Below are 144,179 nucleotides of genomic sequence, written 5' to 3' on the forward strand. Positions count from 1 at the left end.
GACCCCCCCCCCTTACCATTCCCCATCCCCTTTTCCCTCTCTCATCTTATCTCCTTGTTGCCCATTTCCTCCCTCTGGTGCTCCTACCCCCTTTTCTTTCTTCCATGGCCTTCTGTACTCTCATATCAGATTCCCCCATCTCCAGCCCTGTATCTTTTTCACCAATCAACTTCCTAGCTCTTTACTTCACTCCTCCCCCTCCTGGTTTCACCTATCACCCTATGTTTTTCCCTCCCCTCACCCCCACCTTTTAAGTCTACTCTCATCTTTTTTCCTCCAGTCCTGCTGAAGGGTCTCGGCTTGAAACTTCGACTGTAGTTTTTCCATAGATGCTGCCTGGCCTGCTGAGTTCCTCCAGCATCTTATGTGTGTTGCTTGGATTTCCAGCATTGGCAGACTTTCTCTTGTTTGTGAGAGACAGTGGGTGTCATTTACTTGGATTCTCAGAAGGCATTTGACAAGGTGTCACACTTGAGGCTGCTTAACAAGATAAAATCCTATGGCATTACAAGAAAGATAATGGCATGGATAGAGGAATGGCTGACAGGAAAGAGACAGTGAGTGGGAATAAACGGAGGCTTTTCTGGTTGGCTGTCATTGACGAGTGGTGTTCCTCAGGGATCAGTATTGGGACCACTACTTTTCACATTGTTAGTCAGTGATTTAGATAATGGAATTAAAGACTTTGTGGCTAAGTTTGCAGATGATACAAAGATAGGTGGGGGGGGGTATATAGTGCTGAGGAAGCAATGTGATTGCAGCAGGACTTACACAAATTGGAATAATGGGCAAAAAAGTGGCAGATGGAATATAATGTTGGGAAATATATGATGATGCTTTTTGGTAAAAGGAACAAAAATGCAGACTATTATCTAAATGGGAAGAAAATTCAAACATCAAAGGTGCAAAGGGACTTAGGAGTCCTTGTGTAAACTCCTAGAAGTTTAATTTACAGTTTGAGTCTGTGGTAAAGAAGACAAAAGCAATGTTGACATTCATTTCAATGGAACTCGAATTCAAAAACAAGAAGATAATACTCATCCTTTATAAGACACTAGTCAGACTGCGCTTGGAGTATTATTAATGGTTTTGGGCCCATATCTTACAAAGGAGGTGATGTCATTGGAGGCAGTCCAGAGGAGATTCAAATGGATGATTCTAGGAATGAAGGGGTTAACATATGAGGAGCATTTGGCAGCTTTAGGCTTGTACTCACTGGAATTTGAAAGAATGCAGGGTGGTGGGGGGGAGGGGGATCTCATTGAAACCTACCGAATGTTGAAAGGACTAGATAAGGTGGATGTGGAGAGGATGTGTCCTCTAGTGGAGGTATCCAGAACTAGAGGGCACAGCCTCAAAATTGAGGGGTGACCTTTTAGAGTTAAGGAGGAATTTTTTTCAGCCAAGGAGTATTAAATCTGTGGGATACTCTGCCTGTGGGTATATTTAAAGTGAGTATTGATAGATTCCTGATTAGTCAGGGCATCAAAAGTTATGGCAAGAAGGCAGATATAGGGGGTTGAGTGGGATCTGGATCGGCCATGATGGAATGGCAGAGCAGACTCAATGGGCTGAATGGCCTAATACTGCTTTTATGTCTTGTGGTTTTATGGTCTTAAGTCCCAGCTGGAGACTCAGGAATACCACTGCACTCACATGCAGAAAGGTTCTTCATTGCTGTTTTGGTAACAATTTTGTTTTACCAGTCGTGGTTGTTTGCCGTGAGCTGAACCTCCGAACCTGGAGGGCTGTGGACCACTCTCTTTCTGGTCTCTACCCTTTGACCTGTTTGGCATGGGTGACCCTACCAAGAGCCAAAGCATAAAGCCCTGACTCCAGCCAACATAGCTCTCCGGTTCACTGAGGCACGCAAGAATCCAAACTCTACAACTAAGTTGTGGTTCTTGTGGAGGTTTTTTTTGCTATTTGCAGTTAGCTGATTGACTTATCAGCACCTAACCCTAATGGTATCCCTAATGCACTCAAGGCAAACCCAGACATTCCTAGAGTAAAAGAGCCCACTTCCTCACAAATAGTACCTGAGGTCAAGATCGAACTTGGTTCTCTTGGGGCTGAGAGATGGCGGCATTAAATGTTGCACCAACCTTCATTCACTTGAGATGTTCGTCACTTTATCAGTTTCTTCTCTCATCTGACAGATTTTGCTTCTGACAGGGCAGAAGCTCCTTTGTACTGCTGACATCTCTCCCGTGTCGATGTTATGACATTCTCAACAGCTTATTGTATCCATTTGTCCTTTCTATAATGGGAATTAGGAGTAACACTCATGCTCTACACTCTTGGAACAAACTGACCACATGACTTCATGGGATTTGCTGTGTTCTCAAGCAACCAGGACCCCCGTCCGAACTTTGACAAGAATAAAACAGGTTTGCACAGGCTTAATGCATGTCTGATTTTTTACGGACTGAACTTTACGACAGTGACTGATGGGTGCTTTGATGACAATTGAGCCATCCATCTCTCTCTTCTGGGTGACAATGAAATTCTTGGAACTTGCATTAAATTTGAATTGGTGAACAGAACAGGAAATGACTGTGCAAAATCATCTGTTGAGAGGTACTCAATGTCTCCCAGTGTGATTAATGCAGCCTGCAATGTCTTCTTTTTTGGTTTGCTGAACTGAAACACATCTTGATTTTCCTCTCCATGAACAGTGACCACAGCAACACTTGAGGATTGTGGCTGAGGGGAGAGGCAGATGGCGTGTGTAGTCTATGAGCCGCCTGATTGGTAAAGGGTGGGTTGGCCCAATTCCTCCTTTACTTAGGCAAACAACCGACCCTTCTGGGAAAAGTTGCATCAGCCTCTGAGCAGGGGAATTTTTTTTAACTAGTTCTTTGCCTTATACCAAGAAGGTCTTAACAAGGAGTCTGACTTTGCTGATCCTTGGTTCATTGAGTTATATTTCCTGCTTAAATGTGTAGTAAGGAAAATATGTTTGTTTGTTTATTTATTTATTGAGCTACAGTGTGGAGTAGGTCTTTCTAAGCCCCTTTGAGCCACACTGCACAGCAACCCACTGACTTAACCTTAATCTAATCACGGGACAATTTACAACGACCAATTAATCTACCAACGGATACATCTTTGGACTGTGGGAGGAAACCAGAGCACCTAGGGGAAACCCACGTGGTCATGGGGAGAACGTACAAACTCCTTACAGGCAATTGAACCCGGATAGCCTGTACTGTGTAAAACATCGTGCTAACCTCTATACTACCCTGCTGCCCTCCCTCTCTTAATAGAGCTGCCGCCTCACTGTAAGAGGCGCGGGATTCCTTGTACAATATCACACAGTGAAGGTAGCCTTGTCCATCCTGGTGATGGTTAATACCTGTCGTGGAGTAGTAATGGACTATAGTTTGTACAGGAGCTATTGGTCCGCATTTTGGAGCCGGTAGGGTTTACTTGGAAAGGACTGAAAATTGCTTAAACCACTATCACTGTTGGTGTGGAGTTTAGACATTCTCCCTATAATTACATGAGTTTCCTCTAGGTGTTCTAGTCTCCTCTCCATCCCAAGGACGTACGGTTTGGTAGGTGAATTGGTCATTATAAATTGCCTCTAGTGTTTACATGAGTGTTAGAATATGGGGAGGTTTCATGACAACTGAAGATGATAACAATGATGACAATGTTATGGAGCGAATGAAAAAATAGGATTAAAGTAGGATTAGAGTATGTGGGTAGTTAATCTTCCAAACTGACTTGATAAACTGAAGGACTTCTTATATTTCTATGATCGAACAAAAAATTAACATGTAATTGATATTTCTGTCTCCTGAGTCCCCAAGAGCTTCATTCACCAGTTTCTGTGCAGTTTTAGGTTCTTCAGGCAAAGTGACTTCCAGATCACATTATTGAGGTTACATGTTGAGCTTTGCTCTTTAATATGGAGGTGGCTTTTACAGTTTGTGTCATGGAGACTGGAAGGAGCTCATTTTCTGGAACCTAGAGCAGTGGTCCCCAACCACCAGGCCGCAGACTGGTACCGAGCTGCGAGGAAACGATATGAAACGATGTAAGTCAGCTGCACCTTTCCTCATTCCCTGTCACGCATTGTTGAACTTGAAATAACCTACCAAATCATACCAAATAACACATAAAACCTAAAATAACACTAACATATAGTAAAAGCAGGAATGATATGATAAAATACACAGCCTATATAAAGTAGAAGTAATGTATGTACAGTATAGTTTCGCTTAACAGAATTGGGAAGATTAAGCCGAAACCGATTTGTAGAAAAAAAATTGGCATGTACACACATGTGCACGTCATGTATGTGCACACAGGTGCCCGCGCAAGGCTTCATGGTCATGGTAGTATTTCTCGGGGTAAACACAAGTGTCCTGTATTTGACTGTTACTTTTGTCCCTTATTTGGGAGTGGGAAAGTTGGCAACCCTACTTGAACACCACCACCCGCGCCCCTCCCCCCCCCACACCCCCCGGTCGGCCGGTCTGCAAGAATATTGTCAATATTAAACCGGTCCGCGGTGCAAGAAAGGTTGGGGACCCCTGACCTACAGGTTGAATACTGATTTCCATGTCGCATGTTGTATAGAGGCTGAATTGTCCCAGGCAGTTTCAGAGTTTCTGAAAAATTGTCAATCGTCAGAATTGTGGAATCTCAATAGGACACCTTACCTTAGTGCCTGTGTGCATAATAGAGCTTCTGTTGCTCTTTTGGGTACAAAACTTATGAGAGAGTTGGGTATTGCTTTCAGATCAGAAACTTGGTGAGTTTCTGAATGGTAAAGTGTGATCTATTAGGGGGTGGTGGGCGAAGGTTCACAGGTGTGAAGATAAGCAGCAGGAATTTGCACTTACAACGTTTTTCACAGGCTCAGAACATCTCAAAATACTTTATCAGCAGTTCGTTCTTTTTGAAGCTACATGTATCACTGTTACATTTAGGGAATGTGGAAATCAATGTGGAAAATGCAAAATAACAGAAATAACAAAGTAACAATGATCACATCAACTGAGCCTTAGCAATATTAGGCTGTAGGATAAAAGTTGGGTGAGGTCATTAAGGCACATAGACAATTCCAAGACATAAGTCGGGTTACTGTTTATCGAATACAGCTTGACATTCAACACTGTCATTCCGTCATATTAATGACCAATCCTTAAAACCAGGGCTGCTGTACAACTGGATTTTCAATTTCCTTATAGGCGATCACAGTGTGGTTTGATAATAACCTTTCCTTCTTGCCGATTAATCAACACAGGCGTACCTCAAGGATGCGTGCTTAGCCTACTGGCCTACTCTCCCTATGACTACATGGCTAGGCTCAGCTCAAGTGCCATCTATACATCTACTGATGACACCATTGTTGCTGATGAAATCTAGGATGATGATGAGGAGGCTTGCAAGAGTGCGATAGATCATCTGGTTGAGTAGAGTTGCAACAAAACCTTTGCACTCAGCAAGACTAAGAATCGTATTGTGGGAAGCCGATAGAACACAGACTAGTCCACATTTAGGGCTCTGAGGCGGAAAGAGTGAGGCACTGACAGCTCGGAAAATCTATTTTGCACCCAGCAATCATGAAGAAGGCACGCTAATGCCTCTACTTCATTTAGAGTTTGAGGAGATTTGGTATGTCAAAAAAGACTCTTAAGAATTTTTATGGATGTACAGTGGGGAGCATTCTGACTGGTTGGTCCACACCTTGGTCTGGAGGCACCAACGCACAGGATTGCAAGAAGCTGCAGAGGGTTGTAGACTCCATCGCAGACACAACCCTCCCCACCATTGAGGACATCTTCATAAGATGGTAGTTCAGGGTGGTTGCATCCATCATCCTCATGAAATGGGGCGTATCCTCTTTTCGTTCCTATAATCAGGGAGGAGGTACAAGAGCCTGAAGACCCACACTCAATGTTTTAGGAACACCTTCTTTCTCACCAAGATCAGATTTCTGAACAGTCCACAACCCTATGAACACTATCTCATTAATGGAGACACAAGCGTGATTGCAGATACTGGAACGGGGTAAGGCACAAAAGGTCACGATGAAGGGTCTCATCCCAAAATGTTGACTCTTCATTTCCCTGCATAGATGCTGCCCGAGCTGCTGAAGTCCTCCTGCATTTTATGTGTTTTATTTCCTTATTATTCCTTTCCTTTGGACTACTTATTTATGTAACTTATAGGTTTTAGGTTTTACATTGTTCTCTTGCTGCAACACATTTTATGTCGAATGTTGGTGAGTATGAACCTAATTCTGATTCAGTGAGATCTCCTCTGCTCATCTTTGAAGATGATCTGAGAGTGTTGCTGGGAGCTGGGTTTAACAACTAGTCTGTTTTCTGAAACGGCACCTGACCAACTGTGCAGTCCTACAAGCTGGGGCTGGCATTCAGGTTGTTAAGTGCAGAGGTAGCCCTTGCGCCAGCAGGCAGGAAATAACGAGCAGGCAGTCAGTAAGCACCTCAGCATCTTGGACTCTGGAGCCTGTTTTAAGCAAGCAGCTCGGAAGACATTCGATAAAGAACGCTTTGTCTTAGTGACATGGTCTGGATGTGATTTGCATCCACATCTGATGAGTGTTCTGTTGTTGCTTGCAGGCTCTTTACAAAGGAGCCTTCATCCAGCTGTATCCAATTACATTGCTTGCTCCCTCATCCCAAAGTGAAAACATAAGTTTGGGACAAAATGGTAAGAACAATTCCAGTCCTCCAAGCACAATGCTAATTCAGCGACCTCACTGAGCTTCCTGTGGAAGCCATTGGCATGGACAGTCCTCAGGTGACTTGTGCCATATGACCTACGAAGCTTTTCGTGCCATTCCATAAGACCCTGGGTGAACTTCTATCTCAACTCCACTCTCCTTCTCTACCTCATCTTCCTTGTTGAGGTTACAGATGAGAGTCAAGATTTGTCACATACACATTAAAAATGAACAGTGAAATGCATCATTTTGTGTCAATGACCAACACAGTGCTGGGAGCAGCCTGCAAATGTCGCCATGATTCAGATGCCATCATACGATGCCCACAGCTTTCCAGTCCTGAATGTATGTCTTTGGAATGTGGGAGGAAACCAGAGCACTCAGAGGAAACCCGTGTGATCACGGGGAGAATGTACAGACTACAGAGAGCGGCAGGAATCAAACTACTATCGGTGATCGCTGGCACCGTAAAGTGATTGCACTAACCACTATGCTTACCATGCCACCCCATTGGTATAAAGATTCAAGACTCAAAATTGTTTCACGTCATTTTCAGTATACAAATGTAAAGGAGAACAAAATAATTGTTACTTCAGATCTGACACGGCTCAAGAAAAGTAGAATAAGATAAAGAACACAAGAATAAAAAAGCACAATAAATATAAATAAATAAGATATCTTGTGTACATAGATTGATTGTAAGTCCATAAAGTGACGTTGGGCACAGGAGTATTGGTACATAAGGTGACTCTTCTAGGAAATGATGAAATAGTGGTGGTTGGGGGCATGAAGGGGTGGGTTATTGGATTGAGGTGTTGATCAGCCTTACTTCTTGGGGAAAGTATCTGTTTATGAGCCTGGAGTGGATGCTACCTAGCCTCTTCCTAGATAGGAGTGGGACAAACAGTCCATGTGCAGGGTGATGGGGTCCCTTATGACATTACAAGCCCCCTCTTGTTTGTTATGTCTCCCCTCTTGCTGTGAAATGGAGACACCCCTTTGTCTCTTATTAGGGAGAGAGCGAGAGCTTGTGGTATGTTGAATACCGGGTGAATGAGTAGTCCTTGGGGTACTGAGGGTCTGTATCTTTACTGTTGCTTTGCTGCATGCTTGAGTGCTTAGTGGTGGTTGCCGATGCTTTTTTTTTGCTGGTGGGGGAAGGGGGGAATATTGCTTTGCTGCTGCTTACGTGCAGGAAGGGGGGAGCTGGGGGGGACTTTGGGGTTCTAACATTTAACTGTCATTCAAACTTTGGGGCACTCCTCTGTTTTCGTAGATGTTTGCGAAGAAAAAGCTTTTCAGGATGTATATTGTATACGTTTCTCTGACATTAAATGTACCTATTGAAACCTTTGAAACCATTTCTGTACATATGTCCATGATGGTGGGTAACTTTATTGTAGGATATAAACAGAATGGACTTCAAGTCAGGTTCTGCCCTTTAATTAGATCACAACTAATGTGCATCTTAACTTCATTTTCGCTGCCTTAGTTACATCACATGTACTAAATGACATTACCTAACAAAACCTATCCATTGCAGTCAAATATCTTCATTTGACTACCCTACCCTGAATTGCCCAACAGCTTTCAAAACTTTTGTGGGGAACGTAGTTCTGATTTCCCCGGCAGCTGTTGAAAGTTGCTTCCTGACGTCACTGACAGCTTTAATTCGCTTTCTCCTCCTTTATTCTCCCGCTGAAGGATATATTTTCTTTCTAAGGTGGGGATATGAAAGAATCTGCAGTTAGTTGTTTAGGGGGTTGCAGGAAGTAGTAAGAAATTATTCTGAGGTGATTTAAAGAGGCTGTCAGAACCTTTAATCGCTTTAAACAATAAAATAAATTCCTCTGGCAATTTCTACTTCTTATTTCAGTTCATGGCAGTAATTTTATTTTCAAAATGGTATCTTATTTCCCTCTGAAACAATTTCTGTCTGTGAGACCTTCTTTGTTTTTCACAAACAATATATTGGCTCATTTGATTGAGCTTATTTTGAAAACATCTATGCTATTACACTGTGGATATTTACAGTATAGAACAATGTTCCATTGGGTTCTGCAGCATGGGATGTTTAACAGGGACTATGTACATCCCATGTGCCTTTGTCAGCAAGACCAAGAACCTGATTGTGGACATGAGGAAGCTGAAGTCATGCAAATATGCGTTAGCCCCATTGAAGAGTCTGTGATGGAAAGGATGAGCAGCTTCAAGTTCCTGGGTGTGTCAGCATCTTGGAGGACTTATCCTGGCTGTGCCATGTAGATACAGTCATGAAAGAGGCCCAGCAGAATTTCTACTTCTTAGAGTAATGTTATCAAAGGTTCCAAGAAACTGCTACGGCTGTACGGTGGAAAGTACAGTATTCTCATGGGTTGTATCACAGCCTAGTATGGAATCTCCAATGCACAGGAAAGCTAGAGGGAGGGGGATTTAGCCATTTCCATCACGGATACAATTCCCCCACCACTGAGGACATCTACAAGAGGTGATGTCTTAGGAAGATGGTATCCATCTTCAGCGTCACCCCCACCATCTGGGCTATGTCCTCTTCTCAATGCTGCCATCAGGCAGGAGCTACACATCAAAGTTCAACAACAACTTCTTCCCCATTGCCATCAGCTCTTGAACCCACCTGGTAACCTTACAGATCAAACTCTAATATTTGTCGATCTCTCTCAAACTTGCCTTAGTGTCGTTATATTTATTTTGTCATGTAAGCTATTAATAATTTACATATGTTAATGTAAATTAATATTAACTTACATTTGTCATGCCTGTAATGTACTATGCTGCTTCTGCAAAAAGCTAATTTTCTTGGCATTTATACCCTGCGTATGACTGCTTATGACAACAGATTTGACTTGTTATAATGAAGCACATTTGAATGACAGTATTAAAGTACAAGAGTTTCTGCCTTTCTGCTTTACCGAGCTGGTCTATGCACCTTTTGTTGTCACGTAACAGTTTGGCATAGTTGGCAAAGGACCTAGCGAGTGTGATAGTAAGCAGAAATGTTTAGAAATAAGAGTAAGAAGGAAGAATGTGTGAACAGTAAGATAGTTAGTACTGGGGTGGACCAATAACTCTGCAGGGATTGGCAGCCGGGCCAATTTGCTGGTGGGCCATGGTGCACCAGTGGAACGGCCCCCTCTTGTGTCCCTACCAAAGAGGTTAGGGCTCCCCGGAAAAAAGAGGGCGAGCCAGACAGGGGCCTTTTTGCTGCCGGCGGCCATCTTAAAACAACACAAGAAATCTCTCAGAAAGAGGAGGAAATTGGGAGTCTTAAACATGAAGGTGGAGGTACTGAATCAGCGCTGCATGATCATGGTGGAGACCACCAGGTTGGCGCAGACCTGGGCTGAGGAACTGGAGGAAGAGAATGTCGACATCACCTGCTTCCCGGCCGAGTTTCGGCAGCAGGAAATGACCCGAAGAACTAATTGGCAACTGGACCCTGTGGAGGTTCGGGCTGTTATTTTATGGGGCTATGACCCAGACACCTGAGATGGGGATATTTCCTGGGAGGGGGGTGGAGGGTGGGCTAATCTTATCTGACCAGGAAATTCAAGTACAAGTTTCATTGTCATTCCACCATACATGAACACCCATGAACACAGCCAAGGTGCAAACCACAGTACCAGCAGTCATATACAACACACGGCAGTCACACAAGAAACCGTAGTCCAAGACCCTGAGTCCATGATTGTTGCAGCAGTCTGCAGTCAAACACAGTAGAGCTTGTCTTCTGTGAGCGAACACTGGGGGGCAGCACCGACCCCAGCTTGGACATCGCCACTGGTGGAGCGCACCGACAGCGATGAGAGGGAAACGTAGTCACCAAACCATGGGTTAAGCAATGGGATACCCACCACTGCCTTTTATGCTTCATGGAGTGACCCTTGTCAAAATAAAAAGGGGGAGTTGTCACGGGGCGGGGGGATAAGGGAGTGTTGCTGATCCCTTACCCAGTAGAGGAAGTGCATCCTCCCTGTACCTCTCCTGACAGGCGCTGGAGAAAGCTCTCCAAGAACCCCAGCAGCGGGTAGTGCCCTCCTGCTCCACTCCCGTAGAGGTGTGGTCAGGACTCCCTGTATATATTCTCAGTGCCCCTTTTCCCAGCCAGGAGACCTGAGATCTGACGTGCCTATTGTGGTACATCAGGAAAGGGAAATGCCCGGTGATGGGTGGCAATTGTTGATACCGAGGCTGAGCATATTCACATCTCAGGTGTCACAAGGTGATGACTGAAGACTGGGAAGGTCTCTTATCCCAGCCTGGGCAGCTGCAGTAATGGTGGCTATCTGCTCGGATCAACCAGGACCTATGTTAGGAATGCAGCATCCCACGAGTGCGTTTTGGGTATGAACGTGCTGAAAGGTGGGTTATTTTGCTTTTGGGAAGGCTTGAGTGATGGTACTGGTGACGCTGGCCACGTGGGAGCCTCTCGACATCCCACCCCCTGCCAAGGAGGTCAACCTCAAGCAGTACCGAATCCCGAGTTGCACCAAGGAGATCGAGGAAACAGTGGAAGCATTGTTGAAGGTGTGGGCTATTCGGCCGACAATGTCACCCTACTACAGCCCAGTGTGGCAAGACAGGAAGGGAGATGGAACGTGGTGAATGATGATAGACTTTAGGTATTTGATTAAGCATGTCCCACCCCTCATATAAGCTGTCTTGAATATAGTGACCATTGTAGAAGACATAGGAGGTAGGGAGGGGAAGCATTGGTTTGCTATAGTGGATTTTGCTAACACTTTCTTTTCCATTTCCCTGAGCCCTGAGTCCCAAGACCAGTTTGCCTTTACAAGTGAAGGCAGACAGTATACCTTTTGGTGGTCTTTCACAGGGATATGTGCACAGCCCGGTCTTGTGCCATGGCTTTATAGTCAGAACTACAAGAGATCTTGCTTGACCCAAACATCTCAGTATCCCACTACATAGATGATATCCTATTGCAAGGGCCCTCAGAGGAGATGGTGGGGGAAGCACCAGAGAAGGTAGTTACCTTCCTGAGGGAGAGGCGATGGTCTATTAACCCCGACAAGATCCAGGACCCAAGCCAGAATGTGTTAATACTGGGATTCTGGACTTTGGAAAATACCGGAAAAGGCCAAGCGAAAAATATTGGGAGCAGAGATCCCTACCTCTAAAGAGAAGACCCAGCATTCTGTGGGGCTACTTGGGTACTGGCAACGATAAATTCCCCACCTAATGATGATACTGAGACCATTATGTTGGGTATCTCTGAAAAAGACCCCTTTCCAGTAGGGTCCTGACCAGCAAGCCACCTTTTGAGACCACCAGACAAGGTGTTGAACAGGCCCTCCCCCAGCCCTGAGGAAACATGGGATATCTTTCGAACAACAGGCCTCTTTAGCCTTAAAAAAAGGAGTGACCAGGCACTGCACTCCTTCTGATGAAAGTACTTCCAGTGTTGTCGGGAAAGTTGTTTCACACGTTAACGGTGAGGAGGTAATTCCATATATCTTGGACGTAGGATGTTGTGTGACTTTGAGGGGTATCTGCACTTGGTGGTGTTTCCATGTCCCTCTTGGCCATAGAAATGACAAGTTTGTGAGATGTTGTTGCAGTCGCCTAGGTGAGTAACTGGGGTTCTCCTTGCAACAAAGGAGGATTTGTTAGAACTAAACAAAACCATGAAGGAGTTTGATAAGGTACATATGGAGAAACATATGTCCCATTCTGACGTATCAATCCATGGCTTCCTCTTCTGCCTTGATGAGGCCACACTCAGGCTGGATGAGCAATACATCATATTCCAGTTGGATAACCTCCAACCTGATGGTAAAAATCACTGATTTCTCTGACTTCTGGTAACTTCTCTCCCCCTTCCCCTTCTCTCTTTTTCCATTCCCCACTCTAGTCCTCACCTCACCCTTTCTCTTCTCCTCACTTACCCATCACCTCCCTCTAGTTATCCTCCTCTTTCCCTTTCTTACATGGTTCACTGTCCTCTCCTATCAAATTCTTCCTTCTTCAGCCCTATAGCTCGTCTACCTATCACCTTCCAGCTTCTTACTTCATCACCCACCTTGCCCCGCACCAGATAATACTCCTCCCTCTTCCCCCACCATCTTGTTCTGGTTTCTGCTCCCTTCCTTTCCAGTCCTGATGAAGGGTCTCAGTCCAGAACATCGACTGTTTATTCCCTTCCTACCTAACTTAGATGCTACCTAACTTGCTGAGTTCCTCCAGTGTTTTTGTGTATGTTGCATAAAATTTCCAGCATCTACAGAATCTCTTACTTGTATGGAGAAACTGTTTCCTTGGCGGAAGGGTTCATCTCTTGATCCATTGATGGACAGATTGGGATTTGTTTGTCTGGTGAATGGCAAGAACAGGATCATAGACAGAAAAACTCCAAAGACTTCAAATTTAAGGACAGTTGCAAATGATTTTAAAACTACATCTAGAAACATTTTTTTAACAGCCTGAGTTAATATGGCCTTCAAAATCAGGTTGTAACTTTGGAGAAAACAGAGATAATAGCACTTTCAATAGAGCATTAACAAACTTCTTAACCAAATAAGCTTTGTCAGGGTACAGGGAAAGAGCATGGCCAGTGTGATTATCTGGTTGGATTATCAATAAGCTATAACAGGCACAAGGGGCTTTGTGCCCACAAGATTTAAACATTCTATGGTAAATGCAAGTCATTCTCCTCAGCAAATTGACAATTCTGGAACTTAATTAATTCTCAAAAGTAGGCCACCTGTCTTTGTGAAGAAGTTCCTCTTTTTATTAGAGAGTTCCAACTGTTTGAGTCACACCTGTGGAACTATTATGGATGGCAGATGATTGACCAACAGTCCATATTAATCCTAAATCCACTGTAAAGCTGCCGTGCCACTGTGCCCCATTACTTCAGTCACTGTTGCTGCAGGCCTATCACTCCTCCATGCTGTGGAATCCCCCCACAGTTCACCCACAGCGATTAAAAAAAAAGATCTGTTGGAGTAATTTATGAAACTGGACTAATTGTGATGAAAAGACAAAAAAAATTGTGCTGTAATTATTTAGTTTATCTAATATATATATTCCCGCTGCTGTCCATAAGGAGTTTGCACGTTCTCCCCATGACTGTGTGGGCTTCCTCCCAGTACTCCAGTTTCCTCCAGGTACTCCACTTTCTTCCCGGTACTCCAGTTTTCTCCCAGTATTCCACTTTCTTCCCGGTACTCCAGTTTCCTCCCGGTACTCCAGTTTCCTCCAGGTACTCCACTTTCTTCCAGGTACTCCAGTTTCCTCCCAGTACTCCAGTTTCCTCCAGGTACTCCACTTTCTTCCCGGTACTCCAGTTTCCTCCCGGTACTCCAGTTTCCTCCAGGTACTCCAGTTTCTTCCCAATACTCCAGTTTCCTCCAGGTACTCCTGTTTCCTCCCGGTACTTCAGTTTCCTCCAGGTACTCCAGTTACTCCAGTTTCCTCCAGATACTCCAGTTTCCTCCCAGTACTCCAGTTTCCTCCAGATTCTCCAGTTTCCTCCAGGTACTCCAGTTTCCTCCAGGTACTCCACTTTCTTCCAGGTTCTCCAGTTTCCTCCCAGTACTCCAGTTTCCTCCAGGTACTCCAGTTTCCTCCAGGTACTCCTGTTTCCTCCCGGTACTCCAGTTTCCTCCAGATACTCCAGTTTCCTCCCGGTACTCCAGTTTCCTCCAGATACTCCAGTTTCCTCCAGGTACTCCAGTTTCTTCCCAATACTCCAGTTTCTGTTTCCTCCCGGTACTCCAGTTTCCTCCAGATACTCCAGTTACTCCAGTTTCCTCCCGGTACTCCAGTTTCCTCCAGGTACTCCAATTTCCTCCCAGTATTCCAGTTTCCTCCAGATACTCCAGTTTACTCCTGGTACTCCAGTTTCCTCCAGGTACTCCAGTTTCCTCCCAGTATTCCAGTTTCCTCCAGATACTCCAGTTTCCTCCAGATACTCCAGTTTCCTCCCGGTACTCCAGTTTCCTCCAGATACTCCAGTTTCCTCCAGGTACTCCAGTTTCCTCCAGGTACTCCAATTTCCTCCAGGTACTCCAGTTTCCTCCAGATACTCCAGTTTCCTCCCGGTACTCCAGTTTCCTCCAGGTACTCCAGTTTCCTCCTGGTACTCCAGTTTCCTCCAGGTACTCCAGTTTCCTCCCGGTACTCCAGTTTCCTCCAGGTACTCTAGTTTCCTCCCACAGTCAAAAGATGTACAATCAGTAGGCTAATTTGTCATTGTAAATTGTCCCATGATCAGGCTAGCATTAAATTGGGGGACTGCTGGGCAACATGGCTTGAAGGGTCAGAAGGGCCGACTACATGCTGAATCTCAATAAATAAATAACTATTATTTATTGATTGTATTTATAGTTTTTTATAATTATGTATTGCAATGTACTGCTGCTGTATAACAATACATTTCATAACATATGCCAGTGATATAAAACCTGATTCTGATGTATTTTGTGAATGATGAAACATATTTGGCTGTCATGAAGTTGCATAAGTGTGTTTACTTTTTTCTTTCTATTAATCTTTCTCTTCCTCTGTGTATTTTTCTCTTTCCTTTCCCTCTTGCTCTCCTCTCTCTTTCTCTCTCTCTCTGTCTTTTTCTCCACAGACCAGAGAAACTCTCTTTCATGCACAAGTATAGTGCATGTTGTCACACACTATGTAAACAGAAACAAGTGGGCAGACACACACACACACAAAGGCAAGTTCAGACTGTGGGGGAAACCAGCAGGAGGAAGAGCATGCAAGTGCATTCACATGAACCATCAGAATGCGCTAATTCAATTTTGTTGCTGTTTAATGACTTTGTGTGAGAATGAATTGAATAGAATTTATACAAAGGGGGACTTCTATATGTACTTGTTATTGTAATCTATAGTTTTTATTATTATGTATTGCAGTGTACTGCTGGCTGATTCTGATATTTTTGTTTGGCCTGCTTTAACTGGTTATTTTCCCTTCCCCAATCCTATCACAGGGAATAATGAGTTAGTAGGGAAGCAGCAGCAAATTCGTTGGTATGATCCTCAAATCCCATTGGAAGATCAACAATGTAAAAAATGGACATTTGTCTGCCTGAAATTTGCTGGTCTTCTAGTTCAACGGAACATCCTGAAGAGATGCATAGAGGCTGGGTGCAGCCAGTCCAAAGGCTTTGTGAGGAAGGACGACAGCCCACGATCAAGTCCCGGAGGAAAAATCTTTTCAACATTCGAGGTGTGTATTATCCAATCAAGCCTCCTGAGATGGGTGTTCAGTGCCCACTGCAGTCTGTAAGGGGTTTGTGCATTCCCCCCATGACCGTATGGGTTTCCTCCAGTGGCTCTGGTTTCCTCCCTCAATACAAAGACACGTCAGGTTTGGTAAGGTGTGGGCATGCTCTACTGGTGCCAGAGGCACCATGACAGTTGTGGGCTGCCCCCAGCACATTCTGAATGCAAGCGGCGTACTTCACTGTATGTTTTGATGTTTCAGTGTACTCCGTACGTGACAAATAAAGCTAATCTCTTTAATGGTGCTTTGTACAAAGAGAAAGGTGTCTGCGTGACAGTCTCGGTCTCACTCTCACTCCTTGCTCCCGGTGGAAGGTCCCTGCGTTTGAATGGTCTTCCTTTCCCTCGATGCTGTCGGAGGATGGTGTTAACCAGCATAGTTTGTGAACCGGACTCTGTGGTTCTCTTCGTCATGTCTTTCTGCTCGCTCCTTTTTTGGTGGCTATTTTGTGTGATTTTGGTAGAGGCAGCCTGCAGATAATGAACGACCCTGCACTGCATTGAACTGAACTGAGCTGAGCTGAAAATGCCTGGACTCCTTTGAAGACTTTGTGGATTGGTGTTTTGTGTTCTGTGTTTTGTGTGTGTGTGTGTGTGTGTGGGGGGGGGGTGGGGGTGCAGTTTAGTGTTTTTCTTTGAACAAGTTCCATGGTTTTCTTTGTTTCATAGCTGTCTGTGGGAAGACGAATTCCCGAGTTGTATACTACCTACATACTTACTTACCTACTGCCCATTACGCTATTGGGGTTTAGGACAGCACTGAAGGTCCTCCATTTCTGGCAGTGTTCAGGGCTTCCTTCATCATGTCAGCAGCTCAGTTTTCCTGCAGATCCCAGGTGGAGACTCAAGGGTGCCATCATGCGCAGATGTAGGAGGATTCTTCATTGCTGCTTCTGTAACAATGCTGTTTTACCAGTCAGGGTTGTTAGCCCTGAGCTGAACCCCAGAATCTGGAGGACCCGTGGACCACTCTTAGCCTGGCCTCTAGCCTTTGACCTGTTTGGCATGGGTGATCCTACCCACAGCTAAAGTAGAAAGCCCTGACTCCAGCCAGTGTAGCTCTCCGGATCATTGAGGTATGATGGCCTCCAAAACAACACAAGATTGTGGTCCTCTTGGTGGTTTTGGCACTAATGGATGAAACAAATCCCGTGACAAAAGACAGATTGACCAACTGTCCATATTAATCCTAAATCCACTGAAAATCTGAAGTACCACTGTGTCCCATTGCTTCATTCACTGTTGCTGCAGGCCTATTACTCCTCCACACTGTGGAATTCCCCCAAGGTATGAGATGTTGAATAATAGTTCACCCCCAACAAATAAATAAGTGACCTTACCAAGAGCCAAACACAAACCACCAACTCCAGCCAACATAGCTCTCCGGGTCATTGAGGCTCGCAAGCCTCCAAACCACAACAAGCTGGAGTACTCTTGGAGGACTGCATAATACTTCGATAAGAAATGTACCTTGAATCTTTGAAATTACAAAAGAACCAATAATATGAATGCATGGACCAGATGCCACTGTGGCTGTCAAGAAAAGCCATGCACTGGTTTTGTATTTCCTGCACACGTATTTGTTATGAACGGAGTTTATTCTAGAAATAAAAAAAAAATGTTCCTCTGTCAGTTCCTGGACTACTTTGGACTTTGATGTTGCACCCAATAGAATTGATCAAAAATTATACTGCTGGGTCAAAGTCTTAACAATCCCTCACGTCAGTAGTTCCAAGTATCAGCGATGAGATTCTTCTAACATGATTTCAGGTCCTTGTTAAGCCATTACAGAGAACATAAGAGTTTATAAGGTGATTATGTTCAGTCATTCAGGATGACTTAATGATTTAACAAAGTTGATAGACCTCCTACATCAGCTGATTGGTGTAGGAACTCAGAACAACAGAGAATAAAATTGGAGCTGGCATATTCAGTAGGATTTCAGGGAGCATTTACATTAAAGGCAGTGGAAATTTGAAACGCTCTTCAATGAAACCAGAGGGACAGTGGTAGTAAACTAAAAAACAGTCAAACCTGGGATTGATGCATCTTTGTTGTACAGGGATATTAGGTAGTGTGGGCTATACAAAGATGCCCTAGGGGGTAGAAGTAAGTATAGTTGCTATTACTAAGAAGAAGATGCTTATGAAGCTGGAAGGTCTGAAGGTAGTTAAGTCACCTAGACCAGATGGACTGCACCCTTGTGTTCTGAAAGAGGTAGCTGAAGAGACTCTGGAGGTATTAGCAGTGATCTTTTAAGAAATGCGTTGAAGAGAAATTTCTTTAGCCAGAGGGTGATGAATCTGTGGAATTCATTGACACATATGGCTGTGGAGGCCAAGTCACCAAGTATACTTAAAGTGGAGGTTGATAGGTCGGCGATTAGTAAGGGTGTCCGAGGTTCCAGGGAGGAAGCAGAAGAATGGTGCCAAAAGGGAGAACTCAGTTGGCCAAATGATCCATTTCTGCTCTTATGTTCTATTTTTTTATGGTCAAATGATGTACCTGTGACCTGGGCAAAAGATATGTATACAAGGCAAAGAACAAAATATCACTCCTGGTAGTAAGTCAAATAAAACTCATGTTACCTGGGGTAAAGTGACTCATTCTTATGGTAACAGTGGTATGGACCGTGCTAAATTCCGAAGCAACCGGCCTGCAAAAGTTATCAGCCACAGTATTCAGGTGATACCGTACCATCAATAATTTAAAGCAAAGATGAACATAAATTGAAAATGAATAGTCAAGTAAACCACAGGTCTCAGACTCCTTTCTTTTTCTCTTTGCATATTGGGTGTTTGAAGGTCTTTTTTCATAGTCATAGTCATAGTCATACTTTATTGATCCCAGGGGAAATTGGTTTTCGTTACAGTTGCACCATAAATAATTAAATAGTAATAAAACCATAAATAATTAAATAGTGATATGTAAATTATGCCAGGAAATAAGTCCAGGACAAGCCTATTGGCTCAGGGTGTCTGACCCTCCAAGGGAGGAGTTGTAAGGTTTGATGGCCACAGGCAGGAATGACTTCTTATGACGCTCTGTGTTGCATCTCGGTGGAATGAGTCTCTGGCTGAACGTACTCCTGTGCCCAACCAGTACATTATGTAGTGGATGGGAGACATTGTCCAAAATGGCACGCAACTTGGACAGCATCCAATTTTTAGACACCACCGTCAGAGAGTCCAGTTCCATCCCCACAACATCACTGGCCTTACAAATGAGTTTGTTGGTTGTGTTGGTGTCTGCTACCCTCAGCCTGCTGCCCCAGCACACAACAGCAAACATGATCGCACTGGTCACCACAGACTCGTAGAACATCCTCAGCATCGTCTGACAGATGTTAAAGGACCTCAGTCTCCTCAGGAAATAGAGACGGCTCTGACCCTTCTTGTAGACAGCCTCAGTGTTCTTTGACCAGTCCAGTTTATTGTCAATCCGTATCCCCAGGTATTTGTAATCCTCCACCATGTCCACACTGACACCCTGGATGGAAACAGGGGTCACCAGTGCCTTAGCTCTCCTCAGGTCTACCACCAGCTCCTTAGTCTTTTTCACATTAAGCTGCAGATAATTCTGCTCACACCATGTGACGAAGTTTCCTACTGTAGCCCTGTACTCAGCCTCATCTCCCTTGCTGATGCATCCAACTATGGCAGAGTCATCAGAGAACTTCTGAAGATGACAAGACTCTGTGCAGTAGTTGGTCCGAGGTGTAAATGGTGAAGAGAAAGGGAGACAAGACAGTCCCCTGTGGAGCCCCAGTGCTGCTGATCACTCTGTCAGACACACAGTGTTGCAAGCACACGTACTGTGGTCTGCCAGTCAGGTAATCAAGAATCCATGACACCAGGAAAGCATCCACCTGCATCGCTGTCAGCTTCTCCCCCAGCAGAGCAGGGCAGATGGTGTTGAATGCACTGGAGAAGTCAAAAAACATGACCCTCACAGTGCTTGCTGGCTTGTCCAGGTGGGCGTAGACACGGTTCAGCAGGTAGACGATGGCATCCTCAACTCCTAGTCAGACTTCCTCCTAGTAAACTGGAGGGGATCTAAATGTGGCCTAACCATAGGCTAGAGCAGCTCCAGAACAAGTCTCTCCAGGGTCTTCATGATGTGGGAGGTCAATGCCACCGGTCTGTAGTCATTGAGGCTGCTGGGGCGCGGCGTCTTCGGCACAGGAATGAGGCAGGACGTCTTCCACAGCACAGGAACCCTCCGGAGCCTCAGGCTCAGGTTGAAGACATGGCGAAGTACTCCACATAGCTGAGGGGTACAGGCTTTGAGCACCCTGGTACTGACACCATCCGGTCCTGCAGCCTTGCTTGGGTTGAGACGTTTCAGCTGTCTTCTCACTTGTTCAGCTGTGATGCCCACCGTGGTGGTTTCTCGTGGGGAAGGGGTATAGTCATGAGAGCAGAGTGGGGGACTGTGAGAAGGGGTAGGAGGGGAGAGTGGAATATGTGTTGTTTGGGGGCCGACAACAGATGGCTCATGTGGGGGATGGGCAGGGGCCACAATGTCAAATCTGTTTAAGAACAGGTTAAGTTCATTGGCCCTGTCCACACTGCCTTCAGCTCCTCTGTTGCTAGTTTGCCGGAACCCAGTGATGGTCCTCATCCCACTCCAGACCTCTCTCATGTTGTTCTGCTGGAGTTTCCACTCAAGCTTCCTCCTATACCCGTCTTTAGCCTCCCTGATCCTGGTTTTCAGGTCCCTCTGTATTGCCCTCAGCTGCTCCCTATTTCCATCTCTAAACGCCCTCTTTTTAGCGTTCAGGATGTCCTTAATGTCCTTTGTTACCCATGGCTTGTTATTTGAATAACAAAGGACAGTTCTTGTCGGAACATTGCAGTCCACACTGCAATGGTCACTTATTAGTCACTTTGGGTTTCTTTGTTTCATGGCTGTCTGTTAGGAGACAAGTCTCAAGATTGTAAAATGTATACCTACTTTGATGTATAAATGTACTTTGAACTTGGGTCTTAAATGGTCTGATGCAAAGAGAGTGGTTGTTGCAAAATGCAGAGATGCCTTAACAGCTTTAAGTTCCAAGAAGTACAATTGTGGTAATGCTAGATATGTGGATAAGTGATAAATGAACAGATGGGCTGTGGAAAGGATAAGACAAGTAGGGCAGAAGGCTTCTGTGGAGCACAAGCCAGCTGGTTTTAGACAGAGACTTAGTGGCTTCCCTCTGTGCTGTGTTCTGCTGCTTCCATGAGTCATACTTGAACTTGGACTAGTTCCTTAGTGCAAGCTAAATGCAGGATAGTCTCTTCCTTAAAAGTTAATGGAAAAAGGGCCTACGAATGTTTTTATGGCAGTTACTTAAATTTTTATAAACAATGGGTAGTTCCCATGGCAGGCGAGAATGTGGATTGGATATTACAAATGCTATCCTCTTGCATGGTGGGCCAGGATTGAGGAGTCAGTGATTCCTGGCCCTAATTTGTATTTTCATCCTCAATGATCCCAGTGCTTGCCAATGTAAGGGAGGCTGGCAGCAGAAACACTTGTGTAGTCAGGGAGTTTAGCAGACTGAATACAGGGCTCCTATATAACTTGCGCCACGCTTTACGGCACTAGCGACATGGGTTCGATTCCAGCTGTTGCCTGTAATGAGCTTGTACATTCTCCACGTGAGCTTCCTCCGGGTGTTCCTACAGTCCAAGGAGATACTGGTTAGTAGGCTAATTGATCATTGTAAATTGTCCTGTGATTAGGCCAGGGTTAAATGGGGGGTTGCTAGGTGGCATGGCTCGAAGGGCTGGATGTGCCCACTCCACATTTTATCTCGATTAGAAAATAAAAAGTACTGCCCACCTGGACGAGCCAGCGAGCACTGTGAGGGTCATGGTTTTTGACTTCTCCAGTGCATTCAACACCATCTGCCCTGCTCTGCTGGGGGAGAAGCTGACAGCGATGCAGGTCGATGCTTCCCTGGTATCATGGATTCTTGATTACCTGACTGGCAGACCACAGTACGTGTGCTTGCAACACTGTGTGTCCGACAGAGTGATCAGCAGCACTGGGGCTCCACAGGGTACTGTCTTGTCTCCCTTTCTCTTCACCATTTACACCTCGGACTTCAACTACTGCACAGAGTCTTGTCATCTTCAGAAGTTTTCTGATGACTCTGCCATAGTTGGATGCATCAGCAAGGGAGATGAGGCTGAGTACAGGGCTACAGTAGGAAACTTCGTCACATGGTGTGAGCAGAATTATCTGCAGCTTAATGTGAAAAAGACTAAGGAGCTGGTGGTAGACCTGAGGAGAGCTAAGGCACTGGTGACCCCTGTTTCCATCCAGGGTGTCAGTGTGGACATGGTGGAGGATTACAAATACCTGGAGTTACGAATTTACAATAAACTGGACTGGTCAAAGAACACTGAGGCTGTCTACAAGAAGGGTCAGAGCCGTCTCTATTTCCTGAGGAGACTGAGGTCCTTTAACATCTGCCGGACGATGCTGAGAATGTTCTACGAGTCTGTGGTGGCCAGTGCTAGCATGTTTGCTGTTGTGTGCTGGGGCAGCAGGCTGAGGGTAGCAGACACCAACAGAATCAACAAACTCATTTGTGAGGCCAGTGATGTTGTGGGGATGGAACTGGACTCTCTGACCGTGTTTTTTGAAAAGAGGATGCTGTCCAAGTTGCATGCCATCTTGGACAATGTCTCCCATCCACTACATAATGTACTGGTTGGGCACAGGAGTACATTCAGCCAGAGACTCATTCCTCCGAGGTGCAACACAGAGCGTCATAGGAAGTCATTCCTGCCTGTGGCCATCAAACTTTACAACTCCTCCCTTGGAGGGTCAGACACCTTGAGCCAATAGGCCGGTCCTGGACTTATTTCCTGGCATAATTTAGATAATACTATTTAACTATTTATGGTTTTATACTATTTAATTATTTATGGTGCAACTGTAACGAAAACCAATTTCCCCTGGGATCAATAAAGTATGACTATGACTATGACTATGACTATGAATCTGCCGGTGAAAATAGGGTTAAGTTTTCCGCTCCCTCTTTCACAATAAACGACCTGCTGTTTTCACAGGGGTGGGGTCTAGCTAATATAATCTTCAAAGCACTTTCAGCTGCTTAACCACTTTGTACACATCTGTGAACAAATGATTTGGTAATTGTTGAGTAAGTGTGTGGTGTGGGAGCATTTCTTTTCCTTGTAATAGATATATGTTAGATATGAAATTTGTTGCGAGAGAACACTACACGTACATTGCTGTGCCCCTTCTTCATATGATCCATATTATTCTATTTCGATTTCATTAGCATGACACCAATTTTCCTTTTGCACACATACCCTGAGCAAAATGTCTGAGAGGGTTTCACATTCCGTATATAGTGAGGCCTTAAACTAGCAAGGCGGGCTGAATATCTCACTCCTGCTTGTACTTCTTACGTCCTTTACCATGCATATGTGCAATATTCTACCAAAGGCCTTCTGCTAGTAAGCTAGTGTTTACCCACTTGACCCGCAGCTGCCCAGGAGAGAGGTGTCAAAGTTGTGGCGCTCTACTGGAGCGCCAGAGGCAATATGGTGTGGCGTCAATGCTAGCACCAGTGCTGCCCTCGCGTGCTTACTCAGCAAAAGACAAGGTGTATTGTGTTCGACTGCAGACTGCTGGAACATTCATGGACTCGGGAGCTTGGACTATATATATTTTTCTGTGTGACTGTATTTTATTGTTGTCATACAGTATACAGTACGTACTGCAGCTGGCTGGTGGTATACTAGCCTCAGCACCGGATTTCGAGGTGATTGGTCCCAGGATTGAACCCAGCCGGCTCTTTGGCTCCTTGCACACTTTTCATCCATGCTGGGTTGAGCATCGAGCTGGCAACTCTCGGCCCCGGATCAACACTGTTTTGTTTGGTTGTATTCATGGGTATTTGTGAATAGTTGAATGACAATTAAACTTGAACTTCATTGTAGGCAGTTATATTCCTAAGGTGCGCAAACAAGGCAGTCAGAGTTCTTCTTGCCGGGGGACAGCAGGGATTTGATCAGAAGAAAAGACAAGACCCAAGGTTGGTATGACATCAGAGACTACAGATGCTGGAATATGGATTAAAGAAAAACAGTTGGAGGTACTCAGCAGGTCAAGCATCGTTTGTGGAGGCAAAGAAATGGCTGACATTTTTAGTCTGGTCCTGATGCCATGTCTCAATCTGAAGTGTCCACCATTTCATTGCCACCACAGATGCTGCTAAACACACTAAGCTCCTCCAGTAGTTTGTTGTTGCAGTTGACATGGCAAATTGGCATTGACCTTGGATGGAACCTTGTAAGCCATATTAAGATGGTGAAATAGGTCACTAATTTCTGATTGCTTCTTTCTCTCCTTTCCCTTCTGGATGAGGGGTTTGACGCTTTTCCTCATGGATTCTGACAAGCAACTGGAAGTATGTTGATCTAAACCAGTCCAGTCATGAGGAGCCAACTACTGCTCAGCCAGGAAGCCATCATTTTCCGGAACTTTATCTGACACAGAGTCATGGAATGATACAGCATGGGAATATGCCATTTGGCCCAACTCATCCATGCCTACCATGTTACCTACCTGTTAGACCCATTTGCCTGTAATGAACCCACATCCCTCTAAACCTTTCCTATCCATGTACCTTTCCACATGTCCCTTAAATGATATAATTGTATCCACCTCTACCACCTCCTCTGACAACTCATGCCATATACCCACCACCCTTTGTGTGGAAAAAATTGCCCCTCAGATACCCTTTCTCCATCTCATCTTAAATCTGTGCCCTCTAGTCTGAAACTCCTCTGCTCTGAGAGAAAGACTCACCAATCACCTCATGATTTTATATACTTCTATTAGGACACCCCTTAGCCTCTTACACTCTAGGAAAAACACCCTGGAGAATCCAGTTTCTCCTTATAGCTCATGTCGTCTAGATCTAGTAACATCCTTAAGAATCCTTTCTGCACCCTTTTCAGCTTAATGACATCCTTTCTATGACTAGGTAGTCAGAACTGCACATAATACTCAAAGTGTGGTTTCACCAACATCTTGTACAATTGTAACATGTATCAAAGCCGTGACTGATGAAGGCATACGTGCCAATGCTTATTGCACTAGTCTGTCTGACTGTGTCTTCACTTTCATAAAACCATGTATTTGTATCCTAACTCTTGTGTGCTGTCATTTATAGCTTCTCAGATCAAGTCTGCAGGTTCTGGAAGACAGTGGCCTTTGTAATCTTCAAATCAGCAAGTAGAATTTACTGATCTGAAATAGATCTGGCAGCAAGACTGTTACAGAACCATCCTCATCCTTAAAGATACTTTGCATATTGTTCATATAGATAATTTCATTATAATCTGTATTGATAGGATGGTATGCAAGCCAAGTTTTTTTTTGTTTGCATTTAAAACTTGCAAAGGTGCACGGAGGTACTGAAAGGTAAAGTGGTAACCGAATGCAGAATGAAGTATTACAGCAACAATGAAAGTGCAATGCAGGTGGGCAATAAGGTGTAAGGTGCTAACGGAGAAGATTATGAGGCCAGGTGCCAATCTTCTTGTACTAGGGGACTGATCAGTCTGGAAGTTAGAGAAGTCGATGCTCATGCCCAGGTTGAAGGCTACTGAATTGGAATATGAATTGCTCCTTGAACCTGAGAGTTGGATATCCAGCATCTGTAGAACCCTTTGTGTTAATGAATTTACCTAGAAATTTAATCACATGACCAATTGAATACTTCCCTAGTACAATAAGATGGATTATTGACCTCACAGTCTCCCTTGTAGTAATCTTAATGTCTACATTTTCTCTGTACTGTACCACTTACCCTTCATTCTGGTGTTGTTTTCCCTTGTACTGCCTCAATATATCATTGTAATGAATTCATCGTTGTGGACGGTAAGCAAGGCATGTTTCTCATTGTACCCCGGTACACGTGACAACAGTAACCACTTTTTCCAATTTACTATCTCCTACACAAAAGAATAGATTGTTTTGTGAAGAAGGCTGAGGAGGGGTTAAAAAAAAGTGCCAACCATGATTGAATGGTGGAGCAGACTCAATGGGCCAAATGGCCTATTTCTGCTCCTATGTCATGTCAAATAGTAGAAATCAAAGTAAATTCATTATCAAAGTATATATATGTCACCATATACTACCCTGAGATACATTATCTTTCAGGCATTCACATCAGATACAAAGAAACACAATGGAATCAATGAAAAAAATACACGCAAAGATGGACAACCAATTTGCAAAAGAAATCTGACACCTGTTTCCATAAAAGGCTGTGAAAAATCCAAACTGCGAGATCAGAGAAGATGGGGCAGAGAATAGGTAAATGAAATTGTGATACAGATCAACAAATGTGAGCTAATGAGTGGCAGACAGAGTGAAGGGCCAAATATGATTCTTAATCTCTGCACGTGTTATGATCTTTTGTAGCTCGAGGCTTGCCACTGAGCAAAGTGGTTGTGAATCAGCAGTGAAGTGAGCTGCAGGAACCATGAACAAAGTATCCAGTGGGGAGGAGTGCACCACGCGGGTTTCTATTACGTGAACAGGAGAAAGTCTGCCGAGGCAGGAAATCCAAAGAAACACACACAAAGTGCTGAAGGAACTCGGCATGCCAGGCTATGGAAATGAAAATAAACAGTCGACGTTTCAGGCCGAGACTCTCCTTCAGGACTGGGAAGGAGGGTGCCAGAATAAAGAGCTGGTGGAGGGAAAGTGGCGAGCTGGAAGGTGATAGGTGAAGTCAGGAGGGTGGGAAAGGTCAAGGGATAGAGACAAAAGAATCTGACAGGAGATGAGAGTGGATCATTGGAAAAAATAGGCAGGTGAGAAGAGGTAAAAGTTCAGAGTGGGGTGGTGATGGAGGGGATTTGATCATCAGAAGGAGAAATTGATATTCATGCTATCAGATTGGAAGCTACATGCCAGACTTTCTGGGGAACCCATCATTATCATCATCATCAGGTGCCGTGCCCAGTTTGAGCTTTGACTGCCATGTCCCACACACTCCTGTTTCAGGTCAAGTGGATCAATTCATTGGTATTCATTTCCAGTTCTCTGGCTGCTGTCTCCATCATCATTTGTCTTTGTCTTCCTCTTGCTTTCTTCCCTTCAATCCTTCCCATAATTACTGTGCATTCTAACTCCTCTTTCCTAATCACATGTCCAATGAAGTTACGTTGCCTTTTCATGATCTCATACATTATTTCTCTTTTTGTGTTTGCTCTGTTCATGACATCCTCATTAGATATTCATTTCGTCCATGATATTCTTTGCATCCTCCTCAAAAACCACATCTCTGCTGCTACAATTCATTTCCTCATGTTACTAGATATTGTCCTGAGCCATATAACATAACTGGATAAACGTAACTTTTCAGTGCTCTGAGGTGGGTTGTCATGCCTAGTTTAGTATTGGTCAGTATATGCTCTTCATTCTCCTGAAGGTGTCTTTTGCCATCCCTATTCTTCTTTTAATGTAGCAAAAGTTCTGTACTTGTTTTACGTCTTCCCCGTTTATTCTCAGCCTGCATATGGGATTCTTCCTCTTTTTGGATATCACCATACATTCTGTCTTTTTACAATTGATAGATAGACCCATTTTTGCACTTTCTTCAACAATTATATCAATTAAGTTTTGTAGTTCTTCCTCCGTACTTGCAATTAACAGTGTCATCTACATGTCTGAAATTATTGATGTTTTCACCGCCAACTTTGATTCCCAAGATGTCTCTTATTTTTTGTAATATTGTTTCACTGTACACATTAAATAAATCAGGGGAGAAAACACACCCTTGTCTAACGCCTCTCTTGATTTTCGTAAACTGACTCACTTCTCCATCTATTCTTACAGCGGCTGTTTGTTCCTAGTACAGATTTCTGATTGGGCGGAGGTCTTTCGAATCTAGATCTAGAGTTTTCTGTAATATTTCGAATAACTTATTGAGCTTCACTTTATCAAATGCTTTTGTGTAGTCGATAAAACAAACAAATAAATCTTTTTTCACTTGAGTAACTCGTTCAGATCATCAATATGGGGAAACCATAGTTAAACTGAAATTCTTGAACAGCCCGGAGGCGATTTCGCCTCATCCACTGAATTCCTAGTATGATGCTTTACCACCACCGACCCCCCCCCCCCCCAAACATCCAGGCGATTCCGCCCTCAAACAGGGGTCAAGGAAGCAAAAATAAAACCAAGAGGGACACGGCGGGTCGAGCAGCATCGGATGAGGCAGGGTCTCCGCACAAAGCGCTCCCCTAACTCAGCTCGCAAACAAGAGAAGTCTGCAGATGCTGGAAATCCAAACAACACACATAAAACGCTGGAGGAACTCAGCAGATCAGGCGGCATCAATGGAAACGAGGACTGTTTATGCTGTTCCGCGAGGTCCTCCGGTAGCCTTCCTTCTTGGGTATATACATATATGTATTTTGCTCCAGGTTCCAATATCTGTCACTTCCTATGTCCAGCGAGGAAAGGGTTTGGTTTTGGATGATGTGTGAAGTGTGTAAGCGTCAGGAGTACTCGTCAAATCTCGGAGAAGGCTAGACTTCCTGCTTAGGCTGCAATGCACTTTACAATTATCCTGCTTGCGAGCAAAGGGGGAGGAGTGAAGTTAGCGCGATTCATACTTCGCGTCTGCAATGGAAAGCTGAGGCCGCGCTCTGTCTAACAGCAGCACAGCGAAAGGTCTGTAGTTCCAGCCTGCGCTTCGCTTTTTATGTAATGGGCTTAAGCTAAATAATGTATTTTCACTATCTTGATGAAGGGTCTCGGCCCAGAACGTCGACTCTTTTTCCCTTTCGAGAGAAGAGGTGCTTTCTGATCTGCTGAATTCCTTCAGCATTTTGTATGTGTTACTCTTACACTTCTTGTGGTGTGCATTAATACAAAAAACAAAACCTGGTAAATCTCAATTCTCCATCTATAGTTGGAAAACGTTGTTTCTGCCGTGGACCATCACGTAGAGCGGTTTTCTGTCTACTTAGTGGTTGTCAGCGTGCAGTCAGTCCCGTGCGCTTTGTTTGAGGGAACGGTAGTGGCTCTCAGCGTCCCGTCTGCGGTTTTGCCGGGGTAACCATCCTCCCCTGTGGGCTACCCACCTGCACGCGTTTTCTTCAGTCCCCACTGTTACAGCAAAACGCCTCGCTTGCCATCGAGTTGCTTTTTTTTCTGACTTTCTGAACGAACAGTCATATTGAAGGTTTCCTGTTTCGGTGCCTCATCCGGCCACGTGTAAAATTGGGTACTCGGACTGGGAGTTATTGCTGCGAGCACATTTTCTGCTCGACACTACAGTAGGTCGCATAGGAAGTAAACGCGGAGAGTTGACGCCACTTCATGAAGGTAGCTGAGCAGAAATTGAAGCTCCTAGGGGGTTTTTCAGGGAAAGGGGGAGACTTGAACGGGGTTTGGATGTTTGGTGGGTGATCTGGGGAAATTAATGGTAGCTTGACTGTGCTGAGGAGAGGTTGTCATTGCTCGAGATGACATCAGGGATATTGGGGAGAGTTGTGGGAGGCAGGTTCAGGATTACTGAAGAGAGCAAGCGACGGGCTAAAGGTACTAGGGGAAGTTCCTGGGGAGAATTGGAGATTGGTCAGAGGCCACTGAGATCTTCAGTGATCGTCAGGGATACTGGGGAGAGTTCAGGTGAGTTGATAGTTGCTCAGAGATAGTCGCGGTGAGTATTGCTGGTTAGTTAGCTGGAGATCTTAGAGATGGTGGTTCTTCGTGGGTCTTGAGGTGATTTGCTGAGCAGTCGGAAACTCTGGAAAAATTGGGTGTTGGGGAGAATTGGGATTTGGTCAGACGCCCTGAGAGGGTTTCTGGTTTATTACGCGTACTGGCGAGCATTGGTGGCTTCAGAGATCTTGAACGCTGGGTGGATGTCCTGGGGAAGATAAGTGATTGAAGAGAGGTGCTGGGGTGAGTTTGTGCACGGTTAGGGTAGGAGGGAGAATTGAAATTATGGATACAGGTGAGAGTTCGTCTGAAAACTGGTAAGAGATGTTGTTGATTAGATTTACTGTAAAGAAATAACACTTAGGTGTATCAGGCAGAGTTCACGTTGATTGGATGTATTATGAAAAGTTTGTTCTTGAGTGGAGAGAACTGCTGGTTGTTTAGATGACTGGAGAACATTGCTGCTTGATTGGAAGATGTGGGAGTGTTGGTGATCAGCTGGAGGATCCAGAGAGAGTTAGTTGGTGATTGGTTGAAGGACCTGGAGAGAGTTGATTGAAAGACCTAGGGAGAGTTGGTGTTGTTTAGAGGTCATGTGGAGAGTTAGTTGCATAATTAAGGGCCCTGGAGACAGTTGGGGATTGGTTGGATGCCCTGGGCAGGGTTGATGGTCGGTAGGAAGTCCAGGATAGAGGTTGGTGTTGGCAACAGGTCCAGGGGAGATTTGGTGGCTGACTGGGGAATGGGGATAGGTTGATGGACAGTCAGAGGCCCTGGCTAGAGTTACCGGTTGGTGAGAGGATCTGGGAGAGTTGCGTGAGTCCAGTGAGAAGAGTCCAGTTCATGAGATGTCTTGGGCTAAATTCATTGTTAGAAAGAGACCCGGGGAAAGTTGGTATTTGGTAAACAGCACAAGGGGAAGGTAAAATTATGGATATTGGAGACAGTTAGTGTTGGATTAGGTTGAGGAGAATTGTTTATAAGGAGATGTGCTGGTTCATTGATGGGTTGAGTTGATGAATTGATGGTTATTCTGGGGAGGACGTAATTAGCTGGAGGTTTTGAGGATGATTGCTGGTTGTTGAAGTTCTAGGCATCTGGTAGAGGATATCTGGAGATTGGTTATAGATGACGGGCTGAGAGTGGATGCTGATTGGCTGGTAGGCTGGCATTGGAAGAGAGTAGATGATCATTTAGGGGCATTTATGGTAAAGTTATTGTGTGGACAGGCTGTAGGGACAGCTGGTAACTTGGGAGGATTTGGTACTTGGCAGTGAATATTGGGGAAATTTTGATTATGCAAGGAAATTCAGTGGGGAGTTATTGATTGGTCAAAGACTGGATCTGCAAACAGTTTTTATTTATTTTGACACAACTGGGAGCTATTAATATTACTAAAATGCTCTTGTTATTCGTACAATGAAGGATTTACTTTGGACAGGGTTGGAAGTTTAGGAATGTCGTTTTCAAGTGTTCTGATGCAGTGTGTGGGATTTAGGATCTACTTTGGAACTTGTAAGGAGGTGATGTGTGTCTCAGTAAACAAGTGCTGAATGTGTTTTGTGGGCTTCCCTGTCCTCTCCATACAGTGAATTGTTGACATGGAAAGTCCAATAATGCTATTGAGGCACTCATTTTGTTTTTCGGAATGGAGACACATGACACTGCATCGGCTAGAACCTGAAGCACACATGAAACTCTGAAGGAACTCTGCAGGTTAGGCAACTTCAAAGGATGAAATGTCAACTGTCTGTTTCCACTCATAGATGCTGCCTGACCTGCTGAATTTCTCCAGTGTTTTGTATGTTACACACTTACTCAAGCTTGCTTATTCCCTATTTCCATTCACTCACACTGGAGTCTGCTTTGGTTGACAGGGTGCTGGATTTTCATGGTCATTTATGTGAAATCTTCCTGGTTCCGCCCCAAGTTTCCTGTACTGAGATAGATGCTCCCAACCAAAGCATGCCCAGGGCAGAGCAGTTAATCACCTGCTCCTCCATCGGGATTCTTGGCATTGCCTTGGGTACTTAGTTAGCTAACCTCCACTGTTGATGGCTACGCTCCTTCATAAAGTGCCCTCTTTGCCGAGGGAATGAAGGAAGCAAGGGAAACGGAAAGGAAAAGGAGGCATGCCTGAGGAAATTTGCCTCCTGTGAATAATAGTGGCTGATGGACAATGCAGAGGATTGACATATGGGGAAGGGGCAATTGGGGTCAGAATGAGGGTTATGGTGAAGAGTACAGTAGGATTTACCTTGTTGGTTAGGACTGGTAGGACAGGGCAGCATGATAGCATAGCTGTTACTGTTATGGCGCCAGTGACCCAGAACTGATTCCCACCACGGTCTGTAAGCAAGTTGGACATTCTCCCCATGACTATGTGAGTTTCCTCCGGGTGCTGTGGTTGCCTTCTACATTCTAAAGACTTGCGGGTTTTAGCTTAATTGGACACATGGGCTCATTGGGCTGGAAGGGCTCGATACCCTGCAGTATCTTTAAATAAATACGAGTGCATTGTTTCGTATTGATGAGGGATATTGGAAAAGCTTAGGAAATCAACCACAACCGTGTTAAGAGACTATGCTGGTGGACTGGGTTAGAGTTTTACTTCTTACAAATATGGGTGTGAACCTCTTGCCCATTGAGGTATATTTCAAGCAAAATTCAGACTGAAGTTGGTTCACTTGGATCTCGCTCTCTCCCAGTGTAGGAATGGAGTGGGAGTAGTAGTGGTCAGCATAAGGTTTTGCAATGTGTGTGGGCTCAGTTCCATTGCTGTCTGTAAGGAGTTTATACTTTCTCCCTGTGACCGTGTGAGTTTCCTCCAGGTGCTCCGATTTCCTCCCACATTCTAAAGGTGCACTGGTCAGTAGGTTAATTGGCTGTTATAAATTGTGTTGTGGTTAGGCTAGGGTTAAAAAGGTGGGTTGCTGAGAGGTGCAGCTCATTGGGCAGCAGGACCTGTTCTGCACTGTACCTCTAAATAAATAAATAGTATTTGCATACCCTTCCTTAAGGCAAAAAGGCCACTCAGTTATCCTGCACATGGACCAGCAACCGTGTAATCAACTAGAACTACATCATGTACGAGGGTTAGAAGTACTTTCTATAGCGCAGCGCACACAGAATGCTGGAGGAACTCAGCAAGTCGGGCAGCGTCTATACAGTCGATATTTCAGGCCAAGACCTTTCATCAGGACTTAACTGTTCGTGATGAAGGGTCTTGGCCCAAAATGCTGATTGTTTGTTCCTCTCCTTAGATGTTGCCTGGTTTACCGAGTTCTTCCAGCATTTTATATGTGTTGTTCAAGATTTCCAGCTTCTGCAGAACGCCTCGTTTTCTATAGTGCAGCGTTAATGAAGCCTTTCCAAAGTCAACAAAATGCCCTTTGACTTACGTTTTTTTCTCTCCAGGTGAGTGTTACTGATTCCTCTGACATACCTTACATATCACGTGTTTAAAAGGTCACATACTTAGTTGCGTAAATTCTCAATTGCAAAGAATTAAATTTTGATTTACTGAAGGGTTCTCAAGTTCAAAGTGTTCAAATGACACCAAAGAAATCGCTTGGTATAAATGTTTTCTTTTACAAGTATGCTTTACACAAGGATTGTGATGAAACTTGCATCTTTTAAAGGAAAAATGTAAAAACATTTGTAGCCGAGGGAGGTCGTAAAAATTGGAGGCGCTGAAATTAGTATTAGTTTTCTGTTTCAAAAAACCAATATATATACATAGATTGGGTTAAATGGCTGTCTATACTTTCTAACAATAAACGATATGGGTAGTGGCTGAGACTAGTACACCATTAACATTCCATCTACCTCTCCATGACTCAGTAATGCTCTTGCTCCTCACTGCTTCAGGGGACATGTTGGAGAGTCTCAGTAGTGGAAAGAATGACACACGTTGGGAAAAATGGAGGGAAGGAGATGAAAAGAACATAAGACATAAGTGTGGAATCTGGCCATTCAGCCCATTGAGTTTGCTGTGGCTGATGGCTGATTTAGATTAGATTAGATTCAACTTTATTGTCATTGTGCCGAGTACAGATACAAAACCAATGAAATGCAGTTAGCATCTGACCAGAAATGCAAAGAATAGTGTTATTTACAAAATAACTGTGGATAAAAAGTAAGTGCTACAGCACACAAATATAAAAGTACTGAGACAGTACAATATGGGTGCAATACTGCTTGTTGTTGTTCGTCCATCGTTGACGTCGAAGAGGACCTCGACACCATTATGATGGTGACGAGACTAGCGCGTGATTTGGATTTAAGTGAGGGAGAGTTGCGCAGCGTCAGCCTCACTCTCTCTTCCCAATTCCCATCTGGATCCAGTGGCAAGACAGAGTCTAGACGGCTGGAGATGGGACTAGGCACAGTGGATGACCAGGACGTCTTCTGTGTCTTGTCGTGCTCTACACGTTCCACGACGCTTGCAGAGACCACCGCCTTGACCGTTGGACCTTCCGCTGGTCTCGTCCGCTCAATCCGCCGGAGTCTGTCTTCACATGCTGGGATAGACAACTCCCTATCTCACCGAGGGTTTGAGACCTGTCAGCTACCCTCACCTGGTTTAGCCGGCTTGTCGAAGCCGTTGCCCAGGGTGTGGCCGCTGTCGCGTGCAAACAGCTACGGGGAGCCACAGGTGAGAGCTGAGTGCCAGGTGGGGACCAAAGGTGGACTAATACCCCACCAAAGGTGGGGTATATGGGGTGTCAGGGAGGGGTAGCACCTCTGGTGGGGGAATACTGCTTAGCGCTGTGATGAGAAGTTCAGCAGGGTCACAGCCTCGGAGAAGAAGCTCTTCCTGTGCCTGCTGGTGTGGGAGCGGAGGCTCCTGTAGCGCCTACTGGATGGGGGGAGAGTAAAAAGTCCATGGTTAGGGTGAGATGCATCCCTGATAATGCTTTATTACCTCTCTTGACCCCATTCTCCTGCCTTCTTCCTCTAACCTTTGACACCCTTGCTAATCAAGAACCTATCAACCTCTGCTTTAAACATACCCATTGACTTTGCCTCCATAGCAGTGAATTTCACAGATTAGTCACCCACCGGCTAAAGAAATTCCTCCTTATCTCTGTTCAAAGGGACGGCCTTCACTCCTGAGCTGTGCCCTCTGCTCCTAGAACCCCCGTCCCCCACCCCACTACACATATAACCTCTCCATGTCCACTTTATCTAGACCTTTCAATATTTGAAAGGCTTCAGTGAGATCCCCCTCATTTTGCTAAATTCTGACGAGTACAGGCCAGAGTCATCGAATCATCACAGAGGGAGAGGCGAAGAGTAGAGGGGGAGAGGGACTGGGAAATGCTGATGGATTTTTGGTGACAGAAAGGACCAGACAGGGAGTAGCACAGATTAGAAGTCACTAAAACAGTGGGAAAATATCTAGGTTGTGAGGAGCAAATAGAGAGAATCAAACCCAGCATGAGAGTGATTTGCAGGAGCCATCACGTGTACAGGTGAGAATGGTCGGACAGTGTTTCTGACCTGTAGCTGATTGCTCAGGTTTCAGCAATGTTCTGAATGTGCTGGGGACATGTTAGTGGTTAGTGCACTTTTGTGAGATTGAATGGGGGAAGGAATTTGCAAGTACCTGTAATCATCAGGTTTGTGGTATGGGAGGAAATTAAGGCTGGACTGAACCGATGTTCCCAGTGGAGAAGCAGAGAGTTAATATCCAATGTCTTGGCTATGACTGGTAATTTTGGAGGTATGGCACAGATATAAAAGTAGTTTAAGAGAATGCAAGTGGTTTCAAAAAGTGCAATTACAGTATAAAGGTATGCAACTAGTTCTTTTTTTCAGTTGTAGAATGGAAAATGGAAAGGGTGTAAAAAAATCCCTGAAGTAGGATCAAGCAAAATACGTTTGGGAATTCTGGTATGAACCAAGTTGTGAAAGGTGTACAGTATTCGAGGTGCCCTGGGGCTGGAGTTGCTGTGCCTTTGTGCTTTGTGTCTGTCCGTAACCATGAGGCAGTAAAGGCCGCCTTTGATCAGCTGATTCACTGAGGCGGGTTCCCACATTCAGCTCAATTACCTCTTTCATCAAATGAATAACTTCGCAGAATATTGACATTACTTCCACCTCATTGCTGTGTGACAGGGTGCAACTAATTAATCCGCAGTTAACAAATGTTTCTCCAAATCTCTGCTTCGTGGTCACAGCTGGATCCTGCTCTCCTGGGCCAGCAACGGGTGAGAGGAAGGGTGATGCAAAGTGTCACTGTTATTTGAGATGCAGACAGAATGTTCCTGCAAGAATAACCTCTGCCTGTCTCTTGTTTGTAATATTTTCCTGGAACTTATTTCTTACCCTTTGCCCTTGGACTCCTGACATCTGTTTCTGCATTTCTGAAGTCTCCTCTGCATCTTGGTGACTGCTCTTTCTCTTTCTTTCTTTCTTTCTCTCTCCCACCCTCCCCTCTCCCCACACCTCCCCTCCTCCACCCCTGACTCACTCTCTCTACCTCTCTCACTCTCTCTCTCTGTCTCTCTCTCTCTCATCAGCTCTATTCTGATTCCCTTCATAATTAACAGGATATATTAACAGGAACTAACCATCCTGCGAACAAGCATGTTTTTGGGAAGAAACTGGCCCGCCCAAAGGAAACTCATGTGGTTACAGGGATGATTGCAAACTCCACACAGACAGCATCAGAGGTCAGGATTGAACCCAGGTTCACTGGAGATGTGAGAGAGCAGTGCGCTCAGCTGCATCACCGTACCACCCTGACAGATCTCTAGAAATTTCTTCATTGATTTTCTTCTCTACTGCCCTGTCTCATAAAAAGATAAGAAACAGGAGCAGGAGTTGGCCATCTGGCTCGTCGAGCCTGCTCCACCATTCAATAAGATCATGGCTGATCTGGCCATGAACTCATCTCCACCCATCTGCCTTTTCCCCACAACCCTTAATTCCCCTACTGTGCAAAAATATATCCAACCTCGTCTTAAATTCTGAGGTAGCCTCCACTTCTTCAATGGGCAGAGAATTCCACATCTCCATCTACTCTTTTTTACTCTTTTCTCTCCTACACCCCCTCCCCTTCTTTCACTTACACTTAATCCAAATTCGCTCTAGTACAAAATTTTGCACCCCAATGTTGAATTGTTTAGTCCTGTTTGTGCAACTGGTGGATGAGTTGAATCTGTTTGCTTTTCTAAATTATGAAGTTAAAACATTGCATTTGTAAAAGCAGATACTGTAGATAACTGACTCGCAGAGAAACAGAATGTTCTGGAAAGGAGATAAGTCTGATGGACCTGAATGACCTTGATTTCTATGTCATCACAACGTTGGAGGTGAAATCCCAGCTGGCTGCCTATTTCCTGAATCGAAGTCTGAACAATACTTGTTCCAACTTATCTGCAAATTTGAGTTCATCCAGAATCCTGCTTTTAATATTCCATATCCTGTTAATAACTAAACATCTCTCTGAACTTTGTTTTCCAGATTATTGATTTTTTTTTATTACTCAATCTCAAGCTCTTGAAATCCTTCACATTGAAGGTTTATTATCAAAGAACATCTTTGTTACCATCTTGCAGATATTTATAGGAAACATAATTAAATACAACAGAATTTAGAGACAAAATACATAAAGACGGGCAAACAATGCAATTGAAGGCAAATTGTACAAACAAAAAAAAATAATGCTGAGAATATTTTACTTAGAAATACATTGAGGAACAGACCCTTCCTTGCTTTGCACCAGCCTAATCACAGAACAATTTACCATGAGCAATTAACCTACTTGCTGGTCTGTCTTTGGACTGTGGGAGGAAACAGAAGCACTTGGAGGAAATCCATGCGCACACAGGAAGAATATACAAACTTTCTTACAGAGGACACTGGAATTGAACGCCGAATTCTGTGCTAACTGGTAGACTACGTTGAATCTAATACTCTTTTGAAAGTGAGTCTGGAGGTGACACAACCACGGATTGGGCAGCGCGGTAGATACGGCAATTGTGCTTGCGAATTTGCACGTGGCAGCTAATTATTATTTGATCGTGATAGTACTTAACCACATACTTGTCATTGTAGTGCTTGTCAAGACTTGGACAGAGCATAGCAATGCTTTGCTGCTGTTTTGCTTTTGGCCTTCCCTGAGATATTGGACTTTCAAGTCAACTGACTCTGAAGACTAGCGGTATTAATTTAACGTAGAGTTAGATGTTAGAGCAATCATTACCCCTTATGCTTGAATCCAAATCTAGGGGCCATTAACTAAAACTCTCTAAAGGAACAGGAAGCCTACACTGCGGCTGGAAAGGACATCTAAACATTAAACGAATACCGCTAGTCTTCAGAGTCAGTTGAATTGAAAGTCCAATATCTCAGGGAATGTGGAAAGCAGAACAGCAGCGAAGTGTTGCAATGGTCTGTCCCAGTCTCAACAAGCACTACAATGACAAGTGTGGAGTTAAATACTATCACGATTAAATAATAATTAGCTGACACGTGCAAGTTCACAAGCGCAATTGCCTTATCTACTGCGCTGCCCAATCCGTGGTTGTGACAGGAGGATATGGAATCAGTTCCAAGTTGTGGTGAGTGAAGCTATATCCACACCGAGCATGAGCCTGATGTTTCAAGAGTAATAACTATTCCTGAACCTGGTGGTATGGGACCTGAGGAATCTGTACCTCCTCCTGGTGGTAGCAGTGGGAAGAGTGCGTGGGGTCTTCAAAGGTGGATGCTGCTTTCTTGTGGCTGCACTCCATGTTTAGTGCTAGGGAAGGCTTTCCCTGCAACGGACTGAGCTGCATCCACCACTGTCTGCAAACTTTTCCATTCCTGGGCATTGGTGTTTCCATACCAGGCTGTGATGCAAACAGTCCATGATACTCTCCACTGTGCATCTATAGAAGCTATATAGTATGCATATTCATCAAACCTCCCTGCTTGCCTGCTTCTCTCCTTCCCTTCATGGGGCTCAAATCCTGCCTTTTTGCCCAAACTTCTGATCATCCGACCCTAATGGTCTAAGTGTTGGTGGGCCTTGCTGGGAGTTCCGTGTGGAACTGCTAATATCTCCCTAGGTGAGTACATGCCGTCGCTGGGACTGCCACATACATGAAGATGTCCTGATCTGCATTCTGACGTTGGACTTTGCATGGAGCCCAACTTTGGAGCGGGAGCTTCTGATATCGCCCAGCCGTTACTAATCAGAATCAGTTTTATTATCACTGATAAATGTGATGAAATTTGTTGTTTTATTGCAGCAGTACAGTGTGAGACTGCAAGGTCAAATTTCTATATGGTAAAATTTTAAAAACAGATAATCATCATCATTATGTGTCACGTTGTATGATGTGGATGATCATGCTCTATGACCGTGATTGTTCTTGGCAAATTCTACAGAAGTGGTTTGCCATTGCCGCCTTCTGGGCCGTGTCTTTACAAAACCGGTGACCCCAGCCATTATCAATACTCTTCAGAGATTGTTGGCATGGTGTCAGTGGTCGCCTAACCAGGAGATGTGCTGTGCACCATATGACCATCCACTACCTGCTCCCATGGTTTTACATGACCCTGATCGGGGGGGGGGGGGGCGTGTGTGGATTGTGGGGCTAAACAGGAGCTGCACCTCACCCAAGGGTGATCTGCAGGCTAGAGTAGGGAAGGAGCACCTTACACCTCCTTTGGTAGAAACACATCTCCACCATGACACCCAGAAAAATAGATAAGTAATGCAAACGAGGAATAACGAGGTAGTGTTCGTGGATTCATGGACTGTTCAGAAATCTGATGGCAGAGAAGAAGCAGCTGTTCCTAAAACACTGAGTGTGGGTCTTCAGGCTCCTGTACATTGCCATCAAAACCTCTGCCGGGCACAGGAATTGTGTGGGCATTCATTTATATAGCAGTATAGAACATTGAAGGGGAAAATATTTGTTTGTGTTTGCTTGTTTGATTTAATGTTTTAAATTATTTACTTAATTGCTATTTCATTTTTCCTTAAGTATTTTGAAATGTTTGCTATTAGTGAGTAAACTGATCGTCATCCCGTCCTTTTGACCCTGGATTTGGATTCAGACATAAGGGGTAATGATCGCTCCAACATCTAACTCTACAACATATTTAGAGGCCTCTGGCTGAGAGCTTTGTCAAATGGCAAAGCTAGTGTGTGTGTCTGCTGTGTGTCAAAGATTTTCCAGATGAGTTTTGAAGGTTATTATACTGGCTCGCTGGTGCAGACCAGATTACATTTCAAAGTTCAAAGTAGGTTTATTATCAAAGTGCATTACAGTTTGTATATTATCACATACAGCCCTGAGATTCATTTTCTTGCAGGCATACACAGAAACACAGTAGATACCAAAATGAAAAAAAACCCCAATAAATATCAAGAACGTGAGATAAAGAGTCCTTGAAAAGGGAGTCCATAGCTTGTGTAAACGGTTTAGTGAAGGGGCAAGTCAAGTTATCTCTCCTGGTTCAAGAGCCTGATGGTTGAGGGGTCGTAACTGATCCTGAACCGATGGTGTGGTCCTGAGGCTCCTGTACCACCTTCATGATGGCAGCAGTGAGAAGAGAGCATGGAATGGGTGCTGGGGGCCTTTGATAGATGCTGCTTTCCTGCGACAGCACTCCATGTAGATTTGCCCAATGGTGGGGAGGGCTTTACCAGTGATGGACTTGGCTGTATCCACTTCCTTCTGTGGGATTTTCCATTCAAGGGCATTGGTGTTTCTATTGCAGGCTGTCTGTGATGGAGCCAGGCAATATACTCTCCACAACGTATCTATGGAAGTTTGTCAAATTTTTAGATGTCACGCCAAATCGTTGTGAACTATGGAAGTAGAGGTGTTGCCATGGTCTCTTCATAATGACACCCACGTGCTGGGCCCAGGGCAGATCCTCTGAAATGATTACTCTGAGTATTCTAAGGTTGCTGACCCTCTGTAATTCTAATCACCGATGAGAACTTGCTTATGGACTTTTGGTTTCCTCCTCCTGAATCAATAATCAGCTCCGGTCTTGCTGACATTTGAGTGAGAGTTTGTTGTGGCACCACTCTCTCTCAGCCAGATTTACGATTTCCTTCCTATATGCTGATCATCACCAGCTTTGATTCAGCCAACAACAGCGATGTTGTCGGCAAAGTTGAATATGCATTTACTCAAGACCCAAGTGCCAGTAATGCTTTGATACCCAGCTGTAGACTGATGCTGGCCAGAAGGATTGGTTTTGACATCTAATGTGGTTCAGTTCAGGACAATGTGGAACACAAGCTTTGCTCAGGAAAGTCTTGGTCAACATCTTCGTTGTGACTCTGTATAAAATGTGATCGCACTGCTGTAAAGTGCCTTGAGTATTGTGTTAAATATGTTACATCAGTGGTCCCCAACCACTGGGCCGCAAAGCATGTGCTACCAGGCTGTGAGGAAACTATATGAGTCAGCTGCACCTTTCCTCATTTCCCGTCACGCCCACTGTTGAACTTGAACGCATGCGAGGTCGTTACCCACGCGAGGACATCAGTCGGTCATTAACCTACAACTACTCGATAAGTAAAAAACAAACGTCGCTTGAGAGTTTCTTTGGAAGAGATAGTAGGGGACATAAAAGGCCTAACAATGATCATAACACAGAGACAGCTAAGGCCGAGACTGCAAAAAATAAAGAAAGCTTTCTTCAACAGAAAATACGAGGAGTCGTACATAAAATATGGCTTTATTGCGACCGGTGACTCGCACGCTCCAAGCCCCCTGTGTGTGATATGTGGAGACAAGCTGTCTAATGAGGCAATGAAGCTCTCAAAACTGCTTCGGCACCTTGAGTCCAAGCACCCTGCACTTAGAGACAAACCCATTAAGTTTTTTGAGTGGAAAAAACGTGAGCAAGCGGAACAGGAGCAAGTGCTGAGAGCGACCACCCCCACAAATGCTGCTGCTCTGACAGTGTTGTACATAGTGGCTAGCCTCATTGCTAAGGCTAAGAAGCTTTTCACCATTGGTGAAGAACTGATTCTGCCTGCTGCCAAGGGCATGTGCCGTGAACTGTTGGGAGAAGCTGCAGCTAACAAGATGGCACAGGTTTCTCTTTCAGCGACCACAGTTTCAAGGAGAATCAATGACATAGCGGAGGACATGGAAGCGCAGCTGTTGGAACAGCTTAACGAGTCTGGTTTCACTACCCGAGTCAAAGAGGTTGCTCCTGAATGCCAGTCTACACACTGTGTCACACACAGGGAAATGCTGGCTAGTGGAAAAATGTCATCTGATCTTAACAGCGTATTGAGTGACGTTGTTGAAGTTATCAATCACATCAGAGCAAAAGCCCTTAATTCACGTTTGTTTGAGCAGCTTTGCAAGGAAGTGGATACAGAGCACAAACGCCTTCTCTTTCACACTGAAGTCAGGTGGCTATCAAGGGGGAGAGCTCTGGCCAGGGTTTTTGAGATAAGAAAGCAGCTACAGAGATTTCTTTCAAGAAAAAAAGTCCCCACTGGCAGCACACTTCAGTGACAAGGAGTGGATAGCAAAACTCGCTTATCTGTGTGACATCTTCAACCTGCTCAATGAACTCAATTTTTCACTTCAGGGTAGAATGACAACTGTCTTCAGGTTGGCAGATAAAGTGTCTGCTTTCACAGCCAAACTGGAACTGTGGGGATGGCGAGTGGACAGGGGCATATCTGACATGTTCCCAACATTAGCTGGGATTTTGGGAGAGACTGAGGCTGCACCGTCCTTCTCACAGCTGGTGCGCGATCACCTATCTTCGCTGTCGACAGAATTCGAGCGTTACTTCCCTACCGCAAATGACCCAAGACGTGCAAAGGAGTGGGTCCGTGACCCATTTGTGAAGGTCCCTGGTGAATCATCCATGTCAGCGTAGGAAGAAGATCAACTCCTCGAGCTTGCAAATGACGGTAGGCTGAAAAGTATGTTTGATGTAACACCTCTGTCGGCATTCTGGATCAAAGTCAAGGCTGAATATCCTGAGACAGCCACGAACGCACTGAAAACGTTGCTTCCATTTCCAACATCATATCTCTGCAAAGCAGAGTTTTCTGCAATGAATGCCACAAAACTTAAATTGCGGAATGGACTGGACATAAGGAACCTCCTTATGCCTTATACAACAGGAATTCTGCAGATGCTGGAAATTCAAGCAACACACATCAAAGTTGCTGGTGAACGCAGCAGGCCAAGCAGCATCTGTAGGAAGAGTGCCAGGAGGGAGATCAGTGGGGAGGGATGGGGGGGACGAATGGACAAGGGAGTTGTGTAGGGAGCGATCCCTGCGGAATGCAGAGAGGGGGGGGGAGGGAAAGATGTGCTTAGTGGTGGGATCCCGTTGGAGGTGGCGGAAGTTACGGAGAATAATATGTTGGACCCGGAGGCTGGTGGGGTGGTAGGTGAGGACCAGGGGAACCCTATTCCTAGTGGGGTGGCGGGAGGATGGAGTGAGAGCAGATGTACGTGAAATGGGGGAGATGCGTTTAAGAGCAGAGTTGATAGTGGAGGAAGGGAAGCCCCTTTCTTTAAAAAAGGAAGACATCTCCCTCGTCCTAGAATGAAAAGCCTCATCCTGAGAGCAGATGCGGCAGAGACGGAGGAATTGCGAGAAGGGGATGGCGTTTTTGCAAGAGACAGGGTGAGAAGAGGAATAGTCCAGATAGCTGTGAGAGTCAGTAGGCTTATAGTAGACATCAGTGGATAAGCTGTCTCCAGAGACAGAGACAGAAAGATCTAGAAAGGGGAGGGAGGTGGCCTTTTATATATTGGCGAGACCCGACGCAGACTGGGAGACCGCTTTGCTGAACATCTACGCTCTGTCCGCCAGAGAAAGCAGGATCTCCCAGTGGCCACACATTTTAATTCCACTTCCCATTCCCATTCTGACATGTCTATCCACGGCCTCCTCTACTGTAGAGATGAAGCCACACTCAGGTTGGAGGAACAACACCCTATATTCCGTCTGGGTAGCCTCCAACCTGATGGCATGAACATCGACTTCTCTAACTTCCGCTAAGGACCCACCTCCCCCTCGCACCCCATCTGTTACTTATTTTTATGCACACATTCTTTCTCTCACTCTCTTTTTTCTCCCTCTGTCCCTCTGAATATACCTCTTGCCCATCCTCTGGGTCCCCCCCCCCCCCATCTTTCTTCCTGGACCTCCTGTCCCATGATCCTCTCATATCCCCTTTTGCCTATCACCTGTCCAGCTCTTGGCTCCATCCCTCCCCCTCCTGTCTTCTCCTATCATTTTGGATCTCCCCCTCCCCCTCCAACTTTCAAATCCCTTACTCACTCTTCCTTCAGTTAGTCCTGACGAAGGGTCTCGGCCTGAAACGTCGACTGCACCTCTTCCTACAGATGCTGCTTGGCCTACTGCGTTCACCAGCAACTTTGATGTGTGTTCCTTATGACTTATAATTGACTTATCACTATATTCATGCGAGGAAAATGTGCGCTGTGTTTTTAATATTAAATTCGTTAGATAAACCCTTTTAGAAACAAAATTGAGTTTATTAGTCTTATAGTTGACTTACCACCTATTTTCGGGTCCTGATTAACACCTCCCCCCCGCACCCCCCCGGGTCGGCTGGTCTGCAAGAATATTGTCAATATTAAACTGGTCCGCGGTGCAAAAAAGCTTGGGGACCCCTGTGTTATATAAACACAATGTGGTGTTAGTGTTAGTGGCAAAGTATTTGAATTTAGTTCTACACACCTTGATAAGCCCCTCCTCTTGTCCAGAAACCTTTGTTGAGCCCTGGATCTCATTGTTTGAAGCCTGTGATCAAAGGTTGTGTACTTGACACATGCCTATGAATGCATTGCCCTTGTCTTATGTTTCAACATTTAAATGGTGGAGCCTGTTACTATTATTTATCTACCAAAGTGAGGAGAATCAGCTGGAATGAGGAGCTCAGCATTCCTCTTGTTCAAAATGAACTGTAAATATTTGTGAGAGTTTTGTCCTTAAGCTTTGGGAAATGATTCAATATTTGTTTTCTTGATAAAGATAACTCAAATGATACAACAGAATGTTGGATCTGGGTGCTGTGCAATTGGCCTCAGCCACACTAGCATCATTTTGATCAGAGCTGAGGCATGAAACTAGATTTTGTCAGTTATGCGGTGCAGAGACTGTTCTTTATGGTTCAAAGTAAATTTATTATCAAAGTACGTATGCCACCATATGCTACCATATACATTTTCTTGTGGGCCTTCTCAGTAGGTACAAAGAAATAGAATTAATGAAAAACAATATGCAGGCAAACAAACAGTTTGCAAAAGATGACAAACTGTGCAAATACAAAAATGAATAATACAGATAACATAAGCTGCAAAGACCTTGAAAGTGTGTTCGTTGGTTGTGGAATCTGTTCACTGTTGAGGTGAGTGAAGTTATCCATGCTGGTTCAAGAGCCTGATGGTTGAAAGGTAATAACTGTTCCTGAACCTGGTGATGTGGAACCTAAGGCCCCTGTGCCTCCCTCTCGATGGCAGTAGCGAGAAGAGAGTATAGCCTTGGATGGGTGTGGGTCCTTAATGATGGATCCTGCTTCTCTGTGGCAGCCCTCCTTATAACTGTGCTCAATAGTGGGGAGGGCGTGCTATCCACCTCCACCTCCGATTCCTGATGGTGATGCATTCAGTCAAATTGCAATGGACAGGTAGAGTTCCCCTTATCCGAAAATCCAAAATCCAAAAACAAAAATTTTTCGAGCACTGACATGACGTCGTTGTCGTTAGGTTGCAACTGGAATTTCCAGTTGGCGGAGGATTTCCCTCCACACTGCTCTGACATATTGGAAAATCATGTACTCAGCAAGTTACAGCAGTGGTTTGCCTTTGCCTTCTGCCGGGAGAGTTTAAAGAGATCACCACCCCTTGCAGTGGATGACCAGGATGACTAAGTGCCTTGTCGTGATCTTAGCGCTCCACAAACGCCTGTGGCCTGCCTTCATGACCGTTGGACCATTCGTCAGTCTCCTCCACTCAACATGCCAGGGCCAGACTTCACACGCTGGGACAGGCAGATCCCCTACCTCACCGAGGGTCAAAGACCCATCGGCTACCCTCACCTGGTTTGGCCCGTCTGCCGAGACGGTTTACCGGGGTGTGGCCGCTGCGCGTGCTACAGCTACTTGGAGCCACAGGTGAGAGCTGAGCACCAGGTGGGGACCAGAGGTGGACGAGCTGCCCTGAAAAAGCGCACGGCAGGCCCCCCCCCACCAGAGGTGCTACCCCTCCCTAGACACCCCATACACCCATGACGTCACAAATGGAAAATTCCACAAGGTTTTTGGGAGTTTCCCAGACGATGTGACATATGTAATGAAGACAAGTTAATGAAAATACTGCATAAAGTGAAACATTGGGACCCCACAGAGCTGTGCTCTCAAGTACACTCCCTATAAACTCATGGCTGCATTGCTGGATCCTGCTCTTAACTCCACCTATAAAATTGTGGGTGATGTCACCATAGGGAGCCATGTCTCAAATCATGATCAATCAGAGTACAGGAGAGAAAAAAAGAGCCTGGTGACGTGTGTCATGAAAACAGCCTCATCCTTAATGTCAGCAAAACAAAACTGTTGGTTGTTGACTTCAGGATGGAAGGTAGGGATGCTTCCGTTTTCCTGTCTGCATTAACAGAGCTGAGGTTGAGAAGGTTGAGAGCTCTAGGTTACCAAGAGTGCATATCACCAAGACCCCGAACCTGTCCAACCACATTGAACCACAGCTAAGGAAGATCACCAGTGCCTCTACTTCCTCAGGTGGGTCAAGAAATTTGGCACATCCCTTCGACCTTCTCCAATTTTGAGCAATGCTCCACAGAAAGCATCCTATTCAGATATGTCGCAGATTGTTATGGCAACCGTGCTGCCTGTGACTGCAAGAAAATGTAGAGAGTTGTGGATACAGTTCAGAAAATCAAGGAAACCAGTTTCCCCTCCATGGACTTTTCGCTGCCCCAGTAAATCACCCAGCACTGTCAAAGACCCCACCTATCCCAGACAGCGTACCCCCTCCTAATGGACAGAAAAGATAAAAGCCTTCTAACCCACTGTTATGACTGTTGAATGGTTCCCTGGTACAATAAGATAGACTCTTAATCTCACAGATTACTCTGTACCTTGCACCTTATTGTCTACCTGCACTACACTTTCTCTGTAACTAACACTTTGTTCTACATTCTGTATTGTTTTATCTTGTGCTACCTCAATGCACTGCTGGAATGAATTGATCTGTATGAATGGTAGCCAAGTCATACACAAGGAACTTTGCAGATACTGGAAACCCAAAGCAACACAAACTAAATGCTAACAAGAGGAATTCTGCAGATGCTGGAAATTCAAGCAACACGCATCAAAGTTGCTGGTGAGCGCAGCAGGCCAGGCAGCATCTCTAGGAAGAGGTACAGTCGATGTTTCAGGCTGAGACCCTTTGTCAGGACTAGCTGAAGGAAGAGTTAGTAAGAGATTTGAAAGTTGGAGGGGGAGGGGGAGATCCAAAATGATAGGAGGAGACAGGAGGGGGAGGGATGGAGCCAAGTGCTGGACAGGTGATTGGCAAAGGGGATATGAGAGGATCATGGGACAGGAGGTCCGGGGAGTAGGAAAAGGGGGGGGGGAACCCAGAGGATGGGCAAGGGGTATAGTCATAGGGACAGAGGGAGAAAAAGGAGAGTGAGAGAAAGAACGTGTGTATAAAAATAAATAACGGATGGGGTACAAGGGGGAGGTGGGGCATTAGCAGAAGTTGGAGAAGTTAATGTTCATTCCATCAGGTTGGAGGCTATCCAGACGGAATATAAGGCGTTGTTCCTACAACCTGAGTGTGGCTTCATCTTTACAGTAGAGGAGGCGGTGAATAGACATGTCAGAATGGGAATGGGATGTGGAATTAAAATGTGTGGCCACTGGGAGATCCTGCTTTCTCTGGCGGACAGAGCGTAGGTGTTCAGCAAAGCGGTCTCCCAGTCTGTGTTACGTCTCGCCAATATATAGAAGGCCACATCGGGAGCACCAGACGCAGTGTATCACCCCAGCCGACTCACAGGTGAAGTGTCGCCTCACCTGGAAGGACTGTCTGGGGCCCTGAATGGTGGTAAGGGAGGAAGTGTAAGGGCATGTGTAGCACTTGTTCCGCTTACAAGGATAAGTGCCAGGAGGGAGATCAGTGGGGAGGGATGGGGGGGACGAATGGACAAGGGAGTCGCGAGGGGAGCGATCCCTGCGGAAAGCAGAGAGAGGTGGGGAGGGAAAGATGTGCTTAGTGGTGGGATCCCGTTGGAGGTGGCGGAAGTTACAGAGAATAATATGTTGGACCCAGAGGCTGGTGGGGTGGTAGGTGAGGACCAGGGGAACCCTATTCCTAGTGGGGTGGCGGGAGGATGGAGTGAGAGCAGATGTGTGTGAAATGGGGGAGATGCGTTTGAGAGCAGAGTTGATACTGGAGGACGGGAAGCCCCTTTCTTTAAAAAAGGGGGACATCTCCCTCGTCCTGGAATGAAAAGCCTCATCCTGAGAGCAGATGCGGCGGAGACGGAGGAATTGCAAGTAGGGGATGGCATTTTTGCAAGAGACAGGGTGAGAAGAGGAATAGTCCAGATAGCTGTGAGAGTCAGTAGGCTTATAGTAGACATCAGTGGATAAGCTGTCTCCAGAGATAGAGACAAAGATCTAGAAAGGGGAGGGAGGTGTCGGAAATGGACCAGGTAAACTTGAGGGCAGGGTGAAAGTTGGAGACAAAGTTGATAAAGTCAACGAGCTCAGCATGCGTGCAGGAAGCAGCGCCAATGCAGTCGTCGATGTAGCGAAGGAAAAGTGGGGGACAGATACCAGAATAGGTTCGGAACATAGATTGTTCCACAAAGCCAACAAAAAGGCAGCCATAGCTAGGACCCATGCGGGTGCCCATAGCTACACCTTTAGTTTGGAGGAAGTGGGAGGAGCCAAAGGAGAAGTTATTAAAAGTAAGGACTAATTCCGCTAGATGGAGTAGGGTGGTGGTAGAGGGGAACTGATTAGATCTGGAGGAACTCAACTGGTCAGGCCGCATCTATGGAAATGAATAAACGGTCGACGTATGGGGCTAAGTCCCTTCTTTAGGACTGAAAAGGAAGGGGAAGATGCCAGAATAAAAAAGGATGGGGGGGGGTTAGTGGAAGGAGGATAGCCAGAAGGTGATAAGTGAAGCTGGATGGGTGGGAAAAGTAAAGGGCTGGAGAGAAGAGTCTGATTGGATGGAGAGTGGACCGTTGGAGCAAGGAAAGGAGGAGAGGACCCAGGGGGAGGTGATAGGTGAGAAAAGTAAAGAGGTGAGAGTGGGGAACAGACCACAAGCATGCAATCCCTCCATCATTAACGAACAGTTGCAGCAGTGTGTACTATCTACAAGATGCACTGCAAAAACACACCAAAGTTCCTAAGGCAGCACCTTCCAGACCCACAACCACTACCATCTAGAACAGGGGTCGGCAACCTTTTTGCCTCTGGGAGCCAGATCGTGTATTAATGAGCGGACGGTGGGCCAGCTAAGTGCCATAAAAACTTGAAATATGGGAATTATCCATTTAAATACATCTAGTTATGTTTTGCCTCAGATTAATGAATAATGCATGCTAGAAAATCATTTGTGCTTAACCAAGGATGCCAATTAGTAATCAAGGAACTTAGTTTAGTTGCAATTTATTTCAATCAAGGCATATTTTGAATATATTAAAAGGACACAAAGAATCTTTAAACATAAAACGTATGAACATGATGCATTGAATGGTGGTAAATTAAGTATAATAAAAACGAAAATTCTAATGCAAACAGTCAATAAATCAATGTGAAACTTCATGCTGTTTGTTGCTTGAAAGCTTCTCAATATTGGGTGTCAGACTTGTTGATGCCAAGAGCAAGACATTATCCAGATGGGCATCAGTCAATCTTGTTCTCAAATGGTTCTTGGTGAAAATAATTGCTCACACAGATAAGCGCTGCCAAACAATGATGCCATCTATTTTGCATGGTTCACTAAGTTAGGATACTTCTCACTTGGATGAATATATTTTCTATAGAAGTCAAGCACTGACACATCTTCAGAATGAAATTTCGATCTCAATATGTCGTCACACTGCATCTCAATCAATTCCATTTGAAAAATTTCTGATGCGGTGTCCACTTTTTAAGACAGTACGCTTTGAGACTTCGTAGCTGGCAAGGGTATTTCCCTTATTTTCACTGTGTTTCTTGGCAAAAAATGACGTTTGTTTTCCGAATCTAGCCTTCATTCTCTCAACTTCATCCTTCCTTGCTTGCCCAGTAAACTTGTTAAAATTTCCACTATGGCAGGTCTCGTAATGTCGCCTGATATTTGCCACCTTTTTCACAGCAACATTTTCTAGGCAAATGAGACAAACTAGTTTCCCAGGTTGCTCGATGAAGAAGTAATCTAGTGTCAAAGTGACTTGGAAATTTCGGCACTCAGTGTCTACCTTCCTGCGTTTTGCATACATTGCCATTGGAATTTTTTTCTTCAATTTTATTTCGAAATGCGAGTTATTCAACAAGTATCGTAGCACATGTAAATATCGGGATATTTAGCGTGGATTTCTTGTTAAAATATAGTGACGCTGTTTCTGTTTACAAATTTGAGCGATCCCATCTTTCCGCATCCGCGGAGAGTATCTAATACATATTAATAAGGTAGTCCGCCTTTCCGTCATTTGTATATGCCAGTGTTTGGTTTGGAACAAAATGGAACCTGGGGCCAGTGTAACAAGATGCCATGCATGTCCATTAGTGTGGTTGCGTGAAACACTCAGAATAAGGAAAAATCGCTTGCGAGCTGGATAGGCATAGTATCCCAATATTTGCTCGCGGGACAGTCAAAATACCTTTGTGGGCCGGATTTGGCCCGCGGGCCATAGGTTGCCTACCCCTGATCTAGAAGGACGAGAACAGCAGCTACCTGGGAACACCACCACTTGGAAATCCCGCTCTAAGTCACTCACCATCCTGACTTCGGAAACATTTTGCCATTCCTTCATTGTCACTGAGTCAAAATCATAGAATTCCCTTCCTGACAAACACCTCAGGGACTGCAGCGGTTCACAAGGCAGCTCATCACCACCTTCTCAAGGGCAACTAGGGATGGGCAATAAATGCTGGCTGAGCTGATGACACCCACATCCCACAAATGAATACATTTTTAAAAATGTGGCAGTAGTGAACCAATTTATCTCATCTGCAATATTCATGCGCCAGGTATCTGAGATGCCATTCTTTGTCATTGGTATTCTCCACCACAATGAGTAGATGATACTTCATTACTTGAATTCTTATTTCCGTGCTGTTATTTATTTTGTTAATGCCTGTGTGTGTGTTTTTTTTCATTTCAGTAATCTTAGCTCCGGCATCAACTGAAGTCCAAGGATGCCTCCTGCAGCTGGAGGACCGCAGGAGTACACCCCACCAGATGGCGGATGGGGATGGGCCGTGGTGTTCGGATCCTTTATCTCCATTGGTTTCTCCTACGCTTTTCCCAAAGCCATAACGGTCTTCTTCAAGGAAATCAAAGAGATCTTTAATTCCACTGACAGCCAGGTTTCCTGGATCTCTTCCATAATGCTGGCGGTGATGTACGCTGGTGGTGAGTGTGCAAAAAGGGGAGGATACAGGGGCTGACCTGCAAAATATACTTGCATTTGGATAACACCTAGAATGATAATTAGTTAACGTCAGCCATTATTTATGAGCATCCTCTCATAATAAACCAATTCTACAGCAGACTGGTCAGCAGAGAAAGCTCATTAGTAGCAGTCTCGATATGTATGTGTCTGGGACAAAGACACAGAAATATCATTGTAGACACTCCCAACCTTTACCAAATGCCCCCTTCTAGAAAGCGCTGTAGTGTTATTAAAGCAAAAACTTCACACCATCTCAAAAGTTTCTTCCTCCAGGCAGTTAATTGGATCAGCCATCCAGTTAGTTCCCCCCCTCCCCACCCCCTCTATATATTACCTCAGTCACTGCACTGTTCTACAAACACTTTAAACCACTTTTTATAATGCTGTTTACATTGTAAGTACATGCTGGTATTAGGCACATCTTGTTCCATATTCGTCCTTTAACCTCTACATTTATTTTTATATAATTCTTTATTCTTTCTGATTGTTGACTGCTATTGTTTTTGTTGCATGTCACGCCAACACGTCACAGCAATTTCCTAATACATGTGAATAAAGTTGATTTTCGGTCCTTGATCCATCTTGCACCATCTCAGCCTTTGGCTGCATTCAGCTAAGTATTTTTTCCTCTATATGTAAGATGGGAAACACTGCAATCTGTTTTTTTGTTAACAACAACAAACTTCCAGGAGGAGCATTGTGATAAATTACATTGATGGAATAACACAGCAGTCTCGATGGGCCGAATGGCCCAATCCTGCTCCGATGTCTTATGGACTGGCAACTTTGAGGTTTAAGTGATGCTGAATGAAGGATAAATACAGGCCAGGGAAACTACCCCTGGGTCTTTTGTTAAATAATCTGGGGTTGGGCTTAATATTTCATCTAAAAGGGGCACCTTTGTCAGTTCTGCAACATCTCCATACTGCACTCAGACCATCAGTCTGGATTACATGCACATTACATGCAGAAATAGAGTCATATCCGGCAGAGACTTTATGCTTGTGGTCCAGGTGCATCGCTATATCAGGGGCTCCCAATCTTGTTTTATGCCATAGACTCCTACCATTAATCGAGGGGCCCGCGGATCCCAAGTTGGGAAGCCCTGCTATACCTGAACCTGCTTGATTCTGAAAATTACAGTACATTCAACTTAGATCAAATTTTTGACCATTCCTATCTTTTCTCAGTGCTATGCAATTTAGCCCACACCGCTGTTCTGTCTCCTAAACACTGCACATTTCCCCTTTTCCAACAGACATCCCATATCCTATTGAGGAAGCTATTAAATCTGCTTTCTCCACAACAGTTCATGGTGTATTTTTGGCCATTGCTCTCCCAGTTAATTATCTATGTTTTCTTTTGCCATTTGTTCTAAATCTATGCCTTCAGCTTACTGAAACTTCTGTCATATTTACATACTTCACAAAATTCTTCACAGTTTTGAATGCTTTTGTTAACTCTTGCTTAACCTTCTCTGCTGTTACAAGAACAGGATTAGCTTTCTCTGTGCTCTAGATAATTACAATCATTTGTTCTTGGCATTTGTTTATATTACATAGAACTTGGCGTGAGTGTTGGCAGATGATCACAAATAGTGATGAGCCACCAACCCATTGTATTTTAATAACACGGAGTTGGTGGACAAATGGATCTTGTTCTGTGCCCTATGACTCCAAGACTCTATAGTTGTATAATTGTGAGCAAATCCACTCTATTCTGTCATAAATAACACTAATGCGGACATGCTTTGCTTCTTAAATATCAATCTATTATTTTTCTTGGACTCGTGGATCCTTCACTGCTCCATGAGAGCATAAGAAACTGAAGGAGGGGTGGTCCCTTATGCATTTTTGCCATTAAGTAATACCATGACTAAGATTTTACCTCAGTACCATTTGCTTGTCCTATCCCTGGGATCTATCAACCTCAGCAACTAAGCCTCAACTGTTCCTTTGGGTAGTGAATGTCAGACATTCACCACCTTCTGCAAAATGAAGCTTCTCATTGAAACCTGTACGGTGTTTATTGTGAGACTGACCAGCGCTTCTGGACAGTGCAGCCAAGGGGAAACATCATCCATGCTCTTCCTTGTAAAGCCCTGTAAATACTTTTTGCATTACCAATAAATACCTGGACTGGATTCAACTTGTAAACACATGGTCAACTGTGGATTTTTGCTTTGATTGGCCAACAGCCACTTTGAAATCCAAAGGAATGCATTTGCTTGTCTAGTTGCCTGAAAAAGGGATGGGGGCTGTCCGTTTTCCCCAATCAGAAGCCAAGTTTGGCCTTGCCCTCTGATACTTCCTGCTTTTTGTGCTACTGACTGGCTGGCCTCATTTGCACAGCCAGCAGGCAACAGAAAAGTAGGACTTTTGTTCCAGAACCTCTGGTTGCAAAGTCCTGTGAACCACTGCCCATGTATGCTGCAAGCAAAATCAGAGTAGAATGATTGACTTTCACCTTTCAATTAAAAATGTGCTGTGGTGTTGTTGAGTAGTCCAGGTACAGGGATGGCTTGTTGAGTTTTGCCCTATCACATTCTAATGATTATCCATCATTATTGTGGTACAGACACTGTACAGCACTGTAGTGTAAGAAACCACTCATACCGTGGAATATTCTGTGTGGTGTGCTGACTGTACGGAATTTGCCTGTTAAACACGCGATTTTCTGGACGTTCTGGCTTTCTCCCACATTGGAATTGATTTATTATTGTCAAATGTATCAAGATACAGTGAAAAGCTTGTCTTGCATACTGTTATACAGATCAATTCAGTGCTTTGAGGTAGAACAAGGTAGCACAAAAACAATGCAGAATGAAGTAATACAGATACAGGGAAACAATAAGGTGCAAGATCATAACAAGTTAGATTGTGAGGTCAAGATCCAACATTGTACTAGGGAACTATGTAATAGACGTTACAGCCAGATAGAAACTGTCCTTGAGCTTGGTGGCAGGCACTTTCAGGGTTTTGTACCTTTTGCTCAAAAGGAAGAGGTGAGAAGAAGGAGTGTCCAAGGTGGATGGGGTCTTTGGTTCTGCTGCTGCTTTACTGAGGCATTTCACGGAAGGGAGGCTGGTTTCTGTGATGTGTTGAGCTGTTTCCACAACTCTCTGCAGTTTCTTGCAGTCACATGCAGAGCAGTTCCCATACCAAGCTGTAATGCTTCCAGGTAGGATGTTTTCCATGGCGCAGCGATAGAAAATGGTAAGGGTTGACGTGGACGTGCGGAATTTCTTTAGCCTTCTGAAGAGTAGTGGTGTTGGTGACCTCTCCAGGCTATCATACCTATGTGGTTGGACTGGAGCAGGCTGTTGGTGATATTCACTCATGTTGGGAGCATTTATATCACTTTGCATCTTGAAGTCAATGCCCAGCTCTTTTGTTCTGTTGGCATTAAGGGAGAGGTCTAGACACCATGTCACTAACCTCTCTACCTCCTTCATGTAGTCCAATTCATTGCTAGTTGAGATTCAGCCCACTATGATGGTATCATCTACAAACTTGTAGATGGAGTTAGAGCAGAATCTGGTCATGCATGTCAAAGTGTTCGGATATGGTCCAAGTGCAGAGAGAGAGACATTGAAGTGGGTCAACAGTTCATTGACTTCCTGCAGAATTTAAGAGAAAAGAAAAACAATAAATGCTATGTCAACAAGGTTGTTAACCAAAACTCTCAAACTCAATGTTAATGTCAACACTGCAGCTGGAAGCAATAACTAAATGCTAAATTCCTTTTAAGGCATCAGTTGAAACGGTAATTCTCTTTCTTGTACAAGGAAGAGGGTAAGCAAGGAGCGTAAATGTTGCTGTGCTTTTGGTCAAGTCTTGACAAGACTAGAACGAAAAGAAAGGAGTTCAATGCCACCATAATGAAACAGTATTTAGCTGGAGCATGCACACTCACGAGTACGATCGTTGAACCTGTTCTGTAGCCTACCCGCACGGGCGCGTAGACTGCACAGCAGCGTCTGTGGTTGTGACAATGCAGTCATGAGTGCATAAGGAGTAGGGTGGGGGGCTGCAAATGATAAAAACTCTTGGAGCACCACAGTTTAGAATAATTGTTGTGGAGGTGTTGCTGCCTATTTGTATTGATTGTAGTCTGTCGGTCAGGAAGTTAAAGATCCAGTAGTAGAGGGATGCATTTTCTCCCAGGGTCCTATGTTTGGTGATTACATCCCAAACGTCTGCGGGTTGCCTCCTTCTGTGTAGGGGGATGGTATAATTGTGGGCAGCAGGGTAGTGTCGTGGTTAGGACACTTTACAGTACAGGCGACCTGAGTTTAATTCCCACCGCTGCCTGGAAGGAGTTTGTATGTTCTCCCCATGACCGCATGGATTTCCTCCCACAGTCCCAAGATGTACTGGTCAGTAGGTTAATTGGTCATTGTGAATTGTCTGGTGATTAAGCTAGGATTAAATCGGGATTGCTGAGCGGTGTGGCTTGAGGGGCCAAAAGGGCCTATTTTGTGCTGTATCTCAAGAAATAAATAAATAATCCATTGAGAGTTGAGAAAGTGACAAGAATAAAAATAGGATAATTGTTGAATGGGAGAAAAGGGGTGGTTTATGGTTGATGTAAATGCAGTGAGCTCAAGAGCCTATTTTCCTGGTGTCTGTCCCGATGAGAAATTAGCTATTTAGTTAAAATACTTTACGTTCTGAATAATGGTTTGCCATTTCCCACCTTACCATCTCAATCTACCTTTTAGTAGACCTGTAGGTCCTTATCAAGCTCTTGAAATTCTCCCCAAGGTGTGGAGCCTAGAATTAGACACAGTTTTTCAGCTGAGGCTTATGCAATGATTTTTAAAAAAATATATTTACGGTAATCTGCTCACTTTCTTACTCTAAGGAAACCTAGTCATCTCTAAACTGAGAGATTTGCAGTATCAGAATACTGGCTTTTGGCTCAGGAGAGATTTCTGACAGAGCAAATGACATGTTCTGGATTGGACGACGGAGTAAAGGACTTACTGTTGAGTCACGGGAAGAGATGGAGAACGAATAGTGCAGGAACGCTGCCGACAAAAGATTCAACAAGTTCAAATTCAAGTTTATTGTCATTCAACCATCCACACGTACACAACTAAATGAAACACAGTTCCTCTGGGACCAAAGTGCAAAACACAGTGCATACATCACATTCAGTGCATCAAATAATACTACCACAATAATATTAACAGATTTTAAAAAAGTGTTTCATAGATGTACAAGTTGACATAAACTGCATATGGTTAGATATGCAACAGTATGCTGTTACTGGCACTGTTCTGAATGATGTGTACGGGGTGGTAGCAGGGTATTCAGAAGTCTCACAGCCTGGGGGAAGCAGCTGTTTCTTGTCCTAACAGGTCTTGTTCTTGTACTGCGGTACCTTCTGCCCGACGGCAGGTGGTCAAAGAGATTGTGGGACAGATGGGGGAGGGGGGGATCCTTGACAATGTTGAGGGCCGTGCTGCTGACATGTGTCCTGGATAAGAAGGAGAGAAACCCTGATGATTCTTTCAGCAGTCCTCACAATCTGTTGCATGGTCTTTTGGTCGGATGCCTTGTATTTCCCATAGCAGACGGTAATACAGCTGGTCGGGATACTCTCAGTGGCACTCTGCTAGAACATGGTTAGAATGGAGGGGAACAGAACTATTTAACAGCATTACCATGGCTACATTAACATTAATAGTTGGCACGTAAGTGATATGCTGAAGGCCTATTTCTGCGCTGTACAACACTTTGACTTTCTAACAGGAGGCCCTAAGCTACTTAATGCACTTAAAGTTATTCCAAACAAATCTCGGATCATGCTAGCCTTGGAATGAATCCAGATTGCACTTTCTGTTGGTTTAGTCAAGCCGGAGAAGAAGAAGGGATTACTAATAGGTTCACAGTCACACTTCGGACCCCAGACCGCTTTAAATACATTACTGATCTAATTTCCACCCCCCCACCCCCAGTTTTTAATTATGTTTGACAATGTCCTTCATTTAATTCCTCTGAAGAAATTGTGTTGATATGTGACTTAGATTCTGGTAACAGTTGTGACTGGCATATCGCCATTTTCTGTGTAGATATGCCACGGTCTGTTTTCATTATCACAGATCTTCCTGCTACTCGCTGTTCAACAGGATGTGGCAGCAGTATATGAAGCTGCCTTCATGTATTTCCCCTCTCTATGCCTCTCCAATGGCTTTTGTATTCATTTTTGGTCCCTGGCTATCACCAGCAAGGCCAGTGTTTGTTGCCCATCCTAAGTTGCCCTTTAGAAGGTGGTGATTAGTCAGCTTTATGAACCTCTGCAGTCCTGGGCAGATTCTCCTGCAGTGCTGTTGGAAAAGGAGACCCTAGAGTGAGATGATGGTGCATTCCTAAGTCATGATCATAGGAGGGAATCTGCAGATAGCGGTGTTCAACTGAGCCTTCAGCCCTTCTAACCTTCTTGGTTAAGGTTGTGGTACCCTGGCTAAGTAACTGCAGTGTATTTTGTAGGTGTTAGGGTAACGCAGTTATAGCGCCAATGATCACTGATTTGACTTCTATTCCTGCCGTTGTCTGTAAGAGTTTGTGCACTCTCCGCATGACCACATGAGTTTCCTCCAGGTGCTCTGGTTTCTTCCCACAGTCCAAAGCTAGGTGGGTTAAGAAAGGTTAGTAAGTTGTGGGCATACAGTGTTGACAGTGGAAGCAGTTGGAGTATTGGTTGTTGAAGCAAACCATATGCTCGAAGTACTTGTGACAAATAAAGCTGATTTTAAATCTTCAGTGTGTAGCCACTTCAAGATCCAAGATCGTTTATTGTCATTCTTCAGTAAACAAAAGTAAAGGAGAACAAAATAAATTATTACTCCAGATCCGATGCAGCATAAAGAACACAACAGGCAAAATAAACACAATAAATCTAAATATAAAAGCAATCCTATAAAATACAACGTATACGTAACTGCTGTATTCACAGACTGATTTATGTACATAAAGTGATGCTAGATGATGTGGATGTAGAGGTGGCGGGGTAGGTGAATGGGTGGAGGTGTGGATCAGCCTGACGGCTTGGGAGAAGTCGTTGTTTTTGAGTCTAGTGGTCCTGGTTTGGATGCTGCGTATCTTCATCCATGATGGGACTGAAGTGAATGCTTCGGGTGATTGCTTTGTCATGGATCACTTTGAACTTCTTGTGAATTGTTGGCTCTGCGCTGATCAGGCAAGTGGAGAGTACGCCATCAGTGGTTCAATACTTCCATTTAATATCAGAGAATGTATACAGTATACAACCTGAAATTTTTACTCTTCACAGACATCCATGAAACAGAGAGAAAAAGCATCTAAAAAATGAATGCTGAAAAATGTTGACATCTCCAAAGCTCCCCTCCCCTTCCCAGGCACAAGCAGCAGCAAACACATCAACTCTCCCCACACTTGCTCCAGCAAAAGCATCAACTCTCTCCCCACCTCCTTCCCCAACTTGCTCCAGCATTCCCACCTCCCACCACTCACCATGCAAACAATAGCAAATCCCCAGAGACCATGAGAGTCCATCCAGGAATGCAGCCCATCCCAACACTTAAGATGTCTCAAACAGGCTCTCTCTCTCTCACTAACTTGTAGATGGAAAAATGGGCAATGGGGTGTCAGTTGTTGAACCATGACTGTATACTCAGCCTTTTCCCTGCTCTTGTAGCCACGGTAAATAGGTGGCTGATCCAGCTGAGTTTCTGGTCAATGACAACCCCGGGATATTGTATATGAGATATTTAATGGTGGTAATATCTTTGGGTGTCATGGTAGTGTTGCAGTTAGTTTAGTGATGTTACAGTGCCAGCAGCCCAGGTTCGGTTCTGCCACTGTCTGTAATGAGGTTGGACGTTCTCCCCATGACCATGTGGAATTTCTCAGGGTGCTCTGGTTTCCTCCTGCATTCCGAAGACAAGTGGGTTATTCGGGTGACTGAGTGGCACGGGTGTGTTGTGCTGGAAGGGCCTGTCACTGTGCTGTATCTCCAAAAATGAGAAGAAATGAGGGAGGTTAAATTCTCTTATCGGAGAGAACTACTGTACGGCACTTTTGTAGTGTAAATATTACTTGCCACCTTTCAGCTCCTGTCTAAATCTTGCCACATGTAAGTGGGCCTCCTTAATTTCTTGAGAAGTCACAAATAAAATTTAATTTTGTGCATCCATTTGTGAAAATCTTCACTTCAGATCTTACGATGGAAGGAAGGTTATTGGTGATGATAGCTGGGCCTATAACATTGCCCTAAGGAACCCCTGCAGTGATGCTTTGGGCTGGGATGTTTGACACACCACAATCGTAATCATCTTACTTTGTATGAAGTATGACTCCAGCCTTCGGGGTGTTTCCTACTTGATGCCACAATTGGTTAAATGTTGCATTGATAACCAAGGCTGTGATGAGATATGATGGTAAGCTGTCCTGGCAAAACTGAAGCTAGGTATTATTGAATAGATTCAAAAAGTTCAAAATAATTTATTGTCAATGTATGTATAAATTATACAACCTTGAGATTTGTCCCTCACTTTAGGACCTGGGCCCTGTTGCTTCGATGATCTCTGGGCCGGAGCCCACTGCCACGTTCCGGCCTGTATCCGACCTTTCCAAATTGGCCCGGTGCTTAGATTGATCAAACCTTGCTCTGGATTTTGGTGGCCGGGCTCCAAAACTCCTCTGCTCTGACTTTTCTCTGCTTCGCACACCCCATCTCTGTCTCGAATGTGGCTTCGGTCTGACTACTTCTCCTCGGGCATGCCTCGACCCTTGGTATAGCCTCGCCTTCGCTCGCCTCTTCATTGTTTGCAATGGTAGTTTACCACAATTTTCCACTGGAAAAAAGTTATTACTAAAGTATTTAGTTTTATTTCTTGCTCTATGAACCGCCAGTAAGCTGTTGCTCATCTTCAGTAGCAGCATCCTAATCCGGATGTTTAACCGGAAATAGCTGGAAGGTTATTGGTGAGTGAGTACTGATGATGGCTTCTGTCCCTTTGCTGATTACCGACAGTTTATCACTGAGGTGGTAATTAGGCAGACCAGATCAGTCTTCTTTATTTTGTGAATAGGTCATACTGGTACAGCGTGACTGGAAGGACAATTAGTTGCCAGTCTGGCAAACAGAAGAACTGGACATGGGTTGCCTGCTGTGTTATGTCCACAGAGAAAGTTATGCTTCCCCTGAGGGCCCTTAATTGCAGAAGGGAAGAAATTGTTTTTTTGAAACTAAACTATAGTGACATGTGTGTACTTTGATAATAAATTTACTTTTGAACTTTGACTGTTTGTGTTTTCTTTGGTCTAGTTGCTGAATTAAAGAAAATACTTATATTTGTAAAACAATCTGTTTCAAAGTACTTTACGTTGATAAGAGTGTGGTGGCATATGACAATAGAAAGGAAGTCTCAACCTTTTGATTCAGCCTTTTATCAACTGAAAATACCAAGTGTTTTACATCCAGTAAAGAGTTTTTTGAAGTGTCGTCAGTGTTTTAGGAAGTGTAGTGACTCTATTGTACACTATTAGGTTGACAAACAGCATGTGATATTGAGCAAGTAAACTGTTTCAACGATGTTGATTGAGAGAAGTATTGAACAAAATGATGGTGAGAACTTTCTGAGCCACTTAATAAATAATTCAAGGCAATAGTTTGCATCAGTCTGAGCAGGTGGACTGATGTTGCACTTAATGTCTGAGGGTATTATGTAATGTGAACAATTCTCTGGGGGGGGGGGTGACTTGGATCCAAAAGTTCTGTCACAGTTATTTCCATTCAGCCACAGTTGACACGCGGTAACTCAGTATAGACTGCAGTGCTATAATTTCTTTCTCTCGGAGCTGCAATGCTGGAAGGATTGATTCATTCTGCTGCTGGATGGCCCTAGTAATTGCTCTGAATGCCACTTCTGAAATATTTTGGACCAGTTTTCTTTCCAGCTTGTGCTGATGAGAAACAGAGCCATTGAAATTGTTTTTTTTCCCTCTCTGTTTACAGCATTTACACTTTATTGGAACAGTAAATTGGAAACATTTGGCAGTTTATGGGATTTTTTCATTTGGCGGTGGTTTTGTGCAGTTTCCAAGCCCTAATGCTAGAGATGAACTATACTGCATTTGGACTAGATGAATATTTGATGGGACAATTCAAAGGGCCCCTTACTCTATTTTGAACATGCACTAGACTTTGCTTGGGAATATTTGATGTGAAAATATAGGGGAAGTATTGTGCTCTGAAATTTAAAACCGTCCAGCTGAAGAGTTTTGTCCTGAAATGTCGCCTGTACTTTTTTCCATAGATGCTGCCTGGCCTGCTGAGTTCCTCCAGTATTTTGTGTATGTTGTTCTAAAATCGTTCTAGTTCGTACCCTACAGTTATCTAAATGAACAAACATAGTATTATTTTGTGTTATTTATTTAATTGGGTTCTCTTTATCTAGTTTTAGGACTTGTGTGAAGATTGATCACATTTTGGGTCATATTTATGCAGAAATAGAGAAAATTCTAAAGGGTTCACAAACTTCCTAGCACCACTGTATGATTCTCTTGACCTTTCTCCTCCCTTCGTGCATTGTTGAGCCATTAATGCTGCTCTCATTTTCGGATAAAGAGAAAGTTCTTTAGCCGGAGGGTGGTAAATCTGTGGAATTCATTACTGTGGAGACCAAGTCATTGTGAGTTTACTAAGGCCAAAAAGTGTATTGGGAGACAGCCAGAGAATGGGGTTGAGAGATACATAAATAGGCCATGATCGAATGGCAGAGCACACTTGATGGGTTGAATGGCCTAATTCTGCAAGTGGTGGTCATATGGATTCATGTGGCTGAGCTTCTCAGGGGAATACTCTCCTTCAATTTTCTGAATTGAATTCTGCTGAGGGAGTAAAATTTCCTTGGAATTGGATGAGAATGAGGCTCCTGGAATATACTTCATCCATTTCTGTCAGGCAGAAATACTGTCCCATCTGCATTCTTCTGAGTATCAAGGTGACCAGCTCCTGGGCTGTGCTAACGAAACAACACTCAGCCTTAAGGGTGGCCGCAAAGCCTCCAGTTAATGACACTTCCTGTACCTGTGTTTATCCAGGGCACTCGAATTAGCTTTTCACACCACTGATATACCCAGTCATGCTTCCTTCCCTGCATTAGCTTCTCATTAATTAGAAATAAATCACTTAAGCGCTCTCTCCAATTTCCTCCTCCTGTCAATTGATTATTGACCACCAGTCTTAGGCTCTTTCTAATCGCCCACAGATTCCCTGCTCTTTAAAGTATATCTGGCTTTAATTTGAGAATTATGGCTTTCTAAGTGGGTTGTGTGCAATTAGGAAGCTCTTTAAGCACCCTGGCCTTTGGTGATGGATCGTCGGATGGACTGCATTGAATTTAACAGTCTAAAGAAGATTCACAAAGATCTGGGAGCTTGTAGCAAAACACAAAGGGCAAAAGCTCTTTTTTTTCAGGAGGAGATGTGAAGAAGTGACCTAATGAAAGGTTAAATAGGTAGACATCTGTGGTGGTCTAAAACTCCGTGTCGTCAATATAATGATCGCCAATTAATCAGATCAGGACATCAGACAATCTTACACAGTAATTAGGATGAGGAACATAGGAACATTGACCTTAAAAAGGAATGGTTCTAGCAAATAGCAGATGAATTAAAGGGAAGTCAAATTAGTTCATGAGAGTGAAAGGGATACAAGATAATCTCTCAAGTTTCACACTACATCCTACTTTGATATTCATAATTAGATTTTTTTTATCACATGTATATCAAAACATATAGTGAAATGTGTCATTTGTGTTCACAACACACCCAAGGATGTGCTGAGAGCAGTCTCCAAGTGTCGCTACACATTCCTGCATCAACCTAGCATGCACACAGTGTTCAGCAGGACAACACAGTCAGCAACAGTGACCTCAGAGCAGAACAAGATTCCAGCAGCAAAACGAGCCCCTTTCCCAACCTCACACACAGACAGGCCCCAAACCCAGGCCAGACTGCCTCAGGGCCTCTAGTGAGGCCCTGAACTCTCAAACTCACAGATATTCCTGGGCACTTATCACACGTGCTCATCATTCACGTATGCAGCTAGCACAATCTAAATTGTCTCTTCATCCTGATCATATATAGCGTTTGCAATGAGAGCCCAATAACAATTTACATTTATATGGCACTTCTAACAATGTAAAGCATTCCAAGGTGCTTCACATGAACAATTTATCAAATAAAATTTGACATTAGGCAGGAGGAGATATGACAACTAGTGACCTGAAACTCGATTTCAAGGACCATCTTAAAAAAATGAGGGAGAGATGGGAAGGGTTAATAAAGAAATGAGAAAACTTTGTGTCAAGACAACAAATGGTCCACAGAGTTTGCAAAGAAAATGAGACAAATATTCTGATTTTTTTAGGAAACTATTAGCAGGAGATCTTGGGAGGACTCCTTTTTTTCCCATAAAGCACCAGAGGCTTTTTAAGATTTTCCCCAAATCTTGTTGTAAGAGGAGAGTTAAGTCACATGTGGAGCCAGAATTGGTGACATTGCAGTTGTCCACCATGACTCACCTACCCTGATAAATGGCAAAATAATTTGTGTGAACATGTTAACCCTAACTCTGACTTTAGAAAACATATAGAGAGGTTTCTCAAGCTAATCAAAACATTCTTTTAATATCTGTTTATTTTAATCCTTTCTTAGGAAGAGAGTCTCAAACAAAGTTACACGATAAAGGGGGAGGTAATTTAAAACTGAGATCCAAAGGTATTTATTCAGGGAGTCATGAATCTGTGGAATTCTCTTGAGGTTGGATCATAGAAGGTAGTTAAAGAGGAGGTAGGTGAGCTTTGAATGATTGAGTTTCAGGTCACTAGTTGTCACTAGTCAGGGCTATGGGAAACTACAACAGAAGAGGAGATGAGGCCCAAAAAAGTCAAGGATAAAAATTAAAGATTAAAAGTTAGCTTTATTTGTCGTAAAAATGAAACATACAATGAAATGTGTTGTTTATGTCAAATAAAATCAAAGAACTTTCTTGTATTTTTTAAATGTGAAGGGTTGTTTTTATGCAAAAGAGAGCATCATAATATATACAGGGACTGACTTTTTGAGGCAGTCCGGTTCTATGTGGGAAGAAAGATAGAAGCCCTCCTCTGACCTCCAGCCAGTCCCATTCTAATAATTTTCCAAACTGACTATTTATTTCAGGCATCCGTTAGTCTTGCGAGACCATAGATCTGCACCTGGAAAGTCTTCACTCTCCAAGGCGCAGGCCTGGGCAAGGTTGTATGGAAGACCAGCAGTTGCCCATGCTGCAAGTCTCCCCTCTCCACGACACCAATATTGTCCAAGGGAAGGGCATTAGGACCCATACAGCTTGGCACCAGTGTCATCGCAGAGCAATGTGTGATTAAGTGCCTTGCTCAAGGACACAACACATTACCTTGGCTGGGGCTCAAACTCACGACCTTCAGGTCGCTAGTCCAATGCCTTAACCACTTGGGCACGTGCCCACCAAACTGACTATTGATCTTAATTATATAGCTAGAAGAGGAACGCTAGGGTGGTTGCCCTCAGAACAGAGGAAATTGTGAGGAGATCTGATAGAGGTGTTTACAATCACGAAGGATATAGGTAGATAGAGAGAATTTTTTGTTGGGTGGGGAGTTAAGAATTAGAGGGCATTAAATAATGGAGACCAGCAAAGGAATTAAATGTAACATGAATGGAGTTTAGTTGGGCATGATAATGGAGGAAGATTCAATCATCATGTTCAACATGGAGCTGAGAAAGGAACAAGTTAGCAAAGCCTTGGAGAGAGGGACAAGTTGTTACATAGAGGTGTTAGAGACTTAACAGGATAAATGGCCCTCTTCAGTGCTACCATCATTCTGTGAAATATACTGTAGCTCCTCTCAACAGAATCGCTTCAGGAGCATCAATCTAGATTATTTGTGTTTCAAACTCTTCAGGGGGACTTGAACCCTCAACCTTCTGAGCTAAAGGGAAGTGAGCTGACTGCTGTTCCATGTCTTCTTGCCTCACGGGGTTGATAGGCTGATCTTTGACCTTGTGAGTGGTGCTGGAATAAATGAGGGACAAGACCATTTGAACAAGGCAGATGCAGGCCTATGTTTTGAGGACTGTATGCTGAGTTAAATTGTTGTGGTGATGTGATAAGAGAGAGAGATGGTACCTGGTCTTCAGGGGCCGCTTTCGAACCCAGCATTTCATGCAGTTTTAGTCCATACAACCAGGTATGGATCTCAAAGGAGCAAGCATCAATCAGCAAAGTGTCATGTATTTATTATGACACACAGAAGGCCCTTGAGTATAGGCCAAGTTCTCAGAGCAATCCTAACAACATCAGCCTCTCACTTATTTCCCTGTAAATGCTGTCTCTCATAGCTCCATCGTGATTCTCTTGACATTTTAAAAGGATATTTCACAGGAGCTAATTATCTGCTAATAAACATGTTTTTGGGAAGAAACTGGAGCGGCTGACGGAAACTCGTGTGGTCATAGGGAGGATTTGCAAACTCCACGCAGGCAGCACCAGAGGTCAGAGTTGAACCAAGGCTCACTGGAGATGTGAGACAGCAGCACCATCTGCTGCATCACTGTGTCACCGTTATAAATCCCTAGTAAGTGTAAATATTGATTTTTCTTCTCTCTCCCCCACACCTCCTCACAGCACCAAACGATTGAAAGGTCAGTGGTTAATTCCTGCTGCTGTCTGCGCCTTCTCCCTGTGACTATGTGGGTTTCCTCCCACATTCCGCAGACGTGGGTTTACAGTTAGGAAGTTGTGGCCATGATACCTTGGCCTGGAAGCATGGTGACACTTGCAAACAGACCCCCCCCCACCCCATCCCGTCCTCAGATTGTGTTGTCTGTTGACGCAAATGATGCGTTTCACTGTATGCTTCAATGTACATGTGACAAAGCTCATCTTTAATCTTTAAATGATCTGTGGCATTCCCACAGACTCCTGAGGGCGTCAGGCCCCATGATGGCTTCAAGTAGAGAAGGAAGGTATGGGCTGGTGTCATGGATCCCGGTGTAAATCCTTCACAATGGTGGAAGCAGCATGCCCCTTCACAAATTACACTCGCCTGCCCTGTTCCATCTGTAGAATTAACCCTGTTAATCCATTATTCCCTCATTGACCACCTAGAAAGCCCACAGTAGCACAATAGAAGCAAGTCTGAAGGATTGTCTAGCACTCTCCTATGTTTGAGGGGCTCTATAGATGCAGTTTAAATCTTGAGAGCACTGGCTATTGTCGCAGACTCCTGGCAGCCTATTCTTCACACTCGTGACACTAAGTGTCATGGGCTTGGGTGTTTTTAAAGGATTCTCTGGCTCTAACTTCAGTGGGAGATCAAAGTATCTGGGAAGTGGTGTATGTAAATCAACACCTTATTAGGTAGACGTTAATGCACATATCTAATCAGCCAATCTTGTTGCAATAATGCAATGCACAAAGGCACGCAAACATGGTCAATAGGTTCAGTTGTTGTTCAGACCAAACATCAGAATGTGGAAGAAAAGTGACCGTGACTGTGGAAAGGTTGTTTGTGCCAGATTTGAGTATCTCAGAAACTGCTGATCTGCGATTTTCACGCACAACAATCTCTGGCGTTTACAGAGAATGGTGCAAATAAAGTGGTCACTTGAGTGTATTCTTCACACGGTTATTTTCCACGAGTGACAATGAGAGTAATGGGTTTGGAATTTTTTAGGGGATTTGCTGGCCCCAACTTCTGTGGGAGATCCAAGGATCCATGCTGAGAAGTAGTGTAAATCTAACAGGAATACACTTTCCTTACAGTTCAATGAAGAAGTACTTTATTTGAAGTGCTCTATTGTGCTCTGTAGCCAAAGAACCAGCATCTATGATTAGGTCATGCAATAGCAGGTGAAACGTTGAGCAAACCTCCTGCAGGTTGTGATGTCATTTGAGGGGATGTGGGTGAAAACTGATCCTCCTTCAATATAATAATGTTGGACATCTTATATACATGTTGTCTAAAACCTTACAGGTGATCTCTGACAGTGTCACTGATCCTCAGTACTGTGCTAGAAATGACAGCCAGGCTTTGTGTTCAAATCTTAATACTGAGGTTTGAACCCACAGCCATTAGCCTGAAAGATGAGAATACTACACCTAACCTAGGCTATTGTAGATAATCTGGTAGTTTAGCATGTGGTTCATGACCATTTAATAAAATTTGAATAAAGCAGCTGTGAAGTTTAGAGGTCCATTGTGAGTCTAGTTTTGTGAACAAGAAACCCTTTGTGTTTTTTTTTGCTTTAAGCTTTTGCTACCTCACTTCAGAATCAGAATCAGGTTTCACAACGCAGGAATATATCTTGAAATTTGCTGTCTTTGCGACAGCGATACAATCCAATACATTATAATAGAAAAGAACGTTAATTACAGTAAGTGTGTGTGTATGTATGTGTGTGTATATATATATATATATATATATAGTAGGTGCTGCAAAAATAGAAATAAAAAAGTGGGTTCAATATCCATTCATCCATTCAGAAATTTAATGACAGAGGGGAAGAAGCTGTTCCTGAATCACTGAGTGTGTGCCTTTCGGCTTCAGTATCTCCTACCTGATGGTAGCAATGAGAACAAGGCATGTCCTGAGTGATGGGGGTCCTTAATGATGTACTGCTCCTTGAAGATGTTCTGGATACTACAGAGGCCCATGATGGAGCTGACTAATTTTACAACTCTCTGCATCTTATTTTGATTCTATGCAGTTGAACCTCACCCCCATACCAAATGGTGATGCAGCCAGTTAGAATACTTTCTGCAGTACAGCTATAGAAATTTGCTCGTGTCTTTGGTGACAAACGAAATCTTTGCAGACCCCTAATAAAATATAGCTGCTGTCGTGCCTTCTTTGTAGCTGCATCGATATTTGGGTCCAGGATAGATCCTCAGCGATATTGACACCTGGGAACTTGAAATTGCACACTGTTTCGACTTCTGATGAAAATCAAATAAATCTGGAATAAAAGACCTAGAAAAAACCTGAAACACTCTGCATCTATGAAAAGAGCAAGAGAATTAATGTTTCATGTCTCAATTTCACTAAAACTGAGATAGTAAGAAAATAATTCAGAATTAGATAGCAAAGAGGGTGATGTTGTGACTGTGATCTAAGTCACTGGAGAGATACCTAAGCTGCTGATACAACCAGGCATTCTTTTGGAGATCCTCTTGGTGTAGAGTCTCTCAAACACAAAGTGCATCACGTTTTTATACCCTTAAGATTAAAAGTAACAGTAGGTGATTCAATACAATCTCAATGGTTACAATGACGTTGTTTACTTCAATATTTTGGGTTGGCAATGTTTCCTTTGAATTACATTGGCATATCTGCACTCACATCCTTTGACAGATGCGCAGTAGCAGCTTCACTGCATGGTACAGAATCTGCACTGCAGCAGACAGGAAGGTTCTACAACAGGTAGTTAAAACTGCCCGTGCATCACCAGCTCCAACCTCCCTGCCATCAAAGACATATATATACAGAAACGTGCCAGAAAAAGGCAAGCAAGATCATGAACAATCCCACCCACCCTGCTCATCGGGGAGGAGGCTACGTGATGACTACACCAGGACTACTAGACTCAAAAACGGTTACTTTCCCAGCAGAAAGGCTGATCAACACCTCCACCCAGTAACCCACTCCACTACACCCCACCAAAAGATACTTCTTCATTTCCTATCAGAGTCCCTTTATGTACAGACGCTCCTGTGCCTAGAGTCACTTTATGGACATACTTTACAATCAATCTATGTACGTAATCTATATTTATTGTTTTTGTTTTGTGTTGCATCATATCCAGGGTAACATTTATTTTGTTCCCTTTTACACTTGTGTACTGGAAATGACATTAAGCAATCCTGAATCTTGAATCTCTACAGTGGGAGACACCTGAATGTTCAACCACTTTTGCTGGGACAAAGTATTTCATAACGAATTAATTGATTTCTTGAACTTCCAGTAATTACCCCCCCCCCCACCTTCCCATTCCCCATTCTCGTTTCTCTCTCAAACTTTCTCTTCTTACCTGCCCATCACCTCCCTCTGGTACTCCTCTCCCTTCACTTTCTTCCATGGTGTTCTGTCCTGTTATCAGGTTCCTTCTTCTCCAGCTCCTTATCTCTTCCACTAATCAACTTCCCAGCTCTTTACTTCACCTCCCTCTCCTCTCCCAGTTTGACCTGTTACCCACCTCCTTGTACTTCTTTCTCTCTTCCCCCCACCTTCTTACTCTGACTTCCTTCCCCTTCCTTTCCAGTCCTGATGAAGGGTCTCGGCTCAAAATGTCGACTGTTTATTCCCATCTAGAGATACTGCCTGACCTGCTGAGCTCCTCCAGCACATTAAGACAGCACGGTACAGTACCGGCGATCAGAGTTCAGTTCCTGCCGTTGACTGTTCTCCCCGTGACTGTATGGGTTTCCACCAGGTGCTCTGGTGTCCTCCCGCAGTCCAAAGATGTACCGGTTGGGAGGTTAATTGGTCATTGTAAATTGTCCCGTGATTAGGCTGGGGTTAAATCAAGGGACTGCTGGGCAGCACGGCTTGAAGGACCAGAAGGGCCTATTCCATGCTGTATCTCAGTAAATAAAAACATAAAATTGTTTGCATTACTCAAGTTAATGTTGTTTAGGACTGATTCTGAGTACACAAATATCCAACGACTGATAGATCAACGATACCCCGTCACCAAGTTTGATACGTTAAGTGACAACATCAGTTTGGTCTGCCAGTTTGAACTCAAGTCATAATGGTGCAAACCAGTGTTAACTGATTTGATCGTAGGCCAGTGAACCTAACCTATTATTATGTTGTGTTACACTTGATTGATGCAGTCATGAAAGTCTCACGGTCACTTCATTTTGCAAACCATATCTCCTTACAGCTCAAACACGAGGAATTCTGCAGATGCTGGAAATTCAAGCAGCACACATCAGAGTTGCTGGTGAACGCAGCAGGCCGGGCAGCATCTCTAGGAAGAGGTACAGTCGATGTTTCAGGCCGAGACCCTTCGTCAGGACTAACTGAAGGAAGAGTGAGTAAGAGATTTGAAAGTGGGAGGGGGAGGGGGAGATCCAAAATGATAGGAGAAGACAGGAGGGGGAGGGATGGAGCCAAGAGCTGGACAGGTGATTGGCAAAAGGATCCTCTGAGTTTTTCCCCCCCTCCCCCTTTTCCTTCTCCCTGGGCCTCCTGTCCCATGATCCTCTCATATCCCTTTTGCCAATCACCTGTCCGGCCCTTGGCTCCATCCCTCCCCCTCCTGTCTTCTCCTATCATTTTGGATCTCCCCTTCCCCCTCCCACTTTCAAATCTCTTACTAGCTCCTCCTTCAGTTAGTCCTGACGAAGGGGCTCGGCCTGAAACGTCGACTGTACCTCTTCCTTGAGATAATGCCTGGCCTGCTGTGTTCACCAGTAACTTTGATCTCCTTACAGCTAGTCCCCTGGTGTGGGCCAGCAGTCTATGCCCTTTTGACAGAGCTGTTTGTTTGCAAAGCTACAAGTGCTACACATGCCCTTACACTTCCTGCCTCACTACCATTCAGGGCCCTAGACAGTCCTTCCAGGTGAGGCGACACTTCACCTGTGAGTCGACTGGGGTGATATACTGCGTCCGGTTCTCCTGATGCGGCCTTCTATATATTGGCAAGACCCGATGCAGACTGGGAGACTGTTTCGCTGAACACCTACACTCTGTCTGCCAGAGAAAGCAGGATCTCCCAGTGGCCACACACTTTAATTCCACGTCCCATTCCCATTCTGATATGTCTATCCATGACCTCCTCTACTGTCAAGATGAAGCCACACTCAGGTTGGAGGAACAACACCTTATATTCCGTCTGGGTAGCCTCCAACCTGAGGACATAAACACTGACTTCCCTAACTTACATTAATGCCCCACCTCCCCCTCGTACCCCATCCGTTATTTATTTATTATATATATATGCTTTTTCCCTCTCTCCTTTTTCTCTCTCTCTCCCTCTCACTATACTCCTTGCCCATCCTCTGGGCTTCCCCCTCCCCCTTTTCTTTCTCCCTAGGCCTCCTGTCCAATGATCCTCTAAATATCCCTTTTGCCAATCAACTGTCCAGCCCTTGGCTCCTTCCCTCCCCCTCCTGTCTTCTCCTATCATTTCCGATCTCCCCCTCCCCCTCCCACTTTCAAATCTATTACTAGCTCTTCTTTCAGTTAGTCCTGACGAAGGGTCTCGGCCCGAAACGTCGACTGTACCTCTTCCTAGAGATGCTACCTGGCCTGCTGCATTCACCAGCAACTTTTATGTGTGTAGCTTGAAATTCCAGCATCTGCAGATTTCCTCGTGTTGTGTTTCCAAAGCTGTCCTTTTAACTTCAGACTGATTATTGCTTGCCATTTACATCAGAATTGAAGACTGGCTCTTGCTTGAATTAATACCTGCTATACTCACATAACTCCTGAATATTGTCTAACAGATGGGGCAAATGAATGTTACAGCAAAGTTGAGACCAGGGTTACTGAGGTGAATCATGTTTTCATTTCTTGTATGCAGTTAATCTAATTAACTGTAGGTTTTGTCAGAGGCTGTGTTTGTTAATCGTATTAAGTTGAAATGGAGCCACAAAAACACACCAAGTCTGTTGGCTCCAGCACTTATTTTCAGCTTCAACTGGCACATGTGAGCAGCTTAGGTGGAGCAGGGGATTCCGACAAGTACAGAATAATATTGGCAATAGTTTAATATTGCCACGCGTATCTAGAAACTGTGAAAAGCTTGCCTTGTGTACTATTCACACAGATCAAATCATTACATGGTAAAATGAGCAAGAATAACATTAAACAATAACAATGCAGAATAAAGTGTAAAAGCTGCCAGAAGAGTACAGTTTAGAGAAACAATTAAGTGCAAGATCATAACGAGGTAGATTGATTCTTCAATTGTTGAGATGGACTCTTGGCCTCACAGTTTACCTCGGTATGATCTTACAATTTATCATTTACCTGTATTTCACTTTTACATTTTGCTCTGAATTCTTACTGTTTTACGTGGCCAAGTGGTTAAGGCATTCGTCTAGTGATCTGAAGGTCGCTAGTTCGAGCCTCAGCTGTGGCAGCGTGTTTGTGTCCTTGAGCAAGGCACTTAACCACACATTGCTCTAGTGTCTGTGCGAGGAATGGTGCCCCACACAGACTTCCAATCTGTGCCTTGTAAGGCATGAAAATGCCCAACGCAGGCCTCTCATGGTCTGAGTCGACATTCCCCGCCCCCCACCTTATACAATGTGTAATAATTTGATCTGTATAAACAGTACATAACATGAGCTTTTCACTGTGACAATAATAAGCCAATACCAATACCAGGAATAAAGTTTGAAGGGGCAGGTTGGATATGAAAGTATGCTGCAGTAGGACAAGCTTTGTTTTGACTCTGCAAAGCTAATGTACACTTGCTTCAGAAAGGTTTCTATTGTACCATTGTCTAAGAAGGTCTCAGTTACCGGTGTGAATGACTACCACTCAGTAGCCCTTCGATTAACAATAAGGGAGTGCTTGGGAGGTTGGTTATGGCGCAAGTCAACTCCTGCCTCAGAGACAACCTGACCTACTTCAGGTTGTCTACTGCCGCAACAGGTCAGCTGCCGATGAGCTTTCTCTGGCTTTGGGTCTCCTGGACAACAGGAATTCTTAAGTTAGCTTGCTGTTCATTGACTATAGATTGGCGTTAACACAGACAATTCATCCAAATTCATCATTGTGCTTCAAGACCGGGGCCTCAGTAACTCCCCCTGCAACTTGATATTTGACTTCCTCATTGGCAGACCTCAGTCAATTAGGATTGGTAATAACACTTCATCTTCACTGGCCATCAGCGTAGTTGCATCTCAAGGCTGCGTGCTTAGCCCCTTGCTTTACTCTCTGCATACACGTGAATGCGGATAAGCACAGCTCCAATGCCATATCCAAATTCACTAACGGCACCACTTGATTTGGATGAAACAGATGCTCATGAGTTAGCGTATAAGTGAAATAGGGCACCTGGTTAAGTGGTGCTGCAATAGAAACATGCCTATTCAATGCTAGTAAGATTAAACAGCTGGTTATTGACGTCAGCAAGAGGAAGGTGTGTGAACATACATCAATCTACATTAGAAATCAGCTATGGAGAGAGTCTATAAAGAGCTAGTGTCTTTACATTCTACTAAGGCTTCTTTTACATTCTAAGGAAGCTTGACTTGTCACTAAGCTTCGTAACGAACATACACAGATGTACTCTTGAAAATATCCTGAGTGATTGCATTACAGACTGGGCAATTTGAATGAGCATGACATTTTGATGTTTTAGAAAAAATAGGGGGGGGGGAAGTTGAAGAGCTGGGGGAGTTACACTACTAATCAGGGACAATATCACATCTGCAATCAGATGGGACATAAAGGAGAGCTCGTACACTGAGCCTATATGGGTAGAACTCAAAAATGGGAAGGGTACAATCACTGACTGGGTTATACTACAGATACCAGGATATCGAGGAATAGATATGGAGGAAAATTAAGGAAGTGTGTATAAACATTATGGTTTGTTGTTATGGGGGACTTCAACTTCTGTAATATAAACAGGGGCCTTCTTGGTGCAAGAGGTTTAGATGGGGTACAATTTGTTAGGTGCATCCAGGAGGGCTTCTTAAATCAATATGTAGATAGTCCAACAAGAGGGGAGGCTGTACCGGACCTGGTGTTATGAGCCTGTCCAGGCAGTGAGTGAACAGTTAGGGAACGGTAACCACAGCTCCTTAAGGATAAGATAGTTATGGATGAAGATAAGTATGGGCTTTGTGGGAGAATACTGTATTACAATGAAGCAAGACAATTACATTAGGCATGAACTAGGGAGAGTTTAATTGGGATAGCCACATCTGACATATGGAGGGTGTTTAAAGACCAACTGCATAAATTACAGGACAAGTACGTTCCATTAAGAAGGAAGGACAAGGAGAGCAAAGTAAGAAAACCTTGGGTGTCAAGAGAGGTGATGAATTTATTTAAGAAGGAAAAAGAAAATGTATCTAAAGCTTAGGAAGCTAGAATCAAACAGAGCACTTGAGGATTATAAAAAAAAACCAGAAAAAAATTGAAGAAGGAAATTAGGAAAGCCAGGAAGGGCCAATGATAAGTCCTTGGCTTTTTAATCCTTGGTAGGATTAAAGCGAAACCCAAGGCATTCTATGCATACATCAAGAGCAAGAAGATAACTAAGAAGGGAGTAGGACCACTCAAGGATAAAGGAAGGACATTTTCTTGAATGCTGAGAATGTGGGTGAGGTCTTTAATGAGCACTTTACAGAAGGACATGGAGGAAAGAGAGATCAGTGCTGGGCATATTAATATGCTAGGGCATTTTGAGGTAAAGGAGGAGGTAGTTTTGGGTCTCTTAAAGAGCATTAAGGTAGATAAGTCCCCAGGGCCTGATGGAATATACCATGATGGTTATTGAGAGAGGCAAGAAAAGAGATTGCTGGGGCCTTGACCAATATCTTCCTGTCCTCTCTAGCCACAGGTGATGTCCCGGAGGACTGGCAAGTAGCTAACATCCTATTATTCAAGAAGTGAACCAAGGATAATCCTGGAAAATAATTTAATTCTTGTTTAATTTATGTTTTTCTTGTGAATGCTGTTTATACGATGCTATGCGCTTGGGATGCCACTGCCAGTAAACTTTTCATTGGAACGGTGCATGCAGGTAACTGTGCAGATGACAAAGTTGACTTTGACGTAGCAACAACTGGGCTCTGGTTTAGCTAGAGTAGGAGTGGAATGCTGTGCGACCGCATGGTGTTGGGATCAGTGTTCATAGGCTGGCTTGTTCGCAGTTGCAGAGAAACAGCACGGTAGCGTAGTGGTTAGCGCAGTGCTTTACAGTGCCAGCGACCCGGGTTCAATTTCTGCCGCTGCCTGCAAGGAGTTTGTACGTTCTCCCCGTGACTGCGTGCATTTTCCCCAGATGCTCCAGTTTCCTCCCACAGTCCAAAGATGTACCAGTTGGTCATTGTAAATTGTCCCGTGATTAGGCTAGGGTTAATTCGGGGGTAGTTGGGCGGTGCAACTTGAAGGGCCTATTCCGCTCTGTATCTCAATAAATAAATAAAGCAGCCCCTTTGGTCCACTGAGTCCTCTGAGAAAGCACGTTTACACCAATACTACCCTATCCCAATTTGTTCTCATACTCCCATCATCTACCCCTGCTTCCATCCCCTGTACTACTTTACCCTTCCTCCACGCATTTTGACAGTGTGCAATTAACTTTTCCAATGGGCACATTTTTGTGACATGGGAGGAAACAGGAGCATCTGGATGAAACCCATGGAGCCACAGGAAGAGCATGCCAATTCCATACAGACCTCACCGGAGGTCAGGATTGAACCAGCTTGTCAGAGCTGTAAAGCATCAGCTCTACCATTGACCCACTGTGCCCCGTAGTGTGTGGAAAAGACCCCAGTGCTACTATTGTGGGGCAGTGGAAGTCTGTTATTCTTAGTTTCTTGGGACATTATATTTTCCACCAGCACCACTAGAAGCTAAAGTAAATGATCTGGTTATTGATCCGCTGCAGTTTTCTGGTCTTTTCATGCCCAAGTTGGCTGCATTTCTACCTTTGCATTAAAATTTCAATGGCTAGTGTTTGACTTACTCGGGATGGAAGAATTTCTGCTCGGTCTAAAAGTCCCATCATATCACCCGACTCTTTGAGTCTTGTACATCCCAGGTAGAAGCAGCCAGATATGAACTAATTACCTGGATATATCCTAACTGACCTTAGATGCTTTGATTTATGATGTGATGGAGAAGGGAGTAAAGTGCGGGCAGTTCTCGAAAACTGCCTGTGGGGAAAGAAAGGGAACTCTCCTTTCAGGTCAATGGAACCGCTCACCTGGACAATATTCTGCTCTTTTTGATGGGGTTTCTATGTCATTTTACCTTGATTCCCACAAGAAGTTGTTCTGATGACTGGTTGAAATATTAACTTGTCCTTCCCGGAAGTTTGCTTTTGTTGAATCATTGTGTTGGGAATCATCACCCTGTGCACTGGCAATATCAGAACTTAGGTGTGGAGGAAAGACAGACTCTGATGTGGAGACGACGATGAGAGTTTATTCAACATAATTCCAAAAGAACATCAGTAGCTTGGCAGAGTGACACTGCGAGAAGTAACATTCCCAAAACTAGGACCCCATGATTAGTGCTAACTGGGCATCTGCTTAAATAATACAAGTAACACGAAATCCCTGAGCTGATCAAAATAATCTTAAGCTTAAACAGAAAGCACCAGGAGCACCAGCACCATTACAAAGAGTGAGTTGCTTGAGACAAACACAAGGAACTCTAAAACAATTAATGACTCCCTTTAAACACCAATTAAGCAATTCAGGTGGCTCGAAAAACCTCGAAGCCCGATGCTGTCCAGCAGGTCGGAAGAGCTCATTACCGGAAGGGGTTATGGAACCAAATTGAGTAGTTGAAGTTTAACTCCAGTTCAGCCATGATCTAATCCAATGATGGTCTGACTGAATTAGAAACAAAGGATCTCTTTCTGTCACTATGTTCCTCAAATCCAAGATTGTGGTCCTTTGCTGTGAAGTTTGAAAATATCTTGGTTACAAGATTATCCTCAAACCTGGAAGAAGACCTGTCCCCACATAAAGTTGACCTGCTTATTTATAGCCCCCAGTGCCTCTGAGCAAAACTCCCAAATGACTGTCACTTAGGGAGATAGAAACCATCTAAGAGTCAGCTAAACTTGCTGGGTAGATTGGCATATGGGTTATATTATTGTTCCCTCTCCGTTTTCATGCTAATCACTCTCACACTCTCCCTCAGGCCCTATCAGCAGTATCCTGGTGAACAGGTATGGAAGTCGGCCAGTGGTGCTACTGGGTGGACTGCTGGCAAGCTTGGGCATGATCATCACTTTCTTTTGCAGCAGTATTGTGGAGCTTTACTTCTGCATTGGAGTAATTGGAGGTAAGTGCTGAATAATTGTATCTTGTACCTTGTAGTCCATGTTTGAATGTGGAAATGGTGTGTGAGTGTTCATGTAAAAACAGAGAATACTCACAGTATAATTACATTGCCTGGTTATCATTCTATTGCTGTTTACTGAGAGTCTTGTGTTAAGTACCAGAGTAATATTTAACCACAATAGTCCCTGCATCCATATTGCAAATCAGATTTAACTTCCGCTCTACTTTCATTTGGTGTGAGCACTTCTGTTTGTGGTTGGCGGGGGGGGGGGGGGGGATGTTAGTAATGTGGTGGAGTTGTTTTCGATAAGAGGATCCTCCCAGACAGAGTCTGATATTGCCGGTGACACTGCAAATTGGCAAGGCTGGTGGATAAGAGAGGGGCACTTTGTTATCCCCACAGTGACTGTTCCTCTCTTTTGCACACATTTCTTGTATTCTATATTAGCTTCACTCCTGGCCTGTGCTTTCCCACTTGGCCTTTGTCCCATCTCCCTGCCATCACCTCACACATACCCTGTCACTTTTATTCTCCCCTATTGACTCTCAAGCATGTGTGCACACACTCACACCTCTCCTCTGTCCGTTTCCTGTACTCTTTCCTGTGGCTCTGTCTGGCCTTGTCTTGCTGGATTCAGTTCACATATTTATCAGAATTCAATGCATCTGAATCAGAATCAGGTTTATTATCACTGATATATTCATGGAATTTCTTGTTTTGTGGTAGCAGTACAACAAAATACTATATGTTACAATAAGAAATATGAAGGGTGATTGATGAGTTTGTGGCCTAAGGTAGAAGGAGTCAATTTTAGAAAACCTAGCACATTTATTTTTCAATATAGTCCCCTCCTACATTTACACACTTAGTCCAGTGGTCGTGGAGCATAGAGATCTTGGACCTCCAGAAAGTGTCCACAGATGGGTGATTGATAAGTTCGTGGCCCAAAGTAGAAGGAAATGAGTTATACAGTTCTCATTACATGCACATGCAGTTCAACTCTTTGAATGATTATACAGAAAGTTTGAAGTTAATAACTCATCTCCTTCTACCGTAGGCCATGAACTTATCAATCACCCCTGATGAGTTATTAACTTCAAACTTTCTGCATAATCACTCAAAGAGAAATGAGATAGAAATCTGAAATTAGGGATTTCAACATTCATCCTCTCGGGGTGTAGACCAGCTAGCTAGAGTGTGAGATACTGTTTGGCTCATTTACATTTAGCCTCGTGTTGGCCATGGAGGAGGTTGAGGGCAGACAGGTCGCTGAGAGAATGGGGAGCACATTAAAATGGCTCACAACTAAGAGACAGTCAGCCATGGTGGATAGAACGCAAGTGTTCGGCAAAGAGGCCACCTAGCTGTGAAGAGTTACGGAGATGGGGTTGGAGAAAGAGTAGAGTACTACAGGACCACAGGAGGGTTTAAAAGTAATGAAGAGGGCTGGAGATGAGCATTAGGCCGCAGTGTGGACATTAATAAATAGTGCAGACAGGGAAGATTTCCTGAAGAAATACTTTCCCCCTGCCCACCCTGATTTTAGAAATTTGTGTATTTACTTAATGTAATGCTCAACACTGATACTTTAAAACAAATATTTTCCAGGTCTCGGACTTGCATTCAACTTGCAACCAGCACTGACCATTATTGGGAAGTACTTCTACAAGAAACGTCCTCTGGCTAATGGGCTAGCCATGGCTGGCAGCCCGGTGGTCCTCAGCACCCTGGCACCTCTCAACCAATACCTTTATGACAATTACTCATGGAAAGGAGGCTTCCTGATCCTGGGTGGGATCCTGCTGAACTGCTGTGTGGCCGGTTCACTCATGCGCCCCATTGGCCTCCCGGCGACCAACACCCCGAAAGTATCTGGGAGCGTCAAACAAGAAGAGGGAGTAAATTCTGACCTTCTGAAGAAAGAGCCAGAACCAAAGCTCAGTGTCTTCCAAACCATCAACAAGTACCTGGATCTGTCGTTGTTTAAGCACAGGGGTTTCCTGATCTACTTGTCCGGCAATGTCATCATGTTTTTCGGTCTGTTTGCCCCTCTGGTATTCTTATCTTCCTATGCCAAAAACATGGGCATTGATGAGTATAAAGCAGCTTTCCTGCTCTCCATCCTGGCCTTTGTGGACATGTTTGCCCGGCCATCCATGGGATTTGTAGCCAACACCAAGTGGGTGAGACCAAAGGTCCAGTACTTCTTCTCTTTCTCTGTGCTGTACAATGGTATCTGCCACGTCTTGATGCCCTTGGCGACTGACTACACTGGTCTGGTCATATACACCATCTTCTTCGGTTTTGCCTTCGGCATGCTGAGCGCCGTCCTGTTCGAGACGTTGATGGACCTGGTGGGGGCACAGAGGTTCTCCAGTGCAGTGGGGCTGGTCACCATTGTAGAGTGCTGCCCTGTGCTATTAGGACCTCCTGTTCTAGGTAAGCTGGGTTGGGAATGGGGCTAGATGCTGTGGGGGGAATTATAGGTCATGACCTTACGGAATGGTATAAAGCGCATTGTCTATTACCTCCTTGGCAAAGCATTCTGATTGGTCACACTCTTCTGTTTCTTACCTATGGTAAAGGCATCCGTTAGTCTTGCGAGACCATGGATCTGCGCCTGGAAAATCTTCACTCTCCAGGGCGCAGGCCTGGGCAAGGTTGTGTGGAAAACCGGCAGTTGCCCATGCTGCACGACACTGATGTTGTCTAAGGGAAGGGCATTAGGACCCATACAGCTTGGCACCAGTGTCATTGCAGAGCAATGTGTGATTAAGTGCCTTGCTCAAGGACACAACACGTTGCCTCGGCTGGGGCTCGAACTCACGACCTTCAGGTTGCTAGTCCAGTGCCTTAACCACTTGGCCACGTGCCCAGAATCTGCTTACCTATGACGCAGAAAATTTGTCTTTTAATATATATTCGATTCTTTTTGGAGAGTCACAGTTGAAACTCACCAACAGCCCCAGAACAAAACAGCTTAAAGGAATATATTCTCATATTGCCTCTGGATTTTGCCAATTACCTTAAATCTGTCTCGACAGATCCTTGGCCCTGATATTGTTGATCTAAATAAAATCTTCCCTATATCTGTCCTGTTCTGAGAACAATGCCAGCTTCTGCAGTTCCCTCAAATAAGAGAGGAAACTGTTGAAAGTTATTTTGCAGCAGCCCAGCCTGAAATGAAAAGCAGTCAATTCACATTTGGACAAGTGTCAAAGGAATGGTCATGAGAGAGAGATGGGGTCCGTACAGAGTAGAGTGTGGACGGGAACTGTGCAGTGGGTGGACGGATTGCAGAGAGATTCAACTGTAAATTTGGAGAAGATGGATGATGAGTAGGTTGGGGGCTAGGACATTTGGCAACGGGGAGATTGAGGATGGAGTGAGAATGGGAAACTACACTGGGAGATAGGATGAAGTGATGATTTTAGGCAGCTTTGTGCAAAGTTAAAAAAAAGATTCTGCAGATACTGGAAATCCAGAGTAGCACACACAGAATGCTGGGAGAACTCAGCAGCTCAGGCAGCATGAGTTCATACATTCTCCTTGTCACGGCCTGGGTTTCCCCCGGCTGCTCTGGTGTCCTCCCACAGTCCAAAGATGTACCGGTTGGCAGATTAATTGATCATTGTAAATTGTCCCCTGATTAAGCTAGAATTAAATCAGGGGATGCTGTGCAGCGTGGCTTGAAGTGGGTAAGGGCCTATTCTGAGCAGTGTCTCGTAAAAAAAACGTCTGTGGATAGAAATAAAGAGTAGATGTTTTGGGCTGAGACCCTTCATCAGGACAGGAAAGGTAGGGGGAAGAAGCCAGAATAAGAAGGTGTGGTGGGGGAAGGAGTACAAGCTGGAAGATGATAGGCAAAGCCAGGTGAGGGGAAAGTAGGTGAGTGGGGGAGAGGGGATGAAGTTCTGAATTTTTCTGTTGTTTGCATGATTTGTTTTTTTCAACTCTTTCTCTGTGCACTGGGGGTTGGTCTTTTTTTAATTGGCTTCTTTCAGGTTTCTTGCGACTGCCTGTTAGGCAAACAAATCTCAAGGTTGTATAATGTATACGTTTGTTGATAATAAATGCACTCTGAATCTTTGAGAATGTTGGGGAGGGAGATACAATAGGGTGGGGTATTTGACTATGTTGGGATGGTACTATGGATCAGACTTGCACTGTGAGTTGACGTGGGCTACAGGTAGAATGTACAATGATAGAGCTGTCTTTGTATTGCAGGAAAGCTGAAGGACATGTATGATGCCTTTCACTACGTGTACATAGCCTGTGGAGTGGTTTTGATCGTTGCGAGCATCTACCTGTTCATTGGCAATGCAGTGAATTACTGGCTGCTGGAGAAAGAGAGGCAAGAGGAAGAGCGGAAGTCAAAACATGAAGCAACAATTGACCTGAATGAGACCAAACTGGACATTTTAAACGCAAGCCCAGCTTTCCAAGATGCAGGTGGAGATTCAGACACAGTTATTTGAGGGTGGGAAGCATTCTGTTTGTTTTTTTACAATTTGATTACCTTGGAGTCCTGCCAGTTTTCACCGCACCCCCCACACTCTTTCACACCTGGGCTTCTGGAGTGATTGCTGGCAAGTTAAAGTTAGTGAATATTTATTATTGGGGCATAATCACCAGTAATCTCCTTCCCCACCCTTCTTCACTTCTCCCCCTTCTTGTCAACAGTTCTTCTCAACCTAGGATGCCAAGCTCCTCATACTGGAGTCTCCAGGAATTAAAGATATATTTCCTGGACTCAATTCGGAACAATCTTGGGAGTCAAAGGCAAAAATGACTGCAGAATTAGAACAATTTTATGTGATTGTAGACATGTAAAAAATGGCCGTGTTGTAAAGATAAAAGATTAGCTTTATTTATCACATCTACATCGAAACGTACGGTGAAAAGTGCCATTTGCGTCAACAACTAACGCAGTCCAAGGATGAGCTGCAGACCGACCACAAGTGGCACCATGATGGGTGATCAAGAGTTTGTGTGTTGAAATCTGTCATATTGTATCTGGCATCCTTAGGGAGAATGAAATGGAGGGCGTGTAATGATGTGACAAAGGTGCTGATCCAGCTAACTTGTCCTTAATAACTTGGGCATTACCATGTAATTGATCCCATAAGGCTTTGAGAACCTTGAGAGACACAACAACCAGGCCGATTTGATGATGGGGTGGAAGGAGGGGGAGCATCGATATCAAGGAAGTAGCGCTCTTTTTAAAGTCCTTCCACCCGAGCTCTACTTAGCATCTAGAAATTAACCTAAGTACTATGCTATTATGTTGCACTCATAGTCTTGTTTTACCATTCATCCCTTGCCTCTAGAGTTGTGGATATTTCGAAATGTGAGGCAGGTCCCACTTACTGGCTCATATATTGTGTGAGCTGGCAGCCTTGTCCAAAAGTCCACTATTTCCCGGGAACAGAGCCACCTCCTAAATACTTAACGTGGGCTCTGTGTTAGAACTTCAACCTGGCCCTCTCTGGCATTAGCAGTGCTGGGATTTTTCCCATCCTGTCTCTCCCCATGTAAGGGTGGGTCAATATTAAACCAACCTTAGCACCAGGAACATTTACATTAATAATTACTAGAATCTCAAGCCAAATGCATGCCTCCCTCTCATCACTGGAACCTGCCTGTTCAGGCAATTGGTTGAGAATGTGGAAAATGCTGCAGGTTGTGTCTGAAAATAAGTCTTTGGACATGTTTAATATTAAATCAGTGTGCCTGAAAATTAATCTTTGGACATGTTTAATATCAAACCAGTGTGTCCGGAAATTTTAACAGAGGGTTCAGCCAGAGTCCAAGGCTGAAGAGAGAGTTCAACCAGTCCTAGGCCTTGAATCTGTCGGAGTCCAAGGGCATGAATTGGAACCAGATTTCAGGCTGGTGTGGGAAAAGATGAGGAACACTAGTGTAGAGAAGCTGGTGTGAAGTCTTGGACAGCCTCCTTTTCTTGTTAAGTAATGATGCTCTTCTTTAAATGTTGAAACATTCACTTCATTGGATCATGGAATCACAAAACGATTGAACTTTATGAGCGTGGATATTTTTTCCAAAGTTTACTCACTGATTATCTGTAGGACTTTATTCTTTGTTCTGGCTGGATATGCAGTTGAAGCCCCGGGATTTTTAGGTCACTGCCAAGAACACTATGTTGCATGGAATTTATGAAGAATCCATGGAACAGGTTTAGCTCAAACAACCTATGTTGGTGTTTGTGCTTCCACTCGACCTAGCCCAACTTCAAACTTACCAGCATATCCTTCAATTCATTCCTCCCTTGCTTTCTTAGCTGAGTTTTCCCATATATACATATATGCTTTTGTTACCATCTTCTGCCTGCAGCATTAAGTTCTGACCATACTCTGGATAAAGAAATCTCTTCTGAGTTCACTATTTGGTTTGATAGAGTCCAGCCTTGATTTTGATGTCTCGCACAGTAAAAAAAAAGACACATCTCCATATCTATTTTAGTATGGATTTGTTGGGCTGAATGGCCTCCTGTGCCTTAATTCATTACTTCATGAGTGCAACCCCTGTTGGAATTGTGAAGACGAAGGGTTTATCAGCTCTTTTCTAAGAAAACAGTCTTTCTTGATAGAAATAGCCATCCAATTATGTTAGTGAGATTTTTGTAAATAGTGGCACTTCTGCAATTATTCTCTATCCTTTTGTGTAATATGGAGATCAAAGTACTTCCATTTGCCATCCATCCAAGCTTCCACATATTTAATATAATAATAGCATTATAGAGCTGTACAGAACAGAAACAGCCACCTCAGACCACCAGTTCAAAGCTCTCTCTTTTATCCATTGCACTAATCCCATTTGTCCACACTAGGACTGTGTCGTTTTATACCTTGCCTATTTAAGTGCCTGCCTAAATGTTGTTCAAGTGGAGTGATTTTATCTAATTCCACCACCTCCTGTGATAAAGAATTCCAGATTTCAATCACGATCACTTTCTCCTCAAATCCTCTTTAAAATTCCTTCCTCTCACCTTAAACTTAGATTAGATTATGAGAACACTCAGTCCTCTTTTATTGTCATTTAGAAATTTATACATGCATTAAGAAATGATACAATGTTTCTCCGGAGTGATATCACAGAAAACAAGACAGACCAAAGACTAACACTGACAGAACCACATAATTATAACATATAGTTACAGCAGTGCAAAGCAATACCATAATTTGATAAAGAACAGACCATAGACGCAGTAAAAAAAAGTCTCAAAGTCCCCGAGTCGATCGACTCCCAAGCCCCTCGTAGCAGGCGGCAAAAGGGAGAAACTTCCTGCCATAAACCTCCAGGCACCGTCAACTTGCCGATGCCTTGGAAGCAGCCGACCCTAGCCATCCATCCATCCAAAAACTCCGAGCTTCCGAGAAGCCTCTCCGATACAGCCTCCCGAGTGCCATCCTCTGCTGAGCGCCTTCGACCTCTCCCTGGCCGCTGAAACACGCAAAGCCGAAGATTTCGGGGCCTTCAGCTCCAGAGATTCCGGTTACCACACAGCAGCAGCGGTAGCAAAGCAGACATTTCAGAAGTTTTCCAGATGTTCCGCTGTGCTCTCACGTCCGTCTCCATCAAATCAGGATTGTGCACTTATGCCCTCTTGGTTTTAATAACCCTGTCTTGGGAAAATGATTCTTAATATCCGTCTCTTATAATTGTATAAACCGCTATCTAGTTATTCCTTAGCCTCTTTTCCCTCCTGGGTTACCCAATCCTTCCATAAAACTAAAGTCTTCCAATTCAAGCAATGTCTTGGTGAATCTCTGGTTTTGTAATTATTTTCCTCTGGAGGTGAATTGCACCATTGATGGTAAGCCTATCATCATCATTGCTCAACCTTAACTGGGTTGTAGGTAGTGAGCTGCCTCCTAGAACCTCCGCAGTCCCTCTGGCAAAGGTGCTCCACAGTAGTTCAGCAGCAAGTTCCAGGATTTCAGCCAGTGAGGACCGGGAGCAGCTGTTCTATTTTGTCAGTGTTGTTTGTACCTTGGAGTGTAATTTGTATCTCTCCTTGTCTTCTTATTACTGAAAGTTGCACATTTCAGGAGTGCTGTCACAGAAGCATTTTATGGAAGTCCCAACAACTACTGACGTTAGAAATCCAAAATAAAAACTGAAAATGCTGGAGTAACACACGCAAAATGCAGGAGGAACGCAGCAGATCAGGCAGCATCAGGGGAAAGGAATAAAGAGCTGACGTTTCGGGCCGAAGCAACCTCACTCTGAAACATCGGCTCATTATTCTTTGCCATAGATGCTGCCTGACTTGCTGACTTCCATCAGCATCTTGTGTGTGTTACAATGGACTTACAAATCTCTTGTGTTTAGAAAATGGTGGAAATGTTCAGCAGGTTAGACTGCAGCTGAGGGAAAAGAAATCAATTTAATGTTTTCAGTGGAATGTCCTTCATTGGAACTGGGACGGGAAGAAAAGAAGCCCAATAAGCTGCAGAGATGGTAGGGTGGTGGGGGGGGGGGCAGAGAGGGGTAAGTCTCGTAGGGTAAAACCAGGGTGACCAGCAGAATAAGACACAAGCAGAATTATCAGGTCAGTGAGTGGTTGGCAGCAGCTGGAGAGTGAGAATGTAGGGAAAAGAATGTGCAAGCTGTTAAACTCCAAGCAGGAGGATGTACCTGGCAGGTCATGCTGGGCATGTTTTCCACTCCTAGAAGGGGAGAAGGAACAAACAGGTTGAGATTAATATCTGACGAGTGGCTTCCTTACAGTGAAGTTGCACTTTATATTTAATACATGCTGTAGCTATGGTATGTTAAGTGGCGGAGGCTATGAATAGTTAAGATGTAGATCAAGTGGGCTGCTCTGTGCTGGATAGTTTTGAGTTCTTGGTGGTTAATGTTGCACTTTCCAGTCAAATCTGTTGTCCTTTTGCCTTGTGCCTTGTAGGTAATAGGAATGCTTTGTCTCAGGGCTCTCAGCCCCTCCTTCTCTATTGTCTTACCCCTTTACTGCTAGGATTTGTGCCGTTTCAGACTTTATTATCTAAGGTTTTTCTTAACCTTGTTGTACACTAGAGTAGAAGTATTTGTCGTTATGCCCAGTGACACCAGAAACTCAACCCTACCCACACTCCATCCCATTATTTATGTCACATTCTGTGCTTCTGTTATATGTATCCCATATCTCCTGTTTTTAAAAATGATCTCGGCTCTATGGCACTTCTTTCTGTGTGCCAAAGCTTTTACAACGGTTTTCCATTTCTCTGTGCGATGTTTGGCTCCATGTGTTGGGAGGTCGGTGTATCTGCACGTCTTGAAGCTGTGATTGGTCCAGTAACCTGGTGCTCTGAATGGTTTGACATCATAGATAGATCATTGGTTTGGCTGGCCTGATGCTTTAGTGAGGAATGTGAATTCTCTACCTCATTTTCTCAAACACAAAGCCAGAAGCCACTGCCTTGGTATTTCAGAGGCGCAGTTTCTATATTCAATGTGAGCTATTGTTACGGGTTCATTGAACGTTTTGTCCAATATTTCAATTTGTAAAAATCAAAATGAAGATTATATTTTCGTCTTCGCCTTCATGTAACATGAGTTGAATGTGAAATAAACAATGTGATGTTGAACTTGTTGGTACTCTGTGCAGATCCATACATACTGTTCAAACGAGAAATATGAAGTGTGTAAGTCAGTAATTATAATTGCAAAGGCTTAAAAAGTTTTGGCAAAACTAGCAAATGTTAATAACATTTCCTAATACCCCCTTGAGGTTAAATAGAGACATTGTTTCAACTTGTTTGTCATGAAATTGCTGATGTTGGGGCACAGATAACCCTCGTAAGAAGAACAAAGGAACATTCTCTTTGCTACTAATGGCGCCTCCCCGCCTATTTTTCCACTGCAGAGAATTCATCTACAACAGCTCACCAACCCCTTCTCTTTTCCTCTTTTTTCTTTCCACTTTTTCTCCTTCACTTTCTTATCCTCTGCCTTTCATCACCAGCACCATTCTTGTCCAGAGTTACACAGAGACAACCCATTTTGTGCCTTACATCCATGGGACCATACTGAGCGTAATTTCTGCAACAGGGCCTGTTTTCACATACACTGGCCATTAGCTTGATACTTCACCTCCAGGAGCACAGGCAATGAGGAACCAGCCACAAATAGGTAAGCGTTTGAAGACTGTAAATACTTGAAAATGGAATTATGAGTTCCAGGAGTTTCTCCCCTCCTGCCTTTTGTTATCTTCAGCCTGAATTGATATCTTTTGTCCCATGTTTTCCGATTTCCTTCTCCCAATTCCACCCTGGCCCAACTTTGTCCAGCCTAAGACTACTGCCAGGATCCCAAGCTTCAATTTCTTTAAAGCAGCACTGTGACTAAATTACTGCACGTGTATTCAGAGGACTGACTTAAATGTATTACCTGTCAGAGCGGATGGGCAATTTAAATTCAGCCTGTTAAATAAATCTGTGTCTGGAATAAAAAGAATCTCAGAGATGACTAGACTGTTTTTAAAAGTCTGACCAGTGTACTAATGGTCTTGAAGGATGGAAGTCTGCGACCTGGCCTGGTTTGGTTAATGTCCGACTCCAGATCTATCTCCAGCTGTTAACTGCTTCTGAAATGTATTGGTAAACCTCTTACTTCAGAAGTCATTTAGAATGGGCAATGTTTGTCCATGAATGAATGAGAAAAAAACCCACCTGATAACCAAAATTGGATGTGGCTGGGGAAACATTCCTCATTCCTGTCCAGAATGCAGATCTTTGGGCTGATGTTAATCGGCACAAATTGAACCTGGAATATGTTACAGTTATCTGCTACTATTTTATTGTTCGCTATATTTTAGAAGGACCTCACATTCTGCTTCTGAAATCCTGACAGGCTGTGGTAAACAGCTCTGTCAGCCAACGATGGCAAGCAATTGACAGTAGACTGGAGTCCTGCATTCATACCAGCTCAAGCTCTGCTCTCCCTCATTGTGAGCCTGTTGAAAGGGATTTGCCAATGGCACAAGTTAGCTTCCCATTAGAACATCTATTGAGTTAATCTCTTAGCCCCAACTGGTGGCAGCAGAGAGAATAAATGTTACTGTAATGAGCTCTTTGGGCCTGTATGAGAAGCCGGAGAGGGTTGGGTACCAAAGTTTTTAGAGCACCTGAACTGAGGTCTCGTTAGGACAACAAGCTGTTTACAGTTTCCCTGTGTTGTGCATTACATGCATTTAGAATTACATTTTATTTACTTATCTATAATATTTTGGTTCATGTGAGGTATTTGATGTGTTTTGTGCATGCACTGAGGTCCAGAGGAATGTTGTTTCGTTTGGTTGTATGTCTGTGCACCTCCAGGAGGACCACAACCTTGTTGTAGGGATCGGCGGCTTGTGTCTCTCAGTAACCTGGAGAGCTATGTTGGGTGGAGTCAAGGCCTTGTCCTTCAGCTCTTGGTAGGGTCACCTATGCCAAACAGGTCAAAGTGTAGAGGCCAGACTAAGAGTGGTCCACGGGTCCTCCAGCTTCAGGGGTTCAGCTCAGGGTTAGCAACCCTGACTGGTAAAACAAAACTGTTCGGAAACAGCAATGAAGAATCCTTCTACATCTGAGTGCAGTGGTATTCTTGTGTCTCTACCCGGGACTTGCATGACTGACAGGAGTGAAAACTGAACTGCTGACATGATGAAGGAAGTCCTGAACACCCCAAGTGATGGAGAACCTTCATTGCTGCCCATTCAATAAAAGAAAAGTGAAGATCAAATGCCAATTAATATCTGAAAGTCATTGGAAAAGTCTCTCCTCTCACTGAATGGCACTTCTCTGCCCCCTTATTTAGGGGGAGGCAGAGCCTGTGGTATGTCGAATTGTCAGGTGAGCAATTAGTTTTTGTGGGTGAGGGGTGCTGATGCTTTTTTTGCTGAAGTAAGTAGGGAGGGAGAGGGCTTGCTGCCACTTGTGCGTGGGAGGGGGAGGAGGGGACTTTGGGGCTCTAATGTTTTTACTGTCACTCATTCTTTGCGGTACCTTTCTGTTGTCGTGAATGTCTACGAAGAACAAGAATTTCAGGTTGTCTGTAGCATGAAAGAAAAAGTTGGTAATTATGTTTCAATAGAATAATAATCTGGTCAAACTCCAACCACCAAACTGAATAGAAGTGGGCACTTCTGGAAGGATGTTTTGGGCTTTGACAAGTTAAATAAGGAAGGCAGTTGACATTAGCTGAAAATTCTTAGGTCCTGAAGATCAAATTCAAAATGGAGTTCATTATCATATGCTCAAGTACATACAGTATGTACACAGGTAGAATGAAAAGCTTACTTGTAACAGCATCACAGACACATACTTCATGTAAACAGCATTCACAGAAGTTAAATGGAGGGCTATGCGGGAGGGAAAGGTTAGGTTAAAAAGTCGTCACAACATTGTGGGCCAAAGGGCATTTACTGTGTTGTAGTACTCTATGTTCTAAACATAATTTATATGCAGCTTTAACTAGAAAGGACACAACTAGAACAAACAAAAACTCCTCTGTAGTGCAAGATGATTAAACTATTCATAGTTTTGCTGTACTGAGGTAGTGATGAAGGTTGTCCCAGTTTATTCAAGAACCAAACTGTTGAAAGGGAGTAGCCGTTCTTGAACCTGGTGTCGTGAGACCTCAGGTTTCTGTACTTCCTGCCTAATGGTAGCAGCGGGAAGATGACATGGTCCCCATAGTTTTTTTTAAGTGTGTCGTACCAGACATTCAGCCATTTGTGAAAGGAAAATCATGTCTGACAAATCTCATAGAATTTTTTGAGGATGTAACTAGTAGAGTGGATACGGGAGAACCAGTGGATGTGGTAGCACTCACAACATGCTGGAGGAACTCAGCAGGTCGGGTAGCACCCGTGGAAAAGATTGGTCGACGTTTCGGGCTGGAACCCTTCGTCAGGACTGTAGAGGGAAGGGGCAGTGGATGTGGTATATTTGGATTTTCAAAAGGCTTTTGACAAGGTCCCACACAGGAGATTAGTGTGCAAACTTAAAGCACATGGTATTGGGTATATGGTATTGATGTAGATAGAGAATTGGTTGGCAGACAGGAAGCAAAGAGTGGGAATAAACGGGACCTTTTCAGAATGGCGGGCAGTGAATAGTGGGGTACTGCAAGGGTCAGTGCTGGGACCCCAGTTGTTTACAATATATATTAATGACCTAAATGAGGGAATTAAATGCAGCATCTCCAAGTTTGCAGATGACACGAAGCTGGGCAGCAGTGTTAGCTGTGAGGAGGATGCTAAGAGGATGCAGGGTGACTCGGATAGGTTAGGTGAGTGGGCAAATTCATAGCAGATGCAATTTAATGTGGATAAATGTGAGGTTATCCACTTTGGTGGCAAGAACAGGAAAACAGATTATTATCTGAAAGGTGGCCGATTAGGAAAAGGGGAGGTGCAACGAGACCTGGGTGTCATTATACACCAGTCATTGAAAGTGGGCATGCAGGTACAGCAGGCGGTGAAAAAGGCGAATGGTATGCTGGCATTCATAGCAAGAGGATTCGAGTACAGGAGCAGGGAGGTACTACTGCAGTTGTACAAGGCCTTGGTGAGACCACACCTGGAGTATTGTGTGCAGTTTTGGTCCCCTAATCTGAGGAAAGACATTCTTGCCATAGAGGGAGTACAAAGAAGGTTCACCAGATTAATTCCCGGGATGGCAGGACTTTCATATGATGAAAGACTGGATCGACTAGGCTTATACTCGCTGGAATTTAGAAGATTGAGGGGGTATCTTATTGAAACGTATAAAATCCTAAAGAGATTGGACAGGCTAGATGCAGGAAGATTGTTCCCGATGTTGGGGAAGTCCAGAACGAGGGGCCACAGTTTAAGGATAAAGGGGAAGCCTTTTAGGACCGAGATGAGGAAAAACTTCTTCACACAGAGAGTGGTGAATCTGTGGAATTCTCTGCCACAAGAAACAGTTGAGGCCAGATCATTGGCTATAATTAAGAGGGAGTTAGATATGGTCCTTGTGACTAAAGGGATCAGGGGGTATGGAGAGAAGGCAGGTATAGGGTTCTGAGTTGGATGATCAGCCATGATCATACTGAATGGCGGTGCAGGCTCGAAGGGCCGAGTGGCCTACTCCTGCACCTATTTTCTATGTTTCTATGTTTCTATTCTTGTCTGGCACTTGGTGTCAGGATTAACCGGGTCACTTTATGAACACTCCTGACTCAACCCTTGTATTTTTTATGAAGCCGAGTGGCTAGCTCGATGCTCAACCTGGCACGGATGGAAAGTGTGCTCCAGGGTGGCCCGACCTGGATTCAAGCTCGGGAACCTTCGCTCCGGAGTCCGGCGCTGATCTCACTGCGCCGCCAGCCAACCAATCCCGTAGTGAGGATCACTGATGACGGATGTTGTCTTCTTGAGGCAATGCCTCCTGTAGATACCACCAATGGTTGGGAGGAATGTATCTGCGATGTATTGGGTGGTGTTCACTATTCTGCAATTCCTCAGACTACAAAAAGTAGTAGATACAGCCCAGACTATCACAGGTAAAGCTGCCCCCACCATTAAGCACATCCACACGGACCGCTGTTGCAGGAAAACAGCATCCATCATTAGGGACCCCCACCACCCCCATGACATGCTCTGTTCTCGCTGCTGCCATCAGGAAGAAGGTACAGGAGCCCCAGGACTCACACCACCAGATTCAGGAATAGTATTACCCCTCAACCATCAGGCTCTTGAACCAAGGGGGATAACTTCACTCAGTTTCACTTGCCTCATCACTGAACCGTTCCCACAACTTGTGGACTCACTTTCACAGACTCTTCACCTCATGTTTTTAATATTTCTTGCCTGCTTGCTTATTTATTTATGTATTTGCACAGTTTGATGTCTTTTGCACACTGGTTGTATACCCAGCTGGTGGGGTCTTTCATTGATTCTAACATGAGTTTTGGATTTACTGAGAATGCCCGCAAGAAAATGAATCTCAGGGTATTATATGGTGACATATATGTACGGTGATAATAAATTTAATTTGATCTTTGAACTTTCAATTGCTGTCCCAGACCATGATGCTCAGAGTCAGGATACTTTCAACAATACGTCAGTAGAGGTTTGTTTGTGTTTGCTGACAAGCCAAACCTCCTTAAACTTTTACAAAGGTAAATACACAGGTGTGTTTGAGATTAAGGTGGTCTGATGGGGGTACTTAAATTCTTGGATGAGTTTCAAAAGGTAGATTGAAAGAGATTGGTGTGGTGAGACAAATGTAGAAATTATGCCTAGTTTCAGTAATGGTAACTGTGAAAACTACCAGATTGTGTTAAACGCCCACTTGACATACTGATGTTCATTAATGAATGAAGTCTTCTCTCTATAACTGTCTGGACCATGTGTGACCTCAGACACTGAAATGAGGTTGACACTTAACAGCTTCATGGGCAATTAGAAATGTGCAATCAACGTTGACAGTACCATCCAAGTCACAGAGCCGTAGAGAGCATCAGCACAGAAACTGGTCCATCGACAGCAATCGGTCCAGAACTGTTATTCTAGTCTCATCAAACTACATCTGGAACCTAGTCCTCCATCCATGTACTTACCCAAACTCCTCTGAAATATTGCAATTGAACCCACATCCACCGTTTCCCCGGGCAGCTCATTCCACACTCACAACACCATCTGAGTGAAGAAATTCCCCTTAAGTATTTCACCTTTTACCTTTAACCTATGACCCCTAGTTCTAGTCTCATCCAACTAAAGTGGGGAAAACCTACTAAAGTTTATCCCCTATACTCCTCATTATTTTATATATCTCATGAAAGAAAATCTAAAGCTGAGATGGTGTCAGGAAGCATTTCATACACAGTATGGTGGAACTCTGGAATTCATCTCTCCTCCAAAAAGCTATTGAACTGAGGGGTTCAGTGAATAATGCAGAACTTGCAGAGTTTTGAGTAGTAAGAGTGACAAGGGTTGTGGAAGAAAGATTAGTAAATATAATTAAGGATTGGATTACCCTTGAACCAGCTAAATAGCTCTTCAGGAATTGTTCTTTGAATGACCTCTATTCAAAGGCACCAACCTACTGCCCTCTACTGTGCCTATTGTCTTGTTTATTATTTATTGTAATGCCTGCACTGTTTTGTGCACTTTATGCGTCCTGGGTGGGTCTGTAGTCTAGTGTAGTTTTTGTGCTGTTTTATGTAGCTCAGTGTAGTTTTTGTATTGTTTCATGTAGCACCATGGTCCCGAAAAACGTTGTTTTGTTTTTACTGTGTACTGTACAAGCAATTATGGCTGAAATGACAATAAAAAATGACTTGACTTGACTTGACTCTTACTGTGTTTCCAGTAACAGAGTGACATTTAAGTATCAAGTATACAGAGTTTAAAGAGGAGTATTTATTACTGGTTTACCAAGGAGATCTGTATTTGGTGACTAACGTTCTGTGTGCCAAGTCATCTGAGAGGCCCAAAATCACTTCATGACCAGTGGTCCCAGTAGTATTGGGTGCTTTAGCTAATGTTCAGCCAAGCTGTCGATGTTGGGTTTATTGCCATTTGCACAAGTACATGTTAGCGTAGGCACAATGAAAAACTTGCTGTAATATCAGAGGCACATATAAATCAGGATTGACTAGAAAAACATAAACATAAATTATACACAATTTTTTACATAATTAGAGAAAAACAAAGTCTATTGTTAGTGCAAAGTGATCAAAGCAATCATAACGTTGCTATAGTGATTAGGCGTGCGCTGGTTGGTTCAAGAAACAAATGGTTGAAGGGAAGTAGCTATTCTTCCATTTTATGCCAGAGTACTTCTAAAATGCCTGTTCACAGTCGGGTTTTGAGACTGTGGATTGACTGAGGTCAGTGTGAGAAACCCAGCACATACCATTCACATTAAAGAATTTCCCGAGACAGTTTCCAGTTACTTTGAGCAAACAATTGCCACGGGCATAAATTTGCTAGCATTCATCATGCTTCTCAGCTTCTTTCTTATTTTCTGTGTTTAAAAATTTTCTCTGCTTCTCTTGGAAGGATTATGAGTTTCTGAAGGGCGAAGAGGTGTGGGGAAACAGCAGGAGAGGTTGGGAGCGGGGATAGATATGTGTTCCAGAACACTGACACATGGCTGGAGGGGAGCTCTACAGAGCCATGTTGGCACTGCTCCTGGTTTTATTTTACATAAACACTTCTACGCATCAAGAAAAATGAATATGTTGGCTTCATTTTGGGTCAGCGCATAATGTACTGAAATCACATGCCAAGGAATTAACAATGATCTAAATCAAAACAAATGCAGATGCTGGAAATCTGAAACAGCGTCGGGTCTTGGACTGGAAACGTTATCTCTTCATCTCTTTCCACAGATACTATACAACCTGGGCTTTTCCAGCATTTTCGGTTTTTATGGGACGGCATGATAGCGTAATGGTTTACATAACACTGTACAGTACCAGTGACCCAGGCTGAACGCCCGCCACTGTCTGTAAGGAGTTTGTACATTCTCCCTGTGACCTTGTGGGCTTTCCTCCCACAGTGATTAGGGCGATTGCTGGGCAGCGTGACTCAAAGGGCCTGTTCTGCACTGTATCAGCATAAATAAATAAACACACACAGAATCTAAAACTGCAGAGAAGGTTAGATAGTCTGAATGTCCTAATTCTGCTCCTAAATCGTATAATCTGATATGGTACTCCTGGACAGGACTGATGAAAGTGCCTGAAAATAAGAGATTCTGGAGATGCTGTAAATCCCGATGAAGGGGCTCAGCATGAAACATTGATTGTTTGTTCCTCTCCATAGATGTTGCCCAACCTGCTGAGTTCCTCCAGCACTTTTTTTTTGTGTGTGTGTGTGTGTGTGTTGCTGTTGGAAGTGCCTAATTGAAGCTGGGGCATCAAAGTCCATCTATTCTCTCAGATGATTATAAAGGATGGTCTGGTTAAAAGTGAAGGAGAGGGATGTTCTCCTTACATCCCTTGGCCTATTTATTCCCTTGAATTTACACGAGTAACCCAGTCACAATGACAGTTCATAATTGGCAACTCTGTGAGCTCCAGAAACCACTTGAACCCACCGCCATTCAGTATGATCATGGCTGATCATCCATCTCAGAACCCTGTACCTGTCTTCTCTCCATACCCCCTGATTCCTTCAGCCACAAGGGCCATATCTAACTCCCTCTTAAGTTTAGCCAATGAACTGGCCTCAACTGTTTCCTGTGGCAGAGAATTCCACAGATTCACCACTCTCTGTGTGAAGAAGTCTTTCCTCATCTTAGTCCTAAAAGGCTTCCTCTTTATCCTCAAACTGTGACCCCTCGTTCTGGACTTCCCCAACATTTTGATCATTAATGCCCAGTACTTCTCGGGTAAAACCCATCCAACCATTGGGTACACCTAGATGAACACCGTTGCAGGAAAGCAGTGTCCATCATCAAAGGTCCTCACCGCCCAGGTTATGCTCTTTTCTCGTTACTGCCATTAGGACTCTCACCGCCAGGTTCAAGAACAGTTACTACCCCTTAGCCGTCAGGCTTTATACACATACCACCCTCTGGCTAAAGAAATTCCACCTCATCTCTGTTCTAAAGGTATGTCCTAGTTTTCTGAGTTGTGCCTCTGGTCTGAGACTGTCCCACTACTGGAAACATCCTCTCCATGTCCAGTCTATCTAGGCCTTTTAGGTTGCTTGATGTGCCAATCAAGTGAGTTTTCTGAGAGCATTGTCATCAGCAAGCGAGAATTCCAACTTACCTCAGGCTTCTGAGTTTGCAAATGGTGTCAACTGGGATTTCAAGAGGTGAGTTAGTCACAGAATAATGCCCTGACTTTTTATGGTAGCCAGACTCGTTATGAGGCGAGTCCAGTTGAGATTCTCATCATTGGAGATGAGGTGATTAGATCTGGTGCCAAATTGTCTTTGTGAAGCCCATATTTGGTGCTTATGTGCAGGTTGTTGGTGAGTAAGCACCATTAGAAAACTTAAGGTCCCACACCACTAGGTTCATTACTCTACAATCATCACACTCCCGAACCGGTATGAATAACTTAAATATCCACCACCTTGAACTGATGCTACGACCTCCAAGTTTACATCAAGGACTCTTAACAATTCATAGTCATAGTCATACTTTATTGATCCTGAGGGAAATTGGTTTTCATTACAGTTGCACCATAAATAATTAAATAGTAATATGTAAATTATGCCAGGAAATAAGTCCAGGACCAGCCTATTGGCTCAGGGTGTCTGACCCCCCAAGGGAGGAGTTGTAAAGTTTGATGGCCACAGGCAGGAAAGACTTCCTATGACAGTCAGTGTTGCATCTCGGTGGAATGAGTCTCTGGCTGAATGTACTCCTGTGCCCAACCAGGACATCACGTAGTGGATGGGAGACATTGTCCAAAGATGGCATGCAACTTGGACAGCATCTTCCTTTCAGACACCGCCGTCAGAGAGTCCAGTTCCATCCCCACAACATCACTGTCATCATTCATGTTCTCAGTATTAATTTTATTTGCACAGTGTGTCTTCTTTTGCACATTGTTTTTTGTCAGTCTTTGTTTATGTTTAGCTTTTCATAAATTGTATTGTATTTTTTATGCCTGCAGGAAAATGAATCTCAAGGTACTAAGTGGTAACACACTGTATACATACTTTGGCAAGAAATTTACTTTGAGCTTTGATTTGGTAACGCTGTAGATGACAGCTTTCCATCACCTTGCCGACGATTGACAGTAGACTGAGTAGTAATTAGCCAGATTGAATTTCAGTCCTGGTGAAGGGTTGTAGCCCAAAATGCAACAGTTTATTCCTCTCCGTTGATGTTGATAGACCTGCTGAGTTCCTCCAGCATTTTGTGTGTCGCTTTGGGTTGGATTTGTGTATGAATAGGGTATATCAGGGCATTTTCTACATTGTTGGGTAAATGTCAGTGTTGTAACTATACTGGCACTGCTTGGCTAGAGGTGCAGCTAATTCTGAAAGATAGGTTGTTTGTACTACAGGATACAGAATAATCTGCAGATGCTGGGGTCAAAGCAACACTCACAACACGCTGGAGGAACTCAGCAGGTCGGGCAGCATCCATGGAAAAGATCGGTCGATGTTTCGGGCAGGAACCTTTTTCTTGCTCTTGTGTCCTGACGAAGGGTTCCGGCCCGAAACGTCGACCAATCTTTTCCACAGATGCTGCCTGACCTGCTGAGTTCCTCCAGCGTGTTGTGAGTGTTCCTTGTACTACAGAATATTGTATAGTTGTCCTGCTGGTTGTAACATAATGTACCCAGGAAGGAGTCTGGCACAAAGTTGATAGTACAATTCTGTGAGGATTACTATGTCAGACTGTGGCTTGACTAGTCCATGAATCAACCCTCTCAGGTTAGACATCCACCTCAATATGTTCACGAGGAGGACTTTACAAGTTCAACTGGTCTGGGAAAAACTTTCCATATCAGTGCACTGGTCAATACAGGTACACCCAAAGCACATTAGAATCAACAGAGTGAAGGAGCAACACCTTATATTCCATCTGGGTTCCCTCCAACTTAATAGTATGAATATTGATTAATCCTTCTGGTGAACAAAATTCCCACCCCTCTATTCCCCACTTCTTACCTGCCTATCATCTCCCCCTGGATCCCCACCTCCTTCCCTTTCTCCTACAGTCCACTCTCCTCTCCTATTAGATTATTTCTTATCCAGCCTTTTACCTTTCTATCCACTTGGCTTCACCTATCACCCTCCAGCTAGGCTCCTTCTCCCCCCCACCCCCCATTTAATTCAGGCATCTTCTTCCTCAGTCCTGAAGAAGGGTCTTGGCCCGAAATGTCGACTGTTCACTCTCTTCCCTAGATGCTGCCTGATCTGCCGAGTTCCTCCAGCATTTTGTGTGAGTCAACAGAGAAATTTTAAAATGTAGTTAATTTAAACATAATAGAATAAAAGATAAGATGGTAGAGCACCAGACCAGAGCAGGTCCTGTGGCCCATATTTTCTGTACTGACCAAGATACCATGCCAAACTAATCCCATCTGCTTGCACATGTTTGCTACCTCTCCTGTTCACATGCCCGTGCACAGGAGGAATATCAAAAGGATGCCAGTGAACATACTCATTTTTCAGTTTGCATAACCACCAAAACATCAGATGAGTTTAAATATTTCAGCTGTCAATGGAACAAATGTTCTCGCAGGTGAAAACAACGTGGATTCGGGGCTGAGAGATAGTAACAGCTGGAATCAAATATAATGGCGCACAACAGCCTCAGTAGAAGCAACTTATAGTGGGAGGGAAATAGAGGAACCTCCGGAAGGTCCTTCATACAGATTGTTTTCTTGCTCTTGGTCTGCTGCACATTCAGTGTGAGCAAAGGATCTGATTCTCGGTAGCAGTTCACAAATAAGAGAAAATCTGCAGATGCTGGAAATCTGAGCAATACACACAAAATGCTGGCGGAACTCAGCAGGCAAGGCAGCATCTATGGAAAAAGGTTTTGGCCCAAAACATCGACTGTACTTTTTTCCTTGGTTCTGTGCTTTGTCACACGTTTTCCAATTGGCCTCTGCTGTTGTCCGTTTTCTTACTTTTATTTCTTCTTTATTTGCCCCACATCTGAAATATTGAACCATGGGCAAAGTTCTACTGTCTACTTCCAGTGTTACACTGCCCGTTATGTCTGCTTCCAGTTTATAATTCCTTTTGCTTCTCAGAGGTCTGTTCACTAACATTTCCCATTTAATCTTCCCTTTCTTTATTGTATGGTCTCCAAATTGTTCTGACTCATTATTTATCCCTTCATCCCAAATTCCCAGTTCTCCTTTCCCCAAGTCTCTCCTGTTTCCATTGATTCTTCAGCCACTGGTTCTCTCTCACTTTCATGGAACATAGAAATTTAATGTTCTGTTGGTTCTTTAACAAGGACAAATTTTGTGAGGGTAAAAATGCTAGAACTATTTTATTTACAGATTTACAGAATGGCTTCAGCTCAACTACATTTTACTTGGGACACAATAGCCTTCCAAGAGATCATGTGTGTGTGTGTCCTGTTCACCAATGTCACTTCCAGTTCCAAGTGAACCACCTGCATTGCACACTGGAAACTGAAGTTCTTTATTGCGTACACACATCTTCTCCCTTTAAAGAAAATAAACACAACTCTATGTCTTCATAATCCTGGAAGACACAATAATGCTTTCCAACAAAGATATTTTTTGTACGTTAACTTCAATTATAATCAGCAAATACAGGCTCCAATTCACTCAGTCACTCTCAATCCATCTCCGTAGAGGCTCAATGATCCCTTTTGGACTGCTATTTGTTTTCACAGATTTGCTATTTGCTTTCCTTTGCTTCATTAATTCCAGTGTCCTTCTGAGAACTCTGATCTACATGTTCATTTCTTTCACATCCTTCTCCCAAGATCCTATCCAATTGTCTCTGTTCTTGTTCTGATTGTGTGACCGTAATGTGCTCCACATGCCTCCTAATGGAGCCCTGGACTACATCCATGTAATCAGTGAGTCATGCTTTTGACACCATGTTATGTTTGCTAGAGGCCTGGAGCCTCTACTACAGGCAAGAAGCGGTGTCTCAACGCCTTCCACCTTCGCAGCCTGAGACGCGTCCTGGACATCATGTGGACTGACTGAGTCACCTACAATGAGGTCCTGGCCCACACTCAGATACTCAGCCTCTTCACCCTGTTCCAACAACGCCATCTCCGCTGGCTGGGCCACGTACCCGAAGATCCCGAAAGATCTGCTGTACGGGGAACTGGCCTCCAGCAAGAGAGCACAAGGGCGGCCCCATCTTAGTTTCAAAGATGTTTGCAAGAGAGATTTGAAGTCATTGAAAATGAACGTCGAAAGGTGGGATGACATTGCAAGCGATCGCTCTCACGGCAGCTGGAACTACGCAGAGATCTAAAAAGAGGAGAAGAGAAGCTGAGGCTTGCTGCTGAAGAAAAGCGCACTCGTCGGAAAAACAGCACCAAGAGAATACTGGAGGACAGCGCCTTCAAGTGCAGTCGCTGCAGCCAAGACTGTCGCTCCGGTATGGGTCTCTACAGCCACAACAGACGCTGTTCTAACACAGACTGAAGCAAGACTTTCCAGGCGCAGATCCATGGTCTCGCGAGACTAACGGATGCCACCAACAATGTTCGCTCTTTAACAAAGACAAACTTTGCGTGGGTAAAAACACTAGAATGATTTAATTTGCAGATTTACAGAATGGCTTCACCTCGGCTACATTTTACTTCAGGGACCCCAGCCCGCCAAGTCCATGTGCATGTGTGCACGTATGTGTGTTCGTGTGTGCGTGTGCGTGTACGTGTGTCCTGTTCACTAATGTCGCTTCTGGTTTCATGTGAACCACCCACAACGCACACTGGGAACCAAAGTTCTTTTTATTATGCACACATGATAACACAACGGCACAGTCCAGGCCCTTTGGCCTACAATGTTGTACTGACCTTTTAATGTACTCTATGATAAATCCAGTCTTCTCTTCCTCTACAGCCCTCCATTTTTCTATCACCGGTGAGCTGAATTTCCTATCAACTGCCACTTTTCCCCTTAACTGTGCTATGACTCAGCCGTTACTGCAGTATTCTCTGTCATTCTTGTTGGGGGAATGCTTCTTGTACTCACTGCAAGCATCTGCAATTTGTTTTAATTTTTAATATTGAACAGCTGGGCTTTGAGAAATGACCCTTTAAATGAGTTGCTGCAAAACCGGGCAAAATACGTTCTTGAAGTTTTTCTGCCTGTGCTCTGGGTAGAAGATAAGATTCACAAATTATTAATAGTAAATGTCTTGTATTTAGCAGACCAGTAAAGCATAAAAGCTTTAGTGGGAGTGTAGGGTAATTACTCTGTAAATAGAAAAAGAAGAACTTTCTTTGATGATCAGTGGGTTAACAACTTTGCTTTTCTCAATAAAATCTTAACTATCATTGGTTTTTGATTGTGCAAACAAGAAATGGGCATTCATCAGTGCTTCTTCAACTGCCATGCATGGCGAGAACATGGTGATTGCACAAGTTAGTCAGAATTGGCCAGTGGTAGATTGAAAAAGAATGAGGGATGCAGTAATTATAAACTGTATAGAAGATGGTGCTTGTGGATGTTGTCGTCGTGGCTATCCCTCGAGGTCGGGGATGATGGTCTTCGTTCTGTTGATCTATTTATGGGCTCTCAAGTGGCTTATGAGTCCACTTTTGGCTTTGAAAGTTTTCCCGCATTCAGGACAGGTAGTTCCAGATGATAGATCGGGCTTTGGTTGTTGCTGCCTCTCTTTCCATTTTCTTCTCTTTTCTTCTAATTCTGCACATCTGTTGGCTTCGAAGGTTGCTGTTCCTCCTCGGATGATGGCTTGCCAGAGTTTCCTGTCCTTGGCACTGGTTTCCCAATTGTTGATGTCAATGTTACATTTCTTCATGTTGGCTATTAAGACGTCTTTGAATCTCTTCTGTTGTCTGTCTCTTTTACGTTTGCCTTCTTTAAGCTGGGAGTAGAAGATTTGTTTCGGCAGACGTTCGTCTTTCATACAAACAAGATGACCACTCCATCTTAGTTGGTTCTTAGTTGGTGGATGTAGGAGGTATATGAATGATGGCTACCACTGTAATGCCACTGCCTCCTAACCTCTCTTGTATATAGTAGATGAGAGGTATTCTATAGATGTTATTTAAACATACATGAGCTATGCATGACAAAGGATGTATTGGATGCAAAAGTATGAAATTGTGCATTTCTATAAAGATTTTCTGAAATAAAGTTTTTAAGTGTTATTGAAAATGAATAGGCTTTTGCATATGTTAATTATGATTTCACATTTGTTAAAGACCATGTCTTGATGCTGTGGGGGCACTAAACCAGACTGATGCATTACATTGTTTGCGTCTGTTTCTAGTGCAGACTGTACAGCCGTGACCAGATAGAAATTGGGCCAGCGATCTGCGGACTGAATTTCCAGTGACTGACAGGGGCCATGTGGGGTGAGTCATGAGGGTTTCTATCGAGCAGATAAGGTCAGCTTTTTGGGATCAGCTGTTGCTATAGCCCCTTCTGGAAATGGAAGGTTAATGTACAGGGAGATCCTCAAAAGAAATATAACAGAAAGAACAGAATTAACAGTGCCTTTAATGTGGTAAAACTATTCCAAGGCATTTATGGCAGCATTGTGATAACATGAAGAGGCAATTCAAATTAGTTGTTGCATAATCAGTCAAAGTATACTCTTTAAGTCCTTATCTGTGAGCCTGACAAAAGGAGAGATAGCCAGGTTAATAATTGTGCTCATGCTCCCCATTGAGCTAGCTGTTAAAAGCACATTAGGTTTTAAATCAGCATGCCATTGAGGGAGGGGTAATTACTTTGTAAGTGGACAGATAAAATACGAGTCAGTGGTTTCACGACTCTGCTTACCATAATGAAGACCTTATTGCGAATGGCAAGTGTCTTTATTGATAGTACTTTGAAAAAGAAACTTGCAATCACCATTGTTTCAACACACATCAAAGTTGCCGGTGAATGCAGCAGGCCCGGCAGCATCTCTAGGAAGAGGTACAGTCGACGTTTCCTGACGAAGGGTCTCGGCCTGAAATGTCGACTGTACCTCTTCCTAGAGATGCTGCCTGGCCTGCTGCGTTCACCAGCAACTTTGATGTGCGTTGCTTGAATTTCCAGCATCTGCAGAATTCCTGTTGTAATCACTATTGTTTCATGAATTGCCATATATAAAACTTTGTGTTCATCCTCACAAAGAAATGTTGATTCCATGAGTGTGTCTGAATTGGCCAATGGCACACTGAAAGGAATGAGGGGAGAATGTTAATCACTAAATAAAGGTGATGAAACAGAAGAAAACTGAATGGATGAAGGTCAAATTATTGTAAATCCAGATTCCTATCATGTCAGTGGATTCAGAGATTCAGAATCAAAGTGGTTGGTTAGGTAACAAATCTGCATGCAGTATTTGAAGTGTGGAACAAACTTATTGGGCTGACCTCGTTTTTCTTATCTTCCCATGACCACTGTTGGCTATGAACAGAGTTCCTGTTTGGCTGGGTTTTGTGGTTAATATACTCATTTTAGGCGCCTGTTATACACTGTATGGAAGAGGGTGGTGCATGCAAAGCAAGTTTGGACGGAGGTTACTATTTAGTGCCATCCCCTCTCATAAAGTGTATCATTGAATGTAATGTAAACAAGGGTAAGTGGATTCTGAATAGTTTGGAATGTATTGGATGTTTGAAGTGTTTGCACAAATTGTGCATGCCTTTAAATTTTCTTTAAAATAAAGTATTTAATTTTGTAATTAAAAATGGAAATTTGTCTTTGACATTTCAATGTATGGCTTCCCACAACCACTTCCTGATACTGGTCAGCACTGAACCTGATATGTGCAACCGTATTGTGTTTGCACCTATTTCTAGAGCAGATACACAGCACAGGAAGGTTTATGCTGAGCATCTAGGGTCAGTATTTTGGGATTAACTGTTGCCCCTACTCTGCTCTAAGTATACTCATCACTGCAGGGCCACTTCCTTCTGTAACTCTGTCTACAACAGGGGTTCCCAGCCTGAGGTTCACGCTTAGTGGTGCTGGTCCATGGCTTAAAAAAGGCTGGGAAACCCTGATCTACAAGTTTGCAGGCGATACACCATTGTGGGCGTCGTCTCAAATAGCAATGAGTCAGAGAACAGGAAGAAGGAAGAGAGCTTAATGACAATGGCGTTATGACACCCTTTCCCTCAATGTAAACAAAATAAACAAGTTAGTCATTGACTTCAGAAAGGGGGGCGGAGCACATGTTCCCGTCTACTTCAACAGTGTTGAGGTTGAAAGTGTTGAGAGCTTCAAGTGCCGAGGTGTGAATATCACCAATGGCCTTTCCTGGTCTAACCACATTGATGCCATGGCCAAGTAAGCTCACAATGCCTCCACTTCTTCAGGAGGCTAAATAATTTTGGCATATCCCCATCGAGCCTTGCCAATTCTTATCAATACTCCATAGAGAGCATTATACTTGCACTGCAAGGAACTGCAGAGAGTTGTAGACACAGTTCAGCACACCACAGGAACCAACCTCCCGTCCATGCATTCTATCTATACTTCCTGCTGCCTCAGTAAAGCAGCCAGCACAATCAGACGCTATCCACCTCAGACATTGTCACTTCTCCCTTGTCTCATCAGACAGGAGATAAAAATCCTGAATGCATGAACCACCAGGCTTAAGGACAGTTTCTATACCAATGCTATCAGTCTCTTGAATTGACCTCTTGTATGATAAGATGGACTCTTCACCTCACAATCTACCTGATTATGATTTTGCACTTCATCATTTAGCTACTGTACTACACTTTTCTGGGTAGATTTTACACTGTACTCTACATTGTTATTGTTTTACCTCATTGTACCTCAGTGCACGATGCAATGATTTGATCTATATGAACAGTATGCAAGAAAAGCATACATTCATCTTGGTACGTTTGACAATTAAAAACCAATACCAATAATACCACGCCCTTTTGGAAAAGAAGATATGGGGGAATTTTCTGAATAAACATAACAGAAACAGAAGTGGAAAGCGGCCAGAGCGTGAGTGGGCCAGTGAAGGAGTAGAGCTTTCAGGCTTTGACTCGAGAGATTCTGGCAGTTTCGGCAGTTGGTCTGTGCAATCAAGTCAATCAAGATTTGAATAGATCAGCAGAAAGCCGTTGATTAGACAATCAAGATTTGAATAGCTCAGACTCAGCAGGAAGCAGCTGATTGGGCAGTCGAAGTCAGGTGACCAAACATTTTGAAAAGCTCAAACAGATAAATAGAGGGATAGCTCAAGCAAAGTGGCCAGAGCATGAGTGGACCAGTGAAGGAGTGGAGCTTTCAGGCTTTGACTTGAGACACTTTGACGAGAAGAGCCAGAGGGCAAGCTAGCTCGCAGTTAGTTTTTACAATGTCTCCTGAGACGATGATGTGCCTCTCATGTGAGATGTGGCAGTCTTGGGGGAACTCCCCTCTCCCGCAGAGTCACATCTGCCAGAAGTGCATACGGCTGGGCGATCTGGAAAACCGTGTAAGGAATCTGGAGCAGCAGCTGGATGACCTTTGACTCATAAGGGAGAATGAGGCAGTCATAGATGAGAGCTACAGGGAGGTAGTCACACCTAGGCTGTCGGAAGCAGGTCGTTGGGTGACAGTCAGAGGGGGGAAAGCGAAGGTGAGCAGACAGGTAGTGCAGAGCACCCCTGTAGCCATTCCCCTGAATAATAAGTTTACCGTCCTGGATACTGTTGGCGGGGACGACCGACCAGGTGTGAGCCACGGTGGCAGGGCCTCCGGCACTGAGTCTGACCCTGTGGTGCAGAAGGGTGGGATGGAGAAGAGGAGAGCTGTCGTCATTGGAGACTCTATAGTCAGGGGAGCAGACAGGAGATTTTGTGGACGTGAGAAGGACAGCCGCATGGTTTGTTGCCTCCTGGGTGCTAGGGTCCGGGATGTCTCTGACTGGGTGCACGACATTCTGGTATGAGAGGGAAAGCAACCAGAAGTCGTGATACATGTTGGGACCAACGACATAAGCAGGAAGAGGGATGAGGTCCTGAAGTGTGAGTTTCGGGAACTAGGCAGAAGGCTGAAGAACAGGATCTCAAGGGTGACGTTCTCAGGATTGCTGCCAGTGCTACGTGACAGAGATGGTAAGAATTGGAGGAGATGGCAGTTGAATGAGTGGCTGAGGAGTTGGTGCAGGGAGCAGGGTTTTAGATTTTTAGATCATTGGGATCTCTTCTGGGGAAGGTGGGACCTGTACAGATTGGATGTGTTGCACCTGAACTCGAGGGGGAGCAATATCCTTGCAGGTAGGTTTGCTAGCATGGTTCGGGAGGGTTTAAACTAATTTGCGAGGGGGATGGGACCCAAAGCGATAGAGCAGTGAAAGAAGTGCATGGAGTAAAGCCAGATCTAACATACAGAGTGGCTTTGAGGAAAGAGAAGCAGAATAAATGGTGTAAAGACAGTAAGGTAGAAGGGCTGAAATGTGTGTACCTCAATGCAAGAAACATCAGGAACAAAGGTGATGAACTGAGAGCTTGGATACATACATGGAATTATGATGTAGTGGCCATTACAGAAACTTGGCTGGCACCAGGGCAGGAATGGATTCTCAATATTCCTGGATTTCAGTGCTTTAAAAGGGATAGAGAAGGTGGAAAAAGGGGAGGAGGGGTGGCATTACTGGTCAGGGATACTATTACAGCTACAGAAAGGGTGGGTAATGTAGCAGGATCCTCTTTTGAGTCAATATGGGTGGAAGTCAGGAACAGGAAGGGAGCAGTTACTCTATTGGGGTATTCTATAGGCCCCCTGGTAGCAGCAGAGATACAGAGGAGCAGATTGGGAGGCAGATTTTGGAAAGGTGCAAAAATAACAGGGTTGTTATCATGGGTGACTTTAACTTCCCTAATATTGATTGGCACCTGATTAGTTCCAAGGGTTTAGATGGGGCAGAGTTTGTTAAGTGTGTCCAGGGCGGATTCCTGTCACAGTATGTGGACAGGCCGACCAGGTGGAATGCCATACTAGATCTAGTACTAGGTAATGAACCGGGTCAGCTCACAGATCTCTCAGTGGGTGAGCATCTGGGGGACAGTGACCACTGCTCCCTGGCCTTTAGCATTATCATGGAAAAGGATAGAATCAGAGAGGACAGGAAAATTTTTAATTGAGGAAAGGCAAATTATGAGGCTATAAGGCTAGAACTTGTGAGTGTGAATTGGGATGATGTTTTTGCAGGGAAATGTACTATGGACATGTGGTCGATGTTTAGAGATCTTTTGCGGGATGTAAGGGATAAATTTGTCCCGGTGAGGAAGATAAAGAATGGTAGGGTGAAGGAACCATGGGTGACAAGTGAAGTGGAAAATCTAGTCAGGTGGAAGAAGGCAGCATACATGAGGTTTAGGAAGCAAGGATCAGATGGGTCTATTGAGGAATATAGGGAAGCAAGAAAGGAGCTTAAGAAGGAGCTAAGAAGAGCAAGAAGGGGGCATGGGAAGGCCTTGGCGAGTAGGGTAAAGGAAAACCCCAAGGCATTCTTCAATTATGTGAAGAAAAAAAGGATGACAGGAGTGAAGGTAGGACCGATTAGAGATAAAGGTAAGAAGGTGTGCCTGGAGGCTGTGGAAGTGAGTGAGGTCCTCAGTGAATACTTCTCTTCGGTATTCACCAATGAGAGGGAACTTGATGATGGTGAGGACAATATGAGTGAGGTTGATGTTCTGGAGCATATTGATATTAAGGGAGAGGAGGTGTTGGAGTTGTTAAAATACATTAGGACAGATAAGTCCCCGGGGCCTGACGGAATATTCCCCAGGTTTCTCCACGAGGCGAGAGAAGAGATTGCCGAGCCTCTGGCTACGATCTTTATGTCCTAGTTGTCCATGGGAATGGTACCGGAGGATTGGAGGGAGGCGAATGTTGTCCCCTTGTTCAAAAAAGGTAGTAGGGATAGTCCGGGTAATTATAGACCAGTGAGCCTTACGTCTGTGGTGGGAAAGCTGTTGGAAAAGATTCTTAGAGATGGGATCTATAGGCATTCAGAGAATCATGGTCTGATCAGGGACAGTCAGCATGGCTTTGTGAAGGGCAGATCGTGTCTAACAAGCCTGATAGAGTTCTTTGAGGAGGTGACCAGGCATATAGATGAGGGTTGTGCAGTGGATGTGATCTATATGGATTTTAGTAAGGCATTTGACAAGGTTCCACACAGTAGGCTTAGTCAGAAAGTTAGAAGGCATGGGATCCAGGGAAATTTGGCCAGGTGGATTCAGAATTGGCTTACCTGCAGAAGGCAGAGGGTGGTGGTGGAGGGAGTACATTCAGATTGGAGGATTGTGACTAGTGGTGTCCCACAAGGATCTGTTCTGGGACCTCTACTTTTCGTGATTTTTATTAACGACCTGGATATGGGGGTAGAAGGGTGGGTTGGCAAGTTTGCAGACGACACAAAGGTTGGTGGTGTTGTAGATAGTGTAGAGGATTGTCAAAGATTGCAGAGAGACATTGATAGGATGCAGAAGTGAGCTGAGAAGTGGCAGATGGAGTTCAACCCAGAGAAGTGTGAGGTGGTATACTTTGGAAGGACAAACTCCAAGGCAGAGTACAAAGTAAATGGCAGGAAACTTGGTAGTGTGGAGGAGCAGAGGGATCTGGGGGTACATGTCCACAGATCCCTGAAAGTTGCCTCACAGGTGGATAGGGTAGTTAAGAACGCTTATGGGGTGTTAGCTTTCATAAGTCGAGGGATAGAGTTTAAGAGTCGTGATGTAATGATGCAGCTCTATAAAACTCTGGTTAGGCCACACTTGGAGTACTGTATCCAGTTCTGGTCACCTCACTATAGGAAGGATGTGGAAGCATTGGAAAGGGTACAGAGGAGATTTACCAGGATGCTGCCTGGTTTAGAAAGTATGCATTATGATCAGAGATTAAGGGAGCTAGGGCTTTACTCTTTGGAGAGAAGGAGGATGAGAGGAGACATGATAGAGGTGTACAAGATAATAAGAGGAATAGATAGAGTGGACAGCCAGCGCCTCTTCCCCAGGACACCACTGCTCAATACAAGAGGACATGGCTTTAAGGTAAGGGGTGGGAAGTTCAAGGGGGATATTAGAGGAAGGTTTTTTACTCAGAGTGGTTGGTGCGTGGAATGCACTGCCTGAGTCAGTGGTGGAGGCAGACACACTAGCGAAGTTTAAGAGACTACTAGACAGGTATATGGAGGAATTTAAGGTGGGGGCTTATATGGGAGGCCGGGTTTGAGGGCCGGCACAACATTGTGGGCCGAAGGGCCTGTAGTATGCTGTACTATTCTATGTTCTATTAAAAGTCACTTGTATTTATACAGTGACTTTGTTGTAAGTATATCATCCAGGCGTATTTGATGATAAAGTAAGGAGATATTGAGATAGTGGATTAAAATGCTTGATCCAAAAGGCAGATTTTAAGAAGTGATTGAAAGGAGAAGCGGGGAGTGGAAAAACATGGAGGAAAGAATTCCAGAGCTTTGTGCCAGACAGCTAAAGGAAGAGCTGTTAAACACAAACCAACAAAATCTGGTGTGTTTTCAAGGGACTGGAGCATTAAATGTTTAACTTATTTTTAATTTATGCTTTTCTTGTGAATGCTGCTTTTTGAAGCGACACACTCGGATGCTGGAGGAACTCAGAAGGTCAGGCAGCAGCTATGGAAGAGAGTAAACAGTCGATTCTTTGGGCTGAGAACCTTCTTCAAGACTGAGAAGGAGTGGGGGGGAGATGCTAGAATAAAAGGTGGTGGGGGGTGAGTGGATGGAGGCCAGTTGGAAAGTGATAGGTGAAGCCCAGTGGGTGGGGAAGGCCAATGGCTGGAGAAGAAAGAACCTGATAGGAGAGGAGAGTGGACAATAGGAGAAAGGGAAGGAGGAGCGGATTGAGGAGAAGTGAAAGGTCGAAGTGGGCAATAGAGGAAGTTGGGGGTGTGTGTGTGTGTGGGGTGGAATTTGTTCACGGGAAGGTGAAATCGATACTTATGCCATCAGGTTGGAGGCTACTATAAGGTGTTGCTCTTCCATCATGAGGGTGGCTTCATCTTGGCACAAGAAGAGGCCATGGATCAACATAAACATGAGGAATTCTGCAGATGCTGGAAATTCAAGCAACACACATCAAAGTTGCTGGTGAACGCAGCAGGCCAGGCAGCATCTCTAGGAAGAGGTACAGTTGATGTTTCGGGTCGAGACCCTTCATCAGGACTAACTGAAGGAAGAGCTAGTAAGAGATTTGAAAGGGGGAGGAGGAGATCCAAAATGATAGGAGAAGACAGGAGGGGGAGGGATGGAGCCAAGAGCTGGACAGGTGATAGGCAAAAGGGATACGAGAGGATCATGGGACAGGAGGCCCAGGGAGAAGGAAAGGGGGGGAGGAACCCAGAGGATGGGCAAGGGGTATAGTCAGAGGGACAGAGGGAGAAAAAGGAGAGAGAGAGAAAGAATGTGTGTGTATATCAATAAATATCGGATGGGGTACAAGGAGGAGGTGGGGCATTAGCGGAAGTTAGAGAAGTCAATGTTCATGCCATCAGGTTGGAGGCTACCCAGACGGAATATAAGGTGTTGTTCCTCCAACCTGAGTGTGGCTTCATCTTTACAGTAGAGGAGGCCGTGGATAGACATATCAGAATGGGAATGGGATGTGGAGTTAAAATGTGTGGCCACTGGGAGATCCTGCTTTCTCTGGCCGACAGAGCGTAGGTGTTCAACAAAACAATCCCGCAGTCTGTGTTGGGTCTCGCCAATATATAGAAGGCCACATCGGGAGCACCGGACACAGTATCACTTGTTCCGCTTACAAGGATAAGTGCCAGGAGTGAGTGCCCCACTTTTCCTTCGCTACATCGACGACTGCATTGGCGTTACTTCCTGCACGCATGCTGAGCTTGTTGACTTCATTATCTTTGCCTCCAACTTTCACCCTGCCCTCAAGTTTACCTGGTCCATTTCTGACACCTCCCTCCCCTTTCTAGATCTTTCTGTCTCTGTCTCTGGAGACAGCTTATCTACTGATGTCTACTATAAGCCTACTCACTCTCACAGCTATCTGGACTATTCCTCTTCTCACTCTGTCTCTTGCAAAAATGCCATCCCCTTCTTGCAATTCCTCCATCTCCGCCGCATCTGCTCTCAGGATGAGGCTTTTCATTCCAGGACGAGGGAGATGTCCCCCTTTTTTAAAGAAAGGGGCTTCCCTTCCTCCACCATCAACTCTGCTCTCAAACGCATCTCCCCCATTTCACGCACATCTGCTCTCACTCCATCCTTCTGCCACCCCACTAGGAATAGGATTCCCCTGGTCCTCACCTACCACCCCACCATCCTCTGGGTCCAACATATTATTCTCCGTAACTTCTGCCACCTCCAACGGGATCCCAGCACTAAGCACATCTTTCCCTCCACCCCCCCCCCACCCCCGCATTCTGCAGGGATTGCTCCCTACGCAACTCCCTTGTCCATTCGTCCCCCCCATCCCTCCCCACTGATCTCCCTCCTGGCATTTATCCTCGTAAGCGGATCAAGTGCTACACATACCCTTACACTTCCTCCCTTACCACAATTCAGGGCCCCAGACAGTCCTTCCACGAGAGGCGACACTTCACCTGTGAGTCGGCTGGGGTGATATACTGCGTCCGGTTCTCCCGATGTGGCCTTTTATATATTGGCGAGACCGGACGCAGACTGGGAGACTGTTTTGCTGAACACCTACCCTCTGTCCACCAGAGAAAGCAGCATCTCCCAGTGGCCACACATTTTAATTCCACATCCCATTCCCCTTCTGATATGTCTATCCATGGCCTCGTCTACTGTCAAGATGAAGCCACACTCAGGTTGGAGGAACAACACCCTATATCCCCTCTGGTTTTCCTAAAAACTGATGGCATGAACATTGACTTCTCTAACTTCTGCTAATGCCCCAGCTCCCCCTCGTACCCCATCCGTTATTTATTTATATACACACATTCTTTCTCACTCTCTCCTTTTTCTCCCTCTGTCCCTCTCACTATACCCCTTGCCCATCCTCTGGGTTTTTTTCCCCCCCTCCCCCTTTTTCTTCTCCCTGGGCCTCCTGTCCCATGGTCCTCTCGTATCCCCTTTGCCAATCACCTGTCCAGCTCTTGGCTCCATCCCTCCCCCTCCTGTCTTCTCCTATCATTTTGGATCTCCCCCTCCCCCTCTCACTTTCAAATCTCTTACTAACTCTTCCTTCAGTTAGTCCTGACAAAGGGTCTCGGCCTGAAACGTCGACTGCACCTCTTCCTAGAGATGCTGCCTGGCCTGCTGCGTTCACCAGCAACTTTGATGTGTTTTCAAATGAGACAATAGTCTGAATGGTGTTCTGTGTCGTACGATCCTATAAACTACATTCCTTTTCTAGGACAACGAAACCTGACTCTGACCCATTTTCTCACCTGTCTCTGCTTCCTGTTTAGTCTGCCAGGAAGCGGCAAATTGATTAATAAGTTTTATCCCCAAGCAGATCAGGCCGAGTGTTTGTTCCACTCAGTGCTTTGTCCATACCGAGAAATTCTGATCCTTTGCTGAACTGTTATTCAGTGATTTGTCCCAATATTGGTGTCTCCGTATTGTGCCATCTACCACTCACACGACTGTTAATGCTGTTCACATGTTAACCTGAGTCAGTACATCATAGTTTGTGCCCCTTGACTTTACTTACGATGGAATCGAATGTAACATCACGCCAGTGTTGGTTCGAGGGGCTATATCCTTCATGTCAGACCAATACAGTATCTGCCTTCTCGGATAGACATTGAAGATCCAGCACAGGTATCAGAGAATATCTGGTGCTTAGAAAATTGCTCTCAGTGCAAACTTCATGACTTGGAGACTGGAGAGAGGGGCTAGAAATGCAAATAAATCTCTATGCTCATTGGATAGAAAGAAACCAATTTGAATTTAGCATCACGCACCACCTCAGCAAGGCAATAAATTATTTTTTGAGGTGCTAATTATTTGTAATACAGCGATAGCAGGAACAACTTGCCAACAGCAAGTTCCCACGAATTGTTGTGCGGCCACTCCCTTGCTCTTCTGTGTCATGGGATCTTTTGCTTCCACCTAAGCGGGGAGTTCTCCAATCAGTGAGTTGCTCACTGACACTTGAACTCGGATATCATTTAAATCAGAAGATAACTCCCTCAATCCTGCACTGAAACTGGTCTCGATTTTGTCCTCAAGTCTCTGGAGTCAGAGTTTTTGAGTGTGAGTGTGATGAATGTGGAGAATCAGGACATCACTGGAGATTTTGTCCAGAGTTTGAAACACAATCTAAAAGTTCTGACTTCTGATTGGATAGATGTTTAGTGTCATGTGGGGCTGTAAGACTGAAATGGTCCTCCACTGACATCTGCTGGAGGGAAAGGCTTACAGCAGATCCTTTGGCAAAAAAAAAATGGAGTACAGAGTGAGAAAATTATGCAGATACTGTACGCACAATTTCAGGTGGTGTCTGATAAAGAGATTAGTTATGAATTTAAGTGATACAATCTTAAAGTAATTCTTACTCTGATACTGATTCTGATATTTTTCATTTATACAAATTACTTTTATACCGATACAATTAAGGGAATTATAATATTGAGATAATGTACTATAGATACAATAATAAAGGATTAGTATAAAATAGTATTTAAAAATAGAGCATTAGGTAATTGGTATCAGAGATATTAATAGGATTAGTCTTAAAAGGTATTAATGTGTTACATTTTAGAGGTAATAGGATTTAAGGTGTTGTGCTATCCATGACAGGATTAATGCATTAGGACCTTTGTTAGAGCTTGTGGGTTATTAAACATTGATACGACACATGCAACACCTTTTTAGAACCTCAGGACATGATAAAGTTCTTAACAGCCAAAGAAATAATTTTGCAATTAAATTATTCTTGTAAGACATTTAGAGATCAATTTGCATTCAGCTAGTTCCAACAAACAGAACGTGAAAACAGCCAGATTATCTGTGTTACTAATGACAATTGAGCAGTAAATAATTATCCCAAGAGCTCTTCGGCTCCAGTTTGAAATGGTGGCTATGGGATCTTCTGCAATCATCTACTGAGAAGGCAGACCCTCTTTTGAAGATCATCTCAATTGAAAGATCACACCTCTCATGGTGTACCAATGCTTCAAATGAGCTCTGGAAATTCAGCCTGGCTGTTGTATTTTGGAGCACAACCTGAATCTGCAAAAATTTGACATGGGACACAGTCACTTCCATGGCTAACCCCATGTGCAAGAGTGTATTTAGGGATTCGAGAACGTTCACACTACAGTATTGCTATTGGTTGTAGGTTCCAGGACTGCTGCAGTTGCTGTGACTGGCTTGACCTGTGGGCTAAGAAAGTGGTCTGGAATGAACCAATCTTAGCTTTGACTTTGTCAACAATTGTTTCTCCCTCCCCGATGTTGCTTGTGGTTGTCTGTACTGATGCAAGGGCTTTGTGTACTCAGTGTACTCAGAGTCAAGGGCATCTACTTCACCCTGTTGGCTTTGTTCTGCTTTGTTCTACCCTTCATATTCAAACCTATGAACAAAGTGTTAAGCTGCTGATCTTCTGAGAAAGGGGAAGAATCTAAACTTTCCCCGTTGAAATCTTCCTCAGTAACTTATGAATATGGTGCATATTTATACAAGACTTTGAATTCCAGAGAATCACCACCCTATGCAAGATTATTTTGAAATCCTGTCCATCTTTTGTTAATCTCCCACTAGTGAAAATTTCTCAACAACTGCACTCTCATGCTCCCTTAAAATCTCTAATGATTCTGTAAGCTCAACCCTCCATTTTGCTGAACTCCAAAGAATACTGGAGTTGAAGGGAATTTTATGATGGAGGTGTTACCTGACTGCCAGACAAGGTGGGCTCGAAAATACATTGCAGTGAAGATGAAGCTGATTCTTCTGACCATTACCAAACAGCTGGAACCCCAAGAATTGATCTTGTTCTCCCAGTATCCAAGCTGCAGTCACACAATGACCTCTATCAACCACTGTGCCAGAGATGTTTCAAGGACTGAGTGCCACCCATTAGTGTAATAAAAGTGAGCCTGTCTTTCAAACCAGCAGGAATGAAGGAGTGATGACAATTGATTTTAATAAACAGTAGTAAATCCAAACTAATGCCTGATTTTATATCACGGCAACAGCAAATGCTTCTCATTTAAGAGGAAAAAAACTGGAAATGAAACAATTATGGCAATCAATTCAATGTATTTACTGTACTATTACGGGAGCTGTAGATGACTGATTGCGTTTTTATTTAAAACACAGGATTAGTATCAAAGTTATTGCAGGATAACATTCAGATCCTGTGGGACTTCTAATGAATTTTGTTACCGGGTAAGTGGAGAGTTTGCTTATCTATGCACAGAATTTCTGTCTGCATGATTAGATGAACAACATCAGGCTAAATACAACATGTAGTTTACATTGAAACAGGTATCTATTGAAAATAAAGATTATGGTGGCTGATACAGGAGATAACTAATGAATAAACATCTCAATAAATTTAATTAGTCTTTAACCAATCCAAAATGGTAGATATGTGATCAAGGACTGTGAAGTTGTTAAATAATCATGGGATTGCTAGGCTTACTTACTATATGTTTGCACTGGTGACCATTCAAATACAAAAGCAGCTTCTCTGTTGTTTTCTCTTCTCCATTAGCCACTGTCAACTTGATACAGAGAGAAAATTTCCCCTTCGGGTTGCATTACCTGACAAGTTACTTGTCTCAAAGTGCTACTGCTGAGGCAGCTTTATCTGTGCCAACCTTCAATGTGCAGGTCAACGGTGTACTGTCTGATGGAAGGGAAGCAGATCTGACATTTCTGGTTTCTTCATTATGCGTCTGCTATATGCGATCTCAATTGGATTAAATCTATCTAGAACTTTGTCAAAGAGCAGAAATCAGTACTCTAAGTGAAACTGCAAAGTAAATGTACTGAAAGTACTTTGTAACATTAAATCATCTCAGTTGCTGTGCTACTGATGTTGTGGTTGTGCTGAAATTGGAGAGGAGTTTTACGAGAATCATCCCAAGAATGAAAGGGTTCACTTATGAGGTGCATTTGATGGCTCTGGGCCTGTACTTGCTGGAGTTTGGGAGATCTCATTGAAACCTATTGAATATTGAAAGGTCTAGATAGAGTGGATGTGGAGAGGATGTTTTCTATAATGGGGGTATCTAGGACCAGAGGACACAGTAAAGAAGGGAATCCCTTTAAAACAGAAAAGAGGAGGAACTTCTTTAGCTACAGGGTAATTAATCTGTTAAATTTTTTGTAACAGATGGCTGTGGAGGCCAAGTCATTGCGTATATTTAAAGTGGAGGTTGATAGGTTCTTGATTATTAAGCGTGTCAAAGGATATGGGGAGAACGCAGGACTTCTAAACTTTTCACCTTTTACTCTTAACCTATGACCTCTCTTCTCACCAACCTCAGTGGATAGAGTCTGCATGCTCATAATTTTATATAACTCTATCAAATCTCCACTCATTTTTCTATGCTCCAGGGAATAAAGAATAAAGTCCTAACTTATTCAACCTTTCCCTATAACAGGTCCTCAAGTCCTGGCAATATCCTCGTAAATTTCCTCCGCACTCTTTCAATCTTATTGATATCTTTCTTGTAGTTAGGTGACCAAAACAGCACATCAATACTCCAAATTAATTCTTACCTATGCAATATCAATATAACATTCCAACTGTACTCAGTACTTTGATTTATGAAGGCCAAAGTACCAAAAGCTTTCTTTACGACTCTATCTACATGTGACGCCACATTCAAGGAATTATGGACCTGCGTTCCTAGATCTCTTTGTTCCACTGCACTCTGCAGTACCCTACTGCTCACTGTGTTAAGTCCTACCCCGGTCTGCCCTCCCAACACCTCACACATGTCTGCATTAGATTCCATCTGCCATTTTTCAGCCCATTTTTCCAGTTGGTCCAGATCCCACTGCAAGCTATGATAGCCTTCCTCGCCATCTACTACTCCCCCAATCTTGGTGTCGTCTGCAGAATTGCTGATCCAGTTTACCGCATTCTCATCCACATTGTTGATACACATGACAAACTACGGATTCCGTGCTGATCCCTGCGGCACACCACTATTCACAGGCCACCATTTGGGGAGGCAACCATCAACTGCCACAAAGCCAATGCCTAATCCAATTCACTACTTCATCTTGAATGGTCAAGTGACTGGAACCTCTTGACCAGCCTCTCATGTGGGACCTCATCAAAGGCCTTGCCAAAGTCCATGTGGACAACATCAACTGCCTTGCCTTCATCAGCTTTCCTGGTAACTTCCTTGAAAACTCCATAAGATTGATTTGATTTAGTTTGGTAGATCATATGGATTGGTTTGAACATGGGCTGTATGTGAGCTGCTATGTGCAAGTTCTTTGTTGTTGCAAAGGTCTGTATGAGTGCAGGGTCTGTGATTGGATGAGTGTATTATTGTGCAAACATATTACTCAATGCAATGATTGTCTGAGTATGTTATTAGATACTGTAATTGGGAAAGGTTGTTACCAATAACTGAGACTAGGCAAGTGCGTTACTAGTTACTGTGATTGAGTAAGCACATTACTGGATATTGTGATTGAGTAAGCATATTACTGGATACTGTGATCTGTCACACACCTTATGTGTGAAACAAAAATACCCTTCAGAACCCATTCAAATCTTTCCTCTCTGACCTTAAATTGGTGCCTTTAGTTCTAGACCTTCCTAACCTGGAAAGAAGAATGTAACAATTTATCTTGTCTACACCCCTAATGATTTTATATACCTCTGTAGGGTTATTGATCAGCTTCCCAAGCTCCAGGGAAAAAGTCACAATCCCATCCTGTCTCTACATAAAACATCACATCCCAGTAATAGCCTTATAAATTTTTTTCTACACCCTTTCCAGCTCTGTGACATCCTTCCTATAGACCATAACACTTTAAGACATTGGGGCAGAGTTAGGCTATTTGACTCATCAAGTCTGCTCTGCCATTCAAATATGGCTGATTTATTATCCCTCTCAACCCTATTCTCCCACCTTCTTTCCATACGGTTGAATAGGTTAGGATTTTATTCCCTACCATGTAGGAGATTGAGAGGAGATTTGATAGAGGTATATGAAATTATAGGGTAAATGTACATGGGCTTTTTCCATTGTGATTGGGTGAAACTACAACTAGAGGTCATGGGTTAAGGGTGAAAGGTGAAATGTTTAAGTGGAACATGCCAAAGTCCTGCCTTTTCCCCATAACCTTTGACACCTTTACTAAACAAGAACTTCTGCTTTAGATATACCCAATGTACTTGCCTCCACAGCTGTTTGTGGCAATAAATTCCACAGATTCAGCACTGTATGCCTAAAGAAATTCCTCCTTGTCTCTCTTCTAAAGGGATGTCCTTTTGTTCTGAGGCTGTGCCCTCTGGCCCTAGACTCCCCCACTTCCCCCCGCCCACTATAAGACACTTCCTGTTCATTTCCACTCTATCTAGGCCTTTCAATGTTCAAGGTTTAAAGGTTCAAAGGTTGAATTTAATGTCAGAGAAATGTATACAATATACATCCTGAAATGCTTTTTCTTCGCAAACATCCACGAAAACGGACAAGTGCCCCAAAGAATGAACGACAGTTAGACGTGAAAACCCCAAATTTCCCCCCCCCGTTCCCCCTCCCACATGTAAGCGGCAGCAAGCAATGATCCCCCCCTCCCCCCATCAGCAAAAAAAAGTGCATCGGTACCGTCACCGAGCCCAAGCGTGAGCTAAGCAATAGCAAAGACACAGACCAAAGTTACCCCAAAGGCTTTGTATTTCATCCGACATTCGACAAACCACAGGTTCTCTCTCTCCCTAGCAAGGGAGAGGAAGGTGTCCCTCCATTTTCACAGCGAGCGGGAGACATAAAAACAACCTGCTGGTTTACGATGTTAAATGTCCGTTTTGTCACTTTTTTCAAGCTCTGGGGCCGAAGATCGCAAAGACCTCGGGTCTTCAGGCCCACAGCGAAAGATTTTCTGGCCTTCCTGATGACACACGAGTCTCCTGCCATGACACTGACCCTTGATCCATCTCCAGAGCCCCGAGATCTTAGGCTTCTCAACCCGATGGAGACTCTCAGGCCAAACCCTTGGCATGTCGAATAATGGCTAGTCGTGGAACCCCGAAAACAGGTCCCATTCCCGTAAAGAACCAAAGCCTGTGTGTAACTCCAGGTCAGGGTCTTCAAAAGAACCCCAAAAGGGAAAAATAAAGATATTAAAGGTGGAAATAGAACTGCTTCCGAAGATGCAAGCAAAGGGTTCGCTGTTAGGCGCCATTAACCCTCCTAAACTCCGCCTTATTTGATAGGTTTCAATGAGATCCTCCCTCATTCTTCTACAGCTAGGTAACCCAAACTGCACTTAGCACTGCATTGTGGCCTTATCAAATCTATTCACAGTTGTAATATGATATCCCAACTCCTGTACCCAGTGATCTGATAGGCCCAATGGCCAATTGGCATTTCTAGAATCAAAAACAAGAGAAAGTCTACAGATGCTGGAAATCCAAACAACACACCCAAAACGCTGGCATCCTGATGAAAGGTCTCGGCATGAAATGTTAACTGCACTCTTTTCCATAGATGCTGCCTGGCCTGCCGAGTTCCTCCAGCATTTTGTGCGTGTTGCTAGCATTTCTAAGTGTATCAGTTGCAAATGATGGGTGGTGTTATGTTTTATAACTCCAAAACATAAATCTAATTGAAATAAGAACATGGAGCTGTGAATAACGTTATCATTTCACTTTTACTTTAAGCAAGGCAATGTATGACAAGGTAGTATTATGACATATACGAATTATGTACTATTTCATAGAACCTGTGATGAATTTTTTAAACAAATAAAGAGTGCTTAATCAAACAATATATTAACAATATTACTCTAATATTATTGAAATATTAAATACACAACACTCTATCCTGCTTAGCTATAAAGTCCAACTCAATGTAGAATACAACTCAGCTCAATATGTAATACATTGTTGTCTAGTCATCCATATGTCTATCTATACGTATATGAATCTATCTATAAATAGTAAACTTTAAATTGTCTCCTTCAGGCCTAAAGATTTAATGGTTATGGAGGATTATACTTTATACTTTATTGTCGCCAAACAATTGGTACTAGAACGTACAATCATCACAGCGATATTTGATTCTGCGCTTCACACTCCCTGGATTACAAATATTAAATATTAAAAATAGTCAAAATTAGTAAATATTAAAAATTTAAATTATAAATCATAAATAGAAAATAGAAAAATGGGAAGTAAGGTAGGGCAAAAAAACCGAGAGGCAGGTCCGGATATTTGGAGGGTACGGCCCAGATCCGGGTCAGGATCCGTTCAGCAGTCTTATCACAGTTGGAAAGAATCTGTTCCCAAATCTGGCCATATGAGTCTTGAAGCTCCTGAGCCGCCTTCTGGAGGGAAGAGGGACGAAAAGTCTGTTTGCTGGGTTGGTTGTGTCCTTGAGTATCCTGGCAGCACTGCTCCGACAGCGTGCGGTGTAAAGTGAGTCCACAGACGGAAGATTGGATTTCTTACCCTTGTGGGATCACATCTTTCTTGATTTGGGAGTGTGGGGGAGCAGTCGTTCTCCTTGGCAGGAAAGACCTGTGGCTGTGAAACAATCTGAGGTTCTGGGTTGTAGGAGTTGACTTTGGGACTGCAGCAAGTGGTTCTGACAGCTCTGGACACCTTTCATTTTGACATGTTGGCATCCTGAGCAGTGCATGGCAAGCTTCACTGGATGATGTGGTTCATAAAATGTGAGTACAGTGTCTCACATCACCACTTCCTTTACCCTTAGGAAAGCCACCTCACACTACCTTGTCCATTGCCATTTCCTCCCAATCTGTAGTAATGATTTGAACACATTAGATAGGCTTGGCAAGAACCTGTTATAGTAATTGACAAATCCTAAAAAGGACCACATCTGTGATGCCTTGGGGCATCCACCATTGCTTGAATTTTCTCAGCACCCTTGTCTAAACCATGTGCATCAATGATGTGACCACAGTAAGTAATGCTTAGCTTAAAGAATTTATACTTGTAGCTTCTGCTCTGAGCCCATAATATTCTAATCTTTTTAGCACTCTGTTGACATTTTTGAGATGTTCCTTGTCATCGTTACCTGTAAAAATGATGTCATCCAGGTAACACTGAGTGCCTAGACAGCTTTGTAACACCTGGTCCATAGCTTTGTGACAGAGTGCAAGTGTAGCTGCTACTCCAAAAATAAGCATATCACAGTGATAAATTTATGAGTATTTATAAGGAGAAACAGATTAGACTCTTATTCCATCTCCATCGGTAAGAAGGCCTCAGCTAAGTCCACTTTGCTGAAGTGTTTCCATCCAGAAAGGTTTACGAAGATATCCTCTATCCTGAGCAGAGGGTATTGGTCTACTTACAGTACTGGGTTGATGTTGACCTTAAAATTACCACAGATCCTGACAGACCCATTCTTCTTGGCTACTGGGATCACTAGTGTTGCCTATGGGCTCCGTTTAACCTTGGAAAGAAATCCTTCAGTCTGTTACATACCTCAAGGAGATCTTATGACTTTCTTGTGAGAATGATATAATGGTCTTTTGGAGGTCACCTGATATAATTTTCCCACCGATGTGAGGTCACGTGATGACATGTTCACCACGGGTATAAAAGGGAAGACCTCTGGTGACGCAGTTAGTTTCCCAGCTAGAACGTTAGTCAGAGTCTCGTTGCGTATTTGCTTTATGACGCAGTTTCATTTTTACAACGGAGTTTTACGTTCTATTGTAAGGTAAAATAGTGCTGGACTGGCAGTTTACTCAATTTCTGCTTGATTTGTTGATGTACCTTTTCAGTAGTATTGGAGAGAGAAGACTTTATTGAAGTACAGGATATGAAGGATTAAGAGAAATCGGTAATGTTCGGCAGTTTAATAAAGGATCGACCTTATTGAGTCTTCGTTGAAGAAGTAGCAACCTGCATCGAAGATAACTCCTGCCAAAAGAGAAAGGAAGTTCATGCAAGGTTTGCTCTCTAGAAATAAAGGTCAGTTGTTTTTAAGCCCCGTTTATTTCCTTCATTGTGAATCCTTTGGACAGAACCAGCAGGAAAGTCGCATCTACGAAGAAATCCTTCTCCAGAGAAGTCTCTCCCAATTGAATGCATAAATCTGTTGGACTTTCGAATTTACCATTTTAAGAACTGTGTTTGACCTTACCGCTTTAAGAACTGTTTTTGCATTTATCACTTTAAGAACCAGTACCGAGTAGCGATTTGTTGAGTGGCCACATAGCGATTAACTTCCAGTTAAGGTTTTCATTTTTTTTTATTATTGTTTATCTGTGTTTAATAAATGTTTGGTTATTTTTATTATAACCTGACTCAACTGATATTCATTGTGGCTGGTTACGTAACAAGTCTCCAAGCAAACTAGCTCACTGGCTACTTTATCACAGATGGTATAAGGAACCGGATGGGTTGTAAAATTTGGGTGTGACGTTTTCATTTAACACTATTTTAACCCTTGATATGTTTTCCAATACCATCCTTGAGCATGGCTGTGGCTTCAACCAGTTACTTTCTTAATTTGTTTTCAGTTGGCACTTTGCCAGGCAAGGAGGCAATAAAAATAGTGGATGGATCTCCAGTCAAATTGTAGTTGCCGCAGCCAACCATGACCCCAGAATTCTGGCCCTCCTATTTTTACCACACACAAGCCCAATGTGACTTGCTGGTTGTTGTATTTCATGGTTACAAATGTCATTCCCACAGAAGTTACCTTTTCTCCGGTTTAAGTTCTTAGTTGAATATCTTATAGAATCATATAAAAATACAGTAGAGAAAAAGTCCTTTGGCCCATCTTGTCCATGCCAAACTATTTAAACGGCTTACACCCAACAACCTGAACCCAGACCATTGCCCTTCATATCCCCACCATCCATATACCTATCCAAACTTCTCGTAAATGTTGGTCGAGCTTGCATGTACCGCTTGCACAGGCAGTTTGTTCCATACTCCTTCAACTCTCCGAGTGAAGAAGTTTCCCTTCATGTTCCTCTTAAACTTTTCATCTTTCACCCTTAATCCATGACCTCTAGTTGTCATCCTACTCAACCTCAGTAGAAAAAGCCTACTTGCATTCACCCTATCTATATCTGTCATAATTTTGTATACCTCTCTCAAATCTTCCCTCAGTTTTCCACAATCTAAGGTCCCAACCTATTCAATCTTTCCTTATAACTCAGGATCTCCTGGCCCGACAACATCTTTGTAAATTTTCTCTGTACTCCTTCAACCTTTTCTATACCTTTCCTGTAGGAAGGTGACCAAAACTGCTCACAATACTCCAAATTAGGCCTCACCAATGTCCTGTACAACTTCAACATAACATCCCATCTCCTGTACTCAATACTTTGATTTATGAAGGCCAGTGTGCCAAAAGCTTTCTTTATGACCCTGTCTACCTGTGACACCACTTTCAAAGAATTTCAGACCTGTATTCCCAGATTCCTTTGTTCTTCCACATTCCTCAGTGCCCTACCGTTCTCTGTGTAAGACTTACCCTATTTACTACTACTGAAGTGCAACACCTCGCACTTACCTGCACTAAGTGCTATCTGCCATTTTTCAGCCCATTTTTCCAGTGGTCCAGATCTCTCTGCAAGCTCTGATAGCCTTCCTTGTTGTCTACTACACCCCTGATCTTGCTGTCATCCACAAATTTGCTGATCCAGTTAACCACGTAATCTTTACCTTTATCTCTCTTCTCTGTGCAGTCCATTTATTTTTGTCTGCCTGGCATGCTCTTTGTATGTATCCTACTTTGTGGCATCTTCTGCAAGTTTTACCTTTAAATCTCCATTGGTTTGGTGTATGTGAGCCACTGTCAGAGGAGTAACACAACTTTTGTGCCAGACTGGTTTCAGTTTAAACGTTACAATTTTGTTCATGCTCACTTTCATTCCTGTCTGCACTCAATTGCATCTCTGTCTGTTGTTTCCATTACTAGAGCTATTTCAAATGTTATTTTAAATGTGTGTGCTTCAATTAGGAACCATTTTTGAATGCTTTCTTGTAAGATTCAACAAATTAAAACAATCTTTTAGTGCATCATGAAGCCCATTACTGAACTGATAATGCTCAGACAATATCTCAATTCAGCCACTAATGCTGAAATGGACCCCCCCTTCCTTTTGTTTCAGCATAAAGTGTTCTGCAATCAACAGTGGCTTCTGTTCTAAATGTTCCCACATTACTTTCATGATATCAGCAAAGCTCATTTCGGCTGGTTCAGTTGGAGCAGTTAAGCTTCTAAGCAACCTGTATGCCTTTAAATCCAATACATTCAGCAAAATTGCCACCAGCTTCTTATTGGCTATTTACATTGCTTCAAAATACTGCTCAATTTGTTCATTAAACATGAGCCAGTTATTCGTTATGCAATCAAACACATAAATCTTTCTGATATAGCCAGACATTCTGCTCTTTATTTTTATGATCAATATTATCACCTGGCACTCACTGTTTATGAACACATGAATTTGGCTGATTTCTGCCTTTTTTTAACACTCGGCCATGTCTGTCCCTTCCAAAGAATGCTGTTATTCTTAAATCAATGGTTTCCCACAGCGCTTTTTAAAAATTCAAACATCTCACTGCATCTCACTCCTTTGCTTGTATCTTCGGAAACAGCTCTATTTCCATCTTTAATATCTCTATTTTTCCCTTTCAGGATTCATTTGAAGAACCTGACCTGGAGTTACACGCTGACTATGGTTCTTTGCGGGAGTGGGACTCGCTTTTGGCGTTTCACAACTGGCCAATGTTCGGCATGCCAAGGGCTCGGCTTAAGAGCTTTACTTGCCTTCGGAGGACCAAGGTTTCATGGCTTTGGAGATGGAGGGATTGGAGGTCGGTGCCTTTGCGGGAGATCGGTGTGTTGTTGGAGACGGATTATCTCTGGCTGTGTGCCCAGAGACCTGAAATCTTTAGGCAAGGAGCTTGGAAAAAGCGACGCAGTGGACTTTTAACATCGTAAACCAGCCAGTTGTTGGTTATGTCTCCCCTCTTGCTGTGAAACGGAGACACCTCTTTCTCCCTTATTAGGCAGAGAGAGAGAGACTTTGGTATGTCGAATACCAAGTAGTCTTTGGGATACTGCAAGTCTGTGTCTTTGCTGTTGCTTTGCTCACGCTTGAGTGCTCGATGACAGCTGTCGATGCTATTTTTTTGCTGGTGGGGGGAGGGGGGATAGTTGCTCGCTGCCGCTTACACATGGGAGGGAGGGGAGCTGTGGGGGACTTTGGGGTTCTAACATTTAACTGTCATTCATTCTTTGGGGGAACTCCTCTATTTTCACGGATGGTTGCAAAGAAAAAGCATTTCAGGATGTATGTTGTATACATTCCTCTGACATTAAATATACCTTTGAAATTTTGGAACCTTTGAAGTAGTCATCTTGGGTTTGTTTTATAAATACCCTGTTGCCACTGTTATGTATTGTATCTCCAAAAGATAAACCTAATCAAAATAAGAACACGGAGCCAGGAATAATGTCTTAGTTTTGTTTTTACCTTAAGTGAGGCACGCACGAATGACGTGGTAGCATCATAGCGAATGCAATTCACATACTATTTATTAATTATTTAGGCAAACAAAAAATGCTTACTCCAACAATATTATTGCAATATTAAGTACAGAGCAGATGGAGGGGGAGATTTGCTGCAGATGGTTAATTCAGATGTATTCTGTTTGTGGGCAGAAATGGTCTATACCCATGTAATGCTCCTTTGCCCTTTGGATAAAACCCAAAAGAGTAATTTTTTTCCTACTTAGTAAAGAAACTTACTTTACACAATGTATAAATCTTGTTATGAAATGCCAAAATTCCTTCCTACACCTCAGATCTCCACCTATTGCTTCTGTGAATAAGTCAAAACCTATTGTGAACTATTGACTGTGTCTAAATGCTGCTCTCCTTGAGATAGATTGGTGAGCAAGCACTTGGGACTAAAGCCTCTGTGAACTGGAATTCCTATCGCAAAGACTTCAATCAGCTCAGTGACAATTCATTACCTTGGCAGAGAGAGGATTAAACAGTCAGTTTTCATCAGTACAAAGACTAACCATTTAATACAGGTCTTAATTTAAGAGATTCAAAAGGCGAAGGTCACTTTTAATTCCCAGAACAAAATCAATATATTCTTGACTAAGATGAAAAGAGGAGGCCGTTGCAATGTGAGCTGGGTTCAGGGAGAGACAGGGATGATATTTGTCCAAGGATGGAGTGTGGAGGAGAACTTGGAGATGATGATATTCCCATGACTTTTCTGCCTTCTTCCTCCCAGTGGCAAAAATAGATTCTGCATTTTACCAGGGTGTTTGCAGGTTTGAGGGATTTCTGCTGTGAAGTTAGACCGGAGAAGCTGGAAGTAAATTACATATGTTCAGTGGGTTCTTAGCTTTCAAGAGGTTTAAGATGATGAATACAAGGGTCAGAAAGGTGTTGATAATTTTTATTTTACCCAGAGATTAGTTGCAAGTAACCACCTGAGAACATAATGGAAGCTCAAACACTCATTACTTTTAACATGTATAAGGATGAGCACTTGAATCACCAAGTCATTGAAGGGTTATTTATTCAAGGGTTCTATACGACCTGGACTTTTTCCAACTTTCCATTAATATTTTTGTATCTGGAGAACAAGAGGCAATCTTAAAAGGAATGACAGACAGCCATAAAGCACCACTATTACATCAGCGTACTGCTGACTTTGAACTTAAGATAAAAAACAGAGCAAGTTAGAAATAGCTTCTCATTCTCACAAGTCTCCTTTGAACCTTCTCCAATGCGCAGCATATCTTTTCTTAGATATGGGACCAAAAACTGCACATTATATTCCAAATTTCAAGACACAGGATGTTAACAAGCCCTTCTAGCCCAATGAGCCTACAACACCCAATTATAGTCCTGTGTACAATTAGTCTACCAAGCTGTAGTTGGAATGTGGGAGGAAATCAGAGCACCTGGAGGAAACCCCTGTGGTCAAGGGAAGAGTGTACAGACTGCGGTGGGAAGAGATCTGACTGTATCGGAAACGTGATCTGACCAATAAGAAACCAGTATAGACCTGAAGGCTAAATAAATTTAATTTTGAGCCCTAGAGTCATAGAGCAATACATGAGAACATGGATACATCCACTTCAGCCTGACGAATTCATGTCCACACAGTGCCCACCCTGTTAGACCCCTTTTCCTGTATACCTATCCAAATGATCCTTAAATGATACTATTGTACCTGTCGCAACTAGATCTCGCAATATCATTTAAGAAGCTGTTATATTTCTATAGTTCTATGTGCTATCCAGTAACATCAGGCAGTTGCCGCTGTCTCTTATAGATTGGGACATACAGTGCCCCTGCACCAGTACATTACTGGATGGATGCTAAGTCACACCGTAGGGCTATTGCACTGTCCTGGGTGTTGTCAGTAGAAACTATTCTCCAAACATCCCCAATCCCTCGTGAGAAGTTGCTGGTGAGGCCTTCTTGAGAGAACTTGGAGAATGAATCATCAGCTTCTACTGAACAGGATGTCTGGCCCAGCCAGTCCATGCCAGCATTTAGCTCTGCTGAAACTTTCCCTTGAGTTTTCTTATCTAATTCATGTGACCTTCCATTCCCTGCTCTCTCAACTTCTGTCTGGGCATGACACAGCCTTCTGACTCAATAGTGAAATTTCCTACTTTGGGTGTCTCGATCTTTCCTCCTGTTTGTGTGTCAGAACTGCTGACTTCTTTTGACTCCGTGTTTCGTTTTCGATTTGTGCATTTTATGTTGAAACTGAGCACTGAAGCATCAGACCAAACTACAATGCTTTAGACAAGGTGGTCACCGGCCTTGACACTGAAAAGATGGGCAATCTTCTGTATCTCTCTGGCATAGCAGAGGAACAGAAAGGTCTCTTTATATTAAGGGAAGCTGACACTCTTGTGGAATGACCCATTTCTCCTGGATCCATCTCCCCATAGAAGGAATTCCTTTTGTCATTTTTCTAGAGATAAATGCTTAATTGTCAACTATCCCCAAGCTACACAACAATAGTTATAAGACCATTATTATTCACTAGTATGGTGCTAGGGCATCAAGGGTGGGGTAGCACCTCTGGAGAAGAGGCTTGTCATGTCCATTCTGGGGCAGATCGCTCACCTTAGGTCCCCACTGGCCACTCAGCTCACCTGTGGCTCCAAGTAGCTGTTTGCATGCGCCAGTGGCCACACCCCAGTACACAGCTTAGACAGGTAGGCTAGACCAGGTGATGTTAGCCGGTGGGCCTCATACACCAGTGAGATAGGGACATGCCAGTCCGAACAAGTGAAGTCAGCTCTAGCAGCCTGGACGGGTGAAATCAATGGCAAAATCCAATGGCCAAGAAGGCAGCTCTACAATGCTTCATGCAGAGCGAAGGACATGACATGGCACAGAAGATGTCATGGTCATCTACTGCAACCAAGGAAGTCCCCAGTTTATGATGACTTCTTTGTACCACTGGACCCGAACTTCTGAGGTCGAGAAAGTGCTCCAGTGCGATGGCTTTTCAACTTTAAAAACTGTCTCGCACCAACAGCCACCATTCGCTTGTACCTCTCTGTCCCTGGAATCTATCAACTTTGATGTCACCCGGACTACGATAGGCACCAATAACTGTTCTGTTATCTCTATCAACTTGGCCCCAAGTTACCAACATCAACAGAAATTCTACTGCATGATCAAAGCTCAAGCATTCAAGGACCCCATAAAAGTGACACCTCGCCAACATGTCTCCCAGCTAACGAGAGTTGCATATAGGCTACCTTGAAATCCCTAGGAATTGACATCTGAGAAGCGACTCAATGTTTTGTGTAACTGTGACATGATGCCTCGATATGTCTTCAAGAAAGGAGGCAAGTCATAAAGACATGGATATTTCCTGTTGGTTGCCAGACGGAAAGCCATTGCAATGGTCCTCCTCAACTGCTTCTACCCATTGGCAGAAAAGTTGCTCCCTGAATTGAAGTTTTGGATTCCATCCATCTAGAGGCACAGTTGACATAATCACATTATGAGAAAGCAGGGAGTAACACCAACACTCTACACATTCCAAATTCACAAGAACTATTGAATTCACCAACAGGAAAGGACTATGGAAAACTTTCCTTAAATTTGGCTGTTCACAGAAGTTAATCTCCAGCTTACGTGTGAAGGTTCACCACACCCCACCACCACTACTTAACCTTTTCCTGTCAGAGTCACCTTATGTACGGACACTCATGTGCTGGGGTCACTTTATGACATACAATCAATCTATGTATATAAGCTATCTATGCGTTTATATTTATTGTGTTTTTTTATTATTGAATTCCTTTTCTTACTGTGTGTGTTTTTTGTGCTGTATCAGACCTGGAGTGACAATAGTTTTGTTTCCCTTTATACTTATGTTCTGGAACAGACATTAAACAGTCTTGAATATTTGCTTCATGATGACATGCAACCATCATCCCTATCATCAGGTCTACAACAGCACTCAATTAACAACACACACAGAATGCTGGGGAACTTGACTTCTAGCATCTGCAGATTTTCCCTTGTTTGTGACAGCACTCAATTAGATCAACACTCTGGAATTTGGATTTAAAAAAAAACTTGTCTTAGTAATGATTACCACAAACACCACCAGATTGTTATAAAAAAACACATCTAATTTGTTAATATTCTTCACAGCAGGTGATCTGCCAATATTACCTGGTTTGGCTATACATGACTCCAGGCTCGTCCCATGTGGTTGACTTAAATGCCTTCTCACATAGTTGAGCAAGTCACCCAACTGAACAAGAGCAGTTAAGGATGACTAATAAATGCTAGCCTTGCTAGCAACACCAAATCCTGTAAAATGAATTTAAAATCCTACATGCCAACAATCTATAATCCTACACATTGTCAATTGCCACAGTTATGATGAACCATGTTGCTGGCTCCTTTGTGCCATTATGCTAACTTTCCAGTGTTCTCATTTCAACTTTTGAATTTCTTACATTTCCAATTTTCTGATCTTTGTACTTCCTAATATTACAACATTCATATTTTTTGAACTTCCTATGTTTCATCTTCCTTTATCCCAAAACCACTATACTCCAAAATTCCTACTTTTGTATCTTATTACATTCCATTCCCAAATAGTCCCATGCACTTTCATGGCCTGCGTTTCTATCTCCTCAGTTCTTAGTTTCATTTATTCTTGTTCTAATACATCTGTACTTTCTGCCCTTCCTACAGTCTGCTTTCATAGTTTTCTTTCTGATATTCTTATTAGATTCCATTGTTCCTGCAGTCCTACACACCAACTATTTCAATCTTCATATCCTCAGCGCATTCCCACTCTTCTGCATCACTGTCCTGTGTCTGTTTCCGACTCTGATGCTCCAGTGATACAAAATTCCAATATTCCTGCATAATACACCGCACCCACATAATCACAATTGTAATTGGGTATCACGACTGGTTGGAGTTGGGTAGAAGGACTATGTTCTATTCTTGGTAACCTTCAAATCTTGTTCAGAACTCACAGTGTTTTTTTCTCTAACCTGTCTCAGCCTGAGCAGGACTAGGGCTAAACCAGGATTAATTGCCACAAAATTCATTTCTGAAAATTAAGCTCAAACACATGAGATTCTGCAGATGCTGGAAATCCGGAGCAACGCACACAAAATTTTGGAGGAGCTCAGCAAGTCAGGCAGCATTTATGGAGAGGAATAAACAGTCAACGTTTCGGCCGAGGCCCTTCATTGAGACTGTTTTACTTCTGTTTTACCTATTAAACAAAACAGGCTTATTTTCATAGGTAATGTAGAATTAGAGGGTCTTATAGTACAGGAGAAGACTTTTAGGACCATCATACATGTGTTGGCTGGCTCTGAGGGCTGACAATTTAGTTCTAATTTGCCGTCCTTGCCTGATCTATTAATATCAATATATTTACATATATATTATTAAATTGTTCAATACTGTCATTTCTCCATTTAGAAGTTCTTAACAACGGTGTCTGTGCCTCTTTCAAATATTAAATGAGTTCTGATCTGGTGACATTAGCCATGTCACGTTTTTAATAGGATTTTCCCTTTCATGTGACCTTGTAGTTCCATACACTAGCCACTTGGTGCCACTGTGGAGCCACTAGATTTGAACACCATAAAAACAAATACAAAAACACTTATTTCTCAACCATGTGCAGGAAAAGACATTTCTTACAGTCTGGATTGAGCTTCTTGAGGACGTAACTACAATTTATAAGGGTGGTGTCCCCTACTTCACATGTTATATGTTGTTGATCTAGGTGATGGAACTGATGGCTTTGTGACCAGGTTTGCCGATAGCACAAGGATAGGTGGAGGGTCAGGTAGTGTTGAGGAAGTGGGGATTTTGCAGAAAGACTTAGACGGATTTGGCAAAAGGGCAAAGAAGTGGTAGATGGAATACCGTGTAGGGAAATGTATGGTCATGCACTTTGGTAGAAGGAATAAAGGCAAATACTATTTCCTAAATGGGGAGCAAATTCAGAAATTCGAAGTACTGTATAAGGGTCCCAGTATGGATTCCTTAAAAGTTACCTTGCAGGCTGAGTTGGTACTAAGGAAGGCAAATGCAATGTTAGCATTTATTTCAGGAGGACTAGAATATAAAGGCAATAGTGTAATGCTGAGCCTTTATGTAGTAAGTCATTGGTCTGACCGCATCTGGAGTACTGTGAGCCGCTTTTGGCCCTAAGAAAGGATGTGCTGGCATTGGAGAAGGTCCAGGGGAGGTTTATAAGAATGATCCTGGGAATGAAAGGGTTAATATGCGAGGAGCGTTTAATGGCTTTGGGCATGTACTCACTGAAGCTTAGAAGAGTGAGGGACAAGGACTAAAAGGGCTGAGATGGCCTGTTTCTGTGCTGTAATTGTTATATGGTTATAAATCTGACTGAAACCTACCTAATATTGAAAGGCTTAGCTAGAGTCTATCTGGCGAGGATGTTTTCAATATTGAGAGAGCCTAGGACCAGTGGTACAGCCTCCGAATAAGAGAATATCCTTTTAGAACAGAGATGATAATTGTGAATCAGTGGAATCATTTGCCACAGACTGCTGTGGAGGCCAAGTCATTGGGTATATTTAAAACAGAGGTTGATAGGTTCTTCATTAGCAAGGGTATTAAAGGTTTCAGGGAGAAGGCAAGAGAGTGGGGTTGAGAGGGAAAATAAATCAGTCACGATCGAATGGCAGAGCAGACTTGATGGGCCAAATAGCCTCATTCTGCTCCTATGTCATATGGTCTTATGGATACTAAAGCAGTAGTCAGACAAACACAATTTATAATCATTGCTAAACTTTAAAAGTACTTCATCATATGCAAGCCTTTCTTACTTTCTTGTTTAATCCACAAGGCACCTTTCCCTTTAATCAGTGCAGAGTTTAAGGGGGCTGTCTTGTGCTTTGTTTGGCGGACTTTCAAGTGCGGCTGCTGTTCTTGCGACCTCTGTTAATGCCTCTCTCTGTTTGATGCCTGACAGCGCACACAAGGCTGATGCGCAGGAGCTGTTCTCTGTTTGAACGTAGTCTATCCCTCTGTCTCTTGAAATGGAATCAGGATCTGTTGTTTGACAGCTCAGTGATGAAAGGTCAAAGGGCACAGAAAGTTCATCAGTCAGCTGATAAATTTCTCCACTTATTCTTTGGACAACAAAGAGAATTCCTATCCAGGGACAGGGGCTGTGATTATCGTTCTCTCCATAGGCCTTTCTGCTTCGCATTTCAATCCTAAGATAAACCGACTACTTCTATGCTGTGCCTTAACTCTGCCTTTAGCTTACTCTAGAGACTAAAGCAGAGGAATATCTCTCACTCCAGTACATTAGTTAACTGACTGTGACTCACTGGTATATCACAGAAATACATGAGTACACAGACACACAAACATAGACAAATTGACATTATTGAATATTTATTTATTATTATTATCAATATTGCTTTTTGTATTTGCACATTGTCATTTGTCCATCTTATGTGCAGTTTTTCATTGATTCTATTGTGCTTCTTTGTACAGTATTTACTGTGAATGCCCACAAAAAAATGAGGCTCAAGGCGGTATATGGCGACATATATGTACTTTGATAATAAATGTACTTTGAACTTTGATAAACGCACATAGTGCTCCGGGTATCCATACTAGGATCATTAGACTCAAAAAACAGTTGCTTCCCCCCAAGCTGTCAGGCTGATCAACACCTCGAACCACTAACTATCCCCAATACCACAAAAGCCCCTCAGCACCCTTCACCCGTCAGGCACTGCCAGTTTGTACTTACACTCCACTATCCAGTCCATGTCTACAAGCTAATTTTATAATGTATATACGGGAACACATAACACTTACTTATAAGCAACACGCATAAAAGTTGCTGGTGAACGCAGCGGGCCAGGCAGCATCTATTGGAAGAGGTACGGTCGATGTTTCGGGCCAAGACCCTTCGTCAGGACTAACTGAAGGAAGAGGTAGTAAGAGATTTGAAAGTGGGAGAGGGAGGGGGAGATCCAAAATGATAGGGAAGACAGGAGGGGGAGGGATGGAGCCAAGAGCTGGACAGGTGATTGGCAAAAGGGATATGAGAGGATCATGGGACAGGAGGCCCAAGAGGAAGGAAAAGGGGGAGGGGGGGAAAACCCAGAGGATGGGCAAGGGGTATAGTCAGAGGGACAGAGGGAGAAAAAGGAGAGAGAGAGAAAGAATGTGTGTATATAAATAAATAACGGATGGGGCAATACTTATATATTGTGTTTCATAGGATTGCTTTTATATTTACACTTAGTGGCTACTTTATTAGGCACACCTGCTCATTAATGCAAGTACCTAATTAGCCAATCATGTGGCAGCAACTCATTGCATACTAGCATGTAGACATGATCAAGATGTTCAGTTATTGTTCAGACCAAACATCAGAACTGAGGAGAAATGTGATCTAAGTGACTTTGACCACAGAATTATCACTGGCGTCAATCAGGGTGATTTGAATATCTCAGAAACTGCTGGCCTCCTGGGATGTTCACCCACAACAGTCTCCGGAGTCTACGGACAACGGTGTGAAAAACGAAAGAAAAAAAACATCCAGTGAGCAGCATTTTGTGAGTGAAAACACCTTGTCAATGAGAGAGGTCAGGGGAGAATGGCCAGACTGGTTCAAGCGGACAGGAAGGCGACAGTAACTCAAATAACCACGTGTTAGAACAGTGGTGTGGAGAAGAGCATCTCTGAATGCAGGACACGTTGAACCTTAAAGTGGATAGGCTACAGCAGCAGAAGAGCATGAACATACACTCAGTGACCACTTTATTAAGAACAGGAGGTACCTAACAAAGAACCGACTGAGTGTATATTTATTGTGCTATTTTTAAGCTATTTTGTGTTCTTTATGCTGCATCGGATCCAGGAGTAACGATTACTTTGTTCTCCTTTACACTCCTGTACTGAAGAATGACAATAAACAATCTTGAATCTTGGATCTTCAATATTGACTGGTATGTTTGGCAATGTCTTGCAAGGGCTTACTCATCCCAGATTTCCATTAGTTGCATTTTGAGATATCCGGTGGTCACGAAAAATGATGCCACATTGTAGGTCTTTCTTCTCCTTTGAAATTTGGTTAGCTTCAGATGGAGCCTTGGAAATGAGAAGACGGTGAATTACCCAGTTTGCAGTTATGTGCTTTCAAACTGTAAGATATGTGACAAGTGCTTTAATTGCATGTGATCTAGCTCGCTACAGGGTTTGTAGCACTTTATTATTCATTAATATATTCAGCATTAGTCAGGTTTTTTTTTAGAGAATGTTTATATTTTAATTTTCTGGTTTAGAAAATTGGAACAATTGGATGACTTTAATGCCCCTGTGGATGCAAAAACAGTTAAGATCCGGCACTTATATAGTACCTTATAATTTCATAATGTTCCACAGGGATTTAGAGAAAAGCGTAAACATTGCTGTGATGTAGCCTGCAATCTTAAACACAATCTTCCACAAATATCACTGATTGGAGCATCAGGGGTGGAGAGGGTTAGACACTTTAAATTCCTAGGTGTTACTATTTCAGAAGACCTGTCCCAGGCCCAGCAAGTACCTTCCTGAGAATTTTCGGCATGACATCTAAAACTTTGACAAACTTCTGTAGATGTGTGGTGGAGAGTATATTGACTGGCTGTATCACAGCCTGGTATGGAAACACCAATGCCTTTGAATAGAAAATCCTACAAAAGGTGGTGGATTCGGCCCAGTACATTATGGGTAGAGCCCTCCAACCATTGAGCACACCTACATGAAGCACTGTCGTAGGATCCACACAACCCAGCTCATCCTCTCTACTCGCTGCTGTCATCAGGTAGAAGGTACAAGAGCCTCAGGACTCGCACCACCAGGTTCAAGAACGGTTACAACCCCTCAACCTTCAGGCTCTTGAACCAAAGGGGATAACTTCACTCAACTTCACTTGCCCCATCATTGAAATGTTCCCACAACCAATGGATTCACTTTCAAGGACTCTTCATTTCATGTTCTTGTTATATATTGCTACTTATTTTTATTTGCATTTGCACATTTGTTGTCTTCAGCACTCTGGTTGAATGCCCTAGTTGATCCTGTTACAGTTAATATTCTATAGGTTTGCTGAGTATGTCCATAAGAAAATGAATCTCAGTGTTGTTTATGGTGACATATACATACTTTGATAATAAAATTTACTTTGAACTTTTTGAACTTTGACATGGTTTTTGAACTTCGAGCATATAATGGGTGGCTTTATCAGTGATGATAGATGAATGATTAATACTGGGAGGTATAAACATACATATATTCAGAGGTATAAACAAACATTTAATGAAGGTGGTCAGCCCCCCTAAGAGTATATTAGGACAATGCATTAACAAAATCTAAGACAAATCTGTAAGCAAGTATGATTTAAGATTCTCTTGAACAATTGTACTTCTTAGTTGGATTTGGGGTGGGACTACTATGTGACCAGGTGAGGTTGGTTAGATTACTAGGAAGCACAATGCAGTCTTCTAAGGAAAAAAAGTATTTTTTTATGACTTGATTGTGGGAGCTCACACCTCATGTAGCTGAGAGTTGTGAGTCTCACAGATTGCATCAACTGAACAGTTTCCTGAGCCAATTCACTGAAGGGACAACCAGAGCGGTGCTAGTCTAGAAGCACAGATACCTGACAGGGTAAGAAATCTTAAGTTTTCTTCTCAAAATGGACATTATTGAATCAGAGAGATTTAAAAAGCCATGATATTTGAGTCACAAGTTATAGCTTGTTAAGTTTGATGAGAATTTGGCATTTCCACCATGTATACAATATTTCCACATTTTAGCAACACACACAAAGTGCTGGAGGAACTCAGCAGACCAGGAAGCATCTATGGAAAAAAGTACAGTCAACGTTTTGGGCTGAGACATCCTGCCAAAGGGTCTTGGCCCGAAACATTGACTGTACTTTTTTTCCAGAGATGCTGCCCAGCCCGCTGAGTTCCTCTAGCATTTTATGTGTGTTGCTCAGATTTCCAGCATCTGCAGATTTTCTCTCATTTGTGATTGGATTTCCACACTTCTGTGCAATTTTGTACTTGCAGAACCCAATGTTTCCAGAAAATTTGCTCCATCTAAATCAATTCAAAAGTACCTTTCGAAAGATATGGTGGGACAGTATATATGGAACATTGGTCTATATTCTGCCAATATTCCCCTGCTTCTCTCCCATACCCCTCCTCTCCCTCTCCCCCTTTTCTCTTCTCCTTTCATTGTTTTTGTTACCTCTACCTTTCCCTCTCTTCAACATTCCAAATGTTAAATGGCCTGAACTAATTAGAAATGACAATCTTATTTCCCATGGTAGGGGAGACTAGGACAAGAGGGCATGATTTCAGGTTTGAAGGACATCCATTTAGAACAGAGATGTGGAGAAATTACTTTAGTCAGAGAATGGTAAATCTGTGGAACGTGTTTCCATGAGCAGCTGTGGAGGGCAAGTTATTGGGTGCATTTAAGGCAGAGATAGATAGGTTCTTGATTAGTCAGGGTATCAAAGGGTATGGGGCGAAGGCAGGAGAGTGGGGATGAATGGAATAATTGGATCAGCACATGATTGAATGGTGGGGCAGATTCAATGGGCCAAATGGCCTACTTCTGCTCCTATATCTTATGGTCTCATGGTCTTCGTCCATCTCTCTCTTATAATATTTTCAACATAAAAAAAGCGAGAGAAGAGAAAGTAAACAACATGAACCATTGTTTAGAAATGGACTCATTAAGCAGGGTCTGACAGCTTGAATTTGGTCAGGGAAGGTTGTTCCAACCAATGACTGAATGATTTGAGGAAGTACCATGGAAGGTTGATAAAAAAAATAAGATGCTGGAGAAATTCTGCAGGGCAGGCAGCATCAATCTTCAACCTATAATGCTTTCTCTCTTTCCAAAGATCCTACCCAACCTGTTTAAAAATGCAAACACGAGGAAATCTGCAGATGCTGGAAATTCAAGCAACACACATCAAAGTTGCTGGTGAACGCAGCAGGTCAGGCAGCATCTCCAGGAAGAGGTACAGTCAATGAAGGGTCTCGGCCTGAAACGTCGACTGTACCTCTTCCTAGAGGTGCTGCCTGGCCTGCTGCGTTCACCAGCAACTTTGATGCGGGTTACCCAACCTGTTGAATGTTTCCAGCATTTTCATTCTTGTATTTCAGATTTACAATATCAACAGCTGATTTTTTAATTAGTAAATAATAATGCTTATTTTTATTAATAAATATTAGTAGTATATGTAAAGTGGTCTACATAGATTATAGTGGGGGATTGACAAAGAAAGCTGTTGAAAAGGATAGATAGATACTTCATTGATCCCAAAGGAAATTAGAGTGTCACAGTAGCATTACAAGTGACAAATACTCAAATATACAAATATTAGAAGAGAAGTAAGAAAGAATAAAAAACTGAGTTAACTCAAGCAGTCTAACAGGATGAGGTCATCAGTTCCCTGGTTCTAGGTTAACTGATCATAGAGCCTAATGGCTGAGAGTAAGAAAGACCTTTCTGGAGCAGTGCAGTTTTCTTAATCTATTATTAAAAGTGCTCCTCTGCTGAGAGTGAGAAACATTGTCCAGAATTGCCAGGATTTTCCGTGGGGTCCTTTGCTCTACCATAGTCTCCAGTGTCTCCAGTTTGACTTCAAAAACAGAGCCAGCCTTTCTAACCAGTTTATTGAGCCTGCTGGCATCACCCATGTTGATGCCATTGCCCCAGCACACCATCACATAGCGATTGTACTGGCAACAGCAGACTGGTAGAACATGTGAAGGCAGACATCCCACCTCTCCCGGAAGTTCCAGGAGTCTCCCGCATATTAATAGTGGCTACCTGATGCCCACAAATTATATGCAATATCCTGGAAGTCAATTTTTTTGAGAGCGAGCGAGGGAGCGCAGGAGCAACCACGAGAGAGGGAGAAAGAGAGGGAGAGAGAGAGAGAGAGAGAGAGAGAGAGAGAGAGAGAGAGAGAGAGAGCACACCATGGCAGAGTGTTCCAAAAAAAGAAAATATAAAATGTACGTCACCCCAGACTACCCTAAAGTGTACCCCTGCCTAATAGCAGTCAAAAATAATGACAGTGTTGCTCGCTGTGCTGTTTGCAACAGTGACTTTTCTATTGCCCATGGTAGGTTAAGACTGTAAAAGACATGTTGAGGTGAGTTTAACAGGTGTCATTCGTTCATTAGCATAGCTAATGTTATTTAAGCTAGCTGGCTAGCTGCTAAGGAGCTACTCTATTGCAGACATCCCACATCTCCCGGAAGTTCCAGGAGTCTCCCACAAATTGATGGTGCTACCTCCATGAAGTGAGTTTTTGCAGGGTGGGATGTCTGTGAAGGAGAGGCCTGCATACTCCAAAGGACCTCAGTCTCCTCAGGAAGTAGAGGTGATTCTGGTCCTTCTTGTACACAACCTATCTGTTGGTGCTCCACTCAAGTCTGTCATGCAGGTGCACTCCCAGGTATTCATAGGTCCTCATCACATGTACGTTCTCACCATCAATAGCAATAGGGAGCAGTGCCGGCTTAGTCTTCCTAAAGTCCATCACCATCTCCTTTGTCTTACTGATGTTGAGCTGCAGATGATTCAGTTTGCACCATTTAACAAAGTCCTCCACTAAGGCCCTGTATTCATCCTCCTGTCCTCCCTTTATACACTCAATTATTTCTGAGTCATCTTTTGCTCTTTGTGGAATAGCTGAATGATATTAAAGAAAATGTAAAATCCATGATTAGGAAGTTTACGTATGATGCTAAAGATGACCGCGTAGCTGATAGTGAGGGAGATGGCTGTTGTCTGATAATAGCAATAATGTTAGGTGAGCAGAAAGTAGCAATTGGAATTCAGTCCAGAAAAGTATGAGGAAAGAATTTAGGAAGGGTATTAAAAAAATAAGGGTGGTGGGTTGAAGATAATGTTTCTGTCAAAGGAGGTGTAAGGTTCTCTTTCCCTCTGCTAGTCTGCAGGTCACCCTTGAGCAAAGTGTAGCAATTGCTTAGCACACACCACCCACCCCACACCCCAATCAGGGTCACATGAAGCCATGGGAACAGGTGGATCATCGTATGAGTAGCTGATACACATCACAAGTCCAGGTTATGTGACCACTGACACCAGGCAGACAATCTCTGAAGAGTATTGATAATGGCTGGGGTCACCTGCCTTGTAAAGGCACTACCCAGAAGAAGGCAATGGCCAACCACTTCTCTAGAAAAATTTGCCAAGAGCAATCATGGTCATATGACATGGCACATAATGATGATGATGATGATGATGATGATGGTGATGATGATGGTGATGATGATGATGATGGTGATGATGGTGATGATGATGATGATGAGTACAAATTGAGAAATACACAATAGCAAATTTTGAACTTTAGGGAAACATGAGAATCTTGTGGTGCATTTCTACAAATTTCATATAACAGTAACACAGTTGAATAATTTTGTAATGAAAGCCTGAGGGACACTTACTATATTGGCAGAGGCATAGAATCTAAGAGTATCAAAGTCATGCTAGGGCTGCATAAGATATTAATTAGGCCATAGGTGAGAGCTGCATCAAGTTCTGATCACCGTTCTATAGGAAGGATGCGATGGATCAATGAGGGTGCAGAGTAACAGAGTATAGAAATGGACCCTTCAGCCCAACTGGTTCCTGCCAGTCATGATGTCCATCAAGCTAGTCCCATTTGCCAAAGGAGACTGGACTGGTTTATTATTATTGTTGCATTGAAGATAGAACAGCACAGAACAGGCCGTTTGGCCTATGCGCTGTGTCGACCCTTTAACCTCTCCCAAGATCAATCTAACCCTTCTCTCCCAAATAGTCTCCCTTTTTCTTTTGTCCATATATCTAAGAGTGTCTTAAATGTCCCTAATGTATCTGCCTCTACCAACAAACTGCAGTCCATTCACCTACCACTCTCTGTGTAAATAAACCTGCTACTGACATCGCACCCCCTCCATATTTTCTTTCTAATACCTTAAATTTATGCCTGCTTTGTATTAATCATTTCTTCCCCGAGAAAGGTCTTGGGCTGTCCACTCTATCTATGCCTCTTATTATCTTGTATCAAATCGCCTCTCACCATCCTTCTCTTCAGAGAAAAGCCCGAGGTCACTTAACCTATCCTCCTAAAACATGCTTTCTAATCTAGGCTTCATCCTGGTTGATGTCCCTGGACCCCCTCTAAAGCTTTCACATCCTTCCTATAATGAGGCGATCCGAACAGAACGTAATATTCCAATTACCAAGTACATATACCAACATTCAGTGAAAATATTTTGTTTTGCATGCCATCCAGGTAGATCATGATATACACAATGAAAAAAAAATGCAGACTATAATGATGAAGTTACCAAGAAAGTGCAGTGCAGGTAGATAAATAAGGTGCAATAAAGTGACATTGGTTGTACAGGTAAATTTCATGGGCAGAGCTTGTCAAAGATGTGGCTGTTTTCTTCTGAACAAAAGGAGCCAAGGACAGATTTATCCAATGTGTGTAACATTATGAAAAGCCTGGATGCGGTTGACTAATTTGATTTAGGTTCAATGACTGAGGAGTATAGAGTTAAGGTAATTGCTTCAATGGTTCAATTTAATATCAGAGAATGTATACAGTATAGAACCTGAAACTCTTACTCTTCACAGACATCCATGAAATAGAAGAAAACCCCCAAAGAATGAATGACAGAAAAACATTAGAACCCTAAAGCTGCCCCTCCCCCTCCCACATACAAGCAGCAGGAAGAGCATCAACCCTCCCCCCTCCCTACCTGCCTCAGCAAAAGCATCAACCCCCCCCCCCACCCACCATGCAAGCAATAGCAAAGCCTGCAAAGAGACCATGATGTGGAATCCATCAAATAACCACAGTCCATCCCAACACTTTAACATCCCACAGGCTCACGTGGCCGCGTCCTAAAGGCACACGGCTTCCAGGCCACTCCTGGAGTAATAAAAAAACGCTAGGCTGCATGGTGAGCTCCCAGAGCGGGAGCTCAAGGCCGTGAAGGACTGCTGTTGGAGTGCAGCTGTAGATCACAGACTCTGACAGGACTCCAGCCATGTTGCAAAGGAAAGAAAAGACATTAAAGAGAAGTTAAGCTGTTTTGTGGATGAAATGGAAGAAGTCGCCCTCTGGCATCATCTTTAGCTCCTCCTCCACCTCTGGTAGAACAATTAGGACAAACAATTTGAGCATAAACAAAATCACTCGAAAAGTTCGGGGTTCTGGAAACTGAAAGGGTTGGAAATGAAGAAACTCTCTTGACATTTAAAAGTAGCTGATGTGCTGTATCGTGGAGGTCAGGAAAAGCAGACTGTCGGTTTGATCTATATAGCAAATCATAAACACAAGTCCTCATGAAGTGTTTGACCCCAAAATTTTGACTCTTTATCCTTCTCCATAGATGCTAACTGAGCTGCTTGAATTTCTTCAGCATTTTGTGTGTGTTACTTTGGTCTACTGTATGTAGCTTTTCCTTTGTCTGGGATACACAACATGAGTTAAGTGGCTTCCTTCTGTGCTGCAAATTTGAGTGAATGTCTAATTCAATAATTCCTTCAAACTCTGTTCCTTTCTCTTTCCCCCTCCTTGTTTCTCTGACCAACCTTTTGATGTTGAAACGGATGTCGATTTTCTCTGCTTCGAGTTGGAGAGACTGTGTCAGCCTAACCCGCTGCAATTCACAATAATCTCTTGCCCAGCTGAGCTCGCTGCAGGTATCTATTGAGAGCCAATTGACATGGACGTCAAGGTTGGCTTCAGAGATTGATGAGTTATCTCAAGGCCAGCGAATCGATCCCAGCGGGTGGGTGACAGGGAGCAAATGGGGTTGTCACACTTACCGCTTCTATTAATGAATCAGTCAACGGGAACGAGTGATTCTGAGTAGCTCTTCTACTGCTTACCTGGTAACCGGGATGATTTTCATTACACGAAAATACTCTGTTATTGTAGTGCTTATTTAATGCAAGTTGCACATTTGTCTCGGTTTTAAAAAAAATTAAAAGATTAGCTTCATTTGTCACGTGTACACCAAAACAGAGAGTGAAATCTGTTGTTTTGTGTCAAAGACCAAGGCAGTCAGAAGGTTGTGGTGGGGGCAGCCTGCAATTGTCTCCATGCTTCCGGCGCCAACATAGCATGCCCAAAACTCACTAATCCTAACTTAACTCTATGTTTTCGGAGTGTGGGAGGAAACCAGGGCACCCAGCGGAAACTCCTGTGGTCATGGTGGTGGGGGGGGGGAGGTGCGAGGGGAAGGAGGGAGCATACACACTCCCTAAAGGCAGCAGTGGGAATTGAACCCCGATCGGTGATCACTGCCGCTGTAAAGCAATTGCACGAACTGCTACACTGCCGTGCTGCCCTGGATCAAGTAAACACTCCAAAGGGATTTTACATAGCATCTGTTTTAACTACTAACAGCTACTTAGGGAGGTTTAGGTAGAAGAGCCCACTGGGATCATCACTGGGAAACTCATTTCCTCGGCTCAGCTTCCTCAGGCAATTGTTCCTGATTAAAACAGTCCTGTGCCTCTTTACATCTTCTTCACTTCTCGGCAATTACTGAACTCAGTTCTAGAAGCAAATGCGTTTATTGCCAGCCTAACATGAATCTTTTGCTGATTAAAAAACAAAAAAATGAGTGAAATATAAAGGTAACAAGTACATTGAGAGAGGATTGTAGAGCTGCTGACGCTAGAAATCTGAATAAAAGATTGAAAGTGCTGGAAGCACTCAGCAGGTCAAGCAGCATCTGTGGAAAGAGAAGGAGAGCCGATGTTTTGGGTAGAAGGCAAAAAGTCTAAAGATGTTTTAATTTATAATAAGGGCAATGATTTATTTACTGTACTTATTAAAAGATACATCATGGTAACAGGTTCTTCCAGCCCAGTGAGACGTTGTCTCCCAGTTATACCCATGTGACCAATTATCCTACTAACATATACGTCTTTGGACTGTGGGAGGAAACTGGAGCACCCGGAGGAAACCCATGTGGTCACAAGGAGAACGTACAAACTCCTTACAGATAGCGGCAGGAATCAAACCTGGGTCAGTGACACAGTAATAGTGTTACACTAACTGCTACACTACCGTGCTGTCCCAGATGTCTCAGATATCAACCCTTTCAGTGAGGACTCCCACTCTCATTTCAAAGTTCAAAGTTAAAAGTGCGTGCATTTTCTAAGTATGTATACTTGAGATTCACCTTCTTACAGGCAGCCACAAAACAAAGAAACCCAATTAAAAAAAAGACCATCAACACCCAACGTGCAGAAGTAGAGAACCCATCATGCAAACAATAAAAAGTAAATGACACTCAGGACTGAAGTTCTTGAAAGTGAATCCTCAGCCACGAAGCCAGTTCATTGCTGTAGCCGGTTCAGGGGCTCACTG

The 144,179-nt window shown here is 43.6% G+C and overlaps 1 protein-coding gene across 2 annotated transcripts; it reads left to right on the forward strand.

Annotated features, from left to right (window-relative positions):
- The first annotated feature begins 28,587 nt into the window (after positions 1-28,587).
- On the forward strand, positions 28,588-87,946 carry LOC140209997 (monocarboxylate transporter 1-like). Of its 2 annotated transcripts, none has more exons than XM_072278715.1 (5): positions 28,588-28,707; positions 51,091-51,341; positions 77,312-77,455; positions 79,064-79,894; positions 81,683-87,946. In XM_072278715.1, exons 2-5 carry the CDS (start codon positions 51,125-51,127, stop codon positions 81,931-81,933), a joined length of 1,443 nt encoding a protein of 480 aa, XP_072134816.1. In that variant the 5' UTR covers positions 28,588-28,707; positions 51,091-51,124; the 3' UTR covers positions 81,934-87,946. The 2 variants fall into 2 exon arrangements, with proteins under 2 accessions (XP_072134816.1, XP_072134817.1); XM_072278716.1 differs by lacking the exon at positions 28,588-28,707 and adding an exon at positions 29,279-29,364.
- Positions 87,947-144,179: the final 56,233 nt, after the last annotated feature.

This window comes from Mobula birostris, chromosome 14 (assembly GCF_030028105.1).
Source record: "Mobula birostris isolate sMobBir1 chromosome 14, sMobBir1.hap1, whole genome shotgun sequence".
NCBI lineage: Eukaryota > Metazoa > Chordata > Chondrichthyes > Myliobatiformes > Myliobatidae > Mobula > Mobula birostris.

What these genes read in the sequence shown, in the direction of transcription:
- LOC140209997 (XM_072278715.1), top strand. Translation starts at nt 51,125, where the DNA reads ATGCCTCCTGCAGCTGGAGGACCGCAGGAGTACACCCCACCAGATGGC. An exon ending in GGCGGTGATGTACGCTGGTG is followed by an intron (nt 51,342 to 77,311) that starts GTGAGTGTGCAA and finishes ACTCTCCCTCAG; the next exon opens with GCCCTATCAGCAGTATCCTG. An exon ending in CTGCATTGGAGTAATTGGAG is followed by an intron (nt 77,456 to 79,063) that starts GTAAGTGCTGAA and finishes AATATTTTCCAG; the next exon opens with GTCTCGGACTTGCATTCAAC.